Source organism: Motacilla alba, chromosome 10 (genome assembly GCF_015832195.1).
Source record: "Motacilla alba alba isolate MOTALB_02 chromosome 10, Motacilla_alba_V1.0_pri, whole genome shotgun sequence".
Taxonomy (NCBI): Eukaryota; Metazoa; Chordata; class Aves; order Passeriformes; family Motacillidae; genus Motacilla; species Motacilla alba.
The window spans coordinates 16,678,835-16,823,013 of record NC_052025.1 but is presented as its reverse complement, the minus strand read 5'-3'; the positions used below and the strand labels follow the sequence as shown (position 1 = coordinate 16,823,013).

At 44.3% G+C, this 144,179-nt stretch overlaps 1 protein-coding gene and 1 long non-coding RNA gene across 2 annotated transcripts; one reads left to right on the top strand and one right to left on the bottom strand.

Moving 5' to 3' along the window:
- The first annotated feature begins 39,387 nt into the window (after positions 1-39,387).
- On the top strand, positions 39,388-117,482 carry LOC119705173. Its single transcript, XR_005258163.1, has 3 exons — positions 39,388-39,495; positions 114,514-114,678; positions 116,369-117,482. It is a non-coding gene; the product is annotated as an uncharacterized LOC119705173 (long non-coding RNA).
- Positions 117,483-117,484: 2 nt separating this feature from the next.
- Positions 117,485-126,188, bottom strand: ARRDC4 (arrestin domain containing 4). Its single transcript, XM_038147271.1, has 8 exons — positions 125,767-126,188; positions 124,648-124,714; positions 124,226-124,373; positions 122,339-122,441; positions 121,381-121,637; positions 120,559-120,721; positions 119,923-120,077; positions 117,485-119,808 (listed from the first exon to the last, which is right to left on the bottom strand). The coding sequence occupies exons 1-8, from the start codon at positions 126,110-126,112 to the stop codon at positions 119,752-119,754; spliced, it is 1,296 nt and encodes a 431-aa protein (XP_038003199.1). The 5' UTR covers positions 126,113-126,188; the 3' UTR covers positions 117,485-119,751.
- Between the last annotated feature and the right edge of the window lie 17,991 nt (positions 126,189-144,179).

Genomic DNA, 144,179 nt, shown 5'->3' with positions numbered 1-144,179 from the left:
CTGTTTGCTTTGACACCTAGAGTTCAGATTTGTTTTCCCAACAATTTTGTAGTGCCGCATAACATATTCACTCTGAGTGGAAGCCATTTCAGTGGATCAGCCTGCTGATTTCACAAGGGCCTGAAGGTAAAACTCCTTGGAAGAGCGTTCAGGACTGAAGTGGTTTGTCTTGGTAGGAAAAAATCCAGTTTAAATGGTGCAATAGCCTTTCTTAGCTAAGATTGCAAATGCCCTGTGGCTGGCTGTTCTGTTCTCACTTTAGGTGATGGCTGTGGATTAAGGGCCTGAGGCTTTGGCTAACATCTATAGGCAAGGCAGTGCATCCCCAGGGTCTAATTCAAGGAAAGTTGTGCAGGTGTGATAATTAGCAGTTTCCTGTTAAAGCTCCACAAATAAGCTCTAATCCTCAAGGCACTAGTCTCCAAAACCCCTTGCAGGTTTGTTTTCAGACCAAGTAATATTCATCTGTAACCTTTTTTTTTTTTTTTTTTTTAATTGCCCAAGCTGCACATTTAACTACCCTGGGCCCACTGGCTCAGATTTTGCTGAAAATCAGATGTGAACAGGGATTAATGGTTGCAGTTGCTCACACTGCTAAGCCACCATGCCGAGTGCAACCTGCCCTTAAATGAGGCCGAGGTGTACAATAGTTGAGTCAGAACTGAAGGGAGCACCTTGGTTTCCTCTGTTATCCCTTCTCGCCCTCCAAGGCCAATAAACATGTCATAAAGGGAGGAAAAAGTGTGAAAAGTTAGGAAGCAAAACACAGCCCTTAATGGTCTCTACATGTGCTGCAGCCACCTCCAAGTGAAAGTTGAGGTACCAGATTTTTTAGCACTTGGAGGAAAGCCTGGCTCCCCCTCCCAAGCACAACAGAGCAGAGACTCCCAACACAAGTGTTCCTGGACGGAATAACATTGGGAATGTGTGTGCACAAGTGTGTGTGTGCACATCTGCAGCCAGGGAAAAGAGAGGGAGGAGTGTGTTAATTGCAGTGTGAGCACATGTCAGGCAGCAAAGGGAAAGTTTCTCAGATCCCATGATCAGCAGGGCATCTGAGGACTTTAATGTTTTTCACAGTACAATAAAACTACCAGTGCCAGCTGGAGTCTCCAGCCAAGCTGTGTGCCTTGGAGCTTAGATGTTTCACATCACTGAAGGCTACATAATACTTTCAGCTGGCATTGCATTCCGTTTGATATGTCTGGGGATGGAGATAGTTAGTTAAATAATCACATTGGCTGATGTGGTAGCTCAAACAATGGGCCCTTCCCCCTCTCTCCAAACACGTTTTGGGAATATTAATTTGGGAAGAGGGGCAACAAGGCTTTTTATCTCTGTTTTCTTAATCTGTTTCTTTCTTTGTTTAGCCTCTAAGTGTTGACAGGTTGTGATGATGTTACTCCTCTTGGTGTGAATTTTTGTGAGACAAAAAGAAGGATTTGGTCAGGTTTTTCAAGCAGATGAGAGATAAGTCAGAGAGAAATGAGAACTTCGAGGCTTGTTTGTGCTGAAGTGGAGAATTTAGCCTCGGTACTGGATAGTGTGGGTTCAGGGGGTTGACTAGGAAACCACTTAAAATAAATTCAGTATGTTCTGTCTCTTCAAATTGCAAGTAAAAAAAAAAAACAACCCAGAAGTTGTAAACATGCAAAGCACATGGCAAAATAATAATAATTTTACTATTTAAATGTAAATAAAATATACTTTGGCCAGCCAGGACCAAATCCTTGGTCTTCTAAAGTCCCTTTAAACCGTGAAAACAGTACTGGGGTGCTGAGGTATTTATGGAAATATCTGCCTGGTGAAAACTCTGGCAAGTTTTGGTCATTTCATTGTTTAGGTGATCATAAGCCAAAAAGAGATGGAGAGAGAGATGCTGCAGGGGCTGTGACTAACCATCACAAATAGTTCTCTAATATTTTATTATCTAGAGCCTTTGTTGAAGTTCAAGATCTTTTTTCCAGTGTTTCAAATATGCAAGATTATAATCCTAGAGACAGATTTATGGTCTGTGGCTTTTGGTGTATGGAACTAGAGGTGATGGACAATTTTGCTTTCAGAAGTACTGAATTACTCTGTCATCTGCATCAGGATTGTCTAGCTGTGTCTTTTTTTTTTTCTTCTAGAGTTTTAGTGTGGGGATTTCACAGAACCTTGATAACCTAGACAGATGACATAAAAGAAGCCATCTAGCCATTCTTGGACTTGCTTTCTATTTATTTCTTTCATGTCTCCAGACTTCAGTGTTGCTGCAACATAAGTTGTAAGTGGACACTTTTCCCTGACACAGAGAATTTTCTTGCAAACTTTTGACAAGGTGATAAAACCTGTTTTCTTGGCCTCACTTTGTTGTACCGTACTGTGTGAGCGCATGTAACCTATGAAAATCCAGTGCAATCTCTGAACTGATGTTATGCAAACAGTTCTACACCTTCCTGTTTCTTTTCTGTGCAGGAAATCACTCTTATAAACAATCACAGATCACTACTATAAAACTGTGAAACACTGAGTCTGTTGACATTGCCTGTAAGTGATTAGATTAGAAAGCCAGTTCCTCTTTGGTTCCTATCTAATCAGTGGATAAACCTGAACTTGCTTTTAATGTCAGGTTTTGAATCACTCTTTGGAGAAGCCTGTGTCTTTCCACTGTTAGGTAATGATCTCCTGAGTGAGACACCTGCAGTCATGCCAAATTCAGGTGGTGAGCATTCAGTTGTACCTATCCTGTCCACTTCTGTCTGAAGATACTGAAACATTAATCTGATTACAAGGAGGATCCTGTGAGGAAAATGAGGGGTTTCAATGAAGTGTTGTTCACCTCTCTGCTCAGTGCCTGCATGGCTGAGTGTGCCCTGTCACACACTGAAATCACCTGTGCACATGCAGTCACAGGCTCTCTTGAGCTGTAAGGCATGGCATGATATTTAAGAACAGCATTAAGACTTATACACGAACGACAGGACACTCCTTATTTCCTGGCAGCCCTTCAAGTCTTGACCTTGTTCCAGGAAGAATGCAACCTGTGAAAACATCAGCTCCTGTCAGCAGTTGCAGCTCGGAGAGAGCAGCACACGCTCCATATGCTGGAGGAGTTGTGAAAATCCACAGAGCAGCATGTGCTTGTGCTTAAAAAGCAGCTGTCCTTACACCTCCACTGCGATGGCAGTGCCACTCTTCACTTGATATTCTCCAGCTCCGCAGTGCAGGCGTGGTGAGACCTTGGAGTGTTGGAGCTTCCTCCACACAGGTTTTCAGCAGAGTGTGTGCCATCAACAGCCTTCTGGATCAAGGTAAATATTCAAGTGATCGACTCTCATTCATCTTACCCCTGGAGGTTACTGGTTTCAAAGAACTGCAGTGGGAAAGGAGCTGATGAGGTGGTGCTGAGTCACACAGGTCTGAGCAAAGGACCTGGGATGGTCTCAGTTCACCCTCGATATCTGATGGAATTGGGAATATCTTCTCCTTCAGACTTCAGCAGCTTGTCACATGAGGCTGTATAGTGTCCAGTTAGGTCACTCTGGAACCCCATCAGATGCCCTTTATATTTTTGCACTGACTGATTTAAAGGGTCAATCAATGAAATCAATGGCAATGAATATGGGGCAGCAAAAAAGAAATGTTTTATCACTCAGCACAGGAACTTGCTGTCGTAGGAGGTTACAGAAGCAAATGCTGTGGATGGATATCAAGACCTGAACTGTTTAGTGAGATTGCTGATCTTTGGAAAAAGTTACTCATACAAAAATATCTCTAACATGTCTGTTCTGCTATTGCTTTTGTCTTTTCTTTTTCTTTTTTTTTTTTTTCCTGGTATTGTGTAGCATAATGTACATTAAGAATAATTTATTTTGGTCTGAAACTTCAGGCACAGGTTGCTCTGAAAAGCAGGTCAATGGCCTTCATGCCCTCCAGAGCATGAACTGGGGTGAATGTGATGTGCTTGTTAAAAACCTACTGGCTCTTTAACTCTAGAATGTTTCCCCTCCCCGCCACCCCCATCCCTAATCTACACTAAGCATCCCCTCTCTGTCTTTGCATTACTGAGAAATTCTGTGAGCAAAAGGCACCTTTGGATCACCAGTGCACAGTGTTTCTCTTGCAGCTACTAGATGTAAACAATAAGCCATTTTCCCTGAGTTCTATAATGAAAATGCCCTCTTGCATTCCTAAGTTTGGGTTATTCTGTACCTCTCTGCATCTCCTTTAGGTTTATCAGGTTTAGGTGTTTCACTTTGATGGACTGGAAGTTATCCTGCCCTGACCTAGGTGCTGTTTTGCTCCAGGCTCAGTGTGTCCCTTGTTATTAATCTTATCATAGGAAGCCTTGCATAACCTGGCTGGAGTCTCTCAGTGATGAGCAGTAGCAGGTTATGCACCATTTTGGTCATGAACTCTTGTACACAGAACTACCCTGCGACTGCTGGCTTTGACTCTGTGCATGTGCAGAATTACAAGATCCATAGTTTCTGCCTTCTGGATCTACAGGGTAAAATCTTAAGTTCAGCAGAGAATTCTACCTTTTTATATATTTTTTTCCTGCTATTGAAACATCTTCCAGCTTGTAAACAAGGTCTTTTATCAGAAACAGGCAATACTTTCTGGGACTTCAGAATTTCTTCTCCCTAAAATTCATGTGTTGCTACATAAACATTCTTCCCCTATGCACTTCTGTCCTGAGGCATTTCTTGTTACTAACTACCCTTCAAAGAACTCCTAATTTCAGAGAAGAATTAACTCATCTCCCATGCAATTTTTATTTTCCTTAAGCCTCCTTCTTATGCTTGAATACTACTAATCTGCTCAAAGTTGCTGAAATCTCCTTTGAAGTCCTTAATTATATCAGTGACCTGCTCTTACATTACAGACATTGAGGTTGTTATAAGACACAAAAGTGAGAAGAAGAGAAATCTTCATTTGATCCCTGTCCTTGAGAAGCACAGGCTCTGGCATTCTGGGCTGCCAGAGACAGAGGTACCATTTAACCGAGAACAACAAAAGCTGTTTGGAATCAGGTGATATGCTGCATGCTGGAAAATGCTCTGGCAGGCTGCAGATCTTGAGCCACTGATGGAGGTGGGTAAATTCAGAATTTCTGGGTTGGATCTCTTTCCCAGTCATGGCTCAGCCTCCCTCTGAAGTTGTGTTGGAGTTGAACACAAATTCTTTGTGTTCAGAATGCCTTTGGTGGAGTTCCACAGGTTTGTTTTCTGTTACTCGAAGACCAATCTCCTTTTGCTTGTTCAAATGTAGCTTTCAAAGGCTTTATCTCATGGCCTCTCATTTTTACATTGGAACAGATACTGAACAATCCATTTCTCTCTGAGCCCTTCAGACCACTCATGACTTTATAGACTCCTAAAATAAATTGCTTGTCCTCTCTTTCTGAAGCTGGAGTCCTAAAGAGTCTGTGTGATCCTTCCTGACAGAGGTTTTCCCTACTGTCTCCCTGAATCTTTTCCAATTCCCTTTCTGATGTGAGTTGTCCTCACTGGAGAAAAGTGGGATTAGAATCTGGATTTTCTTGTTGTGGGTTTTGACTCTTAGGAAGTGTGATAGTCCCCTCTAATATCTTCATGTCTACATTTGTGTTCTGAGGAGTGCACTGTGTTGGTGGTGACAGATAGCCCTCTTCAGGTTATCCTTCATCAGTTTTTAGGACACAGAGCCAACCCACAGGAAGATGAAAGTGAAAGATGTGATGATACCCTGATCACAAATCCTTGAAAATGAGCTGGGACTGATGATGTTTTTTAAACTGGGCTACACTAATGACCTTAGCAGCTCTAATCTGAGAGCCAGTTTTACAAGCAATCCTTTTGAATGGTTTCAGCAGGACCTGCTGACCAGGGACCATCTGCAGTGGAGATGTGCGACGCGCTGGGTAAACCCAGTTTGTTTTCTGAAGTCTTGTGTCAGCCATCTGCAACCATTTATCTTGGTTCCATCCCCCTGCATGCAAAACACTGTAAAAATGCAAAAGCCTACAACTGGCACAGTGTCATTTTTATGCTGCCAGCACATCCCAGAATGTGGACATAGTGCCCCAGGGTGTTTTTTTTTTCTATGGGAGACTTCATTCCACAGCAACCAAAACACAACTGGATCCCAAAAAACATCCTAAGTATTAAAAGACTCTGGCCCATCTGCTAATTGAATCTCCAGCTCCTATGCTACTTGTTAAAACCCTTGAGCTAATAAAGCACTCATCCAAACTCTGACCTTGGGCTGACAAGTGCAAAAAATCATCCAAACTTGGTCCAAATCTGTTTAAAGATTGAATTCTGGAGCAATTAAAAAGATAAATAGCTGAAACTTGAAAATAAAGAAATATCCTAAGGTAATGTTCACTATTTAAAACTTATTGGAAACCCTCAAAGTTTTCACGGCAAAGACAATTTTTAGCTTTGCTACTAGCCCTGGAAGTTAAATCTCACTGTAACTTGGCTGAATGAGATGGGTTGCATACTGGCACCTCTTGTGTAATTTGAACAAGCAATCCTGGCATTAAGGACCAATAAAACCTGGGGTTGTTTCCATTAATAAGCTTCACTGGTTAAATGAGAGATAAGAAATGAAGGGCTTCAGAAATGGAAGTCATTGGATGGACCATTCAGACTATCTTTTCTCTGCTTCTGAATTGTCTTTGGCAGTAGGAAACGTTATTACAGTTTTCAGATTTACAGACAAAACATGAACAAACAATGGCCAAACCTGCTGCCTGCAATTCTAATCAACCTCTGGGCTTACAAAAGGCATCTTGGACTCTTTTCTCATAGCTAAATTTTTTTCAGTCTCAGTTGTGTTTGGGAACAATCCACAGATTGATGACTTAGGCTGCTCTGTGAGCCAACTAATCTTAACTCTTCTCAATTCTTTTCAGTGCTAGCTGGGTAATACCTGCATTGAGTTATAGCAGCCTCTTGCAGCCCCTTTTCCACCGATGTGAAGGTGTTTCAGGTTCCTCAAACCTTCTCCAGCCTCAGGGTGAGACAGGGAAAGGCATTGGCTGCTTCACGTGTCCCAAGTGCTCCAAACATTGTGCTAAGATGGTTGAGGCCTAAGTCCCAACAACACTGTGTTCAGTCTGTCCTGCTCATGAATCTTCTTTTTCAGAGCCCACTCTCAGTATGCCACCAGTCTGGCTCTGAGTTGCTTGGCTGTTCCCTCTCTGTTGGCTCATATTTGCCCCTTCTGAAGTGAATTTGCTTCTTCTGAAGTGTCCCCCCTCTTGCAGCACAGCCTTGTGTTTCCACTGCATCCCTTCACTGACTTGCCTGGCCACCCTTGCTGGGACAGCTGCACCATATCTTCGTTTCTGACCCCAAAAACCGGGGGAAGATGAGGCTGCTCCATGACAGTTCTGGTACAAACCTATTTCTGTAGAAATGACAACAGTGATAAAGTAATGTGTTCTCTGCAGAGACTTTGCCAAATGTAATGCTGTGACTGGCTATTTATCAGAGCTAGAGGCTATCTATCTGTGATGTTATCCACACAATTTTTTTTTTTCCAGGAAAAAGACATTTCTATTAAAGCTTTCTTTTATTAAAACCCAAATACCCACAGAGCTCTTCCACTTCCAACATGGGGAATTTTTACCCAGTCCTACTTTTTCTTTATCTATTTATATAGACTTTATTTACCTGGTAGCATTTTTTTTTTTTTTTTTTGCTATGTGGGATTTTTTTAGTCCTACTTTATTCAAATTATAATTAAGTTACTTTGGAGACTTGGAGTTGACTCCCATCCTTGCCAGAAATTTCATGCTCTCAGTTCTTGACCTTGAAATGAAGGACAGAAATAATTTCTGTGTCCTTTTGTGAGATTAGAGGATGATTTTTCAAGGTTTTACAACTCCCATACCTCGTGATAGGTGTGTGGTGCCAAATTTAACAGAATTTCTGTTGTTGGTACTTCTCTCTGCTGTGGTAACCTGAGAAATACTTCAGTAAGGTGGGACAGGGTGTGCTTTCAGTAGAGGGTGTAAGTAAAGATGATTTTTACCTTTCCTTGAGACCATTAATTGTTGTTGATGATCTTTTCAGAGTCCAGATTTTCACGATCTTCTCTCAGAGCTGGGGACAGAATCTGGGGACAGAAAAGGGCAATGGATTGCTCAGCCCCTGCTCATGCAAGAAGTTTGGCATCCCAGTTTAGTTTGCAGCATTTATTTCACTGCAAAGTGGTTTCATGGCAAGCAGTTTCTTTCTGTCAAAGGTACTTTCCATCCATGTCATAAATTACAATGAGCTTTGACAAGTCCTTCAAATTTGGTTTCCCCTCTCCTCGCCCCAATGTGTTGCAAAAATGGCTTGATGGATATTTTGAAAGTTGACAGGCCAGAGGATGTTTCTGAATTAAAATACATTCTGGGTTTAGTGGCATCACAGAAACCAAGAGGGAGAAAAGGGAATAATATAAAATGTTATTCAAGGATGTTTTTGTTCTACAGCCACAAACTGTGAGCTTTTGAATCTTATCTTTGATGAGAGGAGAAATCTGGGTTTAAAAACACAATTCTGATAACATTGGTGAAGCTCTGTTAAAAATATAGCCCGTTGTGGTTTTAAAAATATTTTTATGACACTTTCATTATGTACATATTTTGTGTATTTAAAGCAGTGAGATTCTTATTAATTGATTTTTTAACTCTTTCTCTGTTGCATTACAGTATTTTCCAGTACTGTGTACTTACTAACTCTGAGTATTCAGAAACAGTGAGATTAGACTGTGATTTTAGTTTCTAATCACTATTCTTCTTGTGTGTTTTTTTTTTTAAATTTCATTTTTCAAATGTATAATTTATTTGGTTCATTGTTATACATCAGGAAGATGCCTTGATTATCTTCTTTTCATCAAGCCAGAGCACATGTTCTTCATATGAATCTCTGCTTTGATGTCATTAAAATTGCATTTTCCCCTTAGAAAAGGTTTTCTTAAAGTTATAATTTCTTTTGACATGAATTTAATGCATTAACATCACTTCTATTAATGTAGCTGGATGCAACATATAATAAAATCCAGTGAGGTCAACGCCTGGCAAAGAATTTTACGAGAAAAGGCATTTGAAATGTGATGTTTGAAAGTATGTATTTATTTCCTTATCAGTGCTTCTAACAACAGTTAGGCCCAGCTGACAAGCTGGAGTAGACTCCTCCATTTAAACCTTAATTCTAATATCTTGTGGTCTTCTTTCAGCTTCAGCTGCCTTCCTGCTGAAGGCACCAGCCTCCAGAAATGGGGCTATTTGTAAGATAATGTACCAGGGCAAGGGGAATTCTCAGCATTTACTGGGCATTTCACCCAAGCAGAATCTGAGCAGGAACATCAGGGTGTGCCCCATGAGCCAGGGTAACAATGGGGATAGTGCTTTAGGGGAAAGCAGAATGTGTTTGCTGGGAATACACAGGCCAGAACATATCCCTGCAGTTTTGAGCGTGGAATTTTGGTCAAGACACCAGCACTGTCCCCTGTGCTTTTTGAAGAGTGTCATGCCCTCTTTAGTGTCCATCTGGATGAGCAGGAGAAATCCAGATTGGACAAGTGCTTCGTTTGTCATTTGAAGGGTGTCATTTCCTCATCATGAAGCTGACACACACAGAGCCTTCTGGAGCTTGGTTTAGAGGGGGGAGGGAGTTACCAGTCAGCAGCATCAAAACTTTGTTTCCAGATTTTCTTTCTTAGGTTCCTAATTCCTAACTGAAAGGTTCCTAATTAGATATTCCTAATGTCTGGAAATGCAAATATGAAACATTTTTGAGGTGAAAGGAGAAATTTCTCCTCAAGTTGATGTACTGGGGTATCAGCAGATGGAGAACAGAACCCAGGCCCTGATATGTGCCTGCTGGGAATCCATCCTGTGCTCTGCTTTGCCACTCATTGCTCTGTAAACCTAAATGGAGGCTTTTCTTCAGTTTTAATTTCTTGATTTTAATTTCTTGGTTTTATTTGTTGCCTTGGCACTGCCGCTTACATGACTGGACAGCTTTTATAAAGTCCCTAGCGAAGCCTCAGCCTGGTGAGGTGCTAATTAAATGAAAGTTGTGATTAAAGTGGGACAGGGAGGGAGAGTTCAGGGCTACCTTGTTTATGCACTCATTTATCTGATGACTTCAGGGAAACTAAACAGGAAAGCTTCAAACACTTACAAAATCACAAAACTTCTGCTAACTCCTATTAAGTAATTCTCAAAGCTTTATTGATTCAGCTGGGATGCATCCTCAAATGCCAGGGATGGATCTTAGGTAAGATCTCTTGGGTCTCCAGGAGTGTGTAAAAACAATAGCAGCTCCAAGGTCTTGGGTACAGAGCCAGTCCTTCCTGCCTTCAGCACAGTGACAAATCTCACCAAAACTGTCCTCATCTTAACTCTTCTCTTTTGTGGCTGCTTTGTTTCATGCTGTTGTTACCACTCTGCACAATTAAAAGGGCCTTGTGAGTGCCTGCTGTTGAGAGCCAGCTGAAATTCTAAGGTCCAAGGAAGCTATTCAACAAATGTATCTATTCATACCTGTAATCTCCTAACAGTTCCTGGAAGCATATTTCACATTGGCCTGTGCATCTTACTTTATAAAATCATTTCAGGTCACACAGAATGCATCACTAAATGTCAAGCTCTTAAAATTGTAATTGAAATCAAAAAAGGGTTATTTGTTCTGAGTCCTGAAAGGAAAGGACTCAGCCATTTTTATTCACCTGGTGCTTTGTAAACAAAGCTTTACCCTTGGGGTGGTCAATGTAATGTCTTTAGATGAAAATGAAGATCACAGCTTGTTAGGTGGTGAGAGAATCAAGTAAACACCCTGCACTCTGAAAGCTTTATGTAAAGGACTTATGTGCGTGGTTTTTTTCTTTTAATTACTGTGGTTTTTTAAGATTGGGTGTAGAGCTTAATACAAAAGCAGGTGGAGTAAGAAGAGTAACTTTGTAAACTGCTGAAAGGGCAGGAACTTATCTTTCACTGGAGTGAAAAAAAGAAAAATGGTAAACTGATTGTTTTGGGTCTTAGTTTTGAATTTGCTTTGAATTCTGGAGGAACTTTGTCGGTTGTGGGATTCATTTTTGCCATGGTACATATAAAAAAAATCCAAAAATTTAGTATTTGGTTCTACATCTCAGCAGTATTGGGAGCACTGATAAGTTTGGCTGAACTGGCTTTGCTATATGAAGACTGGAAAGGGTGAGACAGCCCTTTTCTGTACTTACATCTGAGGCTGGAACAAGGAGGCATGGAGAGACACTCAGAAATCAGAGACAGGAACCAGAGCAGAAATAAAGGGTCAGAACAGGGGCCTGGACAGTCACAGATCTCTCAGCTTCTCCTGGGGTGGTAGAAGCTTCAGAAAATCTGTTTTCTCCAGTCTGACTTGCTCCTCTGCCTGGGTTATGCCCTCCAGAGATGCTGGTGGCTGTGGCCTTGATGATGAGACAAAAGGGGTTTCATCACTTACTGTGGCCTCTTGGCTGGAGAGAATGGTTTGACCATTTGTAAATAAATCTTCAGTGTTGCTGCTCTTCCCTTTATCTGTATCAACTAAGAACTGAGGAGTTTTACTCTGGTGTGTTAGAAAGATCAGTGTAAGCAATAGGTCGAAATGGCACAGTCACAGCATGCCACGACAAAAGCCAAGAACAAAAGTGAAATGGAATTTGGGAGTTCACTTTGAATCTGCCACTGTTACCAGAGTTTGGGTCTTGCTTTTCTATGTCCCCTGCTCCTCCAGGACCTGCACCTTTCCATCATCTTGTCTTCTTAGTGATGGATATTGCATTTGCACAAAGGAAAAAACCCAGCACATTATAGTGAGAGGAAGCCCAGTATAGTTTTTTTCTTCCCCTCAACACTGTTTTCAGGACCTGAAATCTGGTAGATACAGGGGCCCAGAGCTGTTACATGAGGACAGGATCGATTCAGTCAATCAGAGGGAAAACCTACTGTCAGGCTCCCAGACCTTTAACCTGCTCCTCAGAATTATTAGAACTCCCAAATCTCTTTGCAGGCCTTTTCTATTAGACAGATATTCCCATGTTTTGATTTTTTTGCTCCAGAAGTAATTTTTTTTATAATTACCTTCATTGAACTGCACTTACCATCTGTGAAGTGAGAGGCACTTAAATGATTTATTAGCCTGGGCTCCTAAAATGTGCTGAACAGCATGGGATTGATCTTGGCTGGTGACAACCACGGGATACATGACAATGGGTAGGTGGCCAGTGTTTGATGGAGCATTGTGCTGTGCTGTGGGTCTTGCTCTGTGGGAGCGTGTTGGCTCCCTTCCAGTTTTACAGATCAATAAAAGGCAGGTGTGCCTTGGCTCAGAAATACAAAGAAATATCTTGAAGTACAGTTCCCCTCCTGAAAAAAAAAAAAAAATCATGGGGCACTGTCCCTCTTGTTTCTGAGATAACTTCCCCATAAAAAGGCTCTAAAAAGCTTTTGGCAGCAAAGTAAACCTTTCTGGAGTAAAAAAATTGTTTTAAATTTGTTCTTGTCTGTGTGCTGAATGAAATCCTGAAGGCTGATTTTGGTCCTTACTCTGTTTCTTCTCTTGCAAGTAGTGTCCATGGAACATAAGAGGCTTTCACAGCTTTCCTTTAGCCTGTACAAGGTGGTTAATGCTCAGTGGGGTTTGGCAGAGCGTGGAGCACAAAGTGGATCTAGCTATGAACATCACTGGCAGGCAGTGAAAGGCTGCAGGTGTAAGCACTGCTCAGGAGGGGAATATGGTTCCTAGAGAAGCAGGACACGGGGAAGAGGAGCATCTGCCTTTCATGGAAACAAAATCCTGTCTCTGGTAACAGGCAGGGGCTCCTGACTTACATCTCCAGCTGCAATCTCATCTGAGCAGAGGCTGTGAGACCCTGCTACTCACTGAGCTTCCACTTGTAGCAGACTCACAACTTCTGCTGACCTCAGAACTCAGCAGGAGCTGAGATGAAGCAGCTCCAGCCCTTCACAGGGATGAGATGCCACCAAGCAGCTGATCTCACAGATGCAAGTGACTGCAGGTGAGCCAGAGCCTGCTCCGTGCAGATTGCCTGGAGGATCTTCACAGGAACATTGGCAAGGAAGAGGTGGCTGCAAAGCTGACTTCAGTGGTGGGACCCTGCTGGGGGTTAAGCATCTGCCTTCCCCCTTCACTCAGCGCAAGCTAACAGAGCAAAAAATCCAATTCAGACACAGTGCTAATCTTCCCCTTCCCCACCCAGTTTAACATAGGCAGAGAAACACAGGACTGAGCTCAGAAAGAATTACAGAAGAGATGTGTTGGTTGAGTCCAAGCCATGGAATAGCTTGGAGCAGCGCTGTGGTTTCACAAGAGGGCTCCAGCTCTGGCTGTGTGCTGCAGTAGTAAACAGAAGCTGTCCTGTGGCTGGCAGCTGGCAGTGAGGGTGACGTGCGGGGCTCTCTGAGGACAGGCTGCAGGAGCAGACAGCTCGCTGGCTGAGATGATGCAAGCTGACAGGGATCAGCTACAAAGCCACCCCAGGGCATTTCTGTGCCCCCAGCACTCCCCTGCAGCCATGGGCAGTACAGCCCATGTGTGGTGTCCTGCCTGGCACTGGCACAGGGAGGGCACAGAGCTAAATCAGGCAGCAAATGAGCCAGGAGAGGAAAAGAAGGTGTGAGAAGGCTGGATGGAGAGGGTGGGGTTGGTAGGAAGTCCTCCCTGTGCCTTGGGCTCAGCTTTGCATTTGCAAAGTGGTTAAAGACCTGGAGGTGAGTGGGAGGAAAGCCTCACGATGGGAAGTTGTGCAGCGTGAAGGGTCTGATCTGAGCTCCTGAAATTTCTGGGATTTAGGTGCCATGCAGAGCTGCACAAACTGGCACAGCTATGTTTGTACTCTGTACTTAGATGATATTAATCCAGGTTTTGGAATCTGAGCAAGCATGTCTACCTAGATACAGGGCATTCCCTGTCCTCTAGTGATTGTTCCCAGAAGCTCAGTTGCACCACTTCTACTTTAATCAATGTACAGCTTCACCTGCCAGACAGTAGATGTTGATGAATTTGTTCCTCCACTTTTTCCACGGTTATCTTTCCTAAAGCAAAGGTTCTCTTGTCTTGCACTACCTGCACTGTAGCTGTTTTTCCTCTATCCTGAAATGCCTTGAACTTGGAGTTAGTTCAAACTCAGTTCCATGCTTATGAGGGTCAGGAGAGGTCAGACTTGGTTACCTTAAGGTAGCACAGAAAGAGTAGAGGGAAAAGGAAACCTCAGGTAATGCTCCTCTCTGCTGGCTGATCCATCCATATGCCCTAAAGAGCAGCATGTGGCCAGACAGAGTTGGTGAGAAGCAGAGACAGATGGCAACATGTGATCTGGAAGGAACACAGGGTTTTACACCCAGTCAGAGATGCCAAACCAGAGCCCTGAATAATCATGATTCTTTTGGTGTAGTTGACATCATTGGATTCATTATCCAAATATCAAGATTGAGGCTGGCCTCTACTGCAAGGATTAATTTTGGTTTCCTCTTTATTGCAAATCTGGCCTTGTGCCATAAAATGCTACTCCTCTGACCTCCAAGTGAATGAGCAGGTCCAGTCACAGTGGACGATGGCCCAGAGGAGCCAAGTCGTGAAAAGGACAGATTTTTGCAAGTGGCAGCCAAGGGCTGCAGTGAAAACTTTAAAGGATATTTTGGCCAAAACTCAGACCTTGCCCCTTTCATTCCACAGATCCTCCCCTGGCCCCTTCTGGCCCTGCAGCCTGGGCTGAAGGAGCTGATGTACCAGTGGAGTTGTGTTTGCGGGAGAAATTGTCACCAGCAGTGGTTTCCTGAGTGACACAATCCATCCCATTCCGGGGAGAGTGATGGACACACTGTTTGCTGCAGCTGGGCCCTTCCTTCCCCTGAGCTGGGTCAGCACCAAGCTCAGGTGAGAGGTGCAGGAGGCTTAGCAGACCCTTCCTGACCTGGGCAGGCCAGGGGTGAGAGAGGAGGCAGCACAGCTGCCAGCTTTGTTCAGGTTTCTTTTGTGCTGCTACTGTCCTCAGATGCAGAGGGCTTGGGAGTTCCAGGGAGGAGGGAAAAAACCAAACAAAGAAGTGAGAAATGGCTGAAGAAAGAGAGCAAAATATTTTTGAAGCTCTGCAACATCAACTCACGAGCTCTGCATCTTCAGGGAATAACCAGTGTGAACTGTCTTTGGGAGATTGGCTCACTTTTCCTTAATAATTAAAGGAGTGATCCTTTCCTGCTTGCTGCACTAAAGATGAGGGAGGTTTTATCTGTGCCCTGCTAACGGTGCCAGTGACATGTTCAGAATGCTGTAGCACATTTCTCTGCTCACGCAGCAGAGAAGGCTCGTGGCAATGGGCCAGAACCACTTAGATCATTTTACCTGGGGCACACCAGAGACCAGGGAACCCCGTCAAGGAGTTTGTGTTTCCAGTCTGTGGCGCCCCACATTGTGACATTCTGTTTTACCCCCACCTCCCCCATTACTTCTGATGACACCAAAAATCATTGTTGTCTTCAGATATGAAAATCAGTTGAACTCAAGCCAGGGTCAAACTGCTGTCAGCATACTCAGATATCTAAGTTTCAATTTCATTTTGTCACCCTGTGAGTTGGAAAACTGCAGATCTAGGTGAGGTGAAGCCAGGATTGTAAACTTCATTTGTGAGAATGAAACAAAATTGGATTTCCACAGATACAGGTAGTGTTGGGCTGTATCCCCCTCCTCTTTAAAGTGCAATCCTGTTTCTCTATATTGGTTTTAAATAATTCCGTTTTGCAAAGCAGGAGGGAGAAGGGCTTGAGAAATTTCAGAAATAATGCAGGCAAAAGCAGGCTTTCATGCTGCTGCTGTCCATGGGATTCTGCAGCATCCTGGTGTGATGTGTGAGTGTGTGTGTCCATGGGCTTTTTTTGTACTTGCCTGCAAATACACACACACCCCCTTTTCTCTGTACGAATTGGTTATGTTTCCCAAATACCTCCTAGGGAACTCTCTCTCTTTCTGTGGCTCTGGTACAATTTGTTCTTGAAATTACTTTAGGAATTGTACAATCCCATGTTAAACACCCCCAGCCTGACACGGATACAGATTGAAAGCTGATACACATTAAGAAGTGATGTTTAAGTGATTGTTTTTTCTGCTGTCAGAATATCTTCTCCTGATAATTTGTTTCTCAGGAGTGATTTAGGCCCTTTCTTGGGCCAGGAGGAAGAACTGGATGACTCCATATGGGGTTCCTTAAAACCTGTGCATCTGTAGTTTTAAACAGAGTAAAAACTGAGGAGTTCCAGCAGAGCTGGAGTTCCAGGTCCTCACTCCTCAGCTCCACCCCTCAGACATGGGCCAGTCTCACCTCGTGGTGCTGCTGCTGTGGCTGCTGTCACAGATCCATCACAGGTTAACACAGGTTCTGCAGTGTCCCACAGGAGCTAACCAGGGTCAGCATGGCCCAAATTGATGGGGCTGCTGCACAAAGGGCATGCAGAAACCGAGGAGATGAAGTGGAGAAGCTCCTCAGGAGAACAGTTCTTCTTGCCAGCATGGGGGAGGTGTGAAGACAAGGCTGTGCAGAGGTGAGAACTTGTAAACTCTCAGCTCCCCATGTCAGTCACCATTTCAAGTGTTGTTTCCTCATCTCCTGGGGCAGGACACCTGCTGATGTTAACCTTTCAGTAATATACAGCCCACCGTGGCATGTTAACTTCTTACCTAGTGTATTATTTCTGTTTTATGGAATTAATGTATTTCCCAAACTGCCAGTCTCTTCTCCAGCCCAAAACACTTGCATTTTGCCTTTGCTCTGCTGTTCTGATGGCATGGGAAGTGTGTTGCCTTCAGCAGTGACAACCCATGCATGCTGAACATGACCCAAATGCTACTTAGAGGTGGCAGCATCTCCCAGGGGAGGTACTGAGTGCACCCAGGCACAAACCCTGCTTTTGTGCCTTAATACTGCTGCCAGAACACTGCTGATGCATCTAGCATGGAACAAATATGAACCGTTGGGCATTTCTCCCAGAATGTCTTCTCTTGTGCATGGAGAAAATCACCCCATATTTATCTGATTTGTGCATAAATGGAGTGGGTGGTATGTGGGGATAATATTTCAGGTTGTCTTCTGTCCTCCAAATTTGTGAAATACACATTTAGCTGATGTCCTCACCTAATGAAGATATTCCAGATTTCCAGCTTATTAGATTTCTGGCATTTTGTATCATTGTTTTGGTTTCCATAGTACTTTGCACAAATGGCACCTACTCTGTTTTCTGTCCTTCTGTCTGACTTGTTCTGTTCCCTGCTGTGTCCTCTACATGGGAATACATGATTTCTGTGGCTTTGTCCTCAAAGAACCACTGGCCAAAGCTGTTTGTGCCTCTGCACTTGTTTGCTTCCCTTGGCTCCCCAGTGTAAAAGCCTACTCACAACCTCCCTGGTTTAAAAGCCCTAAGATTATTGGGCAACACAACAGAGACATCTGTCCTTTTAGCATGAGCCTCCTCCCTTGCAGAACTGTCCCCACTTCCTGACAAATCTGCTCTTTCAACCTTCTTCTCAGCCAGGTATTAAACCTTGGGTTTTTTGCCTCTCTTTCCAGTCCTGCACAGAGTTACTGGGAGTGTTTTCAGAGAACACTCAATGTCTCCAGTTTCCTTTTCCCAGAGCCTTAATTTTGCTTCCAGAATCTCTTTCCTGCCTCTCTGTATATCATTTGTGCCAGCGTGGACTAGGCTTTTCTGCAGTAGCTCCTGGAAGCCAGCTCAGACTCCCAGGAGTTCTGCTGCCTTAGCCTTGGCAGTCAAGTCCCCGTGTCCCTCTCTGGAGTCACAGTCCCAGCTGCCTCTCTGCTGATGGTGGCACTCAGCTGCAGGCCTGGCCTGTGGTTTTACAGAGGAGCCTTCTGTCTGACTGTGGGGGAGGCTGGGTTCCAGGGGTTTGCTCTTGCTTGGCCCTCTTGTTGTGCTGGCCCTCGTGTCTCAGACCTGGGCCCTGCTCAGGGTTGTTCACTTAAGGCTCAATCCTGCAGAGCCCAATGCCTGAGTCACTTTCTTGAGTGCTTGCACGACTGATTTGCAACCAGAATCAGCTTTTGGAGTGATTGCCTTTGGCAGAAGGCTTTGGCTTAGCAGCCCACCCTCTGTATATTCTGACACCTGGAGCAGCTCTTACCAGGCTGTTCTCCAAGCAGAAATCTGCAGCTGATGGGCACCTGGATCTCATGGACAGGCTCCACCTTGCCTGCTCCTGGGAGGTGTCACAACCTCACCTCATCAGCCCTGTGTGGCTGATGTCTGACATCTCTGCTGCAGGAGGTGCAGCTGGGCTGTGACCTGAGCACAGGGATGTGTCCAAGGCAGTCTGGCATTTTGGTAGTCACTGGTTTTCTGCAGGATTTAGTTTTCCAGGTGTGTATTGTTTTGGGATTTCTGAAATTGTCTCATTGGGATGTATGGACTGTTGATTTTTATAATGAGCTGACCTGTAGTCAGACATACCTAAAGCAGAAGATCCACTTAATCTAAACTTGAAGGTAGAATTTGTGGTCTTCTCTGGTTTGCAGTCACTTCAAGGTGTGCAGGATCCTCTGTTTTCTGTGACAAATCTATGTCAGTGTGCAACTGCTGCTTTTACATTTTTCTTCCCTTTTTATCTGTATTCTCTTCCCTTCCTCCAAGCTGCAGACTATGCAGAGAGTCCCTTGCAGAGTCCTACCAGCCTTGAAGGCTCATTTGAATTCAGCACACCCCATTGTCCTGCTGAGTGTTCTATCAATGTGCCAACTCTGCTGTATTAACCCAGGAGCAGGGGAAACTGCAAGTCAGTCAATCCTTGGGCTACAACAGGTTTATTTTATTTAATGAATTTTGAGTCATTTTATGGTAGAACTGGGCTGCGATTCCAGCTGAGCCCTTTGTAGCCTGCACATTCCTCTCTGCTGCACACCTCTGGGGTGTGCAGCCAAAAATGTAAATTAATGAAGACAAAGAGGAGAGATGTTCCTGACATGGCTATTCTTCTCTCTTGTTAGAGCACTGATGCTCAGGCAATACTGGAAGAAGCTGCAATATTATCACTTTACTCATCAGAATAACCTTAGTCTTTTTCTTGGGGAGATCAGTGGCAAGTAGCTATTGACCAGCTTAACATTTTTTAGAATTTCTGTCTCTCAGCAAAATCACCATTTCCTTCAGTACTTTGGTATGCAATATCGTAAGATATCGTAAGATTTTTTTTCCTTCCAGACATATTTAAAACATCAAAAGTATCTTGCTGAAAAAATAAGAAACAATGAGTCAAAATCAGAGAGGTGCTCAACTGGCATATGTCTGTGATGGTGGTCCAAGTTAATTTCTTTTTTAACTTTGCCACGTTTCTCTGTCTTGTGTAATCATAAATAAGTTAAGTACTTTGCAATCTGTGGAATGTGTTTTTTCACATGACCACCATCTGGGCTGCTATTTCTCTGCCCTGTTGTACCTCTCTGTTTGGGTTACTGATAGTTGTCTGTCTGGTACTGTTTGATTTTAGCTTTCTCCCTTGGTTCCTCAACAAGTTACAAGTAGACACTTTCCCTAATTTTATCCTCGAGGTTTACACTTCTCTTAGCCCTAACAAATGTATCTGAATTCTACAGTTTATTCCTGTCAATACACTGTGTTTCACTGTTAACAAGTGTTTGTCTGCAGGAGGAGATATCAGTCAGGAATAACTCTGGATTATCACTCCATGGAAGCTCCTTTGCCCTTTGGAAATGGATGCAGAGTATCTGTACTGTTAGTCCAGAATCTGTGTCTTGTCAGGGAGCCTTCAGACATACTTAATTTTCCTCCCTCCTATTTGAACTCAGTGCCCTGTGTTGAACAAGCCTTAATTTCAGCCTTTGTCAAACCTGCTTTCTCTTTCAGCTGAGATTTTTTCCAGGTGCAGTGGTACCTGAGGTATGGTGGAGATCCATCTGTCAGACTGGTTGTGTGTTAAGGGCTTCCTGAAGTTGATGGAAACCACTCCAAGGACAATTGAGCCAATCCCTCAGAACACTGAACCAAGCAATTACCAGATGTATTCCAGGCTGACACTTCCTTAACCCTTCTTTTATTCTATTCCTCATCCCTGTATAATATCAGAATATCTTTTTTTTCCTCTGAGCAGCGTGTTCCTTTTGTGGCTTTTATGATTCTGAGAGGAGAACAGGTTATTTTGAACACTGAGTCACTCTCTTATGCCTAACCACAACGTTTCTTCCCCCCAGCTGAGGACAGGGAGTTCTGAAGCTTCCTGAGGCCTTGGTTCTTGGTTTGGTGTGTGTGAGTGTGATGTGCTGCTCCACTTGGCTTGCTCTGCTCATGGGTAATTTGATAAGTGATAATCATGGCCTGCAAGGAATGCCAGCCCTGTCGTTCATGCCACTCCAGCTTCATGTCTTCCATGTCTGGAAAAGCCACTGTGCCAGCTACTGGTGGGCTTTCTGGCCTTCTCTGCTTAAGATAGGCACTTGTCCCTTCAACTCTTTTGTTAGGTGAAAGGAGTTGGACAAGGTTTCAAAATTAAATGTTTTTGTTTATTTGATTTTATTATGTTTTTTTCATTCCATGATCTGGAGAAGGAGATGTGTGTCACAGGCTGTTGGTCTGTGGAGGGTGGAAGCCTGCCCATGGATTTAAGCAGACTGTCAGAACTCAAAGTGGCCTGAGGTGTCCTTACAGATGAGGGAAAGGACAGAAAAGGTAGCCGCTAAAAGCACAGAGGACTCAGAAACACCAAAGGAGCATCTGTAAGCCCTGACTTCATTCCAGCAGTGCAAATCTGCTTATCTCATTTGCCCATCCAAGTGAAAATTCTTGCATTAATTTTTGTTACAAGAAAAGCTGAAGCTGGAAGATTCCATGACCACAGTCTGGCAACATCCTAACCACTGGTCTTCAGCTCTTTCCCCTTCTCCTGTGAGCTTTTGGTACCTCTGTAGTCCCACCCTTACTCTAATTCCTACCATTCCCATTTACCCTTTGCCTTTCAGCTACTGGCACCTCACTAATTCAAATTTTCCTAGTCCAGGATGATCTTTTAGGGAAGGGATGTGAGCCTTGTGAGACTGGAGAGGTGAGGTTTTACTGCACATCACTGAGAGGCAGACATGGAGATTTTGTGCTGGACTTGCCCCCCAGGAGTACATGGGGCCCCCGAATCTTCAGGCACCTGAACTGCCTGTAGTGTGAAGTTTTGAGAACATTTTGTGGTCATCTCAGAAAGACCTGCTTGAACTTGGCTTATATTATTTTATGCTGTATTATACTTATGCCCCTACTGAGAAGATCTGGAGGGTTTGTCTGCAGTGTAGTTTTCCCCTGCTCCATGGAAGTCCAGTGTCCATGGTTACTGGGGACAGTAATTGAGAAGAAGGAAGATTCAAAGCTATTTCTTTCTTTCTGTGATCAGACATGCAGCTCCTAACCCAAAGGGAGCTGTGCAGAAAAGGAAAATCTGCTGCAGGAATGACTGTCAGGAGGTGTGTGACAATGTTCACTCCCAGCATTCGTCACTGTACAGTGATTCCGTGACCTTCCCTTGCCTTGGTTGGGGTGTGCTCAGTGCTCATCCAGGCTCAAACAGAAAGCCAGGCTTAGGAGGTGCCACGTGTCTGTCCCCTCCTGGCAGTGTGCTGGAGCTCCTGGGTTTCCAGATCGGATTGGAAAGATGCAGGAATAAGTAGCCTTTGGAGGATGATGCTGCTTTAAACTGCAGGTCTGCTTAGTTGCTTACAGACACCTGGGCTCTGCAGGAAATAGATTCAAACCTGTTCGCTCAGCTCTGTTTTACCTTTCTGCACGAACATTCTTCACGGTTTTAAAAATTCATTAAAACTTTTGCGTGCCAGTTAGTAAGAGGAGCAGATTGCTCTCACAAGTGGGGAAGCAGAAGACATAGAAAGGAGTGTTCCAGGCTGGCTTGGACGGGGCTTTGAGCACCCTGGTCTGGTGGAAGCTGTCTCTGCCCACGGCAGGGGTCGAACAAGATGAGCTGTCTCAAGATGGTCTCCTCTAACCCAAACCAGTCTGGGATTCTCTGATTAGGCTCAACGACTTCAGGTTTTTGGGTACTTCTCCATCATCCTGCCGTGGTACGGAGCGCAGCACAGCTGGAACAGGCTCCGGGAGGTCTTTCCTGCCTGACTTCAATAAAGAGAGCTCCGGGAGCGCCAGCGGGAGGATGCCCGGTTAGCCCAGCCGGGCTCACAGCCCCTGGGCTCAGCCTAATCTGCGCGGCTGTAGGTAACACTAGAGGTCACTCTGTGACCAGGGATGGAGCCTGCAGGCGTTCGGGGGCCTTGGGAAGGTCAGCTGCTGCTAATCCATATAAATTGCTGAACTACAAGCAAAATTTGTAGCTCATTATGAAGCGCTTTGATGCGGCATCGCTTCTATCCTTCAGATGCCAATTTCCGACGTGGAACACCCCCCCCTCCCTTCAGTGCCGTGTTCATGCGAGCACCCAGGGCAGGGCTGGGGTTTTTCTGGGGACATTTCTGCCGAGCTGGGCTGGGCAGGGTCCCCCCGGCACCTTTCCAGGCTGTACCTGCCCTGCTCCTCTCCCGGTTGTCAGCTGTCTGAGCAGCAGCGTCAGGAATTCATTTGGCTGATGCTGCCTGGCAAGCCTGGGAGTAAAGATGGATTTAACACAGTCACTAGACAGCTGTGTGCTAAACTCACTGGCTGGGGAACCTATAACGAAAGGATTTAATTTTATTCCCTAATAATCCCTTTTCTCTCAAACAGGTCAGACTAGAGAGGCTGCTGCTACTGCTGCAGCTTTCAGCCTCCCTGGTGTTGTTATTGCTGGTCAGTCAGGCAAGACATTTCATCTTGGGGAAAAGTTTTCCTTTTAGTATTATTTTATTGAACTTGTTTACTTGGGACACTCATATAAAAATTTCAGTTCCCCTGAAATACCTCTGTAGAAGTTATTCTGAGTGAAAGATTTCAGTGATTTCCTCTCCTACCCCTGAAGAGAACTGATAATTCTGGGTCAGCTGAACCTATTTGGAAGTTGGTTGCATAGTTAGCAATTAATTCTGGTTGAAAAGCAAGGAATTAAAAAAATATTTAAAAAATAATATTAACATTTTCCATTGCAAAATATGCTTCATTTTGACTAACAAATAAAGCAAGTTCTCACCCTTCCCCCAGTCTCCAAAGGGATCAAAGGTGAAACACCTTTGGGTTGGACTTGATGATCTCAAAGGTCTCTTCCAACTCAGTGCTTCTGTGTGTGATATGAGACTCAACAAAATATTTTACTTGACCTAAAGCAGTTTTGGGAAGTTCATTTTTTTTCACTTTGGTCATAAAAGGCAAAGCTGGTTATTTGCAGAGCTTTATTTGTAAGCTTTCTCTTAGCTCCTGCAGAGGCCAGGTGTCTGCTGGCAGGGCAGGGAATATGCCCCACATCTCTTTTTCTCCATGGAACATGCCAATAATGACCCAATTTTGCTGGAGGTTTCTAATGCTCTTACCAAGGTTTCATGGCATGGGGAGGCTTTGCACTTGCCCCATTAGGGCAGGTACTTGGTTGTGGCTGGATTCCATGGTAGTGCAAACATCTCACAAATCTAGTCAGAAATAATTGGGATAACAGGGACTCCTTCGTTCACTTGAGGGTCACAGGACGCCAGATTTGACTTTGCTATTGAAGTCAGCTAATGTACTGGAAATGCCTTCATTTTCCCCCTCTGGAGGCATGGGTTCAAATCTGCCATAAATTACAAGTGACACAGGTTCAGTGGTCTTAATTAAATCCCACGAGGTTATTTTTGTGTGTCAACACTCCCCTTCTCCTCCCTTCTGCAGCGTTTGGAGCAGCTGAAGGGCAGGGAGGAAGAACTTCCAGCACTGCAGGTGGAAGTTCTGGGTGTGGTGCTCAAGTGCTGGAGCTGGCTCTGGGCTGGGGTACAGCCAGACCCTGACTGTGCCTGGTATCAATCTCCATTGAACTTGTGATGTGGTGGATATTCCTCGTAGATTTAAAGGATTCAAGTCTGTGCAGGGTCGTTATTCCTTGTAGGGAGATAACTGCCTATAGAGGATTTCTGTTAGCCACAGCATCTCTCCAGCCTGCAATTCATTGATTTCCAATCTACTTTGTAAAGGTGCAGAATAGGGGTGATCAATGCCACAGTGCTGATGTGAATAAAGTGTGTCCCCTAATCTGCATTGCCAACAGCCCACTTCTGATATCCTGAGCTGACCTGGTCATGACTGTCTCTTACACATATAAATATGCTGGCTGTTGCTAACTTGCCTTGAAAGCCTTTGGAATGGGAAGGAATCAGATCCAGTGCAGCTCTTCCAGGGAGTGTCTAGGCTGATTCAAACCTCTTTTAAGCAAATGCTTTTGTAAAGGCTATATGTTGCTAACATTTCTCTTAGCTTGGATTTAAATTAAAAGCTTTAATTGGCCTCCTGATTCTCCTAGAAGCATGTTTAAAAAACAAAAGAAAAAAAAAAAAGAAAAAGAAAGCTAGGAAAAAAACCCCAAGCCCCAAAACTTGCCATTTAGAGAAGAACTGTTTAGAGAGCAGGTTTTTATTTAATAAACAGTGATCAATTGAATTGATTAACCATGAACACATTACAGCAGAGTTTGTTGTTGCTGCTGCTGGTAATTGCAGCTCACGTGCATGAGAATATTAAATGGCTGTTTCCAGGATCATTTTCATGCTCTTCTCATTTAACAGAATGGAGAAAACAACAACTGTTGACAGTGATTTTGGTTAGGACTGGAGTGCTGCAGACTGTGCCCTCAGGATGCCTGTGCAATAACTCCATCAATTGTGGCCATTTACTCTGCACTTCCAGACATTTCTGCAAACCTTGCAGCTGTTTTTTTACTAATTCGCTTGGTAATTAGATCTTATCATGCTGGCTCCATGGCTTTACATAAACTGTAAGCATTTGGAGCTGCCATCTGAGACATTTTAGAGTTGTCTGTGTTGTTTTGTGCTGCTCTGCAAAGACCAAGGTGCTCTCAAATGCAGTAGAGACAGAGAAGCAGTTTTAACAAATGAGTTCCTGCTGAATTGAGAAGGTTTCCATAGAATATAAGAGTTCCTTCACTCAAATTAACAACTGGAAGCCAAGTGGCAGTGATGGATTCATCCTGCTGGATTCTGAGCACTGGGATCTCTGCTTTCTCCCCTCCAGAACAAATCTTTGATTTTAGGAGGAGTTGGGGGCTTCAGTAAAAGTGTTTTGCATTGATGTTAAGGAGAGGAAAACCACGGTCCTGTGAGCTCAGGGTCAGCAGTTGGTGTCAGCCAGGCCCAAATAATGTGAATGGAAAGCCATGAGCTCTTTTGTGGAAGCAGGCCACCTGGGAATGGCTTCATGCAGTGCTGCAGTTTGGGAACTGTGGATGCAGATTCCACTGCTGGTGGAATGGCCTGACTGACACAGACCCACTGATCTCAGAGGAGAAGGTGCTCTGCCAGTGCTTTGCCAGTGCTCAGCTGGTCAAAGATCAGAGCATCTGATGAGCTTCCCATGCCAAAAGGAGATGAGCCACTCCTGTGAAAACTAATGATTTGCAGTGAAAGTTTTGTTTCATGGCTAAAGAAATTTGGGCCTCTAAGATATTTTCCAGTTTGGTCTCTGCACTGTGGTGAGATTGTAGAACACATTTCTTTATGATCTGTGTACACTGGTGGGTGCAGCCACACCAAATCATGGAGCAATGGAGATGGGGAGGAAATATTTTGGAAAGGAGATGCGAGGGATCTGAGAGCTTGATTCAGAGCTCACTGTGTGAAGAGAGGCTGCTTGCCAGTCCTGGGCTAACATGGCTAAACAGAGGTAAATCTCTGGTGGTGGCTGGGATCCTGTGGGCTCACTGACATGGTCACCCTCTGTCACTGCTGCCACTCTATCCAGCTCCTGGTCCCATGCAGAACAGGTGCAGGTCCAAAGAGTGTCACACATGCCCTCGGTGACAGACTCTGAGCTCAAAAGCTTTCTATTTTCAGACCACATCTTTGTTCTGATGGTTCTGTGCTGTGCCAGTGAGAGGTTTCAGAAGATGGTTTAGGTTCAGGGGTACTGTTTGCTGTCTCTGGGTCACTTCAGTCACAATCTGGTTTTCTGGTTTGCACTCTGTGTGCTTTGCATTTCCTCTGGGAGGACAAGCCAGGCTGGGTGTGCTGCAGAGAACTGTCCTTGCTCTTAGGAGCTGAGAGAGGTGCCTGTAATTTCAGTGCAGGTCCCATAAATGGCAACTTTGCAAGGTTTGCATCCCTAGAATTCCACCTAGTTAGGGATGAAACTTGGTTAACAGGACCCCAAAGAGAGTTTGAATGTAACAGATGTCAGTGTAACATGCAACTCTTCAGCTTTTTTTTTTGTGTTTAAACAAATCATTAAAAAATTTTGCAAGAAAATCTCATGAAGTATGCAAAAATATTATGGGGAGAGGCAGCTTTTCCAGATGGGCTTTGGTGCTCGTGTCTGTCAGGTGATACTGGCAGATGTCATCATAAAGGTACTTTTGGCACTTGTAAAAGTAATGGTAGTAATGCAATAGCTGTGAAGGTCCAAAAAACGATGTGAGACAATGTCTGTAGGGAGAAGGGACACATTTTACTGGGTAACTGATACAGCTGGGGAAAAAAAACACCATGAACTTTTGGGGACAGGATGCCCCCAAACTTTCTGGAAGTGTTCTAGAGTTCTGAAAAGATGAAAAGAGCTCAAGGGCTAGGTTTAGGCTTTTTTTTTTTTTTTTTTTTTTAAGCAGAACTCATGTACCATGGCCTTAAACTGGTGCTTAAAATTTAGTGCTCCAGTGGAGCTGATCTCTTAAGACTGACTAAGATTTCAGCAGCACAGTGAAGAATGCCTTTGGAAGCCCTAGGGTTGGTCCCCTCAGAGGAACTTTTCCCTCATCCCCTTCTTGACATGAAGGATACCAGAAAAAATGGCAGAGGTGTTCCATTAGAACCACTAGAAAAGTCTGCAGAGGTGATCTTTTCTCCTTCAGAACTTCATAAAAGTTGCTGTAAGGTGTTTTATGCTGTATCGTCATCTCTGTGAAATCATGGCTATAACTTAGTTTGTACTTGTGCCAAAAAATGATATTATGGGCCCTTGGGTGAATTCACTGAATTTACACTGTAAAGTGTAATAATTTCAGAAACAGACAAGTTTGGACCAAGTGAATGTGCTCTGCTTACAGCTGTGCTCCAGACCTTGGCATGTGCCAGCAGCCCATGCAGTAATGGGCCGTGCGTGTGCATTTTTATCCCCTTCAGCCCCAGTGCAGGAGAAATCTAAAGTTTAGTTTAAAATCTTTAAGTTAGTACTACATACCTCACAAATAAATCCTCCAAGTCACCAATGGCTGATGTGCCCATAAATTTCAGGGTTGGTAGTGAAGCAGGTACTGCAGGTAGATGGATCTCAGGACACCTGAACAGTGACAGCAGCATATGCCACTGGGATTTTAATAATAGCAGCAATAATAACAACAATAATATCTTTTTAAGCATAGATATATAGTTTAAATAAGTGGATTCAAACATGTGGGGTATATATCTGTTCTGCAGATCACAGAAATAGTTATTGTGGCTCTGGATAAATGATGATCTGATCAGACCTGCATGACAAATTAATTACCCCCAGGAAGTAAATGCTTTAATTTGGAGGTAACTCTGTGCTGTGTAGATATCTTGGGTCGTTTGAAGGGACCTGGGAAGTGAGTCTGTGGCAGGACACGTCCCTGTGGATGTGGTTCTGGGTCCAAGCTTGGCTCTTTAATCAGGCTCACATCTCCCCTTCGCGGCAGTGCTGGCGGCCGTGGGGAGGGTGCTCGTTTCTCCATTATGTGGGAACATGTGGAGAGAGAATTTACTCCTCAGGTTCTGAAAGCTCTGTGTGAACTTCAATATAACAGTGCCAATTTTAATCAAAGAAATGTACTGTGGATGTCACCTGCATTTTTATCCAGTTCTCTTTGACAGAAATAGAATTCCGAGTCCTGCTAGCGATAGAAAGGGCAGAAAAGCCCACTCCTAGGCTCATTTTGCTTGCTGTTATTCTGCTCCCATAATTACCTCTAAACATAATTATGGGCAAGACAAATGATATTTTTAGCTTTGGTCTTTAAAGACAAGAGTTAATTTCAGGCTTTGACCAGAACTATGTTAATTAGCCTCTACTCACTCTCTTTGTATGGAATTACATCACCCAGGACTTAGCATAGGTTGCCTTTCCTGTATCTTTGAGTAATGAAAGGACACGGCATGGCAACCAAATCAAGGGCTGCTGCATTAACAAGGCCACTTTTCTGCCCATTTATCATCTATTAAAGGTGCACTAGTTTGTAAAGTAACACCACCTTCAGCAGGGCCGCCAAGAACAGCTCCTCATTTATTTTCTGCATGGTTTAAGTTGGAGTTAGACCCACCTTGTAGCTCAGAGGTGACAGCCAGTAAGAAAAAGTACACTAATTGAGACATCTCAAGGGAGAAATAGAAGAAAACTGAAAAGGTAATTAGAATGAGAGGGTTTCAAGCTGGGTAAGTAAAATCGAATGGAGGTGCATATTAGGGGCTGTTACAGATGGGAAAGAAAGTACTTGGAGAATAAAAAAAGAAAAATGAATATTAGAGAACAGAGCACCCTTTTCACACATGAAGAATAGAGGATAGAGATAAAAAATAATGTAACAGTGGAGATACAGGCTAGGGGAAAAAACCCTCCAGAAGTATGAAGGACATATTTAAATGTAAGAGAGAAAGAATGGGGAAAAATAATAGAGCAGATCAATTACTAGAGCTGTAAGGAAAGAGAAACTGTCAAATGAATATTTCTGGAGCTGTGGAAAAGTCTCCTTCCTTTGTGGGAGATGTAGCATGTGTTTAGTCTGTGTGGGAGGGGTTTCTTTTGGGGGCCAACTCAGTATTTAAATTTGCTGCAGTGTCAGTAGCTCAGCTGGAGTGTTGGGGTGAATGCCTGCCTGGACAGAACTGGGTTAATAAGATGTTGTTTGGCAGAGTTTGTAGCTTATACTAGACCTTCCTCTAGTGGTTGAAGTTTTTGCCCCTCAGCAATTTTCCCTGAGTGTTTTTCGTGCCCATAGTTAGGGACATGTTGAGGTCCAATCTCAATTTTTCCCATTTTAAGCCTTCCCTTATCTGCCTGAATCACCCAGGTTACCCCAAGGACATTTCCATCCTCACACAGGGAAGCTGAAGTTGTCCTGCATTCCCTCAGGCAGATGCACACCCACACCAAAGCAGTCACATTTTTTGGCTGAGTGGAAGATGACCATTGCTTCCTATTGAGGTCACAGATGGCTAAGCAGGATTTCTCCTTTTGTCTCTGCTGGAGGCAGGAGGCTGGGAGTGGGAATGACGAACTTCTTCACTGGGACATGGAGAAGTATAGAGAAGTTGGAATCACAGAATCACAGAGTGGGTTGAGTTGTAAGAGACCTTAAAGCCCATCCAGTCCCACCACTGCCATGGGAAAATTTTGAAGCTGTTAATAACACTCTGTCTTTTTTTAGTCATTGAAAATTTTGAACACTCAAGCAAAACCTATTTTCATATTTCCATTTTCTTTTCTTTTGTATTTAAGAAAATTAGCCTAGAAACTTAAAAAAATCTAATTACATTTCAGTGCCTGATTCTGTTCCTCATGAGAAATATCTAAGAGCTTTTGAAAAGTTGCTAAACTGAAAGAAGAAAAAACACCCCAAAATTAAAAAAGGTAAAACCTTCAGACATTTCAAAGAACAAAGATATGAGAAATTTAAAACAAACCAGAAAACCAGTTTGAGAAGTTAGACATACCCTGGTTATTTCCCATGATCATAAAAGCCATTTTTGTGACAGAAATGTTCATGCACAGTCAGGATTGCAGTGTTTGGTACTGGTTGCTGCCTGAAGAAAGGAAAAAAGTAGATCTTTGCCCCAGACTGATTACCTGAGTTATGGAAATGCTCTGGCCATGTACTTCCAGGATGATCTTCTTTTCTTTTGCAAGACTTAGCCAACCTTCTGCAGAAGGAAATGGTGGCAAGTTCAGTGGGAAATGACTGAGCTCTCAGTCCCAGAGCTTCAAAGATCACAAACTCCCTCTGAGGACTTGAAAAACAAAGAAAACCCTGTGACAGAGAATATTCTTCCTCATTCATCATTTGAAACCCTGCCTCTAAAAGTGTTAAGAACAAGTTATTTTCAATATGAGTTAGCCCCAGGGGATTTGATAAAAGGCACTTTTCTTTTCCAGCTGGCTAATCAAAAGTGGTCTGCAGAAGACTTTAGTGACTTGGAAGGCAGTTCTGAGACTCCCCCAGACTCAGCAAACTTTCCTGATCCAAGAAACCAAAAAACAAGGATGTGTCACAGGCCTGACTGAATGTGGGAGCTGGAAATACAGAACTCATTCATCAAAAAGCCTGGAAATCTCCGGGGGAAAGGTGGAAAACAAATTAATATCTCATCTGCAAGCTCCTATAAGTTCTCCAGAACTGAACTGTTCCAAGTAAGAAAAACAGGATTCATGTTTGAGAGACATTTGTCTCGCTTCCTCTCCAGATAGTGTTACACAGAGTTTTCTCAAAAAGAGAGCTGGAGGACTCACAGCTTGTCTTTCTTAGGCAGAGCCTGTTCTGCCAGAGCTAAATGAGCATTTACCAGAGCCTTCTTCTGAGGTTGGTGCTGAAGATTTGGGATTTGCAAAGTTAGCTTTCCTTTCTTGGAAGGAAAGGCAGACCTCTTTTGTCACGTCCCTTAAAAACCTCCTGCTCCTTGTGGACATCTCCACTGATACCAGCTGGGGATCCACTCACGAGCAAGAAGATGGATAACTGAGGAAAAGCCAGCAGGCACCAGTGATTGGCTTCCAAATCAAGGAGTCCTAAACGTAGACATTTTTCTCTCATGTCAACAATTTTGTTATTTGCTTCCTCATGCTGTATTAGGGTGGTCCCTCAGGCTTGTGTCCATCAGTGCATGGGATTCATTTGAATATATTTTGATTTCCTGCAGTATTGGTTCATGCAATCAAACCACTAATACCACTGTAGATGGCTGTGGGCATATATATATATATATATATATATATATATATATATATATATATACATTCAAATTAGCTGTTTTATTGATAAAGATCAATTACTGCGATTCCATCTTCAATAATCACTGCTTGGTTACACTCACAAAAAATCTGAATTGGAGCAACACATGTCAGAATAAGCCCAAAGTCTTTCAAGGTTCACTTATGATCTAATTTAGATTTAATAATCAGGGAGTTGCTAAATGAACTTCCCTGTTCTCAGAGCAGACAAGTGCCTGGCAGGGACTGTGACCCTGTCACCAGCCTGTCCCTGGTAACGTTCACTTTGTGTGGAATTTGTGAGCCACGTTCCTCAAAGTACCTCCTTTTTCCATCTGTCTCTTGTTATCCATGTTTCTGCTAGGGAATTTAATCAATTATTTCCTAATGCTTAATGTCTGCTTTTTGTTTGGGTTTTATTTTTTATGCACAATCATGTATGGTATATATATAAAATACGTCTCTATGTTTGTCTATTTATTTTCTCCATGCTCTGATGTTATTCTCTCTGTCCATGTCCAGACCTCGGCAGACAAATGAGATGAACAAATGGAGATCAGTGTCATTAAATGTCTGCAAAAGCTTCACCCAAATGTTGTTAACAGGTGGAGAGAACAGATAACATGTGCCCTCTCTGACTTCATGGCTGGAGGGGGACACACGCAATAGGGTTTGATGCCCTTCAGCAGATAATCTTGTGATTTCTCATCTCATCAAAAAACCTGTCTGGCTTTGAATTTCTGCCTGCCCTTTTGAAAAGTTTAGCTTAAACATCATCATTAATTGGGCTTTACAGTCCAATAATAATTACTAATATTTGGCACCACTGCCTGTCAGCCTGTTTATTCCCAGAAACCTGACTGCCTTAGAGGTTCTGTCTCTCTTTTCTTCTTTTTTCCCTTTTTTCGTTAAACAGTGGGAAAAGCCCCTGAATAATTCATCAAGAACCTTTTACATTATGAAAAATATAATCAGCTGGCAGCACTGAGATATCTTATTTCTACAGGATGCTAACTCAAGTATTACAAGTGACTGCAGGATTGATGCCAGAACGCAGTAGGTGTGGATTCACAGAGCCCTCTTTGTTCCAGGCAGTCTCAGCCCATGTGCAGGGCTCAGAGAAGGCTGGGTATTCCTCACCATGCCTACCTAGTGCCAATTAATAATTTAAATCCATTAATCGGTTAAGATGAACACTTAGTGTTGCTTGACTCACCACCACCAAGTGGAGGGGGTTTTTCCAGGTTAAATAAAAGACCTAAATTTTGTCTTCTTGTGAAGGAGCTGGGAGTCCCACAGCTTCCTTCGTGAGAGGCTTCAGTTTTTATTTGGGAGGTGGGGGTGGGTGTTACTACGCCAAAAGTGCTTAAGTAAACAGTAATATCCGTACATCATAAGTAGATGTCTGAGAATATTAGCTGTTTATTTCCCTGACATACTCTGAGGAGTCTATGGGGGGCTCTTGCAGGAGTCAGGACCTCGATGTAATATACAAGCTTTGATTCTGATATTTCCCTTGATAACTGTGCTCTACCATATTGGGGTCGGAAGTCAGCAAAGGTTCATTGGCTGTTGTAATGCTCACTGTCACCAGTAATAAGTACAAAGGACTTGCTTTAAAAGCTGGCTTATAAAACTTTAAGGAAACTTGGATTGCTTAAGTGAACTTCCAAGGCTCTTCAGGGGCCAAGTGCACTTTGGTTGTCTACTTATATTAATTTCACAGAGTTTAAAGGGTCAAGCAATGCAGTTGGTGATGCTTATTAATTTATGAAACACAGAACCTTGCACTATCTCACTTTGACCACTTTCCCTCTCCTTTTAGAAAATTTCATATACATTAAAGCTTGCTAGACAGGGGCGCCCTAAAGGATTAAGCCCAAAGTTCACAGCTGGACTAAAAGGTTCAAAGACATTGTATCTGCAACACTGATTTGATTCCAAGTGACGTTCAAACAACAGAACCAAATTGGAGATGTTTGAATGTGTAAGGAAACAGCAATTAGAGGAATACCACAGAACAGCAAAGGATTAGGATTTATTTTCCTTAAAATGGTAAAACTGATTACAGCCTTGTTCTTTCTTTCATGGGGGGATGTGTTTGATCGTATCAGCTTTTGGGGTCAGTGGTTGTCAAGAGCATAGTTTGGTGTTACAATACAGCTTGCCAAGCTCTGGAGGTTCCTGCAGACTTAGCAACTTTACAGAATATTTTTGATTGCTGTGGCAATGTGGGCTGAGTTCTGGGTAGGAAAATATTAGCCAGAAGGGAAGTAGGAAAGGAAGAAAGGATAACTACTGGAGTACCAGGGTTAGGATTTAGGAACATGGCGTAATCTAATTCAAAGGTATTTTTGCATCCTGTTTACTTGCCTTTGAATTGCTTTGGTGTCTTGTCCAGGGGAGATAATTCCAGAAGCCATTCACACTCAGGCTGCAAATTTGATATACTGCCTTCAGGTGACAAAGGGGACGGAATTGCAAAGCTACTGGGAAAATTGGAAACCAAATTGGCCCTGATGGTTTGTCTTTGTGGTGTCCTTTTGGAATCAACAAGACGGAGGAGAGAATGAAAGACAGGGAAATGAAGAGTGTCCCACTGTAAATAAGATGAGTTTATTTATCCAGTTTGTAAAGGGAGAAGCAAATTTCATGTTATGTCAGGTCTGATTCCTGAGACCTTAAGGAGCCTTAAGGCAGCAGTTGTACTTCATTGGGAATTTGCAGTTGCAAAGAGAGACTCTAAACCCTGTAAGGGAGTCCCAGTGGTGAAGAGTGTTTACATTGCAGCTGGGTCCAAAGAGCCTCAGATAAGATTGTGGGGCCCTGTGGTGCATCACATGCTGGGAAACTCTGTGGCTGGAGATGATTCATAGCTTTTATGGGTAAAAAAAGGACAAAAATGTGGGGGAACAAAACAGCCAGCAAGAATTTTGTGTGATCTGTGGCGCTTCATTTCCAGCCAGAGAACAGAACTCACATGTCCAGGACTTCAGCAGCCTTACCCTTGTATTTTAAACCCTTTAAACTGAGAGAACAATGCAGAAAATCCCAGAGGACACATGAGAAAGGGGGTTGTACCTAATCCCTTTATCATTTCTTTGGATTTACTTGCTAACAAAATATATTTTTCTTTAGAATGGCCTCTGAGATTTTATACTATGGGGTATTTGGTTTAAAATATACTGTAACCTTCCTTTTTTTAAATTGATCAGATCAGCCTTGAACACTCAAAGAAAAATCTGCCTGCTCTGAATATTGCCTGAGGATTTAGAAAGGTCTTTCTTGGAAACAGAAGAACAAGATGAAACAATTATCTGTAAAGCATGGTAAGAGAGAAAAAGAATAAAGGAACGAGTTATGTTTGACTTGTCTTCTTCCAAGAGACAGGGTTTTTTTGGTTTTTTAGAGTAGACTTTAGATGTGGGAGATTTTCAGTGTCTTGCTAGAATGAATTTCAAAACATAAGCAATTTTCCTCCTGCTCTGGTAACTTGTAGACCAAAGAAAGTCTTTGTTTTGGCAACTTGGTTTGCAGTCAGGCTGTATTATTTGCTGCTTCAGTTGTAGGAGAAACTTTCCTAAGGACAGGTGTCAATCAAATAAATGTTCTCTTCCACCCGAGCAGAAGCAACACTAAAATTTCAACAGTGTTATTAATAAACAAGAAGCCAATGGATGTGATCACTTACTCTGAAGGGATGATTGTCAGTCACACCTCGATGGCATCTGCTTGCAGGTATAATGAAGAAAAATTATTATTGCTGTAAGTGACTGCAGTGACTCTGGTCAGCAAATAATAAAGGCATTGTCGCAGTGACCAGCCCTGCCTCCCAGGTGCTGACACTGTTAAGTGATATCTCTGTGGGATTTGGGTCCTCGTTTATGTAACTGCAGTTGAAAACCAGAAAAAAAAGGTGCTTCTTAATAATTAATTTCATGCCATTCTCTGCACTTCTAAGTGGAAAACTCAGTCATGACCAAAGTCAGCTTACTTGTGCACTGATGAGTTAGAGAAGCAGCAGTTAAAGACCTTTAAAGCAATGTCCTTGGTTTAGTATTGACAATGCAAAATGTTGGCAATATATGAGTTTCTCCAGAGCTGATTTTGGATCCTGATGGGGTGAAGGAGGAAAGAGCCATTTCCTGTGTCCTTTGAAAATGTAGAAATAAAATATTCTTTTAGTATTCCAGCTCTTCCTGGGGTGCTAGCTGCTGTTGGGAATTGTACAGAATCCAGAATCCTTCTGTGTCTGTCGTTACCTTAATTTGTAGCTGCAATTAAAAGTGTGGGAAAGGAGCTTGGATGCATGGCCCCATCTGCACAGAAAGGGACAAATGTGAATAATGAAATGGACCAGCCCAGCTCTGATAGAGCTTAGCCAAAATGAGAAGTGAGGAGACTTCAAGATCTGCTTCTCGTTTATAGAGAACCAAGCATCCCAAAGGCTGCCTTGTTTAGCTGGCACTGACCTCTGCTTCTCCTGGGAAGGGCACTTCAGTGTCTGTGTATGTTTCCAAGACTGGAAAATATAAAAGGTGAAAGGGAAGTTTCTGACTTTAAATCCTTTTAGCATCCTCAAATTTCTGTTGTGGTCACGGATGATGGAATACAGAGTTGACAAATGCACCTGCTCCAACATCAGGCAAGTGTAAAAATTCTAGGTTTTGCTTTGGATTTCTTGCCTTCCCATATTCCATCTCAGTCCAGAACAAAGGGCTAAATCCTGCTGAAAAAATTAATCCCCAGGGGCTGGATGCTATTGTCTCTAATGCACAGATAAAAGTCAGTCATATCAGCTGCAGATGAAATCTTACTAATTAATTGCATGAACTTTGTTTCTGCCTGGTTTGAGATTCTCTCAGCCTTGCAGAAAGATCTGGGCACCCATACTGTACACCTCAATGGGGCTGTTGATTTTCCGAGGAAGACTAACAATTTTTTGTGCCTAAAATAACCCTGCAATTACTTCTGCTCACATGGCTTTGCAGTTACAAAATGGTTTCTGAAAACTGGTTTTGTTCACACGTGATTGAAAAGATGCCCTACGTTGTTCTGCCAAGTTAGGCACTGATTCAGGTTTATGACCATATCATTAATATTTTAGTACTGCATCAGTAACTGGTTGCTATTAATATGTAGTGAAACAGTGATATAAAAAGGGAGATGTTCCCAATCATTTGGCAGAATTTGCATTACAGCTGGATGAAATTTATAACACATCTCCTGCAACCTACCAGTCTGAACTCCTGTTATTAATTTCTGCTGTGTTTATTTCTTCTTTATGTTCACTTTGGGCGATATTCTATCAAGTTTCCTGGCAAGCACCACAGTGGATACAGCTAATTTCAGCTGACTGCAGGGGAAGGACTTTGCAGAAAGTGAATTTTGAATTAGCACTAGTATTTGCAGCAAAAATCTCCCCCTGAGAAGCCTATTCCCCTCGGCCTGGCGTCAGCAGCACTTAAGTGCATGTGAATGGCCCTATTGACTTCAGGTAGGCAGCTGTTTAATTACCTTCCTGAATCAAGGCCAGCGCAGGAAACAACTCCCAGCACAGACCTGGGCGCCTCCTCTCCCAGTGCTGGACTTCTGAGAGTGACCCACACACTGTTTGACTTGGTAATTTGGCAAATCCTTTTCAGTCGAGAATAAATTTGAGGAAATCATCATTGGACGCACCGAGAGGCGAAATTTGTGCTGTGTATTTTTCATGACGAGGCAGCTATTGCCCGGATTTATTCAGCCTCCTCGGCTCTTCCTGTTCCAACAGTCCCAGCAATCCCATTTTTTTCCCCCCCCCACGTTTTATTTAGGAGCTGTGAGATGACAGGTCTCTTGCCTCTGTACCAGGAAGGCGGTGTGCTGCACGCAGCGTGCTGCACACAGGAGCAGGAGGATAAAGAATGACATGCTACTCTCTAAGCCACAACTATTTTTTTTTTCCTGGCTCGCATCTGCTCTTGTCCCTCTTCTGTTCTCAGATCAGTCTTCAGCTTCCCTTAGGAATCCAGCTGTGTCATCACATTGTGTGGCATCCTAATATTTCATACTAAGCTGTAAGCCAATTAGGAATGACTACTTACCATGCTGAATCATAGGAAGAGAAAAGGATAATGTGTCCTTCATATAACGAACCTCCTCTTTTTTGGCAAGACAGATCACCTACACCTTATATTTATAAGCCCTGTGGCTTTTCCCTCTACCCAATTAGGGTGCAGCTTCCTTTCACACTGCTGCAATATTTTAAGGGACTTATTTACAGATGGATGCTTATTGAAAGTGCTGACCTGCTACCATTGTACCTCATGGCACCTTTCATCTTCAGAGGCTGAAACACTGGACAGAACTTGATGTTGTAATCACCTTTAACAGGATGAGGACATGAGTGCAGCAAAATATAAATACCTTGTCCTGAGTTCCTAAATGAACTGGTGACCCTGCATGAGGGTATAACATTATCACATGCTGCACAGGGTTCAGGGAGATGTTGATTAAAGCCAAACTGTAAAATAAAGCCTGTTAACATCTAAAAGGCAGAAGAACAAACCATTGGTGTACATTTGGGAGCATGTGAATTGTTTAGCAATGAGCATCAAAGATATTAAAATATATTTCCCATGCTGAAGTAATTAATGGGCTATTATTCCAGGTGTCTAAGCTGCTCAGGGGTCTGGGATAAATTGCATTCCAGCAGAAAATGTGAAGTATGATTTAAATGGAAAGGTGTTAGTTGTAGTGGAGCCTTTAGGATGCCCCTTTTCCTTCAACTGGTGTTTCTTTTTCCCAAGCTGCTTAAGGAGCTATTGGTGGTGTTTATTGTCCAGGAAGAGATGTACTCCTTGAAATTTGTCTTTGGACCATGGCAGTGTTGCAAACTGAAGACTCTGGTGACCTGTGGCTGGTGCCTGCCATCCTTCAAACCTTGTCTAGCTTGTTAGTCCTCACTAAAAAGCCAGCAGGGCCACTCAGAAGCCAGTCAAGCCTCCCTCAGGTGACAGATTCTGGGGGCAGTCATGGCAGGGACTGCGGCCATCTGAGAGCCCTGGCTGTGGATACCTCCAGGGAGAAAGGACGGCCTTGGATTCAGCTCCCCAAAATTTCCTAGACCAAGTCTGGCTATTTTTGTTTTTATTGCTGCTGCTGCTGAGAGGTTGTAGCTGAACAAAATGTGGGAGCCACTGGTTTAGACTTCTTCAGTGACATCCAGCCATACCCTGCTAGGGTTCAATTTCTGCCTTGCTGTTCACATCCCTTGGTTTTACCCCCAGATACCTCTGGGACAAAGAAGTTCTTCCACAACCTGCCAGGACAGAGCAGTGGTGAGTCAAAGCACCATCATGTGGGGCTGAAAGCACAGAGCCAGGCAGCTGTAGGGGATCAGGGAGATCCCTCTGCTTTCCAGGGTAACTAATCCTACCTGTGCTGAGCCCATTAGAGGGTTCAGATCTACGTGGTGGGCTCTGATGGTAAGGTAGAGCTGAGGATGTTGCAGTGCAAGAGCTTTTTTGCAAGTAGAGGATGAAGATTTATGGTACTTTTCTTACTAGGAGAAATCATGAGTAAGTTGAAGTTAGTTCTGCTGTAAAGTTGTGCCTTATCTGGAATAATGTTTGTTTTATAAACATGGGGGTTTAGAAACCTTTTAGCCTTCAAGAGAAAATTGCCTGTTTAGGAGCTGTACCTTTTGTATTGTTATTCAAAAATGTCTCAGTTAATGGCCTTGCCAGCCTGTGTTGCAAATTTATTTTTTTTTTTAATGCAGCATGTATATAATTTATAAGGTTCCTCTCCACATAGATAAAGATTCATCTCAAATGTCAGGGTGGGGGAGGAAAAGATGCATGACCCAGAGGGCAAAAATATTGAGTGCACTGGTGCTGGACTTGACATTCCCCTAGTATTCCCTGTGATAACATCAATCTCAAGGAACCCTCCTGGTATAGATACAGAGCTGCTGTGCTTAATATGTATTTCCAAAGGAATTTCATAGTAATTGAGCATTAAATGATGTCCACTTATTGCAAAGTATTACTGTTTTTATTAAAAATTATAAATGGGCTTTAGCAGAACAAAATATACCAGAGTCACACCACCATCTCTATTAGTCTTTATGTTACAATTGTCATTGACCAGCTTTACTGCATTATTTTCAGACAGTTCATAATTTCCCCAGCTGATCAAATGAAGATTTGTGGGCAAAGAAAGGCACTGGCTGAATTATGTAGTGCCACTGATTTTTATTCTCCTTGTTTCACAGAACACCCTTAAAAAATCTCCTGGTGTCTGTGATGGGCCTCATGAGCGCCTGGAGGAGCTGGTGTGGCTAGAACACATGGGCTGCACTGCAAATCCCAGCTTGTGGAGACAGAGATGCCAGAGCTGGCCTTGGGATGAACCTGCTGGATGTCCAGGTATGAGCTGGGCAGTTGGGATTTGGGGTCTGTGCCCAGTGCAGGGGTTGCAGTGAACCTCTACAAACCTGTTGGCAAAGGAACCACTGACCTGGGGCTGCCTGAAGGGAATGGGGCTCAGTTTTGCAGCCAAAGAAGTGCCTGTGTGGGCAGCTGTGTCTCATTCAACAGCATTGGAACCTGAGAGAAATGGTGGCACATATTCCATCTGTGGAGATGTTCAAGGCCAGGTTGGAGCAGCCTGGTCTGGTTGAAGGTGTCCCTGCCCATGGAAGGGTTGGATCTAGAAGATGAGCTTTAAGGTCCTTTTCCAGCCTAATCAGTCTGTGAAATACTGGCATTTCCCTTCTCTACAGACAATGGCTCTTGCACAGGGTACCAAATCACCCCCTCACACAGCCTCTCCTCACTGAGACTTTCAAACCTTTTCAAGTTTGAAGAACAAAACCAAAGTAAATGTGATGAAGGTTTGGTTCAGTTTGTGGGGAATGTTTGTTATGTCACCTTGCAACTTTGTGCTGTTTGGGGATGCTTGCACATTACAAATTGCTGAAAAATAGGTTATCTGGAAAATGGCTTCTAAGATTGAAGAGAGTTTGGTTTGAAAATTGAAAACTGAAGTTTATTTGCAAAATTTGACCCAAATATGTTAATTATTTTAGCCCTCCCAAGAGGCCATTAGGTGTTCATAGCAGAAATGATCTCACAGAACATTGCTACTCTATTTTATTGTCAATAAACTACAAATAATGAGCCTGCAAGAAATAGAAGGGAAACTGTGAATGGAGGTTATGGCAAGATTCATTGTTTTTGTGTTTGTTCTTGAGGCTTAAAAGAAATTATGTGTGTGGGCTAGAAATACAGGTCCTTCTATCCTTCAGTCAAGTCTGGTGAGGTAGCATTTACCTCTTACATATATGTTTTATTGGATTTTGATGTATTATGTAGTTCAGATCAGTGTTTTGGCTTTTTAATTAGCAGCACTTCACTATGGCCTATTTGCTGCTGGTCTCTGCATGATCTGTAGAACACAGCCCATGGGAAGATGACCAGGGATGCCTAGAACCTTGTACAAAGCATTAAATGTTCTTTCTGTATCATGAAAAAGAGAACAAACACTCTCATACCAATGCATGAGTTTCTGTGAACTTTCTGGAGTTCTCTTACAACTCAAAAGGGGAAATGCCTGTCCAGGCATTGGAAATGAAAGAAGGTATTTTCTGACCATGGAAGAGTTACAAATGCAGCCCTATCTTTGCCCTAATTGCTTATTAATGCAGCCTGTGCTCACACAGCCCCTGCTCCTGCTGAAAGCCACAACTGTCCTGTGTGCTCTGGTTTGTATACAAAGTGACAGCAGTTACACAGTCTCACTCCACAGACCAAACTTTTCACACAGCTTGGATAGAAATGAGCCCCTGGGGACTCGGGATGCTGCCAGAGCTCTGTGAGACTCTGTGATGGCAAAGCCAGCTACCAGTTGTTAATCCCAACACATCATAGGAGACACTTTCTGTCTCCTCCTGTAATGCTAATGCAGCTGGAATTCCATAAATCAAATCTCAGCAGTAAAAAGGTTAATAAGTTTACACTATATAATTGAAAGCCATATTGGTGATTAAAAGGATTTTATATATCAGTTTTCTGGGTCACCAACTAATTATTTTTGGTGGCCTGTAATAAAACATAGCACCATAGGCAGATAGAGGCTGTAATCACATAATATATGAAAAAAAGCATTCACATTTATTTGAGATGAGGTTGTGTACACCAGCTTGTTGAATAGCCTTTGAGGTGTCTCTCTCCTGGTTTGGAGACAATGGGAGAAGTGCACGTTCTGTGTAGTTGGTGAGATTCATCCCAAGTTATTGGGTTGGGTTTTGAGGTCTGGCAGTGTCTCTCCAGAGCTGAGCCCAAGGGAACCAGCTGTCACCTGTGATGGAAAGGTTCTGCAGAGGCACCGAGGATCAGATTGCTATTATAATTCATTTTAATGCATTCTGCACATACTAATCATTTATTGGAACAGGATCTTCTGTAATAGGGACATGACTAGCAAGAGACAGAGACAATTGATCATCCTTGCCCAGAAAGGATAGTTTAAAAAACAAACAAAACGCCCTCCCTTCTGTACAAGGGGCAGGTGTGTGTGCATGTATGAGGGATTGGGTATTCAGTGTGGAGATGGAGAAAAATTGGACCCAAAGCTTACATTGAAATCTCTACAGTAGAAAGGAAACCTTCTGTACAAGGGGCAAGTGTGTGCATGGGCATCGTGCATTCAGTGCTGAGAGGGAGAAATTCTGAACTCAAAACTTGAATTCGAATTTCTACTGTTCTGTCAGGCTGAAATGCCCTTTCTGGAGCCAGAAATTCAGGCACAGACATTTCAAACTCATGCCTCTGTTCTGCAGGTTGTGTGTTTTTTTAGTGCATTTCTCTGATTGCATCAAGAAGCAGCTGAGGGCAGGGGCAGACGTGGGGTGTGCAGGTGGATTTGCAGGGAGGTGCCGTGCAGGGTGGGTGTTTGCATAAATAATTCACAGGTCACTTCTGTAGTCTCTGGGACCTCCTGTGGTCCTGTGTGAGGTGACACAACCACAGCCCTTCTAATGGGTAAACAATCCACTGCTGGTCTCTGTTTTGCTTGGTGAGCAAAGGGCACAATACGATGAGTGTAGGGCACATCGTTCCCATGGTCAGGGCAGGATCTGAGATGTGACCAAAAACAAATGACCTGATGTTCAAATCCCTCCTGGACAAGGCTTGCAGAACTTTAGGGAGCAGGACCTTCTGTGACAACTGCTTCTGTAATATTTGTTAGATCTTTTGGCTACAGCTGCTTAATTGACAAATCATTAACTCTTGAATACCCATTGCATAAAATCAGTGCCATGACATATTATACTGTAATGAGTAAAGGTTCAAGTCCTCTGCCACTAAAATAATTTGCTTGTCATCTCCTATATCTAAATAGGAACTTTTTCTGCACTGAAAAGAACATATTTTTATTCAAATGAAGCTCTTAATGTGTTTCCTAGCAGCATAGCTACAGGGTGTGATACTCAGTTTTAAACACAGGCTGGGGAGGTTAAAAGTGGAATGGCAGTTGGGTGAGTAATGGCCTGTGAGTCAGCTGCTAAACTTGACTTGACAACCTCCATGTCACCACCAAGTCAGAAGTCATTCGTGTGACATTTTTGAGGGTAAAGAAGTAAGAAATAAGCTGGTAGTTTCCACTGGTAGGAGGCCATATCCTGGCCCTCTGAACAAAGACTGAGAAGGGGGAAAGGTAAGCAGCAGCAATAGTGCAAATGAGGAAAGTGAGAATGTAAATTGCACCCACAATTGTAGGTGGATATCTACACAACTGTAGATAATTCAAATACATCAGGTGTGCCCCTCTGAAGTTCAGAGGAAAAGCAATGTGGTTAAAGCGTCTGAGTGCTGGGGGAGCTGTCCTGTCTGATGCTGAGCAGGCTTCCTCCCATGGCTCTTTGCAGCTAGAACTTGGTTAGGTTTGATTTGACCAATCTGGGGCTAAGAAAGCCAAATAACACTTCTGCAATCTACTGCTGTTCTGGGCTGGAACAGCAGAACTGCTTGCCTTGCTGTCACTGTTCAGCCTTTCTCTTTGGAGAGATTTTTGTCACTGGATTGGTAATATCAGGAAGTTGTTATTTTTTCACACATAATCAGCAGCAGAAAGTGCATGGTCCTGTTTCAGCCTCCAGGTGCTTACAGACATCTTTGTTAAAATTGACAAAGAGAGTGAGAACGGAATGGAAAGAGATGACGAGGTGACCTTGACAAAGCCTAGTGCTAAGGGAGTGCATGGGAAAAGAGAGATCTCACAGCTATCCTGGGAAAGAGCTTCTGCCTCTGACACACACAGTCCAGTTCTTCTGAAGAATAAAATCACAACAGTATCTAGAAGGAAATAACATATCCTGTTTGATAGCACTGATAGAGATAACAAAAAGGAATTTGAGCATCCGCTGTGTTTAGTCCACTCCTTGTGACATGCATGGAATGGTGTCCTCTGTATGGAGCTTCTGGGTGTTATATTTTAGGTAAAATAGGCAAGGAAGGGAGGATCCCAGCAACTATTCTGTATCTGACCTAGAACAAGAGGTCAGGACCATAATATGGCCTCTAGTACTCCTTGTCACTGAAATCCTTTCACTTCACGCCTTATTGCGTAAGTTCAATATACTTTTGGGCTAAAGCTCTCCCCAGCACTTAGCTCTCTAAACTCCCTACTCAGCAGGTGGCTTATTTAAATGTGGCTGTCAGCTTGGCCAGTGGCCAAAAGCAAATGGCTCGATGCGTGAACCGCAGTGTTTGGGTTTAATCCTGCTCTGCTCCTGCCAGCACAATCCTCCTGGCTCCGGTGGGGTTGTGTGGGGTACAAGTGAGTGCAATATAGGGCTGTCTGCTCAACTGTTTGTCAAATAAATCTATGGCCAGTCGCTTGCATTATGTCAGCTAAACATTTGCCTGGCACTTTCGCGTCTGCGAGCCAAGGAGGAATTCTGGGTTGTTTGAAATGAAAACCATCATTGTCAAGTCTCACTTAACCAACAAGCGTTTCTTCCGTCATGTGTAAGTAACTTATTTTGCAGCCCACAGCCTCGAAGAGGAAATGTAAAGTTTTTCTAAACATCCAGTACAAATGGGGATATTAGCTGCTTAATTGATTTTTCGAAATTTGGGTCTTATGACTGAGCAGGTGAGATGGAGGGAGAGGGGAAGCACATGGTTTAAATTAAATATATGGAAAAAAACTGCCAAATGATAAAAATATATTTTAAAAGTAAGCAAACCTGTTTTCTCTCTGCCTCTCCATTAAATGTGTCAGGAAAGGGCCTTTACAACTAGGTGGTAATTAGAGAGGAAAAAGCAGTGCTGTCAGAGCAGTCAATCTATCACATCCTCTACTGGCTAAATGTTACCAGCAATTAAACAAGTTAGTAGGGGAAAAACTTGACAAGCAAGTTTTATCACTGAATCATCTTGGTGGCAAAGTATGTGGGTGCTCTTATTAGATTCCCCTGTGTAACCCCAAAGATTTAAAATCCAGCCCCAGGAATGCACGTTCAGACCAAAGAGACTGTTTTCTTTCCCAGACTACCCAGGCGCAGGGAAGATTAGAATGCTAAAAATAAAACAACCTTTCCCACCTCCCCCTTCCTCTCCCCTCCAAAGTCAAATCTGTCCAGGTTGACTGCTCCATTAAATTCAAGAACAAAAAGTTATAAATTGAACATAGGGAGAGCAGTGCCTTTTCTTAAAGTGATGTTTCCTCGCCTTAATGGATTTAGCTATGGCAGGGAGTCAGAGAGAAGCTGTCTTAACTAAATCTTTGACTGATTATGCATTTTTTTTTCTATTCATACAAGATAGATTCATCATTCCAATTTGTCAAGCTGGCGAAGTTCCAATTAATTACACCAGGAAAAGCTCAAGCTGCATTAGGCCTCTGTCAGGCCTAATCTAGTGCTTCATTTACTGGAGCCCCAAATGAAGAGATATCAGAGGTGTTGTTCCTCTTGGTACTTAATTTGATGAATGCCCTAGCAGCACGATCGGTGGCAGAGGTGTGTATGTGTGTGTCTCTTCATCAGCCACCACTGCTGAAGTCGTCATGCTTTCTCTACTAATTTGAGGGCTCATCTGTATACTGGATGTTTTTTTGGAAGGTCTATTCTTCATCGATGTGCCAAAAGGTTTTTTCTGTGTGTCTGGGTGCCTTTCCAGATCTGCTGGACCCGATTCTGAGCTCGGTGTGATGAGCTGGGATTCAAAGCCTTGTGTGTGAATGTGGAGCAATATCAGTTGGACTGGATGCTGCAAAGGGCTGTAAATTTTGACATCCCTGTTGCATGCTTGCAGGGGAAGGGCAGCTTTGCACATTTCTCATAAGGAAGTCAGGGTTATCATCCATGTCCACTGTAAAGAAGTGTTCAAAGTGCTTGAGTAGCCTGAACCATTTGTTTGCTAAATGGATTTGAATCTTTGATATAAATATATTATGTGCTGTATCAACACAGTGAAGGAGTATATAAAGGTACAGAGAGACTCTGACACCACACTGGTGGGCTGCTATTGACTATATACATCCTATGCTAATTCTTAAATATTTTACAGTAAAGACACTATGGACCAAGAACATATGTTTCTTTTCTGCAGCACTTTACGTATGAATTATTCAGCATAAGGTGCCAGAATGCCAATATGTTTAGCTTACTTTTGGCTTTTAACCACTGCTGTGATTAAAGATGTAACTGCAGCAGTGCTGTCACTTTGCACGTAGGTTTAGGTGTCTCAGAAAGGAGGAGGCATTAGCCAAGAGTAAAGTAGCTGTGTACTTTGGCTGAGTAAAATGCTAAAAGTCCTCATTTGCCAGCAGTTCCCATGCTGGGTTCCTGAGTTTATTTTCCACTGCCTGTGTTTGAGGGACTGGTGTGTGCAATGATGATTTTTAATGGCAGCTATCAGACATGCATATGGTGCTCAGCAGGAGCCTGTATTCAGAGCAAGCAAGGAGAGAATTGATGCACTGATGGCTGCACTAAGACAACTCTGGAGACAGTTTGGACCTCAACTGATGCTCATTTTTGGAAGGAAGGTCTTTGTATCTGTAAATACATCAAATTTGCATCTGCTATTAGTGTGTCTAAGTGAGATAAGCTGAGTTGTAGGGCAACAGGGTTAACACCCTAAATCTTGTCTAAGGTGAGATTTTTGTAAGCCTTTCTCTTTTGCTTCGGGACAAAATCAAATAAAGACGTTTAAATCTCTGTGGGAAATGTTGAGAGAAGAGACAGACTGGTTGTAATGATGTCTTTTCATTCTGCACAAGAAGTCTTTTGCTGGACTTATACATTTGAGATTGGTTCTTAAGTGTTCTGCTTAAAAAGTCACTGAGGACCAAAACCATATGTTTCTTTTCTGCAGTACCTTATGTATGAATTATTCAGCATAAGGTGCCAGAATGCCAATATGTTTAGCTTACTTCTGGTTTTTAGCCTTATGTTTTGTGTTAAGCAGGTTGTTTAAACTCACCTGTTGAACTTGAAATAACTAAAAGCCTTTGTGTAGTCTGGGCCAGACAACAGTGAGCTCTTGTAGTTTCCAAGGCTCTGGGCTGGGCCCTTGGTTTTTGTATCTGTACCCATATGCCATAGGCTGCCTTGGCTTTGCACCTGGCAGCTCCTTTACATTTGCTGGTATTGGTCTCTGGTTACAAGGCTGCTGAGGTATTTTGTGAGTGGTTTCAATGTACATTAATGCCAGTAGGTACCTGAGGCTGTCCAGAGCTGTCAAGAGCAATGTACCCATTCTAGGCAGAGATTGTCTTGACTGGTTCTTTTTCACATGCACCACTAAGGCGGAGTGGAAGAGAGATGGTGTTGTTCTCTCTGTCCCTTAGAGAAATGGGAAATGCTTGTTTGTCCTTCTGCTGGGGAGGCACAAGGTTGGAGGCTCAGTGGATGTGGCCATGGGCTGCCTTTTCCTATTGTTGTGTGTTGATTTACCTCAAGGCTAAGCAGAAATGTGTCCCTGGAGCTGTATTGGACTTGGGCTGTTACAAATTAAAAGTAACAAAAGGGATTGTGCATGACATACTACCAAAGATCATATTCACCCATGCTCTCCTTGCTCTGGCACCTAAATGAGGTTCATTCACTGCTAAAATCCCTCTTAACCTTTGGAAATGTAGCCTACACAGTGCAATCATCTCACTCAGTGGCTTAAAGACTCTGAAGACTCCTGTGTTATTTAGACAAGACAGAAGTGATCTCTTATGGACACAAGAAGTCCTGAAAGGGCCATAATCCAACAGAAATTTCGCTCTGCAAGGACATGACCCAGAAAGCTAAAACTGTTCTTCCTTGGGTTCTCAGTGCATGTTCATCTGCATCCAACACTGAATGCAAACTCTGCAGTAGTTTGGGTCATCATATGAGCATCTGTCTCTGAGGAATGATTACAGATGATGAGTTATTACCTTTAAATAAGGGGTAATTAATGCTTTCCACTCTGACTTTAATGAAAGGATTTCCTGATGGAGGCAAGGGGGAAACACAAGGAATATATTGTATCAGTAATGCCCCTTTGGGAGTTGTTGGCACAGTCTATGGTTAACAATTTGGAGCAACAAATAAATGTGGGCAACTTGTGATATATGTATGGAAGAATAAGTGTCAAATTATTCATTATGAATTATTCTGCCAGTTCTAATAATAACCCAGCTGTTGAAGAGGAAACGAAAGCTAGATCTGTCAGTGCAGACAGACCCTTTTGCAGTAATTCTATCTCTTTCAAATGGAAAAATATAAACTTCCTCTGAGAACAGAAAATTAGATAAGAAAAAAAGAATGGGATCCCTGCTCCAAATTAATTTTTTTTTTCGCTTAATGCACACTAATGGATAATAAAAATGGTTGATTAATGAACAACCGGCACACCAACCAGCTGAAAAAACACATTTTGGCAGTCAGCACTTGCAAAATCCATAGGTTAAAGGCAAATTCAACCTCTGTCACTGCTCTCACTATGGTCAGGTGCCCTTACCAAGGAGGAGTGTTTTCATGAAGAAAGGCAGAGTCTGTGTGGGTCTAGGGTACCTGTGTGTAGATGCACACACATCGCCAGCTATACATTTGGGCAGGTTTTAGGGCACTGTGTTTACGTGTAATACCTGAAAAAACTTGATTGAGTAGCAAGCCAGTGTCTGGCAACAAGGGAACAAATCTGGGACCTGAGAGAGATCAGTCCCAGGGCACATCCACAGGTTGCCATATGACTTCAGTTGGGATCTTGCTCCCTTCTGGAGCTTCTTCTCTTCCCCTTCTCAAAGAAGGGGCTGAAACATCTCCCATTAGTAGTTACAAGCTGCTTTCCTCCATTCAGATAACAACAGATATAGATTGTACTTTTTTTGAGAGGATGGTGCAATTAATTCCTTTTGTATCCAACTCGATGCCACTCGTGAGGAATGTTATGTGGAGCCACCAAAGGCAAAAGTGAGCAGAGTCCCTGGATTTGATGAGTGAGTCTTTCTCTGGATTTGGTAATTTGGTCCCAGTCTCAAGGCACCAAAGGAGATTTTGCTCAGCTTTTCTAACTCTGAAGACAGTTAGCACAGCCTGAGCCAAAGCCATCAATCTGAAACCATGTGAGTCAAAAGAAAATAAGTAGAAGATTTTTTTTTGTGGGGCTTTGTCATTTTTGAATATATATGTGGGGGAAAAAATATCTGTGCTATGTGATGCTAGCTGAGGTTTAATACTCTCATGCCAAAGGGTCAGAAAACATTAATACTCCTTTACTGATGAACCCTTTTCTGAAATATTAATAAACTCACCTGGCAGCCTGTATGTCATCCCTGCTTTGCCTCTTGCACACTGTGCTCAGGTCTGATTAAAACGTGAGCTGTCCAGGGCAGGACCTGTATGTTCAGTGCTGGCTTGCTTACCGGTGCTATTATAAATAATTAAGATAATTATCCAATGTGTTTATGGCAACTGACTGCTTTGGGTCAGCTTCTCTGAGGACTCCTGTCATCAATGAAAATTTTGCAAATGGAAGGGTTTGCAGTCTCCGGTGCCAAAGATGGATTACCTGGAAGCTTTCAGAGCAATAAACAATGCACTTTCCATTTGCCTCTCCAACCTGAATGGAAATGATCAGAAACTAATTTTATAGTGCGAGTAAATGCGAGGCATCAACAGCGTGAGTGAGACAGAGGCATTGTCTTTCCTGATGCCAAATCCCAGAATATTAAGAGTTTGCCAAAGGCGTTTCAGAGATAGGTTTCCTATCCTCATCAATAATTTAAAACATTCCCAAGTCTCCTCTGCGTAGCTCGGAATAAGAGCTGAAGGCACGGATGTCAGAAGGCAGAGTGACTCCCAATTAGTCAGGTAGAGTGCTTTCTTGTTGACTCAGCCAGGGCAAGGGTAGCTATAAAACCCAGCCTTACGTCCTTATAGATTCCTTAATAGTTTTTCTCCTTTAAATCTGTGGTAATTTGCAGGAGATGAGTGGGCAGTGCAGTCCCTAATCCACCGGGGTGCTCATTAGTGCCACGGAAAAACACTGGGGCAGGCAGGGAAGTTGGGGGATGAAGCTGCTGACAGAAGATGGGCTGGGGAATCAGCACCATATTGTACATGAGCCAGACCCAGAAAGAGGGGGCAGCTTTTAAAACCTGCTGGGGCCCGTGGCCTGGCTGGTGGGCATTGCCAGCCAAGGAGAGTCTGCAGTGATGCCTTCTAAACTTGTAAGGACTGTTCTATCTCTGTGGAGTTTTGAGGGAGCGATGGGGTTTTGTCCTTGCACACGAGGGTGGGTCCGATTAGAACTTTTTGGTGTCACGCAGAAAATTACTTGTGGAGCCCTAAAACTGGGCCACGTGAAGGACTTGCCCTGAATCAGCCAATTTGCAGCAGCTCTGTGGCTGTGTCTATCTGGATGTGTCATAAAACTCTTGAATGTCCTATCTGACCAGGCTAAACGTGTTTATTTACCACACAGCTTATTGTGCACTAAACTCATCCACATGGCAGGCAATTTTCTAGTGCTTAGGCCACGATTTGACCCAGCTGCCATGGAGAAGGCTATATTAAGTCCAGCTGATCAGGGCTGTCTCCACAGTGGAACAGGAAATTAGCCTCTATAGCTATGTGACTCTGTCAGCTTTTTTACGCATTTCACACAACTCATTTCCTATAATGTGCAGCTTTTTCCTACCGGTTTTTTCCCTGCTGTGAGTAATATTATTTTGATATTGCATTCCCCAATGTGGTATTCAAGTCTTGAGCTGACACTAATTATGTGTTATTGTTTTTTATTCTTTAAAATTTTCTCCTGGCATTGCTGACTGCACCTGTTTATGCCTTAGTGTCTCTAACTGCATGTGATTCCATTCAAAGCATGCTGGTTCCTTGCACTTGGTTTGGAATTGTGGTTTGCACCACACTTCTATATTTAATTGCAACTTTGCAGTGCTTGTCTGGCCCAGTGGCAGTGCTTGAATGAATCTTTCCTCCTTTGAAGAAAAAGTAGGTTTCTCAAAGCTGTACCTTTTACTGTTGAGATAATATTTTTAAAGAGCTGGCTACTAAGAAAAAAGTTACAAGTGCCTTGAAAATAGACATTTTAGAGATTAGAGGAGCTCTGGAAAATTGCAGGTGAAGAGAGAATGAAGAAGAGGGGGTTGCAGGGAAGTGGGGATTTGTTTCCCCCTGTAGGCTCCTGTTCCAGCACTGCCTTCAGCCATCATGCAGATATTATTGCACAGGCCTTGAGTTCTTATTGTATCTTTATTATATCTGGATAAAATTGGGGATCTCCTTCCAAGAGGAACAGATCTTCAGCTCCATAACTTGGGTTTTCAAGGAGAGGGGTGTTCTCAGTGGTGCAAGGCAGTGTCCAACATGTGGATTGAGCTGTGTAGGCAAAACCACTCAGTGGTTCTCATCAGCTTCTGGCTGATGGCAAAGGCAAGGTAATTCACTCATCTAAGATTAAAACTCCAGATATTTGATGCTCCAGGTCTTGTTCACTGTTTCTGTTAAGATGACAGAATTTAGCCAGCTACAAAATATGGTTTGATGTTCAGTCCCTTTGTCCTGCATCCTTAAACACCTGTGAAGCTGTGTGATCCTTGGCAGGGCCAAATTCTCACCTAAATTGCACTGCTTTGGGTCTAAGACAACTCTTCTACACTGCAAGGATTTTATCCCTGCTGTAGAATGCCAATGTGCCTGTGCTTTATGCCTTGGATTTTACTGATCAGGTGGCTGGAGAGCTGGTAATATGCCACTGGGCCAGTGGCTTAATGCAGGAATTACTGGAAGCAGCAATCTTGGAGTGCTTTTTATGAGGATAACAAGGCTTTTGCAGACATAAAAAGCAGGAGAAATGCTTATTAGTTATGGGGAAGGTGAAAGGCTTAGAAAACTGATTAGTGTAGCAGTGTGGTCAGATTGAAATGAAAGCTCAGTGGCATAATCGTTAATTGGGTGCTTACTTACCTACTAATTTGAGCTTGGATGTCAGCAGTACTGCACTTCATCTCAAACCAGAGGTCAGGCTTTAATGCTACATCATAAATTACGTAAAGGCACAACACTAACAATTAGATAATTATGGAGACCCATGCTGTTGCAATTTAACTGGGCAAGTTCAGGGCAATCATGACAGGAGTAGTGCTTAACCCTGAATCTGCTGCCTTTCTTTCAACCTGACAGCCAAATATATGTGGCTGAGGAGGTACCCAGCTGCCCAGCTGTCTGGCAGCCCACAGGTTAAAAGCATCTTCCCCTATTAGTCAGATTCATCAGATGGCCCGGGCGAACTCTGAGGCAATATTGCAAAAACATTAATTATGGTTCAGAAAGAAAAGCCTGCGTTTCAGTCTGCAGGAGCTTCTGGGCAGGGCGCAGCAGTCAGAACAGTTTTTGTGTTCAAGGCACTGTTGTGGTTTTTCATTTGTTTCTAAGCCAAGCCTATATATATATCTTTGGTTTGTTTACTTAGCCTAAATAAACCACCAAGCCAAAAATAAGTTTATCTGCAGGGATCTCTTTCCGTGCTGCACAGGACAGACCCAGCAGATCTCCCATTTGCAACTCTGGAGCCATTCCACTGCCCACAGCTTGTGTATCTGCCCAGCTGCAGTGCTGCTTTCTGGGTCACTGCAGAGCAGAGACAAGGCCACTGCAGAAAGTGGCTTTTTCCCAGCTGCTTTCCTGCTCCAGCCATGCTGGAAGGCACTTTACCCACCTGCAGCCTCTGGTGGCCCCTGCCTGCCATTCCCCAGAGCATTCAGCATGGATCCTCTTGCTGCCCACGAGGGCTTTAACGGGGAAAGAGTTTGATCAATGCTGGATGTTTGAACATTCACTCCACAGGAAAGACATGGGAGATGAGGGTGGAAAACCCCAGTCAGGTGATTGGAAAGCGATTGGCAGTGGGATGAAATTAATAACATAGAAATCCTGAGTTGTTTGGCCATTTGGCCACATGGTTTTAGACGTAAGCAATGTACCCTCATTGAGAAATATGTAATGAACAATGGTTTTTGTGGGGTCTTAGAAGCCTACAGGCTTTATTGGATTTAGGCCTGGGACTTCTTCTAGTGCCGTACTTTTACTTTTGTTCTCGATCCTTTTGGTAATCAGGTAAATTGCTCACACTGAGATATTTATTACCTCTGTAAACATTGGGGTTTTTTTCTGTGCTTGGCCAGGGCTGGATAAACTCTGTGCATAAAAAAGAACCAAAACAAACTGCCCACTGCTGTCACTTTGGCACCATTTTCCTTATTCAGGACATTTTTCATAATCAACAGAAAACATGTCCTTGAGGAAATATCTCCTGTTAATAGGAATGGTGTCTTATGGTGTACTGTGCAGTGTTGTGTGCTGACATTTTCATTTTTGGATTGAGGGACTGTGTGCTTTAGATTTAACCATGTTTTGCTTCAGCCTTGGTAGGTAAAATTCCTTCAGGTGCTAAGTGGGTTATAAAAGTGCTAGGAAACCCTTAGCAGTGGCACATTCCTTTGAAAAATAATCTTATAACCTTTATATATGTGCTGCAATATAGCATGGTCAAGTAATGACACATCTGGTTACCTATTATTAAGGGCTGAGTTATGGTATGCTTTTTGTTTTAATTAGTTTGTGATAAACAAAAACTCAGGGGCTGTTCTGCTCTGGTAGTTCTCATTTTTCCTGCAGCCTTCCCTGCCCTTATGGGTTTATTAGTGTAGAAAAAGTGCCATGTTGTACTTGCAATGTCTAGACTGCTGTGGTAGACCAAGCAGGAGGCTTGGTCTGAGCCAATTGTCCATCATGTGCTGCTGGGGAGCTCTGGGTAGGTCAATGTTACATTTAATCTGGTAGCTAGAGGCTGTGTCCATGCCCAAATTCCTCACCAGCCCTCCAGGAGGGGGTGGGGTCAGGTTATCCCATTTTGGGGTGCTTTAGAAGCATGGGTAGAGGAGGTGGATTAATTTGCTCTTGCTGCCTGATAAATAGATTTTTAATTTTTTTTTCCCTCTTGATACCTTTAAAAGGGGAAGACAAAGCTAAATTCTACAATGGCTGGGCTACACCTGGCTGTGTGAATCTGAGAGCTGTGAGTTAGTATTACTGGGCTCAGTCCTGCAGTGACCAGGAGGGATTTTCTGACCTTTGGAAAGAGAAGTCTCAGTGTAGAGGCATCAGCCCTCCCTCCAAGCAGTAAAATCAAGCCCAGTTTTGGCTGTCAGCCTCCCAGCTCTGCCCAGGGCAGAGCCAGGCCAATGGGTGTTGGGAATGGCCACGTTACACAGGGTCATGCTGGGTCTGAATGCAGGCCTTAAAAAGCCTTTAATGGATTGGAAATGATCTTCAGTGCAGGGGACATGCAGGAGCAGCCTGGCAGGCATGTTGATGGTTTTTGCCTCCTAACAAACGTGACACTGCTCTCCTGCAGCATCGGAGGGTTTTTATTGCTGTACATCGTGGCATGAATCCTTTTCCAAAGGGGCTGATGCCTTGGGTCTGTGACAATCTGATCAGCCCTTTGGACCATGACATAAAAAGACCAGCAGTTCCTCCTGGCAGGCTTTACTAGCAAAAATCCATTTTATAAATAGACCCTCTAATGGGAGTTGCAAAAGAAAACTCCATCCTTGAGGCAGTGCCGACCCAGAGGAGCTGCTGTGTCTGCACGTGTGGCTCCTGGGGGCAGCTGCTCACAGCTGGCTCCAGGACACAGCCTCCAGGTCACAGCTTGCCCAGGCTGCCAGGGACAAACCTCTGCCAACCTTGGAAACTTTGCTGCAGGATTTGGTCTTTCTCTGGAAGCTGCAGCTGCTGGCTGGAAGAGAAGGAACTGGAGTTGCAGCTCTCGTTTCAAAAGGCACAAGTTTCTGGAGCAGAGAAGGAAAGCTGAGCAGCATAAAGCAAGTGTGCCCTCAGGGTTCAGGAAGCTGAAGGTGAATGAAAGGCACCTGCAGTGATTTCTTTTAGAAGGATCACTTGATGTTTCACCTTTTCGTGTGGCTTCCTGACACTGGTGTCAGGACTTTTGCATCCTTGGAACTGGTGCCAGTGTTCACAGAGCAAAGAGCAGAGGCTGGTGCTGTGGTTCACTTATCTGGGCAAGATCCCAGGCAAATGTGACAGTGAAGTGCTGTGCCTGAAGCAAATCAAATGTTTGCACTGTGGCTTAAAGGCACAGTGTTGATGAAGCACTTAATTCTCACATAGCTTGGTGCACCACAGCCCTGGTGCCCAATCATGGCTTGATTCTTTACCAGCCAATAAAAATCCTGGCCATGCTGTAGTTATAGCCCTTCCCTCTCACACAAAACATCCATAAAGTTAACTTTACCACTGTCTTCAGAACCAGGGATCACTCCCACTGTAGTGTCTTGGTGCTGATTGCCATGGGATTTCTTGCTGGGAATTGGGAATGGGATTGAACTGAAGAACACCTCAACTGTACAGCTGGCCAGGCACATTGTGTAATCTCTGCACACTGGGAATAAAACGACAGGTCCGGTTTGCTCAATATCTGCACAGACCTGAAAGCTGTGGCTTGTTCCTTGCTCATCCCCAATCCCTTTGGGCTACACATCAGCACTGATAGTGCAGGAGCTCACCAGCTCTCTGGGATTTCAGCAGCCCCAGCACACCAAGCAAGGAGAGGAATATTGGCAATTTTACTGGGAACTTTTTTGCTTTAATCTGTGTTTTGCTATTCCTGTGTACAGCAAGGCTCTCACATAAAGTAAAGACCATTTGGGATCCTCTCTCTGGAGAGAAGTTATATCTCCACAGGCCTCTGGAGTTTGATGTTTCAAGGTAAAGTCACCTGGGTGAACAGTGGCATTGCCAGATGGTTGGACTCTGTCATTGAGGAGGATTTAGGAGAGGGGAGTATCCTGGTGAGACCTGCAGATGGTCTTGGCAGAGCCAGGGGCATGAGATCAATGTCTCATCTCCTCTTGCACAGACAAGGTGATTCCAGCCAGCCAGTGTAAGATTTATCACTCGCCTCCTAAGCCAGGGAGCCATGCCCTTCCCTGAATCTTGGAGGGACATGCAGGCCAAAACCTAAATCTTGTCCTCTGCTGCTTGGAAGGGCAAAGGTCTGATTTCCACCCAGCCTGGCTGTGCCCCACAGGGCTCACCTGACAGGTTATGCCAAGACCTGCTTTGTGCTCCCAGGGGCAGTGCAGCATTTCATGCCCTGTGCTGTGACCCCTCCATCCAGTCCAGGTTCCACCTCTGCACCCTGCTGGAGCTGGGGACTCCAGGGGGCTCCTAAGTACAAAGGAGCCTCAATAAGAGTGCAGCAACCCTGGCTAAACCCCTCCTGTGGTACAGGCTGTTCCTGTGACTCTGCAAAGCCTCAGCCAGTGTCTCAGAAGAAAGTTCAAGGTCAGTGGACTGGTTTAACTTACACAAAACCCTGGTACTTTAGAACAATTGCTTGCTTGGTGTAAAGCTCTGTTTTATGTGGACATTCTCTCTCGTCACTGGATATTTGCTTACAATCAAATCTGAAACTTGAACCAGTTGGCCCTTCAAAAAGCTGAAAATAATGTTTTCTTGCAGAACCAAATTCTGTATCATGCAGAAAGCAGAGATGTACCACTGCATACCAGTGTGTGACTTAAATGTGCATTGATTTTCCAAGTGAGCTTCCAGTAAGGGATCCCATCACATTGTCACTTACTTACAGGTGCAATGCTGCATGCATTGAAATTGAAGTTGCCTTTAAGAAACTTGGCTCTACGAAGCTTTTCCATGGTTGCAATCAGTAACAGCAGTGTTGTTTCTAGCAGTGCTACTGCTCCATCTGTGACAGAGGGAGTGGGGAATTTAAACTGGACTTTGGTGCCCAAATGCAGTAACTGCATGGCCTGAGAGAACAAATTCTGTGTTTTGGTGGTACAGCTGCCTCTGAATCAAAAATCTCCTGACTGGTCTGGCCAGGCTGGGACTGGAGGTCAGGCAACATCATTATCTGGGGCTTGATTACACTTCTTGGTGATAAAAAATTATGAATTCCTATTGCATTAACATTTATTTTTGCTACAAATGGAAAAACAGTCCAGCAAAACAGAATCTTTACAGCTGAGAGATTGAGTAACAAGGGGAAGAAAATGTCAATGCAAGTTAAAGCAAATTTAATAAAGCAAATAAAAACAACATACTGACACTGAAATATAATCTTAACTCTCTGACTGCATCTAACTGAAGGCAGGAAATTCTCAGCTAAGTGTTCCCTGAGCCCTCTTAAATCAGCCCAGTTTGCTTAGGCATTGTTGCACATAAGCGCCTTTATGAGCCGGCCCCAAAACACTGGATGATAATAGGAGCACTAAGAAGATATTTATTTTGTCAGCTGTGTGTTTGGATGTATCTCTGATGGATGTACCAGCCCTGATTCTGAAAACCATGGAAAAACCAGCCCCACTGTCAGTTTGTGCTCACACACTTTGCAGAATCGAGGCTGCAAGGAAAAGCGTGATCGGTGAGGTGGGACTGAAGGCACCACCTCAGTGTTACTGAGGTGCTTCTGTAGCTCCTCCAATGCTGCTTTTCACAGACTAGAGAATAGATCTTCACAAATCTATACATTGAGGAACCTCCCTTTGCCAGATGAGCGGCTGAACTCTGAGAGGTTGTGGTTTACCAGCGGAAAAAGTGTGTGGGGCAGTGCGAGGACCTGATCGTGCACTCTCAGTGCCTCCCCTGGGTGTTTTCTCTCTGAGATGTCCTCCTCATGGACTGGAGAAAAGGAAGAGCTTCAAAACTTGAGAGATCTACACTTCCCTGCAGGTGCAGTGTAATTTGGTGGATTTTAGACAGAGCTCACCATTTGGTTTTGGGAACTGAGGGCCTCCAGAGCCAGAATTGCCTGGAGTCACACTTGAATTGAAGAGTTAGAATGAGGGCTGGGTCAGGATGGAGCTGCTGCACACACCTGCTTTGGAGCTAGGAGAGGACACTGAGAGGGGTGGTGAGCTTTTTAAGAGGCATGGCGTTCTCCCTAGTAATCTTTTTTTCCCTAAAAAATTACCAAAGAAAATGCTAGCCTGGAAAAGGGCGATAAAGATTGCCACCTGTCTCTTTTCTCCATCTTTTACCAGAAATCTGGTCCTTAAAATATATTTGGAGTTCTGAATCTTTATTTTTTTGTACAAAAAGAAGGTCTTTCTCACACAAGTAATCCTGTGAAAGCCTTTAGAGTCTGCTTGAGTTGTTAGGTCTGCAGGTCTTCTGGGTGAGATAATATAAGCAATGGCTTGTGCCAAGTGTTTTTGTTCCCCCACCTCTAAGGAGTCAGATCAGCCAAATTTGAACTTCCTGATACTGTTTGCAGTTGATTAAGAAAACACAGATATCAGCCAAATATATGTCTTGGTTGTTCTTCTCGCTTATGTTCAGAAAATGCACCTAATATTTCTCTTTTAGAAGCAGGAACAAACAGATTTCTTGCCGAGATTTGCCTTCTTGCTGGGTTCCACGTCCAAGGAGCTTTGACCTGCTTCTGCCTCCCAAGTCCTCATTGCTAGTCCTGACCATCTCTTTATTGAAGAGCCTTCACAGTCCATATCCATCCTGCTTATCACTCTTACTCAGTATTGACAAATCTATGCCCACTTCTGACAGGCCACAACTAATTGATTTTCTACCAGCCAAGTTTTCTAGCAAATGCTTTTGCAGTATCTGACCTTATGAGTTCCCCCTGGGCTCAGGAAAAGGTGGGAAGGATCTTCAAAAGGAGGTGTTTTTGTAATATTTAAACCCTAAAAGCCTGTGAAAGACAGTGACAGTGACATGGTACCGATCAAAGTTTCTGAATTGCTTTTGCTGTTTTCCCAGCTTTTTTTCTATTTCTCATGCTCAGGCTGTGAGATCTGTGGGACTGGGGCTGACATGTTGTGCAGGCCCCAGAACACTGAGATCTTAATCTGTGCTTAGGGCTCCCAGAATGTGTGGCAGCACATGTATTAAACAGTCTCCTCTGCTTGCGTGCAGGAAAATCCAGTAAACCCATCTGGATACAGCTCAGCCCTGCTTTTTAATTCCTTGCTGGTGGCCCACGGTATCTATGATGGGCTGCTGTGGGAAGGCTCAGAGTGCTCCTCCTGCTCCCCAGTGATGTGGGGAGGGTTTGGCTGCCCTGCTGAAAGGGTCAGATGCAAAAATAAATATCAGCACCTTTCTCACTCCTGTAGTCCCAGGGTAGGAAGCTATTTTCTTTTCTAAAACCTCATCTATTCCGGACCTGACTATTCTTAGCTTTTACCTTTCTGTGTCTACAGGACCACGGGGCTGGGCCAAATCACAGCATAGCCCCAGCTGTCAGTCATTTTAATAATTATTATTAACCCCCTGCTGATGCTTTTCCACATGAAAGCAAAAGGTTCTTTGGCACTTTTCTTACTTTTCTTTAAAAGATGGAAGGTGGAATAACAAAGTTCTTAATTAGCTGAGCTGGTGTTGAAAAGCTCAGTGTCAGATTTCCAGGTCAGTGTTTGATGGAGGAATGATAGTGGGAAGTGATGCATCGACATTGATTAAAGAGCAGTGATGAAGCAAGATAAAATTGACATTTTATTCTTCCCAGCTGAAGAATTGTGACTGACAATACTTAAAGGTGAACAGGCTTATTTCTTGAATCAACAATGCAACCTGTAAAAACATCCATCACAGCAGTCTTTTCTTAATTACTAACATCTAATTAGCCCCAAATCACTGTGGTGCACTGATTACACTAAAAGGTGCCTGCCACTCTTCCTATTTTGGGTATAGCTGAGAAGGGTAAAGGATGTGAAATTAACTGGCATTTCCAATCTTTTCATCCGGAGACCCTGCAAAGAGTTCTCAGCTTTTCTCTCTGTTCTCCATTCCTTAGTCAAACAGAACAGTAATCTCAGGTGAGTGCTGGATGCTGACTGGGGACAGCTCCCTGGAAGCACCAGGAAGCCCCAAGAGGGGTGTGAGGATGCTGCAAAAAGTCAAGCTGCTGCTTTTCCTGCTATTAATAATGGAGGGAATTAATATTCTATAGAACTAAACTTGTTATTGGCTTTATTTTCTCTCTCTCTCTCTCTCTCTTTTTTAATGTAGTACACTTTCAAGGTTCTTTAAAGTAGCAATTTAATGTTTCCTCACTTTAGTATAAGACCAACCCAGCCTCCTTTCTTCAAGTTGACAAAGGGCTTTTGATGATTGTTTCCCATCCTTTAGCTTTCTTCCCTTGAAAGAAACAAAGGGAGTAACAAATACAAATCCCCCAAAACCTCCTTTCCTACAAGAGGTCTGGAGTGCAGCTGATGCCTCTGTGAGTGTGTTCGTATTGCAGAAAAGAGTGTTCAGGTGCTGAGGCTTGGAGCAGCAGTTAAATGCTCATTTTCGAGCTCTGATGGAGTTGAAATTCTGCTTGTTGCACCAAGGTGACGAGGACAGGAGGTAAAATCCCAGAGAAATAGCATCCTTTTATCAGTAGATGGTAGTATAACAACGTGGAAGGAGTGCAGCTGCCCTGAGGTTGTCCCAAGTTCCAAGCTGTTGTACTCGAATCTTAAGTGAAAAACAAGACAAAGAGAGGCAGAGGGATAAGTTCAGGCTCCTGTTATGTTCTACTTTTCACCAAACAGTAGTTTACAGCAGAGGGGAATGTATGTATGTTTTCATTCCTGATTTATGCATGGTTTATCTAGAGCAGTGTGAATAATTGATTATTGTTCTCTGGCAGTCCAAAAAAATGAAAATAAATATTTTTTAAAGCAAAATGAAAAAAAAAAAGTTAGGAAATCAAATAGTAAAAGGGAAGGAGCAGACTCTTGTGTCAAAATAAGTATTTTATTTTTCTTCAAAACAGCTGTTCTATAAAATGCTTTGCTTTGAATGATGGTTTGAATCATTTAACATAAAGGAAATTGCCAAGTGAAACAGTTGTAGTTTAGTTCCGGCTTGCACATATCAAAATAACTGTTTTTAAACATTATTTCCTTTCCTATCTGTAATGCAAAGAATTTGGTGAAACTGGGACAAGATTCCCAGAAGATGGTGCTGCCAAAAGTTAAATTATCATGAAGATGTTTCAACCAAGGCAGTCTCCATCTAGGCTCTTGGTTTGGCCATGAATTATTTGCTATGAAAGTACAAATAAACCAGAATAAACCTGCAGAGGGGCCTTCTCTCTCTGTAAGCTCACATTTGCAAAGCCTTTTAGTTTTTTGGTTTTTTTTTTTTTTTTTTTTTTAATTAAAAGCAGACTTTTCCTGCATGTGAGCTCGGGGATCCCAGGGGCCAGATTCACAATGTAAATGCACTTAGGCTAAAGAGATCCATATTGATTTGTACCAGCAGAGGATCTGGCCCACTAGGAGCAAACTCTGCTTTTTGAGGGGGTATTAAATTTGTATGTGTTGAATTCTGTGCTTTGGAATTTAAATCAAGGATTTGATAGCAAAAAAAAAAAAAAAAAAAAAAGAGAGAAAAGGAGGGATTTGTAGAGATGTAGCATCCACTGTTTTCACTCTCCATGTCGCCTTAGTAGCAAAAGCGGTGTGCTAGGGGTGATGTTGATGAAGATAAAGGGCTTTTTGGTTACAACTGGGTTCTAATCCAAACCCTAATCTATGTAAGTGCTAATGGATGGCAAATGACAGTTCTGAGGGGGGAATGGAATCTATGAGAATTTTAGATTTCAAGCACATTCTGACTGGGTCTGTAGCTCATTGAAGAGCGATGCTGTTTTTCTTCACTCCCTTTTTTTTCCCCCCCTCTCTTTTTCTCTTAAATTCTTTACTGCTAAAATACATTAGAAAGATTATTTATTCTTAAATCCACTCTAATGAACAGACCTGTGAATTAAAAGCAATACTACAGTGCAAATGTATGAATACTCGGGGAAGTAACTTTCTGTGCAGGGCTGAGAATTTGTCATTTGATTAAAATTGCACTTGTAAAAAGTTTATGCAGTGGGGCCTGTAATTTCAGAGCAGGAACCTCTTTCCATAGTGTCCAGGGCCGGGTTCTGTGACCAAAGGAGAATGGAGTTTTCCAGTGAGGGGGTGGCTCTTTGGGGTGAACCTGGACTTGCAGCCACAGGGGTGTCCCTTCACTATCACAGCAGGATTTTACTTTGTCTTGTGTTACAGAACAGTTTGGTTTGGAAAGAACCTTAGAGATTTGGTGAACATACCTGAAACATGGCGAATTCTGCTGTGATGGGTTGGGATGCAACAAGAAATGTTCTTTGTCCTCAGTTACTTTGTGTGTTGAGGTTATTGTGTGTGTATGAGGTGTGTGTGAATATGTGCATGTATTTATATATATCTATATATATCTATATATATATATCCCATTTTTTTGTATTTAGTGCCACTGAAGGACACCTGTGAAGAAAGCTCTGTACAAGCTCCCATGGCATTTATTTTCCCACATTTTCCCTGTGCTCTCCCCTCTCTTGCTCTGCCTTCCCCAGGCCTGTGCCAAGGGTTTGCTGCCAGACCTTTGATGTGACTGCAGGAGCTCTGGAGGGGGAGATAGGGCAGGTCTTCCACCAGCAGCATCTTTCTCTGTGCCCAAGAGGAGCTGTTTAAGGTTTTGCACAGTGCTGGGGCTCGGGAACAAATCCTGCAGAGCTGTGGTGGACAGTGGCTCAGTGCTGGGAAACTGTGCCTGAGAGAGTTTGGCACTTTGGGCTGCATGTGACAGAATCCATCAAAGTACAGATCCATCCAGAACATGTGGGAAGGGAGAAGCACACAGGAAGGCTTTCAGAATACTGGAGTGTATAAAAAGTGTCATTGTGTGGTGCATTCAGTACTTTATGGGGTCACTCAGGCTGTGTAAGAGGTACAGTAACAGCACAACACATCTGCAAATGCATCCTGGCTGTGCCACACAAAAAGCTGTGACAGGAAATTTTCTCTTCATGTATTTCCATCTAAAGGCACAACACACAGGTCAGGGGTTTGCTGCAATGTGTAAACAAGTGCTCTGGAAAGTATTATGTTAATAATTTGCTTTATGGTCTTTATATTTCAAACAAAAAATTAGTTAAAAACTATCCAGACAAAACAAAAGCACACCAAACTTGCTGGTCATAGCCAAACTGTCCCAGCTTACAGTAGACTGGGTGGTAATTTGTGTTATTGATGCCCCAACCCCAGCCTCATCTGGGTAGAGATGTGTGATGCACTTAAAGTGAGAACCCCAGGAGATGGATGAGGTTTATGTCTGTGAGGGATGGTTTGTGTCTCTCTGGATGGAGACACGAACCCTGAGCAGAAAGAATGGTGAAGCTGAAGAGGAAGACTCTCAGTAATTCCAAGTGGCTTTAATTAGGGTGAGACTGATGCTACCACTCCTGACTGCCCGTTTGTATCGGGTGCTAGAAGGCAAACTGCAGGAACATGGAGTGTCTTAATCCCAGGATTAAATCCATCTTGGCAGGAGCCTCCCTGCTCCTTCCCAAAGAGTGAACATGTGGGTGTGCACATCTGGGAGTGTGGGTGTGTGTGCACATCTGGGACTGACAAGCACAACCTGGCCAACCTGTGCTGGGAAACCACAGCCTGATGGCCCTTGCAGGGGCTCAGGTGAAGGAGGTGCAATAAATCCTTCTTCCTGTTCATTCCTTCAGACGACAGGATGCCTAAAACGATTCAGTTCTGATGTCTCAATCCTAAAACCAGCTGTCCAGTCCTATGAAAGATGAACTTTCCCCAGAGAAACTGGATGAAAGGTGCACGTGCTTCAGGATATTCCTGACAGGAGAGCAACCAAACTTTGTGTCTGAGGCTGGAGAGAGTGTTTTATAATTGCATGTGAGAGCTTGGTCATCTCCAGGGAAGCTGGGTTTCGTGCACAAGGTGCCAGGGCATGAGCAGGGCAGCAACACTGTGCTGGGAATGGATAAAAATGCAGTTCCCAGCAGGGATGGATGCTTGTGGTGTGAATGGGCCAGGTCGAGAGCAGTGGGATCTCCTCAGCAGGGGGCTCTGTGCTGAGATATTTCAGCCTTAGCGTGGCTTTGCTGGTTAATTTAACAGAAGTTGTTGTTGGAGTGCTTTGTGGGCAGGTGAGCAGAAGTGCAGGCTTTTACAGCACAGAGGTCAGCAAAGATAAAACTGATAAAACAGGACACTGCAAAGGAGGGAGAGGAGATGAGAGACACAGGGACCCTCCACAGCCCATGTGAAGGAGAGGACATTACCCTGTTCACAGCAGTCTCCCCTCAGCTCAGGTGTTATTCCACAGGTCTGGGCAAAATAACAGAAGCAAACACACCAGGACCAAATAAGTCTGAGATGATGAATAGTATTTGTTGAGCTGGATTCTTATTATCTTTGTTGGAGGAAAGAGGAGATGTCCATGTCTGGAGGCATTGGGAAGAGGCAGTTCCCAGGCCTGATGAGGTGGAGCTCTGGCAGGATGTTTGCCAAGGGGAAGAGAGGAAGAGAGAGGGCTCCTGGTTTTCATTTGTGCAGAGCAGAGCTTTTCCTTGCAAAGAGAAGGGGTGCTGAAACTCAATGGGAATTTGCATTTCCTTCACTCCTGAGCCTGTCCTACTCAAACTGCAGGAGTTTTGCAACTCCTCTGCTGCACTCAATGGCTATAGTAATGAAAAGAGATTGCCCAGGTGTATCCAAACCCAAACTTTGATATGGCATCTTTGATACTGGGATCATTATTCACTTACACAGAGCGTAGGCAAAGCTGAGGAGCAGTTCAAATCCAGGGCAAAATTCCTGTCATGCAGGTGGGTGCTGAAAAACAGGACTGGCTTGTGTGTCAGCTGCCTTCAGTAACATAAAGTCTGGGATGAAAGTGTTTCACAGGCTTCCCTGTCGCACTGAAGGCTTGACTGAGAACATAAAACTCTACGTGTAGACAGAAGTTGTTTAACATCACATTTGAATACAGTCGAATTAGTAATTTTCTCTGTAATTTTTCCAGCTGTTTATGTGTCAGTCACGTCTGGAGAGCATTTTCTGTGCTCTCAAAATCAGGAGTTATGTTGCTGAACTAGCTTTACATAAGGAAGTATTTTCATTTACATCATAAGAGCTAAATATTTTCTGTCTGATAACCACTAGAACATGAAAGTGTGGCATGTTTATGCAAAGTCTGATATTGGCTCTGATTTGCTATCATTCTTGAATATTTGATGGTGTGGGTGGTGTTTTAGCTTAGAAACCTGAGCAACTACTACGTGAGTGCTGTTCATCAGTAACAGCTGATTCCATTAATAACAAGATCAAGCATCACAAGACTTACCTAAATTCTCCTTCTCCCTGCAGTCATCTCTCCCCTTACGGTGGCAGTCCCTAACTCCAGGGACAGGATCCTTTCCATCTGGGGTGGGATTCCTCCTCTGGTGGACTTCCACAGCTTCAACAAGTCCCGAGGAATCCTGTTCTAGTTTTCTGAGAGAAAAAGGCACTTCTAAGGCATTATTAATCTCATCCAAAAGTAGCCATTTAAAGGATAGAGATGAATTGCAGTCTAGGAGGGCTTGTTTTGGTCCTGCTCACTCCCTTAGATGTAGCATTCACAATGTCTAAATATAGATGTGATGAATTTGATCCTTGGTGTCTCCCTGTTAGATCTGATGTAAGGACTGGAGCAGCTGATGGAAATACTCTCATGGAGGTGCAGTTAGACACCGCATTGATCTTACTCCCCATCCCTTACTGTGCATTTTAATTTGAGCCAATGCTGCCTCCCCTTTCAAGAGGTGGAGAGAAAACACAGTCAATTTCACCATGAAAGCCACGGAGCTCCTTCAGTAATCCAAACTGACTGGGAAGTTCCATTTGAAACCATTCACCCATTCCATTAAAAAGAAATACCAGGGAGTGTGCATCCCTATGAAATAATGATGGGCAGAATAAACTGTCTGAAGGTATCTTGCCTACTCCACACCATTTAATCAGGAAGCAGTGAGTGGAACTGGCCTAACATTTACAAAGGGAGAACTGACACAATGCATATTTGAACACCATGAGAAATAGCATCACCAGGGACAGAGAGTAAGTTTAGTTAATAATGAATGGCACATCCTATAAAATACCATTACACAGTGTTCAAGGCCCAAGAATGATGACATAATTATTAGGAGACTGGGAGATTAAGATATAATTTAAAAAAACATGACAGGGGAGGGTGTAATTGGGGAGACAAAATACACAGGAAGTTTGTAATTTACATGTCAAAATACCTTTTTCATGTTTTGATTGGATTGGACGCCGCCTTTCCACTTCATTTATCTTGGCTTCAATTAGAGGCAGGAGAAATGACATCTCATGTTCATATTCTTGACACACACTGCTCATAGACACTTTCTAATTCTAACAGACAGTGAGGGGAAGAGGGAAACTCGATTCTGCCTCTGTCATGGACTTCTTAGTTAACCCCTAATTTGTTTCCAAATGAGGCTGTCACTGTGGTTCAAATGAATATGCACTTAGGCATTGGGGTGTTTGGGTGTTTGCTCATAGGCTGGGCTTTGCACATGGCATGGCTGGGTGGACCCAAAAGCTGCTTTTCTGGAGGAAAAGAAAAAACCAGAAGCTAAGAACATTTATCCCCCAAAGAAGAGCTTTCCTGTGTGAACGGTGCAGAGTGTTTTTATCAGAACAGCCATATTCACAGCATGCTTGTAATCATACAGAGCCATCTCCAAAGCAGAGGATGTGAGTTGTGATTTTCCCCTTTGGCAGAATTTTTGCTCTTTTTATTTTCTGTCTGTCTCTTTTATCTGGTGTCGCCATGTGTTTCCCAATTGGCTCAGAAGTCTGCTTCCAATTTTTTACAGGAACTGTGCTCTGTTTTACACCCATTCCCACCCAGACACATACACTAGAAATGTCAAAGGTGTGTTTGAGATAAAGCCATATGTTTCATCAGTGCTGAAGTATCTGCTCACCTGAAGGCATGTACTGAAGTCTTTCCTCTCTTGGCAGCTGTCATTGCCCTTTTAATTCTTGTGCTTCATCTCAAAATCAGAGTTTTAGGTTTTTCCAAAGGCTGTTGATTTTGTTTTCTTTCCTTTGCACAATCTGAGGTGTGGAAAGAGGGCAGAATTCTCCCCTCTATATGACTTCTGACATCTAAAACTGGGGGCCTTTAAAGCATCTTGAAATGTCCAGCTGCAGTCAGAAGTACTCAAAACCATCAGTCACTTTTGAAATCATGGGTAGCAAGTTTCAGGCTTATCAGTTACTCTATTCATTTGATTTCCTTATAAAACAAAATTGCTCCTGGAAATGCTAATCAGGAAATATCAGAGAAAGAGTCCTTGAGAGATCTCCTCTGTGAGGGGCTTGGACTCCCCAGACGGAGACAGATCTCAGAGCAGCTGTATGAGGTCTCTGCATGTTCCATGTCCGTCCTGAACTCTATCACACACCCCAGGAGTGACATGAAACTGGATGAAGTGGGCAGTGCTGCTGTTGTTAATGCTATTATGTTTTTGGTATTTAAGCCACCTGCAGCCATGCTGGGATCATTCACCATCAGGCTCCCTCCAGTTCTGGCAGGAGCTCACTACTCCTTTCAAATACACTCAGGTCTGGCTTCAACTGCAAGGTAAAAAAAAAAAAAAAAAAAAGGCTTTGAGATAAAGAACTGGCTTAGGAAACACAGGTTGGGTCAGAGCAATCACTCATCTAGCCCGGGTGTCTGAAACTGCCCCCAAAAGTTGTTGTCCAGAAGGAGTGTGTGACTCCAGCCACCTTCTGCAGCCTTTTCCCTTCGTATGCCTCCAGCATCCGTAATCATTGGATTAAGGATGTTAGAGGGTACATTCCTGCCTATGCCTCTGCTGGACCTGTTGTCCATGGGTTTCTCTAATCCCTTTAAACACTGCAGATAGCCTCTGCCTCCACAGCCTCCTGTGGCAGCAAGTCCCACAAGTTCCCTGCCAGTGTTGCTTCATGCAGTTTTGCAAACTGTTTTTGAGCAGAGTGGGCCAAGGTGCATTGCACACTCTACTGACCACACCTGGAGAGGCTGCACTGAAGGTCTTGGGGGTAAAACACTGTCTGGCTTTTGAATTTATAGTAGTTTGAGTCAGAGAAATATGCCATCCTCTGCAATCTCCAGGGTAACACCACCTGATTCCCTCGGTGTGTGTTCTTTGTAATATAAACCATGCAGGTGTGTAAAGTTACTAAGGTACATATTTGATACTTGAGGAATTGTCTGACTTTTTCAGGAAGAATTGACTAGCATTGACTCTGCTGTCCCAGTTCCTTAACAAGCAAATTAGTAAGAAATACTGATAGTAAACCCACCCTGAAAGGGCTTTAGCTGTCAGGCAGAATGTTGCTGTGGTACAGGGAGGTGTTCTACAGTCTAACAGGCACTTTGGTAGGTGGTGGGTTTTACGTGGACAGGTTTCAGATCATTCATGAACACATTAGTGGGTAAACACCAGGTACAGCTGCAGAAATAACTCACAGAGTAGCCGAGGCACCAAATCCATTTTCAACTCACGTTAGCTAAGCTGACTGAACTCTGAACAACTTCATTCAGTCTTCTTAACAAAACCAAGGTTCTGGGTTTCTGGAATAGAATATTTTTAGCTGTGTCATGGGTTCAATCTCCATCCAGTTTACAGTGTGCCCATCTGAAGGTTTCTGGGCTGTAAAAACACTTTCAGTGTCTCGGCAGGTGCACAGGTATTACATATTGGCAACTCCTGTGCTAAGATGCAATACCTGGAATCACCAAAGCTAAAAACTGCTGATTCATGAGTTATTCACGTGCACCCATCCCATTTCTGCTTAACTGACATGAGCAACAACCCCTTTCAATGTGAGTACTTCTGTGATTGATTTTGATTTTTCCTGAGTCTCTGATGGTGTGAGAGATCACTGTGGCCTTGTGTTGACTGTTCTGATGAGAATAACACAAAAGAGGAGAGAGCTGGCAATAGAGTACCCTTGGGGGATGCAGAGTTTACTTTGAAGAGGCTTCTGGCAGCAAAAATGATATTTGCCATAGTGTTGTGTGACCCACTTTAAGCAGGGATAGATTGATCATCTGGAAAAAGCCCTGGAATAGCTGAAAGAGGGAATGTGCAATAGAAATCTGTATGTCTTTATTTCAGTATTCATCATGACAAGGACAAAATGGAAAATGCAGGCCAAGGGCCTGAACTGAAGGCTGTGGTACCCCAAAGGCTCAGCCTAGCACACACTGTATACATCATTAAGCCACTGGCAACAACACACTGAAGCCCTGCCCAAGTTTCAATTCTTACACTTTAAATAGTCTCAGCTCTCACCAGACAAATTAATATTTAATGCACAAGTGCACGCTGTAATATTCCCAACTGTGCAATCTAATATTAACAGCTATTTCATAAACCAACAAGGCCCATTCAATTGGTGACCATTTAAACTATAACACACCATTAAACTGTAAAAGCAGCCATGGAAACATGATTGAGATCCATGTTTGTCAGTCCAGAGCTAAAAATGGGGTTGCAACAGTGTCAGTGCAAAAAGTCAGTGAGTAGTTCCATCCAGAGTAAAGGGAGTCATGAAGCAAACTCCTCCTTGGAGCTGCAGTTGGATATTAGGGCAAAGTGCATCCTGTCCACAACAATATATAGATTTAAATAACCTTAAATGAATCCATAAGGATATGTGGCCCTTTCTAGCTTCCCTTTCCTTCCCTAGGGATGTGTCTGCAGAGTCCCCCTGTTCTTGGAGTCGTGGATGTTTAATCCACAAGGCAATGAAGTGGGAAGGCAACTTCACCCCTGTCTTTAGGAAGCCAGTGGTGCTCTGCTTTATCTTGATTCTTCTCATGCTCCCATTCTGAAAAATATACTGGTAAATTGGAGAGGAGGCAGGAAAGAGGTGCTGGGGAAAATGCTTTGCCACGAGATACTCTCAATCTTTTTAACTCATCAGAAATAAGATTGAGAGATGACTTGTCTTCAGTGTTAAGTGCCTCCACAGCAGGAAAACACTACTTGTAAGAGGTTCTTTAATCTATCTGTGAAGTTATAACAAGAACCAGTGTTTGGATGCTGAAGTGAAATGACTCAGGCATGTGTTTATCTCAACAAGGGTAAATAAGCAGTGACAAGTTAATGGTAATAGTGATGTTTTTCCCCTTGTCTCCATATCAAGACAAAAAGCTTTTCTGAAAAACACACTTATTCTTTGGTGTTTTCCTCTTAGGGATGGGAGAGAGGGGCCCTGTGCATTATACAAACCTAAGCAGTCATTCTCCTTTCTCTTCTTTTGTAGTCCAGCCTTTCAAGTGAGTTAAACCTGAGTTCACAAAAGAATGTGGGGTTTGATGTTGAAGGTATTGAAACAAATTTGAAGACTTTAGCCTAAGAAATTAAAGTCCTTTAAAAATATCATTAAGCAAACAGTGTCGTATGAAGTGCCTTTGGGTGGCTGAGTTTTAATTTTAGAAATAAAGGGAAAATGGTCTGTAAGTAGGTAGAATAGCAGGGTGAGACCATGAAGACAAGGGTGATGTTGAAGGTGATGTGTGATGTTCAAAGAAGCAGAAGAGGAGAGATTTGGTGGGCACAGCCATGAAAACAAGGCAGGTCTGTTCCAGCATCATCACACTTTGGGGCTTTATTAACATGGCAATGGATGAGTGCTGGGAAATCAGGGCATTGCAGGCATCCTACTTCTGTATTGTCAATGTTTTCTGTCTTTATCAGCTTCTAAACATTCTTTAACTGCATAAACTCACCTTTGTGGCGCTCTCAAATCTGTGAAGGCTCATTGTGCACAGTGCAGGTGTTTAATTACAGGGGTAGTCATTACATCTTTGTAAACCCCACATTTGGTCCTCTGGTGTTCCTGATTTCCCCATTTTGCTCAGACTGAATGAGCTGAAAGCAAGACTTTGGGGGTCTGTGTGTGCAAACACTTGTGATGGAGAGCCATGTACCCTCCATCTCATAGGCAGGGGGAAAAAAGGTTGTCTGAGCTGCACTTCAGCATTTCTTTACCATGTGTTCTTTTGCCTGACACTGAATTTTAGCATTTTAATATAGTTGCCTTTTGTTTATATTCTTTGTTTTCTCCCAGATTCACCCCTCTTCACAAATAAAACAAACAAGTTTCTTGTGAGGTAGTAGACTAATAAAAAAGGCCCTAAAATAATTCCTTAAATATCCTTCTTCATTTAAATATGTGTTTTAAAGCCTACAGGGGCTAAGACTGTGGTTTACTACTTAAATGATTGAACCTGGTGTTTTTGGAGGTAGGAACAACCTGTTGATAGATGACTTGCAAGTGACAGGTTGTAGTCAAGCCAGAAGTGACCAAAACCTGGTGAGGTTTGATGTCTAATCTGAAATGACCTGTTTGTCTCATTGGAAGAGTGAGAAGTTACTCAGATCAGAAAATCCAGCACTGCAGATGGTACCAGCTGTCAGTCTGTGTTGGCAATCACATTAGAGAGGGCAAGAACCTGAGCAAAGCTTCTCAGGAGAGGATTGCAGCTATTTGCCTGCTTGTCTGGTGGAGAAGGTAAAAAAGGTAAATCAGTTTTGTGAGGGGGAAAAAAAAAAGTTCAAGAATGCTCAAAAGTTATTCACTGCATACTTTAAAAAAAAAAAAAAAAAAAGAAAAGATATGTTGAATATAAAAGGTCATTTTTTCCGGCTTGATTTTCAGTTCCTGTTTTTTCTTCCTGTACACTGGGTCCCCATTTTGTTTTCACTTTTTTTTCTGCTCTATTTTGACTCTGAACTAAGGAAGGAGAGAGTAAAAGGAGGAAAATTATTTCTGTGGAACAAGGCTCTGTGTATTGTAACTATTTAGTGCAGCTACAATAGGACTGGGCGATAGTGGAGAGTTTTGTAAACTTTCTTCATGCTCTGAATTAATCTGTTTCCTTCTGGAAAATCCTTAGAGGGATCCCATTGCCAACTTTGTCACCCTTTGTGGAGAGCAGTGAACTGCTTTGGTGTACCTTGACACAAGCCATAGGGACAGCTGAGGGTCAGCTCATAGAAATCAACTCCTTTGGCCTGAGATCTGAAACAGCTGAGGAGCCCCTGGGTGGACTGGAGTGTTGAAAATACAGTGATCACTTTCCTCTTCATTCAGTCAAAGCAAATTGAGTGATTCAGCAGAGGGAAAAAACGTATGGACCAGTCCTTGCTAAGATGAAGGAATGTTATTCCAGTACATGAGGGAGCCGAAATGATGGTGATATCACCAGCTGGAAACAGCCCAGGTTTTCATATCACTGTGACAAGTAGGAAGAGCGATGCCTCAGGTAAAGCAAACAGTGAGTCAGATGTCTCTTCAAATCAGAGAAGGCAGCTCAGGGGATCTTTTGTTAGAGGATCATGGAGGAGCAGCTGAGAGGCATCATCAGCGTGCAGGGATGGGGGGCACCTCTGGGCTGCAGACCTGTCTGAGCTTCCAGGCTGGATACAGGGACCAAGAGGAGCCACACATCACTCCTTGGGTCTTCTGTCCTTCCCTGCTTTCCACTGAATAAAAGAAATGTGGGTACATGAGTATTAGAAGCTGTAACACATCCTGCCAGGAGCCCTCGGTGGCTGAGGGGGGCCTGGAGCACTGTGAGCTGCAGAGTGCTCACTGCTCACTTGGGAGAGCCCTTTGATCTCTCCCTGTTTTGCAGGTGGATGATCACAGGCGGTTCACTTCATCTCCCCTTGCTATGATTTCCACACCTGTGAAGAGCAGGCAAGGATTTTCCCTCCTTTTAGAAAATACTTGATAATCTCCTTCCAAAAAGTGTGAAGTAATAAGTAGAAAATCAGTAATATCCTGGTTATCCTACAAAGAGTTACACAAAAGTATTTTCTGATTCTTGTTGGCAGTGCCTGGGTTAATTGTGAGCTGTCAGTCTGTTCCTTGGGAGATGATCTTTTGCAGACTTCATAATATTGCTGCAGGGAAAGTATTGTGTTTTTGTATGGGATTATTATTGGCTTGGAAAAAACCAACACGAAATGATTTCTCTGGGTTTTCTAGCAGGAATCCCAGTTATTCTCTTCTGCTGCATTACACAATTATGCAACATGTGATGCTGCCCAGTGATGGGAGACAGTAGCCTTATAAATAAATGCAAATGATAAAGACAGGAGATGTTCTGCAGCACTAAGGCTGTGCCTGTAGAGGCATTGGTATTAGTAGGAATTGCTGGCTTTATTTTCACCTGTATATGAGAGACACTGAATTTTTTAAAGTATCTAAGAGAAAAGGGGAATGATTTTCAGGGAGTTTGTTACTTTTAATAGTCATGTGTGGAAATTCGGCTTTGATTTTCAAACCTGTGATTTTAGGGGGCTGTATTTTTTATGGGCTAGGGAGAATTTTCCCTTTCTTTGGCAGCTGAAGCTTTTCCCTGTTCCTTGGTTACGTCACTGAGCTGAGCCAGACCTCGGTGTGCAGTCAATTATACACTCATGCTGCTTTCAGATTCACTTACCCAGCAATGATGACTGTGAGCAAAATCCATCAGAGAGTTATTATCTCCAAAGCAAAAGCCTCAAATGTTCAGGCATCTAATCTGCCCCTGAAAATCAGTACCTGTTCTCGAAAACACAAGACCTCAAATGACTTATTATTTTGGATGCCTGAAGGCTGGAAACACTTTTGAAATCTTGTCTGTAGCTTAACAACTCAGGGTTGTCTCGGGTCTGTTGGCCAGAATTAGGCAGTGCAAGAGGCACAATGTATTACCTGTGGTACTGGAGGTCACCTGGATCATGTTATAATTACATGAACCTCTTCACTGTGTGCTGTGAAACCCACAGTAATGCTAGATAATGGTCTAGGCAGCATGCTAATTGGCTGGATGAAATTAGTGTTTTAAGCAGTGAGTCTCCAGCTATCCCAGTATTTATGACATGCACACAATTAGCAAACCTGCTTCTTCATTCTTCTGGTGATTCTAGCCACAGTTTTAATTCTGGTCTTGTATTTCTTCTTATGCTTTCACAACTTGGGGCATCCAGGCTTCGGTTGCTTCTCTGTGGCTTTTTTCCCTTCTTGCCTCCAGCATTTACTTGTTCATGTCACAGTTTAAAAGCAGTTAGACCTAGTCATGGTGTTCCATAGGGCAGCACTAAATAGACAGTGTGGCTGCTGCTGTAGCACCATGGGGAAACATTTGGTGTTCCAAGGGTAGCTTCTGACTCATGTTACTCTGAGAAAGTGCAAAAAATATAAAGGTCCTGATCAACAAATCAGTTTTTCTTTGGTCCTCATTTTTTAATCACAGGTGATATGCTTAGAGATGTTTCCCTGCCATAGTTCCCAAGGGTCTTGGCAGTTGTTGGGTCATCAAGTTCAGCTGCCATACAAGAAATTTGTCTGAAAGTTGGAGCTATTCATGCAGGCTTCACTTATTGCCAGTGGAGAGGGACAGGTCTGTCTGGAGGCAAGTTTGGTTATTTGGGATATATACATCCTGCAGCCATTGTGGTGAAGGAGAATTCCCTGCCTCCTGCACCATCTCTGCACCAGTGCAAATGACTGTGCAGGTCCAGCGCTACAGCAGAGCCAGAACAAGCTGAGCTGAGTCTGTGCCACTACAGCTGAGGATTTCTTGCTGCTGGGCTGCCCATGCTGACATGCCTGTCCCCCTCCAGGCACCAATGCCCTCTGGAGCACTCCTTGGAGCGTGGCAGTGGGAGCATGAGCAGGGCTCTGACCATCCTCCCCTGCAGGACTCCGCAGCACCTACAGGGACTCGATGACAATCCTTTTAGAAATCAGGACGAGATGGCACAAAACAGGGACATCTGGCAGGTTCAGCAGAATGGATCAACTGCAGATTCCCCTGTTGGTGAACTTGGCCAGCAAGCCATTTCAGCAGATGTTTGTCCTTAGGCATTGAATGCTTTCTGGATGCTTCTTCCCTCTGCCTCTCAGGAGCAAATGCCAGCACAATGGAAATTCACATAAGCTCACTGACCAGCATTAGGAACTGTTGACCTGCTGATGAGCTTCAGTATGTAAACTGGGTTCCTTGAAGGAACAGAAGCTAATGCCTCCTCTGGGGAGTTATAATGAAGAAATGCAGAGTATAAGGAGCATTTGGGTAGTGTTTGTCAGCAGTGGTTAGGTACAGTTCATCTTCCCCGACGCCTGTGATTTGAATGCTGTATTGACTCTGCTCCATATACTTTAAAGCTGGTATATTAAAAATGCAAGAGGAACTGCATTTTAAAGGGGGGGGGGGGGGAAGAAAGAAAATAATTATTGTTACACATTGGAGCATATTAATGAATACATTAATAATTGATCCACTGTTATGTTTTCCCCTAATAGTCATCAAAATCTGTATAAACCTGCACTACAATACATAACATCTCATTACAACGTTTGCTCAAAAAATCAATGCATATCTAAGTTATTTGTGTCAAAACTCATTTATTTCCACAATAACATGGACTGTCAAACCTTGACATCCTGTTAATAACATCCAGTGCATTTGCATATTATTCAAATATTTCCTTTTATGAAATGGGGGACTTTTACTTACACCGTCCCACTTGCAGTGCTTCGTGTATTTGCACATTAGCTCAATTCACACAGTTATAGAAGGGTTACCTGTGGCAACTAATTATACTGCACTTTATGCATATTAATGAGCCTGGTGAGCAGCCGTCCTCTGTTCTATGCTGAGATGAGGGGGGAAAAAAATAACAGTGTAAGTGGGAGACCTATTACAGGCAAAATGCAGGCGAGTGGAAGACAGATATTTTATAATGTTTTCTCTTTGATGCCCACAGCCTTTTAGAGCAGACTAACCTGAGTGGGAAAAATACCTCACAGTAGTCCCAGCAGTTTTGAGGTCAGATGTGAAAAATATTACTTTTTTATTATTATTTCTTTCCTGCTTTTGGTTTTGTTTTTTTTTTTCTTTTACTTTTCTTCTCTCCCTCTCTTCCCCCCTCTGCTGCTCCCTTCAGTTTCTGGATTGTGTCTCTGCAAGGTGCTGCGTGCTGCTCTCACCCAGGACTGAGAGCAGCACCTCACTCCATCAGCCTTTTGAGGGGTAGCCTAAAGCCACCACCTGCCCTCTGATGAAGCCATCCTGAAAAATGCCTTTTCACCTGCACAGATGAGAGGGACACGTTTTGTTCTGAAGGAGTGGGGACCCAGCTGGAGGCTGCTCCAGCGATTCCTGTGACCAGGTGTCACAAGGACAATGGCAAGCGTTGGCAGCCCCAGTGTAGGGAAGGACCACATCCTGTGCATGCAAATGCACGGAGAGAGAGGTAAAGCTGTGCCCCTGCTGTGCCATTGGGCAATCTGTCAGCCCCGGGCTCTGCAGAGGGCAGAAACCACCACGGTGTGTGTCCGGTGTGTGTCCGAGTGCTCCTCGGCCAAAGGCTGGGCTGTGCTGCCTTCCTGGTGTGTTCCTTGAGATCATCTCCACCTCCCTGAAAAAAAAAGAGAAAAGCTCTGGCATTGTCACAATGGAAGACAGAAAGGGAAGATTTGATTTTATGCAGCAGCAGATGTCTCCTAAGCAGTAATCACAGTGTCAGATAGAAGAACTAATCATATTTCAGTAGCTTGTTCAGATCTCTGATTAAAATTCAGTGATACCATTCCTGGATCCTAAAATGCAACAGTCATCAGAAACAAAAGAGAATGTATCATAATTAATGCAATTAAAAGAGCCCTTTCCTTTCTCTTTTTTTCCCCTCAGTAAGCTGTGATGACCTTACCAGAGATTAAAACCCCTCTCCTAGGACTGAAACCTGACTCAGTGTGGCAGTGAGAAGCCCTGACCCCTTACAGCCACCTCCAGGCTGGGAGCCCATGGGATCTCGTGCACTTGGGAAAATAAATAGTCTTGGTTGCTTGTGCCTTTCAGGGAGGGGAGAAGGCAGATGGAGCTGTGATCCAGCCTCTCTGGTTCTCTGCTGCAGACAGTGCTGTCAGGGATGTGGTTATTTACAGGACTGGCACTCAGCACCCCAATCTGCCCTTCCTAGGATGAGCCAAATCTCCAGATAATGAATTTTTTCACAGTCAGGCCCTGGGCCTCCTGCCATGCAAATCAGACAGAATTTGCTGAGTAATCCTGTCTTGAGCCAGAGCAGGGCTCATAGTTTGGGTGTTAATGGAGTGCTGGGGGCTCCATGGATGGTTCTGGGCATCCCTGGGGCATTCCCTGGCCGTCAGCTTGCCTAGGCAGGATTTGAACCAAGACACAAAGGGTGAAGAGTGAAATCAGACAGTGCTATTTTATGTTGATTGTGATTTCAGGTCTGATAATTAATTTTGACAGGGAAAATATTTCCAGTGAGGATTTATTTGGCTTTGGATATGAACTATTTTTGAGGAAAAACAGAATGAAAGTTATTTAAATGATACACATAAAAATAAATATTAAATAAATAAACATTTATCCCAGCTGAATGTAGGACAATATTTTTTGGAGAAAAACAGCTTTATCAATTTTGCAACCTGGGACTTGGGGCGAGGGTCCAGCAACAAAGAGGATTTTTGATCCTCCTTTCCCTGTTTAGACCAGCTGGAATGACAATGCCCACTTCATTTAAAGCAGGACTATAACAATTCCTTTTTAGTTTACAATGGCACTTGAGGACTTCTGTGGACTCTATATGGTTTAATTTAGCATCTTGGGTAGGTGGAAAGCTCCATTTGCTTGTTGTTATGAGAGCTTTGCTCTAGTGGTCTCCAGAGTAATTATTTTGTGCTGTATCCCACACCAGCTCTGAGAAAAGGAGTATGAGTGAAAGGCTATTTAAGAGGTACAAGCATTTATTTTATTCCAGAGCTTCTGAACTCCGAATTGCTACTATTAGGTGTTAAAAGAAAACGCTCTGGTACTTCACTGGAAAAGCTGACAACCTGCTGTCTTATTAACATAACTCTAACATGTCTGAGAGATCCAGTGCAGCAGATTGATTATGTTCATGTCTCAGCCTCAGTACTGATGATGATATGCTGGTAAATATATCAATGCATCACCAGCTTCCAGCACAGAGTCTTGCTGTGACATTTTCTGAATGAGGTATGAGAATGAGAAGGGTTTGTGCCTCTCCTCAAGCAGCAAAGTCGAGCAGGCTGCACTGTTTGGCAGAAGAGCACCTGGCACGATGATTAACTGTGGGGTCTCGGAAGTGTCTGTGTTGTAGAGGTGTCACTCAGACAAGCAACACAATAGGTTCATCTGCAGATCCCCAGAATTAGAAAATGTCAATTTATGACGACTGTGTTCTTCCTGAAGGAGCAGTAAGTGAGTCGTGCCTAAGCCTGGCTTCACTGGTTCTGTTCTGTTCCTGGTGGAGGGGAGCCTGACAGGCCAGGAGAGGAAAGTGGGTAATTATTGCCATGGTGAGGAGCATGGCTACAATCAAAAATACCTGTTTGATTCTTTTATAGACTTCCTACGTGACTAGACAAGTCATGTAGGTTTTTATTTGAACCAAGGTGTAAAATGAGAAGAACAGTGTTTGCTTTCTATTGTTCTTTATCCACCCATATCGTGTCTAGCACGAGGGAGCTCTGAGCACAACTGACCTCTCTGAGTGCTGGAACAGTGGACTGGATAGGTACAGAAATGGCAGCACTTTGGAGCATTCTGCACAGGTTATTGCCAAAAAGATAGCTCAGGAATGAACGTTTCAGTTGGCCAAGACTTCACAGAATCACAGAATGGTTTGGGTAAGAAGAGACTGTAGGGATCACCTAGCTCACCTCCCCACCATAGCCAGTGATGCCACCCACTAGATCAGGGTGCTCAGAGCCCCACCCAACCTGGCCTTGAACACTTCCAGGGGTTGTGCATCAATTCCATGGAAATGACAGAGGACTTGACTCTGAACTGGCAGGATTGAAGTCCCAAGGGACTTTGTAACCAGGCACAGGGCAGGAAGTGGCAGCCAGTGGCTTGGAGAGGCCTAGAGCAGGGATCCCATTTCATTTTTTGAAATACTGAAATATTTCAATTATTCTACAGTTGAAATATTCTATTATAGAATAGAATATTCTATATATGTATTATATAGAATATTCTTATTCTATAGTTGAAATATTCTACAAAGGCCATCACTTCTCTGGACATCCATGCTCAGGAAATGAATCATGGCTGTTCATACAGGTTAATCTAAGGCACCTAAATAAATGCCAAATTGGTAAGGCCAGTTCTTTAGCATCATGATATAACTGAAGTAGAAAACTCCCCCACTGCACCAGGTTTTTCTTGTTTGTCTTCAGGAACAGCATTTCCCTCCACTGACTGTCAGAGCACTGTGGGAGACCAGGCTTTTACCTTTGCATCAGTGCCAGCAGATGTGAGCTCCTCAGAGATTTTGGGATGATGGGTAGCTGTGGTTGACCCCGTAGCAAATTCTTGGGGCAGGTTCACCCCAAGAGGCAGGCAGTGAAGTAACCAGGCATCCTCACCACTGTAGGGAGGCAGAACTCATATGAGATTTAAACATTATTTTGGCTTTGAGTTTCTTTTTAAACAGCAGCTAATACCTCTCTATGTCAATGACAGTGGGAGAGGAAGTAAACTCCCTGAGAAATGTGGTAATCCACACAGGAAATTGAAGGCAGAATGGAGAGTGGGATCATTCAGGAGTCCTCGTGTGGTCTGCTCTGGCAACAGCTCATGTGTGCTTGATGGAGCTCCCTCTCTCCTTAGGCCTGAGCTGCCAAGGACATGTTGGTGCTGCAGATTTGATGACATCCTTGGCTTCTTGGGGAGCCAAGGGCTCTTGCAAACAGCACCACTGTACTGCTGGCACTTCTGGGATTTTATTGCCCTCGGTGGCAATTCTTCCCTAATGTCAAGCTGAGCTGCTGTATCTTACAGGAAAGGACCTAAACAATGATGTATTCAGGATGATGGGACTGGATTAACCCATTAATAAATAGGAGGTGAAGAGAGCAATCTTGTTGAACGTAATGTATGCTAATGATGTGACCTGGCTAATGGAGCCCTTTTCTATATTCTGTCATTGCGCACATCAATTATGCAGCCTCAATTATCATCCTGTTTTTGTATCATGTGGCTGAGAAATGAGACTTAATAGAGATGTTTCACCCAGTAAAATGCCTGATTAGGTTATGAAAGCAGAAACTCAAGGAAGAGAAGGAAAAAAAAAACCTTTGTTACATTATATCCTGATTTAATTAGCCAAAAGATATTATTCTTTGTAAGGGCTTTGAAGCTGTAGAAATATTGCTGCAGGCTCAGCAGCAGGGATGACTAACTGCCTAATACCTACAGCAAATGCCCTGACATAGCACTTGCAGACAGACAGATCTTTGCTAAATGCTGCAAACCAGGCCAAGATCTCCATGTGGCTGAGATTCCCAATGAATGGGAAAAGGAAGAGAGGGAATTCTGAGAGTCAGAGCTCCAGTAACATCTGGGAGGGGAATGACAGCAAGCCCATGCTGCTGGGTGCCATCTTGCTGCATGTGGTGCATTTCAGGGTGTGTGTGGCTTTTGGTAGGAGTTTTCAGAAAAAATGTTCGTTTCTCTTTGCTTGGTGGTCCAGTCCCTTGCTCTTTTTCTGTTTTTGAGTTGTGAGTTGCACCAAGTGTCTGTAAGTTTTATTGTTTGGGGCTTTTGTGCTCCTACTGCGAGCCTGGTAATGGGGATTCATCCGGTTCATTGGAATCTGTTGGGTTCTTTCTTGTTGCCTCAGGATGGTTTCAGGCATTTCTTGTGTTTCTGACATGGCTCAAAGGATAGTCAGCCCTGCAGGACAGGAGAGGGCCTTGGAGACAACCCAGGGTGTGCTGAGAACTTACCAGAGGGGGGAAAAAAAGGGAAACCCTGGCACTTTTTTGCAGTAGTTGAATCCATGCAGGAAATTGTGACCCTTGGCTTGTGCTGGCAAGACAAAACTTGTAAATTTTGTCAAGGTAGGAAAAAAACGCAGTGGAGAAGGACCTAAACAGAGGGATGAAGGTGACTGAGTTAAGTGATCTCCGAAGTCTTTAAGGCAGATCCAGACTCCGTTGCCTTCAGCAGTGTGCTGACTTTGCATCAGGGACAGATCACTTTCTTTCAGCCCCATCTGAAGACACCTCTGAGTTTTCATCCATGATGGCAGGAGCATGATTACAAACTCCATGTTTCATTTTATTTGAGACATAACCAGCCAACCAGATCCCTGATAAAAACCCCAGGTCTGATTCACACAGGTTTTGACTGAAGTGCAGTGGCACAGAAAGCTGGTGCAAAGCAGGGGTGAATCAGGTCCTTGGCATGTGGGAGTTGTTAGCTCTTTCCTTCCCTCGGGGTCTCCCTGCCTTGGCAAGGAATGATGTCATGCTCATTCAGAACATGATTGGAATGACAAAACGCCCAGGGTGCAACATTTACTCCTCTGTTCTTGGCCAGTCCATCTTCTAGTGTCAGTAAATAATTTGGGAGAGCTGGGGGAAAAGAGCACCTGGGCCCCACTTCCAGCTGTAGCTGTGCCTCCGCTTTTGGGTGTGAGGCTGGAGAAGTGTGTTCATGGCCTGACTCCAAAGCTGAATGTGCAGCTGAAGCTGCTCTTCTTCACTGTGATGCTGCTTCTAAAAATGGTCGGTAATAACCTCAGCTTTGAAGGGCTGCCTCTGCAGCAGCCAAATAAAATAGTGACAATACTGTGACTTGCTAACTTGGAGCAGCATCTCGTCACAAGCTGTGCTGTGTCACAGGTGCTGGCAGCTGTGGAACTCAGCGTTAAATTTCCTTTTATCATATGCTTTGTGGATGGTTTGGCCATCCTTCTGATGCCCTGCTCACCCCCAGTGCTGTGCATCTAATGTGGTTTAATGTGCACAAGAGGCAGCCCCAGCGAGCAGGAGTCGAGTACATTACGTGGTTGAAATTGGTCAGGTCACTTGCTGTCTGTCTAAGGAATGGTGTTTAAAGATTAGGGATTATGGAAAAATGAATTTAATTGATTTTTTTAATGTACCTTTGAACATGTTCAGCACTGGTGAGCTAACTTTGTGCAGAAAAGAGATGGCTGAAGCTAAAGCAGCTATAATAATTTCAAATTTGAAAACAAAATTTAAAAATGTAGGTTTTTGCATTAAGGAAGCTCTTGTTAGGAGCAGTGAGGTGGGTTAATTTTTTTCTTCTACAGATTTTTGAGTGATGACATTTAAGTAGTAGAAATTGGTCGGTTTTAATTTCCATATCCACTTCTTGCCCCCATACACTCCTCACAAGCTTTATGCAAACTTCAGTGTGAATCTGAGCGCCTCTGTGGACAGGAACGACATTGTGCTTTTGAAGTGTGTGCTTCATTATTGCTTTGTGTACTTTCCTGTTAACTTCTATGCAGTATGCAGCTTATCCTTGCTTGATCCTTGGTGCATCTCAAATGCAACACAAACTGCTTGGCTGCATGTGTTTCCTGACCTCCTTTTCATTTCTGTACAATGTCCATGTGATCTATCACAGCTTTGAAAATTCAACTGCAGGGCAGAGATTTCTTTGCCAGAATTGATCCTTCTCTTTTCCTCAGAAACCATCAGATAAAGGGATACTTGTGACAAATAGCCATGAGAAAGATCACCACATTAGAAATCTCTTGCTTTGTGCTGTGCAAGCTCTGTGTAATTTGGATGGGTCCTCAGTTACTTGTCTTTCACCTTTGGGGTAATTATTTGCTTGTGAGTGACGAAGATTCTTGATCCCATTTTGACCTGCAGAACTTGTGATAAGGAAAGATTTGCCTTCAGGCTTTGGTCCACAAAAGCTTGATATTCCTTTTTTCCTCCATCACATTATATTCCTTGCAGAAGCTGTGTGAGATGAGAAGCTCGTTATAGCTTTAGGGTCATCACTGAATGACTTTATCCAGTGGCTTTTCAGCACTTCCACAAGGGGATTTATATCATCCCCATTGTAATAATCTTGTATACATTGTTTTAATTTCTGTATCCTTTTCATCTAGCTGCTGAGGGAAGAATGTTTTACAACTCTTAATGTACTTAGCCTTGAAGCTTCGTAGTTAGAGAAAACTTCATTATGCCTAGGGCAGGGGTGGGAGAATTGAGGAGCAGAGAAAGGAAAGTGTTTGTTAATTCTCACTCTGTGAGTGACTCAGCAATGAATAAAATCAGGGGTAATATGGCTTCAAGCAGTTCTTTCATGCAGTGTTCTGCTGTGTGATGATATTGTTTTTGTTTCACTAAGAATTGTTCTGTGCCTCTTGGCTGGAAGAGGTTGGGTTTTGCTAAACTTGAACAATTTGGAGTTTTCTGATAAAAATGAAAATATACCAGATATTTAGAAGGAAACCAAAATGAAGGGATTCTTAAAGAAAAATCAGAAGAGCTGCAATCCTGGCACAGTGTTCTCCCATTTCCTTCCCTGTGGGGACCTGCTGCAATAACACACTGCAGTGAGAAATGCCTCCCAATTCTGAGGTGATCATTAAAGCTGTGTGTTCACCCGACAGCATCACTGACAGGCAGAGCCCAAACAAAACTGCCCCAAGTGCCACCGTCAGTGCCTTGCCACAGCACTGGCTCTGTCAGCAGGGGACTGAATTTAAAATTCAGCCCATGCACTTTCCATTCCAGAGAGTTTTGTGGGCTGCACAAGAAGGGTTATTGATAGTTTATCCAAATGTTTTTTGACAGACCCTTTCACACATCCCTCCTAGGTGGCACAGCATGCGAGGCTGCCTTTTATCACTGTTGGTTGGATGTTACCCAAGGCGGCTGTTCTGCCCTTGTTCATCACAAAATGATCCATAAAGCAAATTGGGATATCTAAATGCACCAGGCTGTTCACAGATCCCACAGCAATTATTCTGGAGTGTTGCATGTAGAAATGTTTGCCAGAGGTGGAAAGCGAATTGTACAAAATCTGCTCTCTGCAAGTAGTGGCTGTCTCAGTCTACTCTCACTTGCTCAAGGAGAAGGATGCTCTTGGCAAGCCATCCAGCACTAAGCAGAAGACACATTTGGAGCTGAAATACTGAGTGCAGCCCATCGTGGATGGTCCAAATTGGACCAAAGGACAAAATAATCTCTTTTAGCCTTGCTGTTTGCACATTCACCAGCCTTTGGCAGCCAACACAAGGGCTGCTGGGCTGGAGCCCCTTTGGCCACTGGTTATCATTCAGTGGTGGGGATATGCTGAGGCCCCTGTCACTGACTGATGATTTGGGGCTTGGATTTTGAGCTGACACCTTCTTTTTCTTTCTTACACTGTGGAATTATCCCAATGAGCAGCCAGCTTTCTGCAGACCACAGCCAAGAAATACTTGTCCTATAGGTTGCAGTCTGGGAACTGGGGATTAGGACTCTGAATGCCAATCCAGATGGATATATGTGCATACAGTGTGTGCTCAGGCATGTTTACAGTGCATGTCTCTGTGGGGATGCATGTTTCTGTGCCTTTATTGCATGTTGAGATGGTTCTTTGGTACATGCTCCTGAGTAACGTGGGTGATGGTGACCTCTGTGGCCGTGCCTGCTTTCCAGTGCACAGTGAATGCTCTCTCTTTGTGCCTGTCTGTGTGAAATTTCGACCTCTGCTTTCCAGTGCAACATTACCAGATCATTCCTTTGCTGAACTGGTTGATCTGATTAGAGGTGGCTTAAAAAAGGAAAGTGAAGTGAACAGGTGGCAGACATAAATACACAGCTGTGCATTATTGCTGATTTTATTGCTACTTTATAACGCTGTCCACCATTATTTTACAACAATTTTCTCTATTGGTGACATTGCTGTAAATCTCACTGTAAAATGGTCCTAAATGTGCAATGAATTCTATTAAGCAAGATGGAGAAACTTAGAGAATCACACTTTTGTGATGAAAAGAGAGTCAGGGAGAGAGATGCTGCTGGGGGAACAGCAGAAAGCCACAGGCAAAGAATTAGGGGAGCAAAAGGCTTGTTACATAAGGAGGTTAAATCTCTGTGTGGTGCTGTAAGAGCATCATGGATAAAGCAATGGCTCATCAGACCCACTAGATGGAGATGGAAAGAAGCATTTTCTCCATGATGATATTCCTGCAGCTGCCTGCTTGTGCTTTGCTGGCATATTCAATGGCTTTCACTTACAGTATCTTAAGCCTGTCCTTAAAGCAATTACAGGATTTCTCCAGAGTCATATTTGGCATGTGCAGGCTATATCCAGGCTTTTAGCACTGGCTAATTTGCCTGGCCTAATTTTGTGTATGTTCCCATTTATATTCATGGTCAGTATCTATTGTAGTTACAGGCTTTTTCATACAAAAGGCACCTCATTCTTCTCTTAATTTTATTGAGAATTAATACAGCTTCTTGTATGTCAGGAGGATGAGGCTAGAGATTTGGAAATATTTTTCCTTCTGAAAACCAATATCTCATCTGCTCTATCAGTCTTTGACTCCACTTACTTTTTTTCTTTAATTTTTCTTTAACTATTTCTTTAATACCTACAAAGTCTTTTGGGGTTGAGTCCTCTGCCTTTGACTGTGTGAAATATAGAATTCCTTCTCCTTTGAGAAGTCCAGAACCAATGCTTGCCCCTAAGTCCATTGGAAACCTTACAAATGTCCTGCCGTGAAAAATGTCAGAGTCTTTGAAAGGTTTTTCTTGGTGATACATTCACCTGCTTCTTCTGAAAGGTCATTTTTATCACAAAGTGAAGCCAAAAGTTTAAAAATGTCTCAAACCCAAAAATGTTGGGATTGAGGGAAAAACAACCAGAACTTCTGGAACAAAATATCTCTGAGATAAAAGGCCATGGGATGGCCAGGGATGGTCTGTGCCACACGGCTGCATCATGGTCACACCTGAGGCTCTCAGCTCCTGTGTGCTCCTTTTCAGCCTTCCCACAGAGGTCCTGGAAGCCCAGCTTTGCTAGCAAAGCCTGAGGAGAACAGGATTCCCATACAGAAGTGCTGTTGAAATCCATGCCCATGGACCTACTGTGATGTGTTGGAAGGTCACAGGAAATTTCAGCCAAGGAGGATCTTCCACTGACATGGTGTGTTGCCTGAAAAATTCCGACCAATTGCTTTGGGTGACAATTTAATGAATACCAGAAAGTCATGAAGCATCTTCTGTGCTAGGAGCTGACTGTGCTCATCATGCTCTAGAGATGGAACAGCATTTGCTGTGTTTTCTGAGAATCTCTTGATTGAGGTTTAGCTAACAGCTCCCAGTGTGAGCAGGGCAGGCTGAGAGCCCACAGCTCAGCAGCTGAGGCCATCTCTGATGGATGGAGAAGCACAGAGAGATGAAAGAGCTGCTGCAGTTCATTCATGCTTGACTCCACAACCCTCTCTTGAGCCCTGAGCTGGCTCACTGACCCCTTCAGCTGGGCCATAACCTGAATTCCTGCACTGTGCCTGCTCTGCTGCTTGTAAACAGTCTGAGAGTTGAGCAGAAATCATGTTTGAACGTGGCCATGACTATTGCACAGCTCATGCAACAGCATCCCACGGGGCTGTGCTCGAGCCACTGAGGTGGTGAATCTCCCACCTGAAACATTTGCTCCAACCTCTTGCAACCCTCAAAGGACTGGCAGCTCCAGAGCAGCACTTTTTCTTTTGTTCTTTTCTTTTCTTCCCCCCTAGTTGTCTCACTGTGAGGGCAGAGATGTGTGCTCAGGTTTCTGCACCCTCCATTCGGGACTGTGTGTCCCAGGGCTGGATGTGCTCCCCACCTGCAGCTCCCAGGCTTTGCAGGGCAGAACCTAAGACACTTGCTAAGCTGTTTATTTAGCGTTGCTGTCACTGTTCATTCTTCAAAGGAGTGAGATCAGGACCCACTTCAGCAGACCCTTCTCTCTCCACAACCACCTCCATGAATCCCTTCTGAGCCTGTCAAATGTCAGCAGTGTGAATGGCAGTTGTGATATTTGGGGCTGCTCGTGCAGAGGAGCTTTCCCATGTACAGGCTTTGGCTCCCATACAAGATTTGCAAGATTTTTTAGGAGGTGATGATATACAGGATTCCAGAGTAAATGCTCTAATGCTCTGCTGTGGGCTTCAAGGGAGAGAAGCAGTGCAAGTGCCACTCCTCTAGCAGGGACTTTTGTCACTCTTGGGTGGGGGTTTTGTCCTGCCCATGATCAGGACACATCCATTAGAGGAAAAGGGGTTTTAATAAGGTGGAGTTGCCTCTAGGCTTGAACGGATGCTGAGCTGTGGGGAAGGCAGGTACCACTGCTGAGTGACCAGCACTTTGTCACACTGTCTCATTGGCAACAGCTCCAGGCAATTGCCCTGGTCACTTGTCCCTAAAACTGCCTGGGAGGCTCTCTGCAGTTAGCAATCTGTTTTAATCCCCAGAGAGATTATTTACTCTCATACTTCAGCTCTTGCAGCTGAGCCTGTGCCTGGCCCTCATTCCAGAGCTGCCCAAGGGCTCTGTGTAACAGCTGCCTCGTTGGAGGTGAATTTTCAGCTGTGCCAGAAGAAGTGCAAAGAAGTTTGTGTTGTACTTAGTCATGCTGCTTGGTTCCAGCAGTGTTATTTGTCCCACAAGACCACAAATGCAAAAATCACTTACAAATGTATAAAAGCCCCCAAACCACTAAGCACCAGGTAGAAACACTCTCTTACAAGCCACTGATTGCTCCAAGGGTCTCTCTGGTATTGCAAACCCACCATTTGTTGGCCTGTTGTAACCAAATTCACATCTCTCAGGTGGCAAGGGGAGTTTGTTTCCAAATCTAAGTGATGTCACCAAGTGCATGTCAGAGTAGTGGAAAATAGGTATTGGTTTAAAGGGGGATTACACTTTCCCACTCAGAAATATGAAGTGTTTTTCAAACTGATTGCAGCTCTGTTTCTTCCTCAGGAGAGGACAAGTGTGTTTTCTGGCTATAAGCTGAAGTGGAAGGAAATTGCAGTAACAGTTTTTTGATGGCGTTTGAACGATATCTTTAGAAAGTCCCCAGACTGGTGGCAAATGTCCTTGCAAGGGATGGCCAGGGCTCACTAGCTCTGAAAAATCCTGCTTTCCCACTGGGAACTTCAGCCCACTGTCTGGCATGGGGGACAGGCCAGGGGCTCTATGCATCAGCTGTTTTTTCTGTGATAGGTGTGGGTACTTTTAATTACAGAAATTAAGTTTGCATAGCAGGTGCGGGGTAGCAAAAGGTGGATTGCTCAGTTTATTTTATCTGTGTGAAGTCATGTACCAAGTATGAATCAAATCCTTCTGAATCCTTCAGATTCTTATGAACTAATATTTTATGCATTTTATTTCTCTACTAGAAATGACTTCTCACTGTGAGCATTCTTGCTCCCAGTTCCCAGCACAGCAAAGCAGCAAGGGGAGGACAGGGAAAGGGATGAACAGGCAGGATTAAGATGAGGAATCGCCACGTGATGAGAGCAGATCAGAGAATTTCTCCTGTGTTTAAATAACTGGAAGTACTCCAGTGGAACAAGTTTGGGATGGCTGGTGTTGAGTACAGGAGGAAGTTGGAGGGTGGAAAATGTCTTATTGAGGGCATGGAGAGAAGGGGAATAATCTGTCCTCTGTAAGGAAGTGACGGGGAGTCGTGTTTGGTGGCCTCTGCCAAATGAAAAGGCTTTGAAATGGAAATCTGCAGATCAGCCTGACCTCGCAAAGTGGCACAAACAAGCAGCATTTTGGTCCCTTTTTCTAGGTGGTGGCATCTTTCTGTGCTGGGGGAGCACAACCCTGGCCATCTCCAGTACCCTGCGTGTGATAGACGTGGGTAACGTGTTTATTGAAGGATCTGTCTTTTGCATGTTGTACACCCATGTATCTATTTCAGGGTAGAGCAGCTTCATTTAAACTGCCTGGGAAGATTAAATTATGTTATTCTCTTACCATGACAAGAGGGTGACAGAGTCCTGTTTCTCTGCAGAGTGGGACACAGCCAAGCGGAACTGGGAACATGTTCCTGCTCCTGCCTGGGGAGGAGCCAATTGATCCGAGAGCCCTGGAGTGCATTAGCAGGATGAGAAAGCAGGGATTAATTTCAGCAGCCTGATGTAAAACATGAGCATCCCCTCCTCGAGCTAAATCACAAAGAGGGGTTCTGGGCCTGTCAGGTGTCACAGCGCAGGCAGAGCAGGGGACTCCGTGGTGCTGAGGGGGGTGGAAGAGCAGCAGAGGAACAGCTTTGGGTTTTTTAATCTTTGTTTTGTTGTTAGCTTCTGACCTCACAACAAATAAATGCAACTCTGCATAAGTAATCCATCTTATTTTCCAGATGGGAGCAATAACAGTCCCTTGTCTGAGGACTAGCTGAGGGAACTAACAGAATTTTGCTTCTCCCTGTCATTTGGCAGGCTTGCATTGCAAAATTTTGATTTTGATGAAAGTCTTGCAAAGATCATCTCTGTGCCTCCTTTTCCTGTTAGCAAACCATCATTCCCCTACCTTACAGGAATGTTTGACAGTTCATGCATTGAAGACTGTGAGATGCTCAGGCTTGGGGGTAATTCATACAGGTGATTTAGACACACCTTTCAAATCCCCCCAGGGATGGTGACTCTAACACTGCCCTTGGCAGCTTGTTCCAATGCTTGACAACCCTTTTAGTGATGAAATTTTTCCTAATATCCAATCTAAACCTTCCCTGGCACAACTTGAGGCCACTTCTTCCATCCCTATTCACCTGAGAGAAGAGGCCAATCCTCATCTGGCTACAATCTTCTTTCAGGGAGTTGTAGAGGGTGGTAAGGTCTCCCCTGAACCTCTTTTTCTCAAGACTAAACAAACCCTTGCCCATCTCTGTTGCTCTTTTCCAGACACCCTCCAGCACCTTCCAGCCTTCCTTGCAATGAGGGCCCCAAAACTGAGCACAGGATTCCTGGGCTCTTTCCTCTCTGCTGTGCTGTATTTTCAGGTATCTGCTAAGTTGGTAACAAGCCTCCAGCTCCTCCTGTTTTCTGCCCATGCTGCCTGCACTGGGCAGATTGGTCTCATCATCTTCAACTAGGCTATTGATCTCTTCACCTTTTTGGGGTGGGAGAAATGTTTAATTCCTCTGTGACCATTCTCAGGCAGGTCTGTGGTTTCTAACACATCAATAACCCTTGTGTCTTTGCTGCCACTGTTACCAAAGCTCTGGGAGAAATTCATATTTGGCTTGAAAATCTGTCTGTTCTCCTCAGTTTTGGCAGGACCTTTAAGCCTTTCAAGCTTTGCTCTAACAACATAACAAAGTCTTTCCAGTGCAAGTTTTCACATGTGCTGAGGAAATATTTATTCTGCTGTGAAGAAACTGTGGAGCTGTGCTGATGGCTTAAGCTCCTCAAGGCATCCATACAGTGGGAAAATCAGGCCCTAAGTTATCTCTGACATTAAATCCTGCAGATTCTCACAGCTTATATCAGAGGTTCTGTAGACTTTCTTATATCCCCTGTTGCTTTCTGCTTACAGTTCTTTAAGGAACAGGAACACCAAAGGCTGGCTCATACACAGTCACTTTGATGATGGAATAAGCTCTTGCTCAACACTGAAGGATGCTCCAGGATGCTCTCTCAATTAGATGTTTGATTTGGTCTCAGGAGGAGGAGGAGGAGGAGGAGGAGGAGGAGGAGGAGGAAGAGGGGGTTTTTCCTTGCTGCTTCTTTCACACCCAGCTTTAACAGCTTCACACCAGCCCTCTGCATGCTTCCTCACGGGTGAACACATCAGGGTCTGACTGTTTGGGACAACTGCAAGCCTGCAGAGCTTGGAGTGGGAAGCATTTAGGAATAATGAGACCTCTTTTTGTATTTTCCTACTCAAGGTCACTTCCTGACATCAGGGGAATTCTCCTTTAAAACCTGACACCCCAACTTTGCTCAGCCACTGCTGGCTTGGCTAAGTAGCTACCACGGGTACATGTGAAAACCAGTTTGTTTCAGGAGGTTGAATTTCCTAAATACTCAAATCATCCACCCAAGTGCTTACACAAAGCATTAGTTCTGCTTAGTTCACTAACAAGATTTACATGTGCACTGTGCTAAAGGCAGGGAGAGCAAACTCTGCCACCAGAGGTGCTCTCCAACATTGGTGACGCGCGCTCGGGTCGGGTACCGGGGGTTTGTCACAAGGGCTTGACAATTTAACAATACTTGAGGTAGATTTACTCTCACTCTGAGCTTAATGTTCCTCATTCTCTTATGTTCTAGAAGTGCTCCTCTGGCGAGGCCTGGAGGCTGGGAAGCTTTCTCAGAGGTGTAATGGGCCTCACTCATGGCCATCAGCGAATCGAAAATTGTTCCTTTGAATATTGTCTGCAGCCTTTAAGATTCAGGCTGCAAGACTCTAATGCTGCCAAGGTGTTTTTCTTGGTAGAGAAAAATCTCCCTCTTGATATTCAGCAGTTTCTTTATGGGGTTGTTTGGTCTCTAGACATGAGAGAATCCTGGCAATTTTGATCACTTGAAGAGAACAGTAATGCCTGGTGCTTAGTACAGTGTGTCACACTTCACATCACTGATTATGCTTTATTTTCTATTATGTTGAATGGAGTGATTCTATTATGGACGATCATTTTCTCTTTTTACTGCAGTTTATTTCAAGGATTCCTGCTGGAGCCCTACCTACAGAACATTTCTAGATTACAATTGACTATCTAAGACTGTTTCAGGAATGCTTAATGGGCCAACTCGAATTAACCACTCTGAAGAAGTGAATTTCGGCCTTGAGAGCTCTCTGAACATGTGCCATTCTGCTAGCAAAGGAAAAAGGCTGTCTGCTGTCAAAGTTTCAGTAGGTGTCAGTGTGGATTTTAAGCTGGATGCTCAGCCTGACTATTTAAGTCCCTTTCTTTGTGAATTTACCATGGGCCTGTTCTGTTATCAGCCTTTGGTTCAGTTGAACCTCCTTTTTCCACACCCTAATTAAAGATTGCTGCTGATAGGTGATCACTAACTTAGATAACAGCCAGGACTCAGAGGGTGAGTGGTCATAAGTCTCCACAAACCCATGACCCAAATATCCTGCAGGAGTAGCTGGGGTCTGTAAGAGACACACATCTGGGTGAGGCACAGGCTTCACATCCATCCTGGTGCAACCTTCAAAGTCCTTATCTGGCAGGAATTGCTAAGCCTGCTTGGGAAGATCAAAAGAGCTCATCTCCTTCAGCTCATCAACATCTGGGCCTGACTCTGGCTGCTGTCAGGAGCACATCAAAGATAAACATGAGAACAAATAAGCAAATAATGGCCAAGGAGAAGGATGGGCTGCCAGCAAGAAGCCATCTAATCCTCCAGGAATGATATTCCCAAAGAGCCTTCAGAGAGGACCTTGGGATGGGTTAGAGCAAACACTGAGCAAAGTAGAAGGCAGGAAGTGGTCAGTTTCTGGCAGATAATTCCTGATTTTGAGCAGTGTTTCAGCACATTTTTCCTGTCATCATTACTAAAATACTGATGAATAATTTTGTTTTCCTTCTGCATAGTTTTATTTTCTCATCTGCTTGAGACATAATTGTTTGTGTGTTTATAAGTCACAGATGAAGATGCACTGAGCACTCAGGGTCTGGGAGAGAAAAATGCCAAAGCCTTCTGAGCTGTTTTTTAGGTGGCCTTATTTGAGTGGCATTTATCAAGTAGAGAGAGCATCAGAAGATTGATATCCATTCTGGAGCAATGCAGAGGTCCCAGGAAAACAGGACAACAAGTTTAGAAAGTGAGGTAAATCCTGGCCAGGACTCTTTATATTAAGTTTCTGAGCCCTGCAGAAGAGTGTGGGTTGGGCTGGGGGACCAACAAGGTCCACCTGACAGCTGCTCACCATGAGAGTGAATCCAACCCACAGCCTGGGGATGTGCTTTCCTCTCCTCTCTGCTGCCCAGAGCTGTTGTGCTTTTAATTGGTGCCTTTTGCTCCAGAGATGGTGGATTTCAGGGCTGGTTTTGGCACTGGATCCCCTCTTTGGAGAAAAGCATAACTAGCTATTTCAGTAATGGTGTGAAGCAAAGCTTTTTTGTTTGTTTGCTTGTTTAAATGAAGAAGGAGTTAAGTGCATGCTTAAGCGATTTCCTGGTGGAGGATCCAAGTTACAACTTTGTGATGGTAATTAAGAAGCCATTAGCAACAGAAAATTAAAAAGAGAAAGGTTAGCCATTATTTTACAGCAGCCCAGAGAAGAATGTGAGTGCCCCTTTTACTATTAAAATATTCTAATGCTTTCCGTGGTCCTGCTTTCTTTGGGAAACAGCACTTCACAGAGAGGCCTCAATGTGTGTACCTGTAAAATCTCTGGTGTGTTTGATGTTGGCACTTCTGTGAAGATGTGTTCTTCCAACACAAGCCTGAGTCAGTAACAGACAGCTCAGAGGAAAGGCTGGGCTCCAGGAACAAACAGAGCTTTCGTCTCCTCTCTTTGAGGGCTTTGGATGGCAAAAAGAAGTGTAACCTGGCTGTTCAGTGTGTTTCTGTGCCACGTTCAAAAGTCTGACGTGGAGGAGAGCAGGAGCTGTAATTGGTATTGAGTTAATTCCTGCCTTCATCCTTGCTGCCTTGCAAACTTCAAAGCAGCAAAGCTCCTCTCTTTACACCTACCAGCATCATTCCCAGAGCTGAGCAGGGTAATTTTCACATGCAAATTCAAGAGGGGAGCTGGCCTTATCTGAGAAGGTGGACATGCAGCTTAATGGGACAACAGCACCTCCTTGTCTTCCCAGAAAGGGAGCAAGGCAGCAGAAATAAGATTTCCTTTTGCTGTTGTTTTAGGGGAAAATGCCACCTTGTGCTTTGTTTTTATGCTTTGAATTGTGTTGAATGCAGGAAAAATAGAATGCAGTTTGCCATCTAGAGCTTTGTAGTACATCTTTCATAAGCTGTTGGAAGCATAATGCAAGAATCAAAGACTTGGCAAAGATACAGGTCAGCTTTACTACTTCCCTCATCCTCAGGCATTTGAAATACTCAGATTTGTGGACGTTAATCTTAATATTATTGATGTAGTGGGAAAACAGGGAGCAAATTTATGGTATGTACAGTCCTCACTGTTGGTTTTTGTCATATTCTCTTTGGGACAGTAATCTGTCATTTGTTATTTCAAAAGCTGCCTCCTTGAATTTTGGTGGTTTTTTTTTTTTTTTTTTCATTGACTGTAACAGCAGAAGTATTGGGAAGCTATTCAAACCAGACAGAAGTGAGTGTCAGGGGACCAGGCAGGACAATAACTGATGTGAGGATTTAGGCAGGTCACTTTGCCACTGCTGCTAAGACATCTAAGAAATTGACCTCTGGGTTTGAGTTGCTCAGCTTCTGAAAACACCTGTAGCTTGTGGTTTTTGGGGTTTTTTTAGCAGTTTCACAAAGCCTGCTGGGATCTTTCAGTGCAGAAGTGTGACCCTCATGCTTCCTTTTCTTGATTCTGTCTCCAGCTGTGCGGTCCGCGGCACACTGAGCAGGTTAAGTGTGGCCTCAGGTGTCCATTGACTCTGCAGCACAAACCTGGGTGCAGGATGCTGTGCATAAACACACCAACAGCTAAAGCTCACAAGCACTTGGGAAGTTTCGTTTTCACTGCAGAGATTCTCTGCCTCAGTTTCCTGTGTGGGTTGTCAGGAGTGTGTGCTCAGGAAACCACCCCAGTACAGGATTTTTTTGGGTGAGGGCCACACTTTTCACTGAATTCACCATTTCTGTGGCTTGCTGCCCTCAAACAGGGTGCAGGGAGTGTGTGGTGCTCCCTGATCCAGGCACACACTGGGTTGGCTGCCACCTCCCTGCACCCCCCACATCTCAGCCAGCTGTCTGTGAGAGACACCACTGACGACCTCTGCAGAAACTCAGGACTTAATTGCTAATTGCTGTGAACTCTAAGTCTGATTAAAATCAGCCATTATTAAATTAAATAAGCTCCATCTGTCAATAGAGTGAGTGCCCTTCCACCAGAGACAGAGAAAGCGATTCAGAGGAGCATCTTCCAGATGATATTCCTGTTTCAGTTAAGGTGTGGAACAGAGAACTGGCTCAGTCCTAAAATCTAAGCCAGGTCTCATGTCTCTAATGAATCAAACCCAGCTTCAGGTGCTGTGTGAAATGGGAATAAAAATCCATTCAATGGAGTGAACCTCAGTGGTGTGGGCCTCACTCTTCAGTGTTGATAATAAATGGGAGCCAGGAACTTGCCTGGAGTCACACCACGGGTGAAATAGACTTGCCGTTTCATTCTCATTCTTCTTTTTAAGATTTAGATTGGGGTGACATTTTTCCTGGGGTTTTCAGGTACCCCTGTGGGTATCTCAGTGTGAAGACAGATGTGATCTGGGTGGATGCTTTGCTCCCGTGGTTTTGTTCTGCTTTTCATGCCCCTCAGATCCCAAAGTCAATGAAGTACAGAGGACTTGACATTCGCTTTTGCACGTATGCATCTCCCTTCCCCGTGAAGCTTTTGACTCACTCTTTGATATGCAACCAAAATGATGCAGAACTGAGGCCTAAGTATGGAGAAACCTTGGTAAAATAAACCCTAAGAAAGGAAGCTTAGCAGAATTACAACAGAGCTGATAAGATAATGATGCCTGTGCTCCAAATCTCCTTTCCCTCCCTCAAACAGCCTCTTGGGGTGTTTGGACTCTGGGTCTGAAAGGGTTGTTTGTCATCATTTATAAATCAGCCCAGATGACTTGCTGATAAGGGTGACCCCTGGCCAGCTTTCTGATAGACCTGATATGCTAAAAACCTTTGGATGGTAAAAAGAGAGTTCTGGAGAGCAAGAGGCCTCTCTGGGTAGTGATCCTGTCACCTACATTCTGTCACCTGTCTTTCTGTGGCAGTGGGAAAGCAACGTGGAAACTTTGTAATGCAATATCCACAGAAGGGCTGCGTGGTACCTGGGGCAGGGCATGAGGGACACTGTGGCCTTTGGTGGACCTCTGTGGAGGGAAAAGACAAAAATCCCAACCAATGCACAAATACCTCTTTCAGTTGTAGTTTTTGTTGCCAGGCCTGTATTCCAGAGCTTCAATGGTTTGTGAAAAATATCATGCCTGAGATGTCCATCTCTATTTTAAAGGTTCCTCAGCCTCACTGAAGCTTTGGTGAAGTTCAGGGATAATTCAGCAGTTTCCCAGGGCTTTGAGGGAAGGCTTGGATGTTGGCAGAGAGGTTGCCTGGAGAAGATGGAGCTGCCTCATCCCTGGAAGTGCCCAAGGCCAGGATAGACAGGGCTTGGAGCAACCTGGGACAGTGGAAGGTGTCCCTGCCCATGGCAGGGGGTGGAACAAGATGGCCTGTAAGGTCCCTCCCAACCCTAAACAGTCTATGATTCTATAAGAAACCAAAAGCAGTGAGGTTTAGGGAGAAAATGGGGAACTAATCCTAGATTTCTTTGAGCCAGGCTTGATCAGCAGTTGGATAGATGGGAAAACTATATTTCTGAAGAGTTTGGGAAAGGTAATTCATCTCAAGGAGGCTTTCGGGTGTTTGCTTGCAATTACAGTTGTTTTAGCAAAGCGACTTGAATTTGCTCTTTGGATTTTCATTTCCATGCCCAGAGTTTAGAGTTGCAGGTACCACCTGTTAACACTGTGCAAACAAAATATAATTGACTCCCGCAGGAATCCCTCTGAAAGGCAGCACCTTGGGATTAAAGTTGCAGAGCCATCTATCTAAAATGATGTGGCAGATTTAATTAACGTGTCTAAAAATACACAGGCTGCAATCAAGCCTTTGCCTCTGCCTGTGTCTGTTCCCTGAAGAGGAATGCACATAATTTTCAAAATCTTGGGTTCTGTCAGCCACCTGTGAGTTGAATTTATTGATGCATGAGATTATCATAAAATTAATTTGGACACTGCTGAATTATGAGGTTGAAAACAGGTTGAGAAGTAGCTGCTCACCCAGTTTAAGCAATATGCTGTCAATAATGTTCTTTCAAGCCCATATGTAGAGCATTACCAGACAGCTCCAGTTACACACCGTAAATGTCTGGAGATGGGATGCACACAGCCCCTCGTGGCAGGGAAAGAGCCCTAGAGTGTGATACTGGGAATCATTTGGAATGACTTGAATCTGAGTGGCACATAACCACAGACATCAAATGGACCTCACTTCTTGCCACCCAGGAGACAGATCTTTGCTACAGAGTCAGAAAGTGGCACAGCAATGAAACTGAGGACCCTTCAGTCAGAATGTCTGTCTGTTTGTCCATCACTTAGGGTTTCAGGCTTTGTAGCCACTTTTTAATTAAAAGAACTTGTTTTTGTTAAAGCTGTGGGCAGTGAAGAAATGCAGTTTGCTAAGACAGCAGTGACGATGTTAAGGGAAAGAACAAACCACATTTGTTACAGAGCTAACATGGTCTGCTTGGGAGTCGCCCCTTCTCGTGCTGGCAGGTTTGGCATGGCTTTTTGTCAGTCCCTTAAGCCTTTAGGGTGCAATAGAAGGCCTGGAGTTAGATGCCCACGGTCTGGCTGAATTAATGGCTTTGTTCAGAAGCCCAGATAGGTGATTTCAGGTGAGATTTTTTCTCTGGCAGAGCTTCAGTGAGTTCAGTGACACTATCTACCCTAACCAGCAGTAATAATCCTTAGAACTGAAATAATACTCCTCATCCAGAAACTTTTGAAACACATGCATGGAAATGGAGGGGGGAAAGAGAGTGCAAATAGTGGGCACAGACATCCTTGGCCAAATTTTAAAGATCCCTGTAGTGCTGCACACAGTCCCATGGGACAGGATGCAGAGCTGCTGAGAAGGGGCTTAAAGAACTCAGGATGTGCAGCTTCTAACTCAGACTCTTGGCAGAGCCAAGGAGATATTTCCTGATATATTTCCTTTATATTTCAAGGTATATTGCAGTCTAGAGACTGAAAAAGCTACTTTTGAGTAGCTGAAAATTGGAGATCTGCTGGATCCGGTGCCTGTGCCTCTTGGAAGCAGGACTGTAGGGCATAGACCTTACATTTCAGCCTGGTTGTGGTGGCTCCTCACTGCCTGCTGATTATCTGCCCTTGTTAGCACAGCAGTGTCACAGGCTGGCAGTGTCCTGGAGCTCCAGTGGCCTCCCCAGCCTTTTCTATAACTACAACACAGCAAACAGAGGTGGGTGCCAAGGTGACTGTTCAGCTTTAAAGCCCAGCAAGTTAAGATGCTTGAGAAAGCTTTAAATAAAAGCTAACCTGTGGCAATCCCTTGACAAATCATCCGTTTGTGAACTTTTACTTCCTTAATCTCCTCCGTCAGACAGGCTAAAGAAAGTCCAAGGGTGAAAGAGAACTATTCTCGTTTAGACCATCAACCTCATCCCCATTAACTCCTGGGGCTGTCTGCAAAGGCCTTCTGTATGTGGGATAGCAAATGTCAGAGGGCTGGAACTCCTTCAAAATAGAGTTAAAATTAAAATGAAGAACTGTAAAATATTTCCTTGTGATAAAGGGGGGAGCAGAGAACTGTTGTGTGATGAAAATGTAAATTCATGTTGCTGCTGCTGGATTCTTTGCCATCAACAGAGGCCTGTGCTAAACTTTAAAAGTACACTTATATCACTCTCATTTCCAGCAATTGTTTTGTTCTGTGTTTGGGATCAGTGGGATTTCACAGGTATTTTAGGGTGCCTGCAATTATGTGAACTAATCTAATGAGGTCTGGTGAGGAGCTGCCTCCCCATTACCAGATCAGGGCTGTGCAGTCGGTGTTGTGAGGCTTAATGACTTTGCACAATGTTAAATTGTGCATCCTCTTGGAGAGAGGGTTCTGGCTCTTTTTCAAGATCTATAAATACCCTGGAAGTTGGCCTGGTTTCTTGTGGAGGACTGTGGGCACGGTGCAGGCTGGGTGTGTGCACACGTGTGCTCTGCAGGGAGCTCCTCCCCAGTTCTGAGCCTGCAGTCAGCCAGGCAGAGCAAACCACCACAGAGAGAAACACCCCCAGGCACGAGGGCTTTATTTACTTTTTCACCTTTCAAATTGCCTTACAAAAATGTCAGGAGGCCATTACATAGCTCATCTGTCCCCCAGTGGGTGTCCTTCCCTGAGGTGGAGAGGAAAGTGTTCAGACCTGGGCTGGATGTAAGCAAACTGAGTCTTTCAGAGAAGGACTGGGGATGTAAAGATGAGGAAAGTAGCCGGGATTGTGACTACCAGGGTGAGCTGTGAGATGTAACAGCCCCTGTGTCACTGAATCTGCCCGGGGGCATGCACAAAGGACACATGGAAGGGGACTGTGACTCTCTGCAGGGTGATGTGATAAGACAGAAACAATCCTTGTATGAGGGATTTACCTACTGCAGTTCTGAGGGGAAAAAAATTATTGCTGCAGCTTCCAGGAAATGCATTTTATTAATTTATTTTGCTGCTTCTCCCCCCATGAGCAGGGGACTGAGAGTAAGCACATAGGCTGGGTACCATGGGCTGGGCAGCCATCCATGGCTGTGGGTCTGTCTGCAGCAGCAGGAGGCACAGGGAAGCACACCAGGGTGACCACCAGCTCCCATGAATAAGTTCTCAAAATTCTTTTTATAGCAGAGCCTGAATGAGTCTTTTGGACTCCAAAGTAAATGCTGCTTCTGGATCTTCTCAGTGGATTTTTATTAGAGCTGGCTGAGGCTGGAGGAAACAGTCCCTCTGACGTCAGAGGTTTTATATCAGGCTGTTTCCATTTTTACACTGTGCTCCTCTGGGCATTTAAGGCATTTCCTCTACAAAGCAGATCTGCCTGGAACTGCTTCATTCCCTTTTGCTCCGATTTACAGCAGATAAAAGTTCCTGCCCTGCTGCAAATTACTAGGAGGTGTTTCAGTCTAATTCCAGGTATCACTGGGGGGCTACGTCAGTGGATATTTAGCTCTTTGGAGCATGAACCTTGGGCAGAACAGGTCTCCCATAAATAAGGGAGAAGAGGTGCTGAGCCTGTTGCTGGGGATGCCAGGCCATGCTCCCTGTCCCCGTGTGTCGTAGAGCGCGTGGCTGCATCTGCTGGCTCCCACCCGGGGGCTGAGGCTGTTTGGCTGTGGCCAGACTTGTTGCATGTGTTCTCCATTCATCACCAGCCATGCTGGGCTTGGCAAGGGCAGCCTTGGCCCCGGGCAGCAGCTCTGCCAGGTGAGCCATTAGCGGCTGGGCTCGGCTGGAGCGCGGCTCCGCGGCGAAGGCGCAGCAGTGGGGACGGCCTGACACGCCAGTCACAAGTGTCACCTCATTTAGCCAGCCACTCTTGGCTGAGAAAGAACCTGGGCTTGTGCTCGGACCTGCAGGAGAGCAGATGGCTAATGTGGTCATCAGCCACTGCGCCGTAATCCCACATCCAAACTTGGCTTTCCATGGGAGCAGGAGTGAAATGTGGAGTGTTAAATACAAAGCAAAGCAGAACCACTCCAGTCTAACCTGCAGTGATGGGAATTCAGGGCTGCTTTTAAGCAGCAGGGTTCTTAACTCCAGGCGTTTTCTATCTGGTTTTATTTCCCAAACCCTGCATTATCTTGTGTTGTGGTTTAATCCAGGACATCTTGTTAGGAGAAACATTATTTCCCTTTGGCAGTTTCTCTTCTCTTCCTCAACTCTCCCACATTTTTTAAGCTCACAATGGGGAGATTAATATTTATACTCGTTGGAGCTCTGTCTGCTTTTATTTCCTGTTTTCCTAATTCTTTTACTCATCATGTTCAAATAGCACTAATTAAATCTGGTCTCGCTTAAAATGCAGTCCTGCCTTCAGCAGGCAAAATTACACCTGGACTTTTCTGGACTGGTCTGACCTTGGCAGGATTTCAGCAGAAATTAGTGGCTCTGCTCAGTGGCTGGGATAGAGTTGGTGTCCATAGCTCAGAGTCAGTGAGTTGCAGTCAGTGCTCGTGTCTGTCAGGGTTTGTTGGCTCACACGGGAGGTTATGTGAGCACGACTACAGCTTTGGTCTGGCTCAGCTCAGGCTCAACATCAGCTCGGTCAGCCAGGACAGGGAATTCCTGGGAGCCATTCGGGTCCTCTGCATTGCTCTGCTGGTTTGGAAGAGGTGTATTAGCCCAGAGCAGTGTCCAGCCCCCATGAGAGAGTCCATGGAAGTGCCTGAGGGAGGACACGGTCACAGCTGGCAGCCCGAGTCTCTGTACCACTGCTTCTTGGTGTCAGGCTTATCCCAACCTTTCAGTACCAACATCACGAGAAATTGCAGGTAGGGTCCTGTGCCAGCCTTTGGCTGTTGTGTACAGGACAGTTGGGTCACTTCTTGGGTCAGTGTCTCGTGTGGATTCTGCCTGGCAGGAGGTGCTTTCCCAGACACCTGAATTCAACATGTGCTTCCAGCTGCCTGGGGCACTTTTTCTCATGATCTGTCCTGGGCTCCTAAGTTTCTGTGCACAGCTGTCTTTCAGAAGTGGCTGGATTTAATGGCATGGGATTTTTTTTTTTTTTTTACTCTCCTTCAAAAGGTTTTGGTAACAACCATTGCATTCCTTTCCAAAGAAGAGCCAGAGACTCTGCAAACTCCCCATGAGACTTTGTGGCTGCAATTGGCCCATGATGGAGCAGCAATTTCATATGCTGACACAGATATGCAGGTAGCGAATAGCTTTGAGAATTCTTTGGAAAAAAAGATACATATCCCATATAAATGTAATAGAACTAATTATTTTTATTGCTAGGACTGTGCTATTCTATTTCTCTTGGGATAGGAGACTTGCTTAGACCCAAGAAAAACTGCTACTGCCTCTGTGCCTGCCTCAGATTCCTGCTGCACAGATAAATACCATGGGAAAGTACTTGTAATACAAACACTTGTTTATAGGCAGACATTTAATTATCATATTACAGAATTCTGGAGACCAGCTGCCACATGAGATTTCTGGCTGGGACACTGAATATAAAATTAAAACAGTGTCACATGCCCATGGAGCTGAAAACCTCGGCATAGTATTTGCACATTCCTGTTCTCTGTAAAGAGCTTCCTGGATGATATTTCTGTGCAGATTATTCACGAGGAGTTGGAGTGCTGTGAGCCTGATGACGTCTTTGTGACTGGATCAGAGAACAAATATTGTGATCTTTTCAGCATCCGCTCCCTGTGAGTGATTAAATTTCTTCTCCAGGGAATCTAGGTCATTTGCCAGGATCGAGGCACTGGGCATCTACAGAAAGGACAGACAAAGTGGATTGGTTTTGTGCTTTTGAATCCTAAGTTTTATTGGTAGTCCTGAATCTTTTGGGGAAATGCATGATAGTCTCAGTGCAATATGGAGAATAATGCTACATGTAAATACCTCTGTGTAAAGGAAAGCGTGGAAGCTCCTTCTAGTCCTCATATGGTTTGCAAGATTGAATCATTTTCTCAGGCAAGTAAGGATTATATTCGTGAATGAGAGTGTTCAGGGCTGTGTTTTCTCTCCTCATCCCTCTCTGCTTTTTCCTGCATCCACCATGACTGCTGAGTTGCATTCCTGTCTCCAACGCTCCCTGTGCCCAAAGCATTTGTTCCCTTCCCTTCTTTTCCTGCCAGTTCAGTTTAGTCCCAGTGTCCAGGTCAAGATGTGCTTCCAGCAAGGGCTCGCTAATGGTGGGGAAACTCACCAGGAGAGACTCAGGAACTTCCAAATGTGCAGGAATTCTGAAGCAGTCAGTCATTCTCTGTCCTCTTTTGGTATTCACCTGTGACACTGGCTACAGGAGCAAGATGCTTGTGTTTCTAAAGAGTGGCACTGGAAAACACAGTGATGGCAGCAAAGAAATTCCATCCCTACAGGTAGAAGCAGAAGGAGAAATCTGTTGGTTTCCTGGTCTGTTTCAGTGTGGGTTGTCAGGAAATCAGCCTACATCTTCGTACTCTGAGAACAGGAGATGAACTGGCAGAAATATTTCACTAACATATTTTTGGAACACAAAATCCCGTTTATCCTGCAGTGAAAGTGTGTCTTAAATGCCATCTGAAAATTTCAAAGTGAGACTGCCTTGCCACTGTGCTGTGCTATAGGATGGGTAAGAGTCAGGAGCTCCAGATCAGCACATGTGCATCCCTCAGGATCTGCCATCCTTTTTTACTCCTCACCTCTCTCCTGTCTCTAGAGGGGTCTGGTCTTTGCCTATGAAGGCACAGAGCAGCTGGAATGCTGTTCTATTCCACGTTACAAACCCATGGCTGTGTGCCTCCCAGGAGCAGAGATGGAGTTTTGTAACTCTGCAGGTTTTTGGGGCTTTGGCACATGAGCCAGCACTCCTGAGTTGAACCTGGAGCTGGGTGGGCTTGTGCACTGCTGCTGAAAAGTCAGGCAAGGCATACAACATGCTGTAACCTTCCAGCACTGGCTCAGGGCTTCTCAGCAGTGTTGGAAAAATGTGATCACAGCCATGCAGCCTGGATGAGAGCCCCAGAGAGCTGCTCTGCTCAGAAGCTTCTGCTAAGCAGTGTCCCCTCTCAGAAAACAAGTCCTGTTTTAATATGCTTCTGACTTTTCTTGTGCCAGGAAGCAGGAAGATTGCTTCTGGCTTTGTAGATACCCTGTGGTAGCAGAGCCAGTCTCTTTTTTTAATTCAGCATGTGTAAAGCAGCTCATTATCAGGGTCAGTGGCCATCCTGGGCAGTGGCCTTCATGACCACTCAGAGCTGGATCAGTGTTTAGACTGCAAATGAGGCTTTGCCAAGCTGCTTGCCTGGTTCTGCAATGCCTGAGCTCACCAGAGAGCTGAGAGCATCCAAGTGCAAAACTGAAAGTGGAAAAAAGAGCAGGGGAAGGAGGATCCCACAGCTTAGGGGAGGGGTTGTGTCATTTGTTTGTTGTAGTTTTGGTAAGATCCTCCCCCCTTTATCCTGAGGTCATGAAATGTTTTTATTCCAGCAGTGTCATAGTATGAAGAAACAAAACCACAGAGTCCTGTTGCAATAAAATCTGCTGGTGGAAATCATGTGTGTGTTTTGAAAGACCATAAGTTTCTTCACAGATCCCACTGATTAGGGTGTCTGAACTGTAAGCAGAGCTCTGGGCATCTGCCCTGCGTTGCCACAGTGGATATGATGAAAAATGACCCATCATCCACCAGAACATAATTAATTCAGTGACACACTGGGCAAGTGTCTCGGGATTTTGAGGAAAACACTTTAGAGATGGGGGAGAGGGAAGGAAGATAAAGGTAGAAAATAACCCATGCACCAGTGACAGGGCTTTGGAAAAATAGTCCAGGGACAGAGTTCACAGCTGCTCTTTGGTGAGGTTAGAGTTGGAGTACCCCTGGCACACACCTTGGCACAGCAGAAAGCTCTGCATTGGAAGCAGAAACTTCATTTCCACTGTGCTCCCTGGGGAAGCCTGAAGGCTCTGAGAGTTTCTTAAGCAGATGGGGGGAAGAGAAAGGGCAAGGGATGTGGCTTCATAGGCTGCATCAGGAGGAGGATGTGCAGTCTGTGCAGGGGTGTTGCTGTTGCCATTCCTGCTGGAAGCAGAAGCCCCAGGAAGAGCTGAGTGTACCTGGTGCAGCTGGTGGGGTTGGACCCTCAGGTGTCCCAGGGGCAGTCTGTCCTGCTTTGCTCTGCTTTGTTTGAGAAGAGAAAGAGCCAGTGTTGGTGTTTCTGGGATGCTGGCTGTATGTCCAAGTGGCCAGTGGGCCTGGGAAGGAGGGGATTCTCACTGTGCTGTTGTGGATGGCTCACATGTCCTAGCTCTTTCCAGGAGTGAAAACAGTGGATTTTCCAGAATTCAGGCTCTTACTTGCAATGACTGAGATATTTATCTTGCTGGGGCTGGCCAAGGGTACTGCCCAGAAAATCTCTTCTGGAAAGTGACCTCACAGATGGGCCTTGTGAGGAGGAAATGCTTTTTTTCCAGTAATCATCCCAGGTTCCCGTTTTGCTTGTCACTGCTGTGGGCTCTGTATGAGCTTGTGGGAGATCTCTGATGTCCCCAGGCTGGCAGGAGCTGCATGGCCATGAGGACTGGTGGCCACCAGAGGTGCCAGCCACGTGTCCAAGAGCATGGCTGGGATCAGCCACACACAGGCACAGTGTGAATGAATGGGCAACCTCAACATGTGAGGCTGATATAAACACTTGTGGCTTTCTCACTGTGGGGTTTGGTGCAATTCTTCTTCCCTTTTTTTTTTTTTTTAAAGTTTTTTTTCCCCCAAAGTCTCAAGTTACTGTAACCTTACAAATGAAATCATTGAGGAGAACTATTTGAGACCAGTACTCACAGGATCAGGGATTCAAGTTTGCTTCCAGGAGAATCTCTCAAAAGTGCTCAAAATCAGAGGCTCATTTTTATTTTGATACTTTATTTAGCATTGAAATTCTTGTGAGTTTTGGGTTATTTTTTAACAGAATAGCTAAAACTGCTAAGGAGAATTTAAGACATAATTAAGGATTTCTTTAGGATTATATTTGATGAATTTTATACTATTCAGAAGTGTTCTACAAAAGATTATACTGTTCAATTGTATCTGAATCCCAAACAACTTTTGCACCAAGCAGTATTATTTCGACATTTCACATCTTTTCAAAGATTCTCATCTCAGTTATTTTCAGCCAGTCAGAAAAGGCTTCACATCAAACCCTGTCAAATCTGGGAGACTTGCAGACCCTTACTCTGCTCTGCCAGGTCCTTCTGTTTTCAGCTGACTGCATTTAATAATGGTAATATTCAGTGTTAATGACTGGGGAAGCATTTCTTGTTTTCCAAAGGTGTTTTTGGCAGTTGGAGGGATTAATCCAGCTGGGGCCACCCTCTAAACTCTGTGAGACCAAAAGGGACCTCCTGGACCTCTTTGCTCTGCGCAGAGCCATGGAATTTCCACTGTGCAATATTTGTGTCTTCTCAGCTTGTCTGTGTGACTCTGAAAGCATTAGCACGGCAGTTAAAGGATATTTAAACCACCTGAGGGTTCAGGTGGTGCAGAAGTGAAACCCCCATGAGTTCACCCCTCCCTGGGCTCCCCCATGCTGGCAGCACAGAGCCGTGGAGCAGCTCATCGTGATGGAAACGCAAACAAGGCTGTCAGGACATTTCTGCTCAAAGGTCACTGGCAAATGACAGACACTTAAATGCTGTTTTGTCTCTGTCCCACAAGCTGGAAAATAATAGGATTGGATTTTGATCAAGAGCTCTGTTTTATTCCCTCCAGTCATCAGCTTTGTGGTGTCCCAGTCACTAAGATGAGGCACAGCTGATGGTAAAGGGAGGAGAGCTCTGAGGGTTCATTTGTTTTTTGGATTATTTTGGAGTTCAGCTGTTTATATACAGTGAGCCTTTGGGACACGGTCTGTTTTTTCTGATGCTTTCCAACCTGAGGCTGCTGGCCCCAGGCTGGTTGGTTGCTGAGGCAGCTCTTGTGACACCCCAGAACAACACACAGCCAGTGAATATCTGGGTTCTCTGATCATTTGATACCAGGGCAAAGCACAGCTCTTCTGCAGGGAGGCAGTTTCTCTTCCAACAGAGAGCTATGGGTGATCCTCACCCCTCTGAGATGGGGAGAGGAGTCTCCTGGCCAGCAGGATTGGGAGCAGAGTCATGTTAGCTGGGGGTTGAACATGTGGGAATGTGATCTTGACGGGCAGAATTGCAAGGTCCTCACTATTATGTTCCCAACTATTTAAAATTAATATTTTCTGAACCCTTATGCAGCTCAGTGTCCACCCTTGAAGAGAATTATGGAGTGCCATGTTTGGGGGTAAGCATAGGCTGCTGCTGTCAGTCCTCACTCAGCAATGTGCCCTTCGCTCAATGTGCCTCAGTGGATGGAGACTTCACCCTGTGTTGGAGCACTGTTTGGTCATTTAATTTCATTTCTAATAGTCTTTCCATTTCCATTATATCCCCTGAATAATTCCTGTTTGGAGGACAGTGCAGTAAGTGACTTCTCCCTAATCTGATTTCTGATTCTTAGTGGCCTGGATAGACCAGCATTAGTTTGCTATTTCAATCTGATCCATCAGAGTCCTCTGCTGTACAGGGTTGCTCTTTTATATCACGTAGGTGGCAAAACCACAGCTTGATGCAGCTGGTGTCCAACGCAGAGCCAAGCAGGTCATGTGTGTGTGGAGCAGAGAGGATTATCAGCCTCCCCCTGTGCCAAAACCAGGGCAGGGGCTGAGCACAGAGGTCTGGTGTTGACCAGAGCTGCTGAGGAGAAAAGGGTCCTCTGCAGCCTGAGGACAGGGTGTGGGAGGCAATGCAATGATAACTTTATATATCAAATGAATACTTTGTTGTCTGGATGCTGGAAAGGTGCATTAGACCCCTTTGTCACCCCAGTTCTGCAAATACTGGACTTTTTAGGAGTGTAACTGGAAATAGAAATGCCCCTCAAAGCAGTGGTTTAATGTGTCTGGTGGAAGGTGCAGTTCAGCCAGTCCTCAGTCATGGGTGAACAAGGTGAACAGAGTGTCAGGCTGGGGATTGGCAAGGGCTTTGGGATGGGAAGCCATTCCACTCTCCTTTATGAAGTGCCACACTGCTCCTTGCTGCCCAAACCCTTACTGATGGATTCTGGACTGGAGAGAGAGAAAACAGAAAGGAGGGAGGTACAGCTGTCTTCTCCTCAATTAAGGGACCTGAGTGTGGTAGAAAGAAGCTGCATCTGCCATTCCACAGGAAAATAATTTCTGGGAATTGGGTGTGGTAGGGAATGCTCTGGGGACATGCCAGACTTGTGGACTCTCTGGAAAGACCTTGCAGTCAGATGTAGTTATGGCCTCCCACCTTTGCTCCAGAGCACCTGGCTCAGGAAAAGCACAACGGGCAAATCAGTGACAGAGTAAAGAGGAGAGGGTAATGAGCTTTGGGACCAGTGATTGTTGGATTCTGGAAAAGGACTCCATGAGCCTTAAGGAGTTTGAATATGTTCCTCATCCTTTTGGGGTTTCCCTTTCTCCTGGCACCCTGTCAGACGTGTTCATTGCTCAAACCTAATGAGATTTCTTGACTTGGCATTGCGAGGCTGCGTGTCCAAACCCAATCTGAAATTCCACCATCCACCCTAGCTCTCTCCACCAGCCCCAGCCTGCAGGAGAGCACATGATCCTCCTCACATCTCTCAGATTGTGGTTAGCAGGGCAGGAAGATGAAGAAAACAGCCCCTTTTCCACAGTTCAGCATGTGACCGTGGTGACGTTTTGTTGTTTTGCCAGCAAGTAACAGCGACGTGGTTGAGCTGATTTTCCAAGGGCTGCAATTCTCAAAGGTCTCTTGCTGCTTTGCAAACTCTTTTGCAAAATCCCAAAGCTTTGGAAACTGCTGGATTTGATTGCACAAATCTTGGAGCAGCATGTGCAAAAGTCAGTTGTTCTGCTGCCTGTGCCACCAGTTTAGATAAACTGAGCAGCAACTGTGCCTGCCCCCAGGCGGAGGTGGCAGTGGGAAAAGGTGCACTCTGGGACAGGGTGGATTTTCCCAGGAACTGTTGAATGTCTCTCTCTGTGGTGCAGCACCATCACAGGTTTCTGCTGTCACCTTTTGCCATGGTTTAGCCCCAGCTGGCAGCAAAGTACAGCACACCCCCTCGCTCATTCTCTCCCCAGTGGGGAGAAGCACCAGAAAGAAAAGTGAAACTTGTGGGTTGAGATAAGAATTTATTAATTGAAATAAAATGTAATATATTCATGCTAATTGTAGTAATAGTAATTGTAAGGGTGAGGGGAGAGAGAGAGAGAGAGGAGTAAAACCCAATACAATTGATCACCATTGCTGACTGATGCCCAGCCTGTCCCCAAGCAGCTCCCAGCCCACTCCCCCCAGTTTACAGGGTGCACTTGAGATTCTCTAGTACAGAATATCCCTTTGGTCAGTTCTCTTGGCTGTGCTCCCCCCAGTTTCTTGTGCACCTGCTCACTGGCAGAGCATGGGAAACGGAAAGTCCTTGATTTGGGGTAAGCATTTGTAAGTAACAATTAAAACATCGGGGTGTTATCTGCATTATTCCCATGCTAAATCCAAAACACAGCACTGTACCAGCTAGTAACAAGAAAATTAACACTATCCCAGCTGGAAACAGGACACTTTTGAGGAGGACTGAGTTTAGCATGAGGATGAAACTACAAGTGTGAGAAATATCCGTGTGAACTGCATCCTGCTGCTCTGGTGGGAGCTGGGCTTAGGTCTGAGTGTGCTGAGGGGGACCATTCCAGCAGAGTCAGCAGTGAGCTGGTTTCAGTCACAAGCTTTCTGAGTGCCTCCTCCACTGAGGTTTTCTCCAGCTTGGCAGCTTCCAGTGTTCCTGAAATGTGCCTGATGTAGGCACAGGGTGAAATGGTTCTTGACTACACAGAAACTACTGCAGCTCCTGGCCTGTCCCCTGTCAACTGTGGTATTAGAGAGCAAGGCAGGGATTTAGGAGTCCACTGACTCCTGAATCCCCCAGGAAAACTGCTCTGATGTGTACAGATTGTAGGCTGACTGTAGGAATGATGGATATGTATTATAGGGATTACTGCAGTGCTTATGGAGTGTTTGGAGATTTTGGTATAAAGGCTTAAATATTTTATTCTTATAAAGGGATTGAGTGTTTGAGGCTAAAAGCAGAAGTTTCTGCTATCTGAAATAAACAGCTATGAGGTAGGTAAAAGTTTGTGTGCTTGGTGGATTCAGCACAAAAAGCAGGATGTAGTAAAGACTGATTGGTCAGTAGCATTTGGAGAGTTTTCCAGGACAAGCTTATTGGAAGTACAGAGTGATTGGCAACTACAGCTTTGACTCTGCCTGGTGGGAAATGTTTTCACATGCTGGTTGTGGGAGCAGAGGTGGGTGACCCTCTGTCCTTTCTACATCGGGCTGAATCCAGCCATGGCTAAATTCCAGACAGATGTTAAAATCTTTGTCCCCTTTTTGTGCCTGTCCCTGACATCAAGAGTTTTGGAGTAGGGTGAAAATGTGCGTGAACCTTGTGGTGCTCACTGGTCTGGAGCCAAGGTCTAAGCAGGGAGCATTCCTCCATCATATCCTGCTTTTCTTCCCCAAAACTCCTGTATCTGTTGCCTCCAGTCAGAGGTAATGAGAGGAGTATCCCGTATCCTACAAAGCAGCATGGTCTGTTCTCCATTTCCAAACCTTTGTGGCTGTTGTTCTACTTATGGGTGGATCACAAAAATAATTACCTAAATGAACCAGGCGCCGAAACACCGTAAGTGATCGTGTACTCCACAGAATAACAATGATTAGGTCACCCTCCTCGCTTATCTCAGGTTCCCACCCTTAAAATAAGGGCAGCAATATTTTTGCTTTTAAAAGAGCAGGATTAACTTGTTCATGTGTGAAGTATTAATCGTTGTTATTATTATTACTCATATGGATGGCAGGGAAGCACCTAATGAATTCTGGTAATGTTACAATAGGCTGTGGCTGCTATTGGCATGACTAACCCTGGATAAATTTACTGGGCTGCCTGTTTATCCTAAAGCAAACTGCACCATGTACTTGTGGTCCCTCACCAAGAGATCAAGGTGGCCACGAGGTCTGTGTGGTGCTGATGGTTTTGTGTTGCCCCTCCATCCTTTCCAGCCTGGCTCATTCAATGCGGTGTCTCAGATGTGCCTCTCCAAACAGGAGCTGCCCAGGGTGTTTCTGTGCTGCCCAGCAGTGGCAGGGTCTCTCCAGAGCCATTCCCTCCCTTCTGCTTGAAAAGACAGAGAGAAGCAACTCAGACTTCCCGCTGTGGATTTTGGATGCTTTCCAAAAAGTGAGTCCTTTGGCTATCAGAGAATTGATGCAGAAAAACAAATTCCTTCCAAGTGTGTCCTTGATGGAGGCGAAATGTTTTCCCCCCTTTTTTCTTCATAGTGTTTGTAATTGCATTCCTTAAAAATCTGCCAGAAGTGCCCTGGGGTGCATGGGGTGGGAGAATGGGATGCCACGTGGGTATTTTTGGGTAGGTAGGAGTGAGAGTTGTTTCTGCTGCTGGCTCTCAGGCAGGTGTGACACCATTTACCCCCTTCCCAGCCATCACTCAGGGAAGGAGCAGCATTCCAAGTGGGCTGTCCTGCCCAGGAGCTCTGCCTAATCCTCCACGAGGCTGTGGAAGCCACACACCCCTTTCTGGTTAGGGCCACCTCTTCCCGGCTGCTGCTGGCCTGGAGCCCACACCATCCCCACAGATGCTTTTGGTGCTCACCTCTCCCTCCTCCCAGTGAATTTTCAGCCAAAGGCCACCTCTGGAAGATGACTGTGGGGTGTGTTGTGTCACTCCCTGTGCAGCTCATGACTCAGCAGTTGTACAAGTTTCGTACCTGTCAAGGACATGCCAGAAACCACAAATGTTCCTAAGCCAGCAACAGCAAAAGCATCTGGGAGTTTCCACTCAGCTGAAGACAACAATGTCTGCAGTAGATTTTCTTGCAAATTGGTTTCATTTAATTGCCAAGAGATGAGAGCAGGAAAAGGATGCCAAGGGATGAGGGCAGGAAAGCCAGCATCTGGATTTCCAGAGCCCGGAAAGGCCGAGATCATCAAGAGAACAAGTGACACATCACTGTGCACTGCAGTCTGTTGAAGGGAAGGCAAGGCCATGAAACCGCTGAATATTTTAGGAAAATCTCAGGCTGTGAGATCAATTAAAACACTGAGGTGCAAGAGAGCAAAATGCAAACATCTCTGCAGGTGTCAGCCTGGAAATGTCGTTACTCAAACAAGCGCTGGCACGGGAGCGGTGCCGTGGTGTGCGAGCCGTGTCCTGCTGCCAGACCCTGGGCAGGAGGGCTGCCCTGCTGCTCCTGGAATGGTGGCTCACCCAAGAAGGGGCATCTCCTGGCACCCCAGAATGCCTCCTAGAGCCCTTCCAGCCAGAGAGCCAGGAACATGTGCCAGCCACGGCAGGATCGCTTCCCACTCGGCACAGCAGAGGCTGGGCACAGCCTTGATGGTTTCATTCTGTTGGCTCAGAGGAGCTGAGCTGGCAAGGAGAGCTGTGACAGCAAGAGCACAGCAAGCCCTGTTCCCTGCCTTCCTCTGCCACCCCCTGCCCTGGGCAGGGATTTGAGGATCCATGTGATTTAGGTGTGAGGGGGCAGGGAAGGGTTGAACAGTTGAGGTCTGGTGATGGAATAGCCCTCTTTGCTCAGGGATTGGAGTTGTGATGCAGCCAAGATAACAGTGATTGGCGTGCCCTTGTCTGGGAAGAAGGGAGTAGTTAGGGTGCAGTTGAAGGAGTGGGAGGGATCGCTGCCTGCTCAGGCCTGTGGGTGATGGCTGATGCCTGGGAAAAGTGGCAGCACAGTAATGGATGGAGAGCGTGGGTGGGGAGAGAGAGGGGATGGTAAACAACCAAGCCTGGTCCATCCTGGATTTCCATCCTGCATTAAATTAAAACATGCCAAGGCTGGTGTTGTTGAACTCCATGTCAGGCTGTTCTCTGTCATGCTTTTCCCTCCCCAAAGGAAAATTTTCCAGCAGCATGTGTTTAACAGTGAGTGTTGCAGGCAGAGATGGGGATCCCCTTGAACTGTGAACTGTTGTAGGCATGGGAACCTCTCTAAACAGCTTTGAAGTCATTTCCCCAACATGCCTGGATCCCAAATGTGTGCCAGATCCTCATAAGGGCAGTTTGGCTGGTATCAAACAGGAGGCTTAATGACAGGAGATGCAAGTGATTGCTGTGATTGCTGGGTGAAGCCCATCTGAGCAGAAGGGGGAGGCTGAGTCCTCATGGAAATTCTCTGCTTTGGACTGGCCTGAGGCAAGGGTTGGAAGGGGCTGAGGGAGGATTCAGCCTGTGATGTGCCAAATGCATCAGGGGGTGACAGAACGGCTCAGCTGAGCACAGGGGCAAAATATCTGTGCCTGGCTTGAGCACTGCTCAGAGTGTTTGGTGGATTGCAGAAAGTTGCATTTCATAAATGACTTCAAGCAAGATAAATTACTTGAGTGCAAGAGGGAAGGGTGGTGCTCTAGGCAATGCTTAGGCTTTCCAACCAACTCACACAGCACAACCAGCAACCTTCCTCTGCCCGTGTCCCTGTCCTGGTGTGCCATGTTTGATAGTCAAGTGTTTCACTGCTAGGTTTGGGCTTCTGCCTAGAAAAAATACATCCCTGGCACCCACCCAAGAGCTATTTAAAGCAGGAACTCCTAGAAGACAGTGTGACAACTTCAGAAAACAAGGAATTGCCAAATCATCCTGCAGGAGCAGCAAATTAACCCCTCACCACACACACCCGTGGGAGCCACGCATGCCCAGAGCCCCAACTCCTGCTAAAGATTGGTACCAAGTGACCTCATGAAGGAAATGCTGTGAAGAGTCAACAAGGACAGCTTGAGATTTCTGCACAAAATGCCATGTCATGAGCAAGAGCCCATGAGGTTTTTGCCCTTCTGTCAAGTCCCATGGAAACAAACCCCGAGGACGTGATGAGCTGGTTCTTCATTGACATGGCACACACGGTGTCTGCAAAAACAAAAACACCTTCACTGCAGAAATACTGACCTCTGTCAGTCCTCAAACTGCTCTTGGCTTTGCTGCACACCTTAAAGAAAGGCTGTACTGAAGAAGGCAGCATCTCTCCAGTGTGACCAGTGACAGGTACCTGCACAGCTTGTTCCGATCAGGTAGATGCAATTTTTGCATCGAAAGTTGTTTCCCCTTTCGTAACTCCCCAACAGCAGATGTTTCTTTTGCCCTGTCAGGAGCAGGTGGGCAGAGGTCTGCAGGAAAATCCAGGCTTTTCTTGCCTCTCTCTGTCTGGCCATTGCAAAGGGATGACCTTGATCCTTCCTGGGTGAAGGGAGTTCAGTGTTTAATTGAGCACTGAGCCCAAATCCATGAAAAACAACAACAACAAAACCCCGAGGCAGACATTACCCAACTTCAGTGTGGAGCAGAGTGTCCTGTCCAGTGTATCATCCTGCCTCCTTCCTCATCCTTCTCTATAAACAACATTTACGTGTGGGTTTATACAATCCATGTGTTCCCTGGAGTTCTGGGATCTCTTCACTTGTCCCACCCACTGGACTAGTTGTAACAGGCACTAAATTATGGGGGTTTTGTTGCTTGCTTAGTTTATACACCTGCAATTTCCTGGTTTATATGTCCAGAGGTTTTAGTCTTTAATTTAATATTATTCATAGATTTTATTGAGTATTAGTTCACTTTGTAAAGCACCTTAATGGGCAGTGTCTAATTATATATGGCAAAACCTATAGAAACAAAGGAAAATTGACCCAATTTGTTACAGGAGGTTTACAAAGATTCCCTGAGGTGACTGAGCATTGCTTTTCCTTTTTACTGTACTTCACACATTTCCAAACTCGTGTCAGTTCACTTCTCATCTAACCTCTCCCTCTGAAGCAGCCTCAGCGTGGCTGCCCCTCCTCCCTGCAGCCTCAAGCCCAAACCCAACATCTTGTCAGCTGTCTGAGGCAGGAGGAAGGAGACTCACACAGTTCTGTGGGTTGTTTTTTTCCTGCTGCTACTGGAAACGTGCAAAATGCTGATCACATCTATTGTGGAGATGAGATCAAGGATTTTTTTCCACAAGTAAACCATGGCTAAATGTCTGTGGATTGGTTGAAGTGCCCCTTTATGCAGCAAAAGCTGCCACAGGCACTGAGATGGTGTGTGCCCTAGTGGAGGTGCTCAGCACAGGCTGGCTGGGTGCTGTGTGAGGTGCAGCCCTGGTTTGTATTGCTGGAATCTGTTTGAGCATCAGCTCCAGCGTCTCCTGGATGCAGCATTAATTAAACAGAATGGCCCCGCTCCAGGCCCCAGTGGACAAGCATCCACATGGCAACTGTGAGCCTTGTCAGCAGCAAGAGATTAAGGAATTAATTGGCAGGGTTAATCTTCGTGTCAGGGTTGGAAATGAATTGTTAATTTGTTTGGATGAGTGTAAAGTCCTCTCGCAGCGATGGCAGGTGGGATCACATGAGGGAAAGCCTGCGAAGCTTCCCTTCCTAGGGACCTTTCTGCTTCACACCTCTGCTGGCAGATACCTCCAGCTCTCTTCCCCCGAAGTGTGAGGCTCCCACGTGGGGTTGGAGGAGCTCCTTGTGTCACTCCCATCCTTGCAGGTGACAGCACAGCTGCCCCAGCCCGTGACGTGGGAGAAGGTCTGGCTGCAGTTTGGGAGGGCCCCTTTGAATCCCAGCCTTTCTGATCCTGTTCCCTTGTGCTAAGCTCGTCTGTCCCTTGTGTCTGATTGTGCATGGCAGGTACTGGGTGAGGCCACCTGCTCCAGGATCTGAGTGAGGGAGAGATGTGCTCACACCAAAATGCCACTTTTGGGGCATGGAGTGCAAAACTTGGTTGGACTGTGTGGACACTAAACCCTCTCAGACACTTCTCCTCCAGGACACTGTAGAAAGAGAATCTGTCAGGTCAGTCAATGCTTTTCCCTTTCTGCTCTCATTTTACACTCAGGACAGCAGAATATTTCCTTTAGTATCTAACTTGTTAAGGCTTCTGAATTGGTCACATCACATTAAGACATAGGAGAAAAGCACTCCAGGCCTTAAATGATTTAAATGAAATTGTAACTTTTGTCACTTGTGCTCTCTTTTGTGCATTGATTAGTCTAATCAGTTCAGCAGCAAGAATCACTTTCTCCTCTTGCTGGGGTCTGGTGTGCTGTGACCAACACAACCTGATTCTAGACATGACATCAAATAGGACTGGCCTATATACAGACCTGGAATCTTTCTGGGTGTGCAACAATCCTGTTCAAGACCTTGCAGTCAAAATCCTGCTTCTGTTCTTACCTCTGTCAATGCCCAGTGCCTCATTTATGAAGAGGCTGATGCTGTTCCAAGGTGCTGTAAAAAAAACGAGTTTTTCATTGCCAAAAATTGGCTGGGTTGAGCCTACTTGCTCCAACTTTCACCCTGTCTTTCATTTTTCTCCTCACCCTACAGGCAGCCAGCTGGCTGAATGTCAGCCAAAACTAAGAAGGATCCCTTTTCTTTTGAAGGGATGGGTGTTTGGAGATTTATCAGCAGCACAGTTGAATCTGCCCTGTGTAGCTAAGAAGGCCCACAGCACGTTGCTGGCATGAGCAGCTACTCCAGTGAACTCCCACCTGAGTTACCATTTTCTATTCCACATAAAACCACCCATCACAGTTTTTTGACTTAAAATTATTATTAGTCACTTGTCCTAAAATGTCAATAATGCAGTGATATTCTAGCAGAGTTTTTCTGTACTGTCATTTCCTATTAATTGCTTAGAAATAATGACAACACGATCTGGAACAAGACTGTCACCTTGCCTATGCCATATATAAAATGTTAATACTAAAAGTGGACTGGGTTCATCCTAGACCTAATTAGTTCTTTGGAGAATTTACTTTGTGCAGCAGCCTGGACTGTCCATATTGATGTTAACATATTATATAATCAGCTTTGGAACAGGCAGCCATCTGAAGGCTGGGTTGTGTCCCTGTGCTAAGTCACTACCCTGAGGAGAGCACTGAAAATCAGCAGAATTTGACTAGAAAACAGAATACAAATGCCTGGGTTTTCTAAGAAGTTGTAGAACAACTGATTATCTCCAAATCAACATTGTTTGCAAAACTGTGCTCTTCCAAACGTGTTTTTATTGCTCTATATATAGCAGAGATTTTACAAACTGAGTTAGATGTTCCCTTTTGCTGTCCAAAGTGGGTGGTGAAGTCATGGAACATGCTATTTTGATAATTTGGAACATGCCCCAGGAGCTGATTAAATGATCTCTCTTGCTCCGTACGCAAACCGTGCGTTTCCATGCAAACATCAGAAGGGTCAGAGCTGCAAACACGAGCCTGCAGGATCTGCTCTATCTCTGCCTGGCTTTTTACTACCTGTTTAAACAGCAAACATGTTTTAATAGACAGTTACAGCTTGTCAACTGAAATACTCCCCTATAAAAGCAAACAGTGGCTGAAGTGGAATTGCTACTGTGAACGTAATGGTAAGACATTTAACTATCATTTAGTGAGAGAGCTTTTAAAAACAATCTAAGACTGGTATTTGAGGCTTTGAATTTTCCTTGTCATGAATCATGACTCCTCTGCTGGTTCTGGTGCTTGAATAGGCGCAAGAAATTCCTTCCTGGCCCAGAGAAGCTGTGGCTGCCCCTGGATCCCTGGCAGTGTCCAAGGTCAGGCTGGACAGGCTTGGAGCACCCTGGGATCGTGGAAGGTATCCCTGATCATGGCAGCGGGTGGCATGGGATGGGCTTTAAGGTCCCTTTAAACCCAAATTATTCTGTGATTTCACAATCCTGAACAGCATCTTCACCTCAACTTCCCACAAAGAAATTTGCCATCTTCCCTCAAAAATGGAAACAGGAAGAAGAAATCAACTGTTGTCTTTGTTGCTGAAACCCGTGGGAGGCAGGACCCTGATGGCGATTTATCATCTCACTCCTGGCTCAGGTGAGCATGGGGCAGGTACAGCTTGTCACCCACAGCAGCAGGGTCTCTGCTTCAGTCATTCTCCACTCTGGTTCTAAGGCTGTTCTGATGTATTTATCTTTAGTTTGTTGCTCTAATCTTGTCGACAGGAAACAATAAAATATCCTCTAAGATTAATATGTGAGATGAGAGATCCAATTAGAGCTCACATCCTTCAATCCTTACGGGTAAGAGCCCCTATTACACAATAACTATGGGTGGGAGGAGGCCCTGTTTGATCAATTTGTTCCAGTTCTTGGTTATGAATAGTTCAGGGAATGAAACAGTGACAGACGAAGGCATAATTCCCAGATCAGAGAAGAATTAGAGATCTGTAGGGTAGAATACAGGTATTTCTCGACATAGCACCAAACCAGAGATGAACAGCACAATGTAGATTTGACACTTTTATTAACAAAGAACCCATGGGGCTCATTCATTAGTACAAAATACAATCATGTTCCTGTATGTTAAACAGCTTTTTTTATTTTGTCTCTTTTAAACTGTTTCACAGTTATCAAAACAAAGCCCCTGCATATTGAACTTATTATTGTGCAAACAGTAATTATTTTTAAGGATCAATTTCTGCACTAAGCCAAGTGCCAGAGAGCAGAACTTAATCATGTTTTCACCCCTCCTTTGAAGGGCCATGTGTGCTTCCTAAGAAACACGTAATAGTTGACTTTTTTTGCAGCAAACAATCTAAGGCCACAGTTTATCTGCAAAGAATAGAAAACAACTCAAAGACTTTAGAAAAAAAAAAAAAAAAAAAGCACACCTTTACCCTTCAATACTGCTGTTTGCTTGACCATGATTATACCAGGCAGCACACATCACCTATCAGGTATTACAGTCCAAAAAAGCACCTAATGTTCTTGAAGCTAATACTTTGAATTATTACCATGCAAGTTATTACATGACCAAATTACTTTCCAAGTAACTATAATGGTATCTGTTTAAAGAAAAGATGCTTGTTCCCAAGTGATGCGAATGAAAATCCTGCATTGATTGTATGGGCAGGCCTTCACTTAAACAAAAAGGCAAGAGAGCTACACCTTGAGACTTAAATAATCATTTTTAGAATGTCCTTTCTAAATCATGCACTCAAATTTTGGTTACAGCTGCATTTGCTATAGAAAACAATACTAAATGTTGCAAATGAAAGGAGTAACTGCAGTTTGGAGATGTGAATCTCTACTAGTCTGTCTTTCACACTGCTGCAAAAGGGATTTGAGGTGAAGTGCTAGAAATTAGACAATGTAAGGAAGTTAAACTAAAAGAAGACTAAAAATATATATCCGTGTATGCCTGTAGAAAAATCCCTGCTTCTTAAGTGAAGACAGATCTCATAAAAAACCATTCAGACTTTTTTCAAACTGCAGTGATTGATGGAAATGAAGGAAACTGAATTGCTATTTTTGTCAATATCAGAAAGTACACTGTTTTACCACATGAAGCACCGGGTTTTAACCCCAAACCCTTCTGTAAGACATATGGAGTATTTCTAGTAGTCCAAAATCCCCTGTATTTCAAAGACAGGACTGTAAACGTGCATGTTGACAATGCTGTTTTCTGCTCCTGTAAGTGATCTGTTGGTGATTGTTTACTGATCCCAATTGATGGCTGGCAGGAAGCAAACATTCTACTTTTAAATGAAGGCAGCAGAAGGGCAAGTAAATGCTGTGCCTTCACTCTTAGCAGCAACAAACTCTCACTGTTCTAAATGACCTGAGGAAGAAAACATTAAAATATTGCACCGAAACAAAATTAAACAGCAAAAACAAACAATGAAACACACCAACAAATATAGTATGGATAGCAAATGACCAGTGCAGCCCCTGACAATAGATCTTTAGACAAAAATGCAGGAGTAATGAAAAGCTTTGTGCCATTACCAGAGGACTTTGTTCCCCTGATGTCTGCTTTCACTTCAGTTATAAGCTATGTCTATTCCGGGTATATTTACACCTCTCCCTACACCTCGTATCTCATTCACTAACCACAGAAACCATTTAGGGTCCCTTTTAGAACCTTGAAGTATTATACTGGAGCTTTAACAGGACTTTTTTTGGTCTCAAATCTGACCGTAAGTAAATATCCAAAACAGAGGTAGGCTTATAAAGGCTTTTGAATAAATAAATATTGTCCATTTTGCTAAGTATACCTGCTGCTGGCAAAAGGTTTCTCCCCTGCCATGCTTCCCCTTATCATGCTATCCATAGGCTTAAGATGCAGAAGAAGAACTCACAGTAGAAGAGGTTAGAATAATTCCCTTAAGAAATCCCTTGAAAGAAAGCATAGTGCATAAGCTCATCTCAAAGTTCACTGTTTGTTCCACACTTGTGTCTTGCGTTCAGGAAATGGTTGCCTCTACAATATTGCGCAATAGCCATTCTGTCATCCACGGTGTCCTCAGGATCGTGATGGAAATGATGAATGAGGAAATAGTACCACTTGGCAGTCGTGAGAAGGGCAGCTTCCCATCAAATGTGAAGTTAAGACTTCGCTCTGTGTTGCAGTAGTGTTCCTTTTTTGGATGCAGACAGTGCAAAGCTGAAGCCCCTTGACCACTGGAATCTTTTGGAAATGTTTTCTTACACCACATTCTGTTCTACCACAGGAGTTCTTGACATCACTATGTACATTCTTCCAGAGCGTTGCAAACAAAATAGAAATCCTTTTCTCTTCAGAAGATCCACACATCTCCTCCTCGTACTTTGTGTAGTGTATCCACTTTTTGGAAAACATTCAGTATTTCATTGATGCATTTTCATTTCAGATTTTCAGGTACTTCTCAAGTATCCCAAGCTCAGCTGCTCCCCTGTTATCCTTTGTGCAGACTAATCCAGCAGGTTCTCTTTTATCACCAAACGTGCTCATACCTCCTTCTCCATTTTCCTTTGCCTTTCTTGTACACAGACTGAAGTTTGGAAAAAGAAAACTGTTTCCTTTTTAGCTGCACTACCAGCTTAAGCAGCAGAAAGATTAAGACATTCATCACAACGATGCTCATTACAAATCCTCAGAGCATGAATGAAACGGGCTGAACTTCTTCTACATCAGTTGGATGTGGATCAATCTAATGAGAGAAGAAAGACAACAATTACTGCCTGCAATTCCCACATTTAGGTATGTGTTTGGGTTTTTTCTGCCATCTGACAATAAAAACACCACCTGCTATTTATTTTCTTACCTCTGAATAAAGAGGTGGAGGCTGAAACCGGAATTCTTGTATGTAAGCAAAGACAGGACAACACAACTGTTCCTCACAGTCAATGGGAGGTGGATAAGCAGGAACATGTCTGGAAAACTCTTCCTCAGACACTACATCAGCATAATTTGGTGGTGCTGAAACACAAAGAGATGCTTCTGTCATATTTCAAACTATTCACTCACTCACAGCAAGAACATCTGCATTACAGTATATCCAGGACCACAAAAACTGTGTTGGAAGTGCACTGAACTCATAAATACTGTAACTAAAATAATGTTTTCAGTAAACTCAGGTGATTCAGCAGGAATACAGAGAGTACTGTGCTTTTAGGATAACTCCAGCAGCAAACCTGTGATGTGTCAAGATATATTCAGTAATGAGTAGAATATTCCCACCATCAGAAGTTAGTTGTTTCAGTCAGATGGGGTACAGAGAGACTACAGGAAGGCTGGAGTTGGGGTAACCTCATCAATCATTTTGGATCTCAATTTAAGAACCTTGTGAGTCATATTTCCATTGCCTACATCCCTGGCAGTGCCCTCAAACTGGCACTGCACCCATCTGCTGCAGACAGTGCTGTGCTGGATTAGAGACAGTTCAATATGTATTTGTTACCTTCAGGGTGTTCAGGCATGGTCAATGCCAGCCAACTCATATCCATACTAAACTGGCTGGTAATGCTGGAGTTTCTGCTTGAAAATCCAATACATGGAATAGTGCCAATCACCACAGGCATTTCAATCATCAATTTCTTAGCACCAGGAATATGGATATACACCTATGTGACAACCCCCAAACAGAAGAAAAAAACATCATGAGACCCTATTGAATGCTGCTCTTAAAAGCTGCCCTACTCCCTACAGTGCAAATTTAAAAATTAAGAGCTTTGTCATCCCAGATATGCTTAGCTAATACCCTGGCAGCTTTCCTTATTTTACAGCAGTTTCATTCTAGCTGTAACTTGTCTCTAAGTGACCTTAAAAATATAAAAACCATCTTGACAAACAAAATTATGCACTTGACTTTCAGTCTTATCTTCCCATTTCTGGAAAGAATGACTTGAGGACCCCATTCAGCTTGAAATGCTTTCCCAAAACAATCCCTACATGTCTGACACTAAGCTGCTTCTTCCTCAGAAACATTTTTCCCTTTTCCACATTATTCCCATCTTTCCATCTCAGAATCTCTTCATGACCTTCAGTCTCTCATGTATGTGGCTGATGATATTTATTTTTCATAGTCATAGAATGGTTTGGGTTAGAAGGGATCTTAAAGATCATCTGGTTCTAACCCCCCAACAGAAGCTGGGACACCTTTTCCTAGATTTGTATTTACTGTAGCTCCCAAGTTAAAAACTTAACAGCTACTTAGTAAATTCTTCTGTTCCCAACTGAATGCAGTATCTGAAGTTTGTACATTTGAAAACCCAATACTTACAGCTAATGAATATTCTACTCTAATAATGCAGCAGTCAAGTATAGATGGGGATACAGGTGGGATTTTCAGAGTTTTCCCATTCCAGGTATCTGTACTCCCAGAGGCAATGTGGTTTCCTCGGACATTGGCAACCATCTGACGGAAGGTTTTTGTCTTCCCACTGGCCAGGTAAGTTTGTGTTTGGAAAATGGCAGCTTTTGGAACAATCAAACGAGAAGAGCAGTTCTCAATTTCTGCATAGATTGGGATGGCTTCCCCTTAGAGACAGAAAAAGTCCAATGAGTAATTGGTATTTACCAACTTTCCTCTGGGAGTATCAAAGCATGTTACACAGCACGTACATCATCTGCAGTGTTATGAGAACAATACTTGGTTAAGTTTCCTCAAGCCAGTTTATTTTTTTCAGAGTGGTATCCAGGCAAAATTATAGCCACCTACTATGTTTTACACATAAACAATGATTCATTTTGAAACATTAAGCATAATATGAACAAGCTATAAAAGCTTTATTTGCAAATTACACCCCAATCTTCCTTTTATATAGTACTAAATGAATTTCAGGATGTTTTATTTTCTCAATGTATCTAATCTTATCAAGATGAAGAAGCTGCTAAAGCTCATTCTTACCAAAGTGTAAACCTATAAAAATAGGATTTAAAACCTAATTACATCCCAGTTAAATATTTTATCCCAGATAAAAACATTTTGTTGTTCTTTACACACAGATGTACATGGATTTCCCATAAGATTATTAACAGGATTTCCTTTCAATTTATATTCCCAATGGGAAAGGTAAGATGATTCTTTAAAAAATTAAATTCATATGGATCTTGATTTATCTTAATTCTATTAAACAGAACTATTCTTTGAACTACAAAGTGTTGGCTTCACTGAGATTAAAAAAAATCCCAACCTATTAGATGCTTAGTATTTACATTTTTAAGATAACTACTCTTACCATTACAGTATCCCTTCCTCTCAATTTTGGCACTGAGAGACACTGGCCCAGAGGTGAAAAACCAACAGCCAACCATCTTCTCCTGACTTCTTAGAACAGGTGTCTATAAAATATAGAGTATTTTTCATTTTATGGGATAAAGCTCTCAATCACTTGCAGTTTAGTGTTATGCATAGCAGTCATTGCAACCCAGCTCTAAAAGCCACGTGATCTGAATCCCTGAACTGCTCAGAGCAACTGTAGTTTTTGCCACCATGTGAAATGGAACCAAGGTTTGGTAATCTGAACATTTCTCTTTTGAAACCCCAGTATGTATTTAGCCTGTACTAAGGAACACAGAGCAGTGTGTCTTTGCATGTGCTTTGTCTTCAAAATGAACTTTTTAAAGGTCTCATGGAATACTGTGGTGTTTATATCCATGTTTCTCAGTGCAGAAGAATGCAGAATTAATTTTATCTGCAAACAACTAACAGTTAAGCAGGTAATTTTTTTACTTTTGTATCTCTAAGAAAGGATAAATATATATACAGTGGGCTAAGGGATTGCACCTTCATTACTTGCAAGCCACAAAACCCCCCTAAAATATATAGGCATGACAAAAAACATCTCAATTATTCAAGGACTGTCACATTGGATGGCATTTACACTGCCTGTTAACGTTTTCATTAGAATAAACTCACAAGCCACATGTCAAGTGTCCATGCCAGGATCAAAGCTACTCAAAATGATTTACTGGGCAGTGACACTCAGTCAATACAATAATGCAAATTGGTTTTTTTAATTTTCTCTATTATAATGAAAAAACCCTGTTGTTTTGCACTTTTGGTGGCAGCCATGGAATCCATTAAGATTGGCACTGCCTTCCTGATGTGTCTTCTGTGCAATAACCTACGGTCTGCTTTGTCCTCACAGAATGTGGCTACGATGCCTTCAAACTCCTAACTACTGAATATAAAGACTATTCTGCTTACAGATGTCACTGCCAAAATACCCTAAGTTCTCTCTAGAATGGATTAAAATGTAAGCATGTAATGAGGGGGAAAAAAAGCCTGCTCAAAACATCTCTTTTCTGTGCTCACGTCATGATGTTAAAATTATCCTACCATTTAAAATAAAATAGAAATGACTCATTCATATTTAAATGAATAACCATTTAGATCCAGTTGCTATCATGAAAGTGCAAGGTATAATTTTATATTATTTTCATAATATGGGTTGAGATAAAAGAATCCAGCTCATTAGCTTCCATCTTGCCTATTTACTCATTACTTAATGCCTGATCTTTCTTATTACTCTACAGTATTTCCAGTGATTATTAAAAACTCAATGCTTTAATGTGGCCAAATCTGTCACAGGGAAATAACTGAAAGGATCTCTGGAGCAGCTGCGTGCACACACTTCATGTTAGAAAACGACATGCAAAATGCAGGGATACGTAACATAATGGCCAGAGCCTAAATGACAGGCTGGGCATGATTAATACTCTTCTCTAATTACTGCTCCTCAACCTACTATTATTGGAGAGTTTAGGACACTGCAGCCCTGTGAATGTAGTTGCTCTGGTAAGAGTAACTACTCTGCACACACACATTACTATTATTAAGCCTTATTTATGCATCTGAAGCCTGCCTAACTTTTTGGCAGGAGCATCTCTGCCAGCAGGGATGTAATCAATGGTATTAAAAAAGCCACTCTGTTTGCTATTCACACAACCTAAGATAATCTATTTATAGAGAAAAGCTTAGGGAGCTTATATGCTTTCAGAAGTCAGAAAATGATGCTCTGGAATAACATGGGAAGGGTTATGGCTGGATGTGAATGCTGCTTGGAAATGGTTTATTTGCAGCTGGTTTTACAGGGGGGAGGAGAAGTGGGGGACCCTCTTACCAAGAGAGCTGGTGAGCTGACATCGATATGGCTGATGATCTGCAGCTCTGTCTGCACACTCTGGTCAGGCACAGCAGGCCTCTCCAGCACTGCTTTCACGTAGTACTGGATACTGCCATACTTCCCAGTAAAAGAGGTCACCAGAGGTCTGAAACAAGCAGTCATAAAACCATTACCTTCAATTAATAATTCAGCTCCAAACATTAACACTTCCTGCACACAAGAAACATTTCCCAGTTTAAAGCTTGTACTTTTAGGGCCTTGGGGAAGCTGAAGCAAACAAGGCCTGTCTGCGTGGTGCTTGATTAAGACAAATATGTAAAGCTGATACTAAAAAAAACACAAGTCAAACTACATTAAGTTAATGTTCCACTACAAGCAGCATCCAGCACAATCCCTTCAGGTTGGATTATTGAACTTACTCTTGAGGGAGCTGAAAGCTGAACGGAAATTCATGTCTTCCATCTAGAAGAATTAAGTTTTCCTCACCTGTAGGATAAGAATGAATAGTATGTTTTAGTTATTCCAAAAATAGAACAAAGCAGACACTTATTTATAAATTATTTATGTATGAAAACACCCAGATTCAAGAAGTTTTTATTGATCCCAGTGGGTTCTGGACTGTGGCCCATGCTTTATTTATGCTGTGATGTGATTTCAATGAAAAACAAAAACCAAGGAAACATGGGAGACCTTGAGATTCAGTTCAGGACTCTGGCCAATTTCTAATCCAAAATGGCTTCTGCAAAGCATAAATTAAGTTTCTCTTTAGCACGACAACAATTAATCTACTTTAACAATTAAACTCACTTCTCCGCCGAAAAATCTGCCATTTAAGGTCAGCATGAAGAAATACTATAAATAAATGAGCTCCCAATTTATTCACATAGGGCCTACTGTTACACAATTTACAAGGCCCGAATCAACTTTCCCTACAGATCAGTCTGAGCTGTGTTTCACCCTCACAGAACGAAATGTCGTTGTTCTGTCTTTCAATTTTTTTTTTCCACGCTGCCACAGTGCTGCAGTGTCTGAGTGACAGAGCTCCGCCACAGCGAGCTTCCCCTGCCGCCTTAATCCACTGGATGAGCCAGGCTGCTTCCAGGGTCTTCCACGGCAGCTTCCCTCCCCGGAGCCCGCACCGCACCCAGCGCGGAGGGGCCCGATGGACCCACGGAAAGGCCGGACCTCTGCACGGCCCCGACACAGCGCAGGGAATCGAGCCGCGCCTTTTATTTTATTTTATTTTAGTCCCGCTCGGCGTTTTTCAGCCCCCACACAGGGAATCAATGGCGCGGATGAGGCAGCGATCTTCCCCGGGCTGTGGCAGCGCTGTCCTGCCGGTGCCCGCCACCCGCGGCCGGTGCCCGTTCCTTCGGCTCCCTGCGCCCGTTTCCACCCGGAGCGTCCCCCCTCCGCCTCCCCCTCGCTGCCGGCCGTGGGCGCCTTCCCGCAGCTCTTCCCCGCTCCCGCAGCGCCACTCCCCCGGGTGCCACCCCCGCCGCGGCTGCGGGAGCGGCCGGGCCCGCGCCCCCCCTCACCTTCGGGCGGGTCCCGCAGGAGGCTCTGCCGGATGTCCAGGTACCGCACCTCCGCCTCCCGCCGCGGCCCCGGCCCCGGGGCCCGCACCGCCACCCCCCACGTGCCCGCCCCGGGCACCGCGCCGGGGCTCTCGCTCCAAGCGACGCGCGCCCGGCCCGCGGCCTCCAGGCGCAGCCCGCGGAGCGGCAGCGGCCCCGCCAGCTCCAGCAGCACCTGCCCGGACACCGTGTCCCCGCTGCAGTAGCCGCCGCCGCCGCCTCCGCCGCGCCGGGCCTCGTCCTCCAGCACCAGGGCCAGCGTCTTCACCGCGCCGCCGGCCCCGGGGCCCGGCCCGGCCGCCGCCATCGCTCCCCGGCCGCGGGGGAACCGCGCCCGCCCTCGCCGAGCGCTTTAAACCCGCCCGTCTCCGCCAGCGCCCGCGGCGCCGCGTCCCGCCCCCGCGCGCCGCCCATTGGCCGCCCCGCGGCCCCGCGCGCCGCCATTCGCCGCGGGCCTCCCCTGCGCCCCCGCCTCATTGGTACGCGGCGGGCGCACGCCCGGAGTGCGTCACGCTGCGTGATCGCCGCGCCGGAGCCAATCGCGCGCGGACGAGAGCGCGTGGACAGCGCGGCGATTGGCGGGGCGGCGGCAGGGCCCCGGAGCGCGGGCCAATGGCGAGGCGCGGCCACCACGTGCACAGCCTGTGGGTAAACAGGAGCGGGGGCGGGGCCGGGGGCGGGGCTCTCACCCCTCACCCTTCCCGCCCCGCCCTGACGGGGCCGGGCGGCGGCAGCGGTTTGAGGGTCCTGTCCCTGGCTTCGCCCTCTCCTCTGGTCACTGCCCGCCAGCCCAGCGCTGTGGGAAAGCCGAGTGCCCGTGGTGACCCCGCGCTGAGGGGGAACCTTGTCTCTCGGTGTCCCCTGGGTGCTGCCATGGGAGAGAAGGAGGCAGCCCGGTGCTCTGGGGCAGTCTGAGCCTCTCCCGCTGACGGCCGGGCTGGCTGGAACTGTAAATATGGAAAAGCGATGTGGTGCTGCTGTTCTACCCTGCCTTGCCTAGATATTACCTCTCTATGTGAAGTCTTGCCCCACTGAAGGGCAGGAGGTGAAGGGCTTTAGCTCTAAATAAGCTGTCCTGGACAGCGTGGAAACCTCATGTCCACACAAATACTGTCCATTTCTGCACCAAGCAGCGCCCTGGTTCAAGAACTTGCTCTTAAAACCCCGCTTGGTACCTGGGCAGCGAAATGGGTGCACCCCGCTGCGTGCTGTCCCACCCGAGCACATCATCCATAGGTAACACTTGGGAGATAGAATAAAGAATAAATGCAAAGTTTTGCTGTTATGTTTAGAAACAGAAGCTTAGGAAACCCCAGCGAGCAGTGGAAGACTGGTGAATATGTCTGAGTGGCTGGGTGGGTGCGGCCAGAATCACCATTCCCACAGCGATGAGGGAATCCGTGCCCACCTCCAGGCAACCCAAGACATGCTGCAAACCAAAATGCTTCCATTCCACTGGACACATACTGCAATTAAAGCTGTTCTTGGCCTTGTGGTGTTTCACGGTGGCCCAAGCATCTCCCAGGAGGTGTGTGCGGTGGGTGATCTGCTGGCTTTTCCACGGGTGACCGAGGAGTCATTTCCTGCTCCGTCACCTGCCTGCTTGAAGCTCCTGACAGCTGCATCTTCCTGCATTCCTCCATCCCTCTGGGGCGCTGCAAAACACTGGCCTGGTGCTTCCCAGCTGACTCAGTTAATTACTGAAATTAGCAAAACTTGTCCTTGGCCCTTGGCTTTTAAATAAATAGCCAATGAGTTAAATCCAGGTTTTCTCAGAAGCCCTATGGGTCCCATGAAATGTAGCCTTGTATTGAGAGTTCCTCCTGTGAGGAACTTGCCAAGAGCCAGGTAGGCCTTTGGAACACTTTTTTTTGGCTACAGGTTCATACACACATCCATGTTAATCAATGGTGACCTGGGGAAAAGGAATGTGCTAACAGATGGGGTGAACTTGTGGGCATTATTTCAACGTTTGGCCATGCATTCTCCAGCTCATGATGAAAATTATGTAAAGAAAATAACTCTGTTGTGGTGATGGTTGTTTGACTATTTAAAGAATTCTTGCCTGTTTACATCCCTTTTTGCATTTGAAATAATTCTTTACAGAAACTGCGAATGTTGCATTGTAGTTGGGAATTGTGGTGTATAAAACTGTGCTATTTTGGTATTTTTTTAAGTTCAATTAAACTCAGATGTGGCTAGCTTTGCACCAATCTTTCCCTTGTATGCAATTTTTCACATTGACAAGTATCAGGTTAGTTTTGTAGTCAGCCAAGAGACCACGCTTGGATATGCAGACTGACTATTTGCTTCTTTGATGAATTTCATTAGGTACAATATGTGTGTGTGCAGACTGATTTTTGAGAGCATGATGCAGAGGGGAAAAAAAAATCAAAATCCCACAACTCCCTTTTTCCTGCATGAATTAGATCCTGTATAAAAGTAATTAATTCTCTTATGGTTTTATGCGACCATTCAAATATTGCCTCCCTTTCATTCTTTGCAAGTGCAAATGAGCTAGATAGGGAAATGAATAAACATGGCAAATTGCTTATGAAACAAAACATTACCCAGAATTAGAGAGAGCTGGGAGGCTTCAGTAACTCCAGCAATTAGCCTGTAGAGGACACAGTTAATAGGCACATTCTGTCACAGTCAGGTGGTACTTGTTCCAGATGTTTGTTTGCCCTTTAATGCATCTTTTTTTTTTTTCCAGCAAGAATCAAAACCCATTACTTGTTATAATTGTCATGGAGTGATTGGTTTTGTCATCTATCCATCTTTTTTGGTGTTTGAGGCATTTTAACTGACCCACACGGCGATGTTGTAGCATGAATGGTGGAAGCCACTACATGACTGTTTTAGTCTCTGACAAGCCAGAAGGAAGGAAGAGGAGATGAACACTCACAGTGTGGGTGTTTGTGTGTGCCTGGTTATCTGAGTGTGGGAGTAGGTGTGACAGAGCAGGAGATATATTAACATGCTTGATTATATTTTCATTCCACTCGTTTTGCCGCTTTATTCAGGACTGTGTGAGAAAGAGCTGCCTGAAAAACTTAGATAATGCAAAAATTAGCTTGTAAGAGTAAAGAATACACAAAGAAAGGTTGGAGAGTATCCACAAAGCTGTGAACAGCTCTAGCAATAATCACAGACTCATCATGAAGGGAAAGGAAGTAGGAGAACATATTCCTACAGTAGCTGGTAATATCCTGACTGTTGGTTAATTTAGAAATGGCTGTGGTCAGGTCTCTGAATTTAGATGGATAGTTTCTACATGCAGTAATTATATTTTAACTCATTTCAGTGCACATGTTGAAAACAGGGCTACCAGGGCTTGAACCTGACAGAAGAGCTTTGGAAAGTGTGGAACTGATTCCAGCTTTCCACAGCGGGAAGGACACACAATATGTAAATAACCTTTTTTTTGGTGGAAGATATAAGATAAGAAATGGTCTCAGTAACAGCTTCTTTGCCAAGAAGGTTTCTGTTTTCCAAGAATCCAAGCTGTAGCTGGGAAGGAAGTGAGAAATTTGATGAGTATTTGCTGTCTTCTTCCTGCTTGAGGGGAGCTGAGACACAGCTCTTCATCATGAGTCAGGCACCAGGAGTTTGCCAACTAAGCCTTTCTGTTCTTAATAGCCTGGCAGTTTAGAGAGTGAAGAGCTATTTCTGCTACTGGAAGAGGACTTGGGGAAGTGTTTATGAGAGCTTCTAACAGCTAATTTACAAATTGCAGTTCTTATTTGAGACTGTGGTGCTTTAACATCCATTCGCGCATCTTTCTTAGCCAGTACCAAACACAAGGGGCAAAACCCCGGTGGCTGAGCTGCAGCTGAGTTCAGTGGAAGAGCCATGAGCCAGGATGTGTGTGGGTGAACAGTATGCAAATCCTGACTTTTTTTTGCATGGGAGGGGGGGATTTGTCCGTTTACCTCATCCTTTATCTGCAAAGCATTTCAGCTATCTCAGTGGCTCTGACAGATATTAGGAAGCAGTTGGCTGAGAGCAGTGTTTACCCCTGAAAGCAGATATTACGGGCTCTGGAGCTCCACAAAAGCCCTCAGAATATAAGGCCTTTTGTTTTCCCAGATACCCAAAAATCGTCATTCTGGAGTTGTTTATGGAGTCAGGACAGGGAGGCATGAGAGACAATTCCTTTCTTTCCCTGGTTCCTGGCCTTTTACCAGCAAGTTCCTTTATCAGCACAGGGCCAGAACTGCAGCCCTGAGTGGAGCATGAGTTCTCCCTGGCCTCCAGTCAGCACGAGAAGGCAACGAATGGGTGCTGGTGACACTTGCTGTCATGGACAGTCTTTTATTGCTTTCATTCTATTACCGGTAATTGAAAGGTCAGCCAAATTTTTCTTAGACAATTAAGTGACATTTACAGAGAGGAGATTGAGAGGAGCCAGAGATGCTTTTCTAAGTGCTGCTGCCCAGCTGGTCTGATATGTCACTACAGCCAGTGTGTAAAGCACCAGGATGGATGTTTTTAAGGGTTGTACTGTATTTACATTGAGAAAAGCAAATTCTGAGGTACTTGCCCAGTAATCTGAGGCCTTTATCTGGGCAGGTGTTAGTTCACACAGCCCAGTTCAACAAAGCATAATTGCCTTGAAGGCCGAAAGACCAATCTGAGTTCAAGGTTATGTCTGGAAAATGGAAAATCACAAATGAGAGTGGGGGAGCCCATGTAGAAATCTGAGGCAGAGGAAGGACAGAGCACGAGGCTCTGCACGAGGCTGATGACAGGGAACCAAACTTTCAAGGCTCGTGCACTGAGTCATGGGCTCACACAACTGCCACACATCCCACCCTTACCTTCCAAGGGTGAGAGAGGTGTGTCCCATCCCTCCCTCAGGAGGCTGGGCAGAGGGAAGGGTGGTGGTGCAAGCTGCAGAGGGTCCTTTCTGCAGAGCCAGGACCTTCTTTGTCACCTCATGAGGTGGCAGTACCAAGCAGGCCCACAGGATAAATGTGCCCAGTGCACCAGGATTGCATCCCAGCACGTGAGGGACCATGTTGTTTCATGAGCTGGTAAAGAAAACACTTGAGTGACCTGTTGTTTACTTAAATATTTATCTAGTGATTCAGAGTGCAGGATCTGTTACAGCTCATTCCTGCATATAAAAGTGATCTAAATCCAGCTCTCAGCTGGGCAGCAGAGGACTGCTCCTGGGTGGTTTTGGATGTTTACAGCTGCTATAGGTTTTGCAAGGAGTGTGAATAGAGAAAAATAATGGATGTGGTTAGAACATCTCTTCATCCTGTTGTCCCCTGGGAACAGAAAGATTTATTGGGGTTGTGGCTCCTGCACAATCAGAGTGGCCCTCTGGAAGTGCTTCTCTGGAGGAAGAGCTTCCTACAATTGTATCATGTACCCCTCTGCATTGCAGTGACTTCAAAGCAAGGTGGTCAGGAATATTCCCATAAATATCTGACGTGGACAGAGGATACAAATTTCTGTTGTTGAATCAACTCTTAAACAGCAGCTGCATTATTCATGTGTGGATCGTGGTTTGGTGTTCCAGCTCAAGGGAATGAAGCCAGAAAAGGAAAGGGGAATTAACAGACTCATTTGGGTTCTTAGTTATGTGCTGCTTTAGCTGGTTCCTCGTATGGGCTGTAATTTGAGGGTTTGAGGTCTTTGTGAAGTGCATTTTTGGAAAAAATTTAAACTGAGAAAACTTGAACTTGTGATGAACCTGAATCTCATACCAGGAAACCTCACACTGAAGGGAAGTGCATGCCTGGATCTGAACTCACCTTTTGGCAGAGCATTCCTGTAAACAGGAATGTGAGCCTAGTGGTGCCACTTCAGCCTTACGAGTTCACACTGAGCAAGGACGTGGATCACAACTCTGAGAAAACACAGGTGGCATATCCAGAATCTCTGTAGAGATTGTTCCCAGTGAGATATTTACTGGAAGCATGTGGGTGAAGCCATCACCTTTGTGACATGGTTCAGCAGCACAGCAATTGCAGAGGTGCTCCGCATGAAGCCTTTTTTTCATAATCTGGGCTGCCTTGTTGCCCAGGCTTAGGAAAGGTACTACCGCAGCAGAAAATGGAGATAATGGAATGCTTTATGCCAAAAGGGAATGTAGAGGAAGAGCTACAATGGATGGAAAGTGGAGTCAGCAGCCTGAGATAACACGAGTGATGGGCAGGACAGGGAGCAGCCTAGGATCACAGTGGAGCTTTGCTGATGGGAATATGTGCTTTTACTTGGAACAGGGTTATTCAGCTTTTGCTGCTATTTCAGCATGAATTGAGACGTAGACACAGGGTTATTCTGTCCTTACGATCCGTGTGTTGTCAGGTGCTCCAGCCTGGTGTCAGATTGTGGGATATTAACAGAGAAGGGGTGATGTTAGGGAAGTTGTTCAAATGCATTCACAAACTGGGCCTCACATCAGACTCGCTTGCCATGGTAACTGCTGTGGGAGCCACCAGTGGTCATCTGGCTGTGAAAAGCCTGAGAGATAAGAGGACACCATTATTACTGTTCATTTTTAGACATACACACAATGAAGCAGCTATTTTCACAGTTTCTTTTTCTGAAATATGAAATATTAGGTATTGTCAGAGTCAGGATATGGGGCTAGATGGACTTTTAACTGCCTGCTGCTGTGATTCTTATCAGGGTGAATTAGAATTCTTTGGATCAATGAATGTACACAGGCTTTTCTTGTATCAGAATAACATTACACATCCTCTTGTCATTATAGCACACCAGAAGATTATTTTCAATGATAATGACAAGACTATGTCAATCACAGCACTTTTCTAGTAGGAATTTGCTTCTTATTACATCTTTTATGTGGGAAGTTTTCCTCTTTCTTCATCACGAATTACTACTCAGAAGTTGGGAGCAAAAATGTTCCAAATTAAAAAAAAAAGAAAATATCTCACTTGTGCTGCCACCAATGCTCTAAGTTATGCAGGCATTAGCTTTTGCTGTGCCTCCATGATTACAAAAATGCCATAGGCAGAGCCTACATTTTGTTCTGCTTAAATATCTGCAGAGATCACAGCTTTTCTCTGATTGACACTATTGTTGGAAAACATTAGCATGCACTACCTGTATTTTCCCGTGTTCAAAGGACACAATCACAGAGCTCTTCATTTATTTTACTAAGAGCTCAGTAAATGCTGCCCGTTTGCCATTCTGTAAAGAATGTATTTTCATGTAGAGGCATTATCATTAACAGATTCTTTTCAAATTCCAGGAAGAGCGTGATAATTTTATTTGGCATAATGAAGTCTGAGCACTTAAAAATTTTGATTGTTTTAAGGCCTTTAATTTCCCTCCACACTTCATTTTTTAAACTTAATTAGGTTCACTGGAAATTTCTTCTGTTTATACAAGTTCTTCCAGGCCCGATGTTCCAGCCTGGACTCGGTGTGTAACTCATGGGAACACTGACTGTTGGTGTCCACAGGATCTGAAAAATGGAGAAATAGATAAAACAGGAGATACCAACTTTGAAGCAGCTGCACCAGGAAGTTAATTACTGAAAGCAAAGATATAGTTCAAATGCTGAGGGAGCAACTGACTTGAGGAGACTGAAGTTAGGCAATCCGGATCCTCGAGTGTCTCTGGAAAAAAAAGGAGGATTTTTAGATAAGTTTGAGACACTGAATAATTTAGAAATCAATCTCGCTCTAAAATTTTTAGGAAGTTAATTCACATTTTCTACTTTGAGGCATTAAAGTCTGCCTGAAAGTCAGTAGGATTTTGGTGCTGAGTTGGGAAGATGCTTTAGAAATGGGGCTGATTATCACCTCCATTATGTTTTCATTATCTTTTAGTCATTCTGTATATTTTTCTAGAGACTATTTGTCCTTCAAGTGAAGAACCTATTTAAAATTAATGATAATTGATTAGTTGCTTCTAAGTCTTCAGTTGTCATACTTGGCTGATGTGTAAAACTTCCCAAGAAAAATGGTGTCATAACTGCAACATTGTGCACCTTGACATTAAGCATGTATTTCACTCATGGCCAATTTAAAAATCAAAATAGAAACTTTGTAATAATCTCCCTTTACAGTTTGGGTTATGAGAAGCTGAGAATTCCCTTAGGCTTGATTGATAAAACATGGCATTTATCCTATTCCTAGGATGATGTTCAGCAAACTTTATGACAGAGGGAAACAGCTGGTAAAGTGGGTTCATGGAAAGGTGAAGGTAATATAGACATAAAAAAACAAGAGGATAATGATTTTAAAAGGGATAATAGTTGTAATAACACCATTAACCTTTTGCTTCAAATTATTGAATGTGTGGTCTCTTCAGCAGGCTAATCAAAGGTTTGCATTAACCACGATGCAAGAGGAAGTGGCAATATACAACCTGAGGTGATTTTTTTCCCTCTTCCAATTATTCACTATCAAACCCTTCCTTAAAAAAAAAAAAAGGAAAAAAGACCCTTTGACCGTTGAAGACCCCTTCTGATTTTGAATTGAAACTGACTTGCTTTCAGAAGGAACAAACTTCAGCACCCCTCCTGCTTTGGAAGGGGTGGATTTTGCTAGGGGAAAAAAAAAAGAAAGAAAAATAAATATATGTTGTTGTAGATACCTAAAAATTAGAGCCAGATTCTGAACAGGTAGACAAGTTTTATAGGCAGATTGTTGCTAATAGTGAGCCCTGAGCTGTTGGAGGGATCACAGGGATGGATCAGCAGCAGAACCCCCCTTGAAGCAGACACATCTCTTCCTCAGCACCATAGGCAGGTCCCTGCAGAGCTCTGATCTCACCTTGGCTGGGGCACTTCTGCTGTCTAAAGAGCAAATTCAGCCTGGAACAGAGCAGAACTTTTTTATTTCCCTGTTCTGTGCACATGTGGTTGACTACCAGAGGCAGAACTGTGCTTTGAGAGTTTACTCACGTGCAAAGAGGCAAATGCATGAATGGTGGGAAACTGCTCCAGATGATGGAAAAGCTCATGATGACTTGATGGAATTAGTCAAGAATTTTCCTGGTTGGACAAATGTGCTCCATCATACAATTTCACAGGTGCTGGTCCTCATTGTTCACTTAAGGCATCTGAACAGATTGCCCAGAGAAGCTGTGGCTGCCTCATCCCAAGGCCAGGTTGGACAGGGCTTGGAGCACCCTGGGATAGTGGAAGGTGTCCTGCCCATGGCAGGGGGGTGGGACCAAGATGATCCCTAAGGCCCCTTGAACCCAAACCATTCTGTGATTCTGTGATTCAGTGGAGAGAGAACCCCCCGTGAGAGACACCCAACACAAGATTGCCTGACAGGCCCAGGGCATGTTGTGTCAATCCAATATGAAAGGAAGAAGTGTAAAAGGAAGTTTGCACCCTTCCTGGCTGACAAAATCCATAGCACTAACAGCCCCGTTCTGTGCAATCAGAAATGGTGAAAGACTTCAGGAGCAACGTGCCCTGAATTTGAATTAACCAGATTGAATTTAAAATCAACAAGCTGAAAGGGTTTGAGATAAGAAGTCAGAACATTCAGAGGAAATGAGAACTGTTCTGGGAACTAAAGGTGAGAGAAACACTAAGTCACATAAAAAATATTCAGCAAGAACAGAGATACCTTTTCTTTTCCTGGACACCTTTTCTTAGAAGCTGTCTATAATCAGTAACCTTTCCCAGGCACTTTCCCAGGCTGTTTTTAGTAGCTGAATCCTTTGTTTCAAAACCACCCATTGATTCAGTGCCCTAAGTGAGAAGTAATTAAGGTGGGCAGAAATCTTGCCTGCTGTATGGATATATGACGTGTGGGAGGTAGAGGCAGAGAGGGGTGAATGAATTTTTCAAGATACCTCTCACAACACGTGAGGCTGTGTGGAGTATCATGAAATAGATGTGTGTGGAGATGTGCAGCTCTCAATCAAATTTCTGTCTACTGATCTCCTTATTTCCATACACACATGTGCTGATGTACATACAAGTGAGTTCCTGGAACGTAATGAACTCTTCAGGCAGTACTTTGTCAGAATATCATTTAAAGAGTTACATCCTTTTAATGCACAGTAGTTTAAGCAAACTCCAAGGTTCTTACTCAGCAATAAACCCATTAAATCATCTTAAATACCATGTCATAATGACAATTTGATGCCACCAGATGTGGCACTAGGGATTTTTTTTTCTTTAAATGCTTTCCTGGAGATACAGCTTCCTGAATTTTAAATTCTCTAGCCTGTTTGCACAGCTGTTAGATCCCAGAGCTCTGCCATCTTTTTGCCTTGCATCAGTTATTCACTAAATCATGTGTGGCATGACTACAAACTCACTGCATCTAAAACGTTTAGGCTCATAACCACTTCACCCTCATAAAGGCTGAATGGGAGAGGGTTTGGACATTAAATTCTGAGAGCAGTATCCACTCCAGCTGTGGAGCTCCCTTATGGGGAGATTTCAGAGACAGAGTCACAAGAATACCCTTCACACATGGCTTTTCACTAGCAACTTATCCTCTTGGATCTGTGGAAAATAGAGATGCCTGGCCACCTTCCTATCTGTTCTCACCTTGTTAGCTAAAAGGCAACCAGATTGGTAGTCCAGCACTACTTCTACCTGGGGAAAGTGGACACTTTAGCAGGATACAGTGGAGTCCAAAAAACCCTCTCACAAATAAATGTTGGTTCATACCATCTGTATTTAAATAGCAGAATAATGGAAGGCTGTGGAAAAATTCCGAAGCAAACAACAGAAATATGTGAAATGAGGAGCAAAGGGAGGGGAAGGAAGATGATATCCTGACCACAAAATATGGTTGTCCCGAAGCAGCTCCTAATCTTCCTAAGAAGTCCCTAATTCTGATTGAGAGAAAGCAGGAGACCATCTCCTGAGCTGGCTGTAGATTTACCTGCCAGCAGCACTGGAGCCATCACAGATGGGTCACTGGATCTTTGCTCCAACCTGTATGGGGAGACTAGGTTGTTTTTTGTCTATTGTGAGTTTGTGTGGGTGGGTGCTGCAGGATCTGAGATGGCCTTGCCCCTCTGGGACCTTGTGTTAGACATGAATTTTCCCCTAAAAAAGGCAGTGGGAGAGTCTCACTAAGATGCACTGAGAGTGTTGGCAAGGATTTGAAGTGAGGTTGTGAATTTTCCACAATTAGATCATACTAGTAAGTGTGATCACGTCTGAGGTGCAGGTGTTGATGGTGACATTTGGAGCTGCTCTTATGTGGGTCAAAATCAGGATTTGTGACCCCAGGGGATTGCTGGGCATTCCCTGAGGGTCAGGAAGATGACACAAGACCCCGACAGTCTAGAGCTCACAAACACCTCCTCAGCCAGTGTGATTAGGTCATGTCATCACGATGTCATTGACATCCTGATCTCTTACCAGTGCTGAAGGATTATTAAATCCTGATTTAGTGTGTATTAAAAATACTCCTGAAAAGGCTGATTCAGAAAGATTACCTTTGCCTTGCATGGAATCTTGGTTTGATTTGCTGTTCAGCTTCATGGCTGGCACATGGGTGTTTGAACAGCTCAGTATTGAAGAGGGCATTCAGTGCTCTCTAGATTACCCTCCACTGAAGTGTAATATTTGATAACATCAGTAAATACAAACCAGAAACAAAATGACAGCAGCGTTTGAGCATCTTGTGATAGCAAATGAGGTGGAGAAGTTAAATGGATATAGAAGAGGATCCTCAGAGATTGGATCTCAGTGTGATGCTGGTAGGAGCCCAGTTGTTACTGTGCTGATATTAACATGTGGAGCTCTAAATCTTTTTTGGTAGTGGCTGAACAGGAACAAGGCAGCAACATAGCTGCCTTTTCTCTTGCTCAGATTGTATAGGCTGTCCTCCTCTCCTACCAGCAAACAAATAAATACTGTGCCAGCTATAGCAGCAGTTTACATGGAAAAGCAATGAAGCAATTTCAGGAAAGTATTAGATGTAATTTTGGCTTTTTTTTTGCTGTCACTTAGCATCTAGAAAGAGAAGATGCACTGATGTGCAGAGTTGGGCATGTATTATGCAAACTCCTATCACAATGCCATTGACTGCTCATGGACCCCCATATCTCTCTGTTTCCATCTGTTGTTTTAAGACTAAGTTGTTTGGAGGATGTCCAAATTCCTTTCCCTTTTCCAACTCTGGTGAAGTACCTGCCTGCCTTAGGCTTCCTGCATAGACAACGGAGAGAGAGGGAGGCTTCTCCAAAGAATGTGATGAGCCGGGGGTGCTCCTTTCTCCCTTCTCCCCCTTCCCTCCTTCCATCCTCTTCCTGACTGCACAGGGGTTTTAGAAAGTGCTGAAATACATCACCCCAGCCAAGCACAAGAAGGGACTGGGTGGATTTGGGCAGTGTCGCTGTCTTTAGCTGGCCCTGGATCAGGATTGAGATATCACAGGCTCTAAGGAGTAGGAGTGTGGGATCCACCAGTTGCCCGTGGCCCGTGAGTGGGCAGCAGCAGGAGCTGCTCTGTCTCAGTCTAGGCAGTAACTTGTGCCTGATGCAGTATTTCAAGAGATAACAAGGGAATGTTGAGCTTATCCAAGAAAACAGAAATGACACAGAAGATAAATAAGCAAGGCGTATAAAGCATAAATGCAATCCTATTAAAATTAAGTATGTTTTAATTTCTGAAAAGATTGATATTTTGGTGTTAGATTTACTGAACAGGAAAAGATTACAGGCATCATTAAAATAAAATGTTTTCAAGGGCCCTTTTAAAAAATCGTAGCCATGTTTGCAATTGCCATGTGCAAAATATAAAAATCAGAGAAGGGAAAAAACCCCAAGCAAGCAGTGGAAATAGCCCATTTTGTGAATTATCGGAAGAAATATACCATCTGTGATTTAGTGCAGTTCCCAAGATCCCATCTGTGATCGAAGCACAGTCCTCGGTGAAGGCTGAATCCCTGAGCTGTTCCATATAATGAAATACTCCTTTTGGAAGGTGCTTGGGCTGATGGGTTTGTTTTTCTGGAATATGGCTCTTCTAGATGAGACATAAAACCCTAGAGGCCTATATTTGCCTCCAGTGGCCAGCTACAGCTGACGTCAGGAGAGGCAAGAGCAAAAGGAGGTCAAAGATCTAACAGCCTTTCCTTCAGAATTTCTGTACTGCTTTTTATCAGGTCAAGTTGTTGGGTCTAAGAGGTCCAGACAGAGATTTCATAATCTCAAGAGTCAGACATTGTGGTCTCTTTGCACCAGGAGGGCTCACTCTGCAGCTGCACCACAGAAGCTCCAGCTATTTTCTTTCATTACTGCTGTTCATTTCTCAGCAGAGGAGAGAGAAAGAGAGATCTCTCAAACTCCCTCGAGCCAGGTTTCTCATGCAGCTGCACCTGTGCCATCTTCTGATTGATCATGTGTTGTCACTGTGATCTCTTAGCCTTTGTCCAAAGGTGGCCTCAGGTGTATCAGGTATTTATACAAACACAACACATTTAATTCCGATCCTCTATTAATTACACACACAGGTACAGACTGGCTCGGTTTCAGTTACCACTGAAATTTATATTTGAATAATAAATGCATTCACCTGTTTAATAAATGTTTATATTTTCTCCTCTATGTAATTACATGCTGATTATACAATTACAGAAAATGCTTACATATTTTGCACAATTATGCTATTACTGAAATAATGCCTGCAATAGAGCTCTGTGTGTGTGCAAGCACATTTGGGAAAATACCACCAAGGCTGGTTGTTTTGGAGTCATCCAGAGCTCGTGCAGCTCCGTGTGCTGCTGGATCAGACTGTTACACCACAGGAGTGAGTGTGGGATTGCTGTTATCACCTCTGGGTGAATCTAGCTCTGTTAAAAAATGTGTGCAGCTTTATTATAAAACACCTGTGATTTAAGGATGTTCATCCAACCTGATCTTGTGGTCTCGGTGCCCCCCAGTTCTGACACACAATGTGAGGTGTGCACAGGCTGGGGGTGCACCCGTGAGCCACTGCCCCCTTTTGCTGTGGGAGTCTGACCAGCAAGCCCCAGTCTGTGCTTGCCCCTGCTGGGCTTAGAACTGGCCTTTCTTTCACTGTATTTCCTTGGAGCACTTCAGGCATCTTGTGTGTGAGGGACGGGGCAGATTGGAGTCACGACATCGTGCTGGTGAATACAGCTGCACTTGGCTCTGGTTCTGCCCTCTGCTCTGAGTGTTCTCATGCTTGGGGGTTCCCAGTCACTGGCTTCATGCAGACAAATAAACAAACAAGTAGCAGCCTTTGATAGCATCAGCATCTGTGTTTGTACTGATGGGGGGGTGAAATGATTCACCCAAGCTAACACAACCAGCAGCATCAGAGCTGGGAGCGGGATGCCTGCCTCCCACCTGCCTTTCCTGGGATCAGCCAGCTGCCTGCACAGCACCATGGGGAGAAAAAAATGTCCTGTTCAAAGCATAAATACACCCTGGCTTTGTCTCCCCCATGCTGTACAGGTCTTGCAGCCAAAGGGTTAAAAAGAAATGAGTGCTTTCAGCATGCTCTGCGGCGTGCCCGAAGTCTGAACATGAATGACCAAATTGCTTTTTACTTTTTAAATTAAGGCCTCTGTCTGTACGCACGCGGCTCGCACTGCTGTTCCATTAAATAAGAGAATTTGTTCCCACTCTTATTTTTAATAGGGTATGACCCTGCCGTTCCATCTCACAACTTTACTGACATGAGATCTTATTAAAAGCAATCCTCCCCCTCTCCTCCTTGAAGTCTGAGCTTCTGATAGTTTCATACACATTGTGTTTATTTTACATACACAGCTCTGCAGCTGCTGCTTCCTTCTTCTCCGATAAATGACAGCATAACTGTTGCATCCACTATAAAAGTAAATAAAATTAAATGGGGAAGAACAATACATCTCTGGCAGAGAATAATAACTCTTTTAAGGCACGTATCTAAACTGTACAGCCTGATCTTAATTGTAAGGATAGTTCTTTGTTATTTCAAGCAACTTGGAACGCGACAGCAAACGCACGCTCTTGGCAGTACATCCCGAGAGATTTCTGTGGGAACAATGGGGGGAATTCTCCTGAACTGAAAGGAGACTGAAGCATCTTTATTAGGTTAGTAGGGCTTATAATCTGATGAGAAAGAGTGGAGGAGAATGCTATGATCTGTTGTTGTTTGCCTGGTTGATTGGTTTGGCTTGGAGGGCTTTTTAAGCCGGGGCTGTGGAGGATGAGGCCCTGTGTGGGTGTTGGATGGGGGTGATGAGCATTAGGTTTCAGCAAAAGCCAGGAGGCCTGGACCAGCCAACCTCCAGCTCCTGTGGCATGCTCCCAAGGAGGGACCAAAAAGTGGGAGTTTTCCTCTGTCCCAGTTGATTATCCAGGCTGGTTCCATGCTGGTCTGGTGCTACAGATGTCTGGCCCCAATAGACTCCAGGCCAGTGCCCTTCTGTTGTCCTCTCTCTCTGTTTCATTGTCTCTGCCATTGCTGGTGAAGCCAGCCAGCAGCAGTGTGTTGGTAGTTACTGGTGCTGTTTGACCATGGCTGTGGGGCTGAGGTACAACTTCAAGAAGTCTATTCAGTACTTAGACAAAAATCCTATTGAAAGTGCCTGGAATTTGTCTGCAGAGATGGGAACCAATGTCAAAGCAGGCCAAAGCAAGAGAGAGAATAATGTGACTTCAGCTGAGTTAGGAAAAGACAATATTTGTGGTAGCATGGGAAATTTGAACTGGTTTTGAGAATCATCCAGTTCCTTTTGGAATAAGGGAAGCTCTGCAGATGTGTCATCAGCTCTTCCAGCAGCTTGGTTAGTGCAGGAACCACATAGCTGAGACTTTGGGGAAAAGCAAGGTGCTTTTCTGACTGGTTGTGGGGAAAAAAGAGGATCTGGTAGAGTGATCTGAAGGAGGAAGGAACACTTCCAACAATGAAACACTGCCCTTGGTGAGGAGATAGTAAAGGATGAGAGGACAAAAAAAATATAATCCAGGTGATGACTTGAAACATGCAGAAATCTTTAATTTGAAAGAGAGGGATAAAGCTACAAAAGGTGGGAAGTGCATTGTCTGTTTTGAAAGTAGCTAAGAAAGACCTTGGAAAAGATCAGGCTGGGCAGGAGCACTGCTCCTCTAAGGGAGTAGCAACAGTTGACAGTCAAAAGGATGAAGGAATAATAGCTATAAAAGGAATGAAAAAGATTTCCAGAGCAGGTGAAGTAGCACTAGTGGGAGATTTACCCTGGAATTTCCCTGAGAGGTGTCTGGAGGAGGTGAAGAGCAGCACTGGCTCCAGCCTGTAGTGCACTGTTTGTACCCTGCACTCAGGACACACAGAGCCCCTCTGGCTGTAGGGCCAGCGCTGCCACCTCTGCCTTTTCTGTCCTGCCACTGCTGTGACACTGCAGCCTGCACAGGTGTCCCTGCAGAGGTGCTGTGGGGGCCAGGCTCTCTGCAGGGAGACCCAGTGCTGGCAGAGTGGGCATTTACAGCTCCTCATATGTCTTGAGGGCAGCCTTAAGCCTTCTACAGTCGAGTTTGCCATGTAATGGGTGCCCCTTTACCCTGGCACTAAATGGAGCAGCGAGTTGTTTACTGTGGCCTCAGTCCACCTTCCTGCCCTGCTGGCCCAGCACAGCCTGGGCTGGGCACAGCCTGGAGGCCAGGCTTGGGAGAGGGTGGGGTGAAACCTCAGCTTCCAGGAGAGGAGGAGGAGGATGCCCCAGACCATGCTCACGTACCGGCTCTGCAAGGCAGGCTGAGGCTGGCTGTGGGTTACTATTTCAGTGTAGCCACAGGGATAAATAAAAGAAGCCACGTTGACATGAATGCTGGCCCAGGTGTCAGCAGGGAAAGGGCAGCTCCTTGTCCTCAGCCAACCCAGAGGAGAGGCTGAGGTACCTGCGTGTCTCCCTGCCACTCTTCCAAGGAGGAGCCCATTCTGCCAGGCTGGACATTTTCTCTCTGCTCTATTGCAGTGTGGCTGTAACACAGCATCACTCAGCTCCCCTTGGGCCAGCAAATTCCAGGCACAATCCAAGGGCAACATTTGACCCTTTGAAATGATCCAAGAGGTGCTAGACATAGCCTGGTATGAGAGGCAGGAGGAATCCCTAAACCTGAAGCAGTGCCTTCATTTCCTGATGCTGCATTTGGTAAATGGCAACAAATCATTACTGGATCTGGTTTTGTCTTTTAATCAGAAGGAAGATTTGGAACTTTGGGAGTATCTGGCCAGGCCATTATCACATAGATGCTCCTTGCACATGCTCCAACTTGAGACAAAATGCAAAGTTTGACAATAACATAAGCTAGAGCTCATAATTAAATAATTACATGGCCAGAAAGGAGTGATCCTTTGGTGAAGCTGAGAAGTTCTCTGGGAACTGATCAGATTTTTCTCAGTGGATTAACGCTGAATTAGAACCAGGGAGGTGGGGTGGACACTGAGCAAAATATCTTGCCCTGTGAATGAGGGCAGTAAATGAGGTCTGCGTTTACTTCATAAACTCTAACCTTCCTTGCTGCAAAGTGCCATCTAGTGTTTGCAGCCCTGGCTGGCGGCCCTGGCCCAGCAAGGCAGCACCGTGACAGGCTGTGAGCAGCTTAGAGAGACTAAAGGGAATGCAGACAAGCCACCAAACTGTCATTGATCCCAATCAGATGCTGCTGGTCTTTAAGGTATGATTATAATAGCTTAGGTGAGCGAAGTTTCTTCATTGCATGGTGGAATAGGAGATATTTCAACTGGGTTTAAAAATGAACTTGAATCTCAGAAAACAAAGGGGCAGTACTTTCAGGAAAGCAGCTGTGGAATTCCATGCCCAAAATATATGCCCAGTGATGTGTCAGGTTTTCAGTGCAACAAGCATCATGGCATTATTGATGTTGTTTGTGAGGGGAGTGGAATTGGGCACCTCACACAAGGGGGCAAGACAGTCCCCTCCTCACAAGGTACCTGAAAGAAGTGGGTGAATCCAGGGGCAGGAGAGCACCTAAATGATCATCATCCACTGTGTAGGTGCATGCAAATAAACTAATTGTTAATGCAGATTGGTCATGCAGGAGCAAATGTACTTTGCAAGCCTAAAATAAGACCCAGCAATGGCACAGTTTAGCATCTAAAGTGCAAGGTTTGGGGAGGTATGGTCCACAGAAATGTTTGAATTGAACATTTGAATTGAAAATGTAGGCAAGGTAGGAAAGTGCACAAAAATAACTCTGTGTCCAGATTCATATCTGGGGCATCTTGCTGTCCTGACTGGCTTGGGAATCTCTCTGCCACATCTGATCACCCCTGAAACCACCCTGAGCATAGACCTCAAACACAAAGGTGGTTATTATCATCTGTTGTTATCGGTAAAGTGCTGACAGCACTTTGAAGTGCCAGAGGATTCATGCCTTGGGTTTTGCTCTTGCAGTGGCCAGGAGCAGAGTGTAATTAGCCCAAACACCATCCATAGAGCTCA

Bases quoted from the DNA above. Each gene is read 5' to 3' on its own strand.
- ARRDC4 (XM_038147271.1), bottom strand. From the start codon at position 126,112: ATGGCGGCGGCCGGGCCGGGCCCCGGGGCCGGCGGCGCGGTGAAGACG. The intron at 124,715-125,766 runs GTGAGGGGGGGC...CTTATCCTACAG, and splicing joins CCTGCGGGACCCGCCCGAAG to GTGAGGAAAACTTAATTCTT. The intron at 124,374-124,647 runs GTAAGTTCAATA...TGCTTGTTTCAG, and splicing joins AGCTTTCAGCTCCCTCAAGA to ACCTCTGGTGACCTCTTTTA.